General features: G+C 40.2%; 4 protein-coding genes across 6 annotated transcripts; 1 reads left to right on the forward strand and 3 right to left on the reverse strand.

The window, feature by feature from the left end:
• Positions 1–1,767: 1,767 nt before the first annotated feature.
• Positions 1,768–12,951, reverse strand: noxa1 (NADPH oxidase activator 1). Of its 2 annotated transcripts, XM_070904160.1 has the most exons (16): positions 12,842–12,951; positions 10,949–11,123; positions 10,293–10,375; positions 9,451–9,559; positions 8,123–8,257; positions 7,008–7,115; positions 6,232–6,291; positions 6,106–6,143; positions 5,871–6,009; positions 4,891–4,959; positions 4,455–4,542; positions 3,689–3,795; positions 2,985–3,145; positions 2,568–2,676; positions 2,202–2,325; positions 1,768–2,077 (listed from the first exon to the last, which is right to left on the reverse strand). In XM_070904160.1, exons 2-16 carry the CDS (start codon positions 11,120–11,122, stop codon positions 1,971–1,973), a joined length of 1,611 nt encoding a protein of 536 aa, XP_070760261.1. In that variant the 5' UTR covers position 11,123; positions 12,842–12,951; the 3' UTR covers positions 1,768–1,970. The 2 variants fall into 2 exon arrangements, with proteins under 2 accessions (XP_070760261.1, XP_070760262.1); XM_070904161.1 differs by lacking the exon at positions 4,891–4,959.
• A 1,139-nt stretch (positions 12,952–14,090) lies between these two features.
• On the forward strand, positions 14,091–23,597 carry dpp7 (dipeptidyl-peptidase 7). 2 transcript variants are annotated; one of them, XM_070904118.1, is made up of 13 exons: positions 14,091–14,180; positions 15,331–15,457; positions 15,550–15,689; positions 16,949–17,112; positions 18,316–18,451; positions 18,627–18,708; positions 19,516–19,682; positions 20,424–20,484; positions 21,078–21,196; positions 22,018–22,174; positions 22,581–22,645; positions 22,727–22,797; positions 22,893–23,597. In XM_070904118.1, the coding sequence occupies exons 1-13, from the start codon at positions 14,094–14,096 to the stop codon at positions 23,002–23,004; spliced, it is 1,488 nt and encodes a 495-aa protein (XP_070760219.1). In that variant the 5' UTR covers positions 14,091–14,093; the 3' UTR covers positions 23,005–23,597. The 2 variants fall into 2 exon arrangements, with proteins under 2 accessions (XP_070760219.1, XP_070760220.1); XM_070904119.1 differs by having other exon boundaries at positions 14,094–14,185; positions 15,336–15,457.
• A 3,546-nt stretch (positions 23,598–27,143) lies between these two features.
• On the reverse strand, positions 27,144–37,843 carry man1b1b (mannosidase, alpha, class 1B, member 1b). Its single transcript, XM_070904814.1, has 14 exons — positions 37,795–37,843; positions 37,137–37,256; positions 36,284–36,392; positions 35,959–36,077; positions 34,851–34,984; positions 34,651–34,760; positions 34,332–34,511; positions 34,097–34,245; positions 33,081–33,269; positions 30,870–31,060; positions 29,535–29,655; positions 29,036–29,230; positions 28,718–28,849; positions 27,144–27,377 (listed from the first exon to the last, which is right to left on the reverse strand). Exons 2-14 carry the CDS (start codon positions 37,239–37,241, stop codon positions 27,171–27,173), a joined length of 1,941 nt encoding a protein of 646 aa, XP_070760915.1. The 5' UTR covers positions 37,242–37,256; positions 37,795–37,843; the 3' UTR covers positions 27,144–27,170.
• Positions 37,844–43,419: 5,576 nt separating this feature from the next.
• LOC139283852 (collagen alpha-1(V) chain) lies at positions 43,420–72,662 on the reverse strand. Its single transcript, XM_070903895.1, has 50 exons — positions 72,607–72,662; positions 72,472–72,525; positions 70,754–70,811; positions 70,374–70,418; positions 69,455–69,508; positions 69,322–69,369; positions 69,146–69,199; positions 68,991–69,035; positions 68,827–68,880; positions 67,410–67,454; positions 67,259–67,312; positions 66,256–66,300; positions 65,221–65,328; positions 63,839–63,892; positions 62,383–62,427; positions 62,225–62,278; positions 62,038–62,082; positions 60,350–60,403; positions 60,075–60,128; positions 59,494–59,547; positions 59,120–59,173; positions 58,975–59,019; positions 58,803–58,847; positions 58,163–58,270; positions 57,962–58,015; positions 57,815–57,868; positions 57,551–57,604; positions 56,352–56,459; positions 55,449–55,556; positions 55,287–55,340; positions 54,888–54,941; positions 54,302–54,355; positions 54,139–54,192; positions 53,537–53,644; positions 53,356–53,409; positions 52,091–52,144; positions 51,938–51,991; positions 51,079–51,132; positions 50,790–50,843; positions 48,563–48,616; positions 48,391–48,444; positions 47,156–47,209; positions 47,028–47,045; positions 46,879–46,932; positions 46,665–46,727; positions 45,776–45,953; positions 45,591–45,697; positions 45,101–45,181; positions 44,826–45,011; positions 43,420–43,575 (listed from the first exon to the last, which is right to left on the reverse strand). The coding sequence occupies exons 1-50, from the start codon at positions 72,660–72,662 to the stop codon at positions 43,420–43,422; spliced, it is 3,309 nt and encodes a 1,102-aa protein (XP_070759996.1).
• Positions 72,663–144,179: the final 71,517 nt, after the last annotated feature.

A 144,179-nucleotide genomic window follows, 5' to 3' on the forward strand; every position in this document is an offset into this window, starting at 1 on the left:
TCACATGACTCGATGAAGAAGAAAAAAACAAAAAAACAGGCTACAGTTTTCAGAAACAAAAACGAAAAAAACAAAAAAACAAGAACAACTGAAGCGCCAGATATGTTCCTCAGGAGTCGGTGGAAACCAAAACGAATGCTGGACTTTGATTCATCAGGTCGACAACAAACACGACTCCAAAATGGTATTACCCTTCACAACAAACTATATTATGTGTTTTAGGCTTGTTCTGCTGCCCCCAAGTGGCCAGAAATCAGCTGCAGTAACGAGTCCTACAACCTGGAAATGAGTTCGAATTGTTACACTTCCGCGTTCAAAGACAAAGATAAAGACGTGAAGTATTTAAACGCGTCATATCAATACAAAATAGAAAAAAAGCATTTTCAAAGTAAACAAGTTAAAAAAACGATTAGCCTCACAGCTAAGTTAAGACGCGTATGTGTGGTTTCGAGTGAAATATCTAGGCGATGTTTCGATTTAAACATTACCACATTAAGGTTTCCCCATTACGTCTGCTTCTCAACGGATACTCTTTGAGGGCATAGCGAGGATGTGATGGCGCTGCGTCCTCTCGCAGCCAAAGCGAGGAGAAAGCACTCGGGGGTGTTGCGTTTCTGCACGGAACAGTCATTTGTTGACTGACTGCTTTCACTCTGTATGTAAGTCTAATATAACTCCCACTGTATTCGTCCTCGCTGCCAGCAGCTGCGGCAGGGGAAGGTGGGTGTTGATTCTGAGCAATGGGAGAGAGCAGTGCAGTAATTAGAGGCCTCTGTTTCATAAGCTATTTGAATGGAGCTCTCAGCATCTCCGGTGCCCCCACCTCGCCGTTTTTTTTTTTTTTTTTTTTTACATCTACCGTTTGTGACGACAGCTAAAAGCACCTGACATTGCCCTTGCTGGCAATTAATGCCCAAGCTGGTGAACTTCCCATGGTTCCGAGGGAGTGAAGGTCTCCTGTCCAACTGTGCATAAAATACAGAGACTTGGACTGCTATTTTTAGTCCACCACCCAGACACGGTTAGGAGGATGTGAAAGGTGCTTGAATGCACACTGCATCGGCAAGGCATAATACTCAATATACTTCAGTCTAAGGAAGTGCCAATTTGATTTTTGAAGCTTTTAGTATCAACGAAGGGAGCAAAGATCAAGTGATTATAATGTCAGATATGAATATGCGAAAGTGTTAATGTACATGTGGAAACATAGAGAATATAGTCACACCAGGGACTCTCTACTGACTTTGGTCTTGGTCTCATGGTGTCGCAGGGAGGACGTATTTTTGGAGGCGAACCCGGAAGTTAGCGTCGCCCTGGTTCACCTCGACAAAAAGCCAACGGGATTTTGGATTATCGCAGAAAATAAGATCTGTGGCAAAACAACAAGTGTATGATAGTCACACGTTTTGTTCAACGTCACCACCGCTGAGCTTCACATCATTGGTTTTTGGGGCGTTTATTTTAGCAGCAGACACAGAGCCATCATAACTGCATAGGTTTTCAATTGGATACCAACGTTATTAACGCCTCATGCACTTTAATATTGATTTGCATCCAGCAGCATGCGTCACCACGGGCGAGCTGTGTGAAGACATGGTGAGAGGCCGAACCATGAACCCAGCGTCAGTGGTCACCCACAGGATTTTTTAAGGGGCATTTTTAAGCCTGGGTCTCTCTCTCTCTCTCTCTCAGGACGAAAATCAAGCTGTTCCACTTGACCCTCCCCCTAGAGGGGAATTAGAGTGATACCAGGATAAAGAAAGCAGGAACAGTACAGCAGGTTTAATACAAACATATCCTTCAGTACCTTAGACATACTCTGAGCCACTATAGCAAAATCATGGTGATACCATATGAGAGAGAAAATATGTTTAAAGCCTGATAAAGTCAATACTGAGTGCGGGTGGTTGTTCTGAGGCTGTAAGCAGCCACCGTTTATTAAAGATGGCTGCGCAGTAACACATCTGCTTCTATAACTCCAGGCTCTGGGCGATGTCGGCGTTCTCCCTGTAGGCGAAGCAGCTGGGGAAGATGCCGATTTGTCCCGCGCAGTGTCCCTCCAGCCACTCCTCGTTAACTACAAGAGGGCAAGGGAGAGACGAGACGCAAAGAGGGCGAGGCGGCGTGAGAACCTTTCAAATGAAAGCGCACCGACGATTGATTCTGCGGACAAGTACGAGGTTGACCTGCAGGGGCCTCACCTTCACCCAGGATGTCGATGGTGTCTCCCTCGCTGAACTCCAGGTCCTCTGGGCCCTGAGCAGCATAGTCATATAGCGCCACCATCTGGTAGAGGATGGTACGGTTGGCCAGGGGATCTTCTGTCTGAAAGTATGAGGGAACATATTTATTAGCATGGCGTACCAATTGTGTTGTGCTGCGGGTGACTGCGATTGCGTGTGTTGAAGATGCAATAGTATATCTGGCTCTTCTCTGGTTCATGTAGTAGTACAGGTTTAATAATGGTAGGGGTGAAATCTGGTGGGTCGCAGTTGCCCCCTCCCACCTCTGCAACCGGCCTACTTCAAGCCCTGTTACAGTGTGCAGTTGCGAGTTTAAATCCTCACCTGGCACCAAAGGGTGGCTCTGCCGGCCTCGGCCACCTCCTGCACGGTGCGGACCGACTCCACCTCCCCGCCTAGAGGTATCAGCACCCGGGAGCCATGCTGCTTATGCCTGATGAGAGAGGGACATGGGGGGGGGGGGGGGGCTAAATGAGAAATTGCGAGCATCATGGGGGCCAACATGGGTAAGTAGAGGATAGAAAAAAATTTGAAAACTAGATTAATTGACTGGTCCTGTTTCTTGCTGCTTTCACGGACTCCTCTCATGCCTCAGAGTCCTACGTCTCAGATCGGACACTGGGCCCAGTCTCGGAGGGCGGAGTGGACGGTGGACGTTTTTTTTTTTTTTTTTTGAATGAAGCATCGCTCGTTGAAATCCAAGGAAACAGGAAAAAGTGGGTTGTGCAGGCTTGCAGTCACCTGAGGCGCAGATGAGACGCCGGCTGGCCCAGTTTCTGTGCGATTTGTTCCCTCAGTTCGTGGTACGGCGTGTCCAGGGGGACAGACACAGCCACGGTGTACGTGTAGTGGACCTTCACCACCACGGAGCCCGCCTCTGCGCCCTGAGCTTCACCAGGATGCTGGGGGAACAAGGAAGCAGAAATACATTTAAAGGGTTAGACTAGTTCTCTGTACGTGTGCTGTACATAATGATTAAACTAATTGTTAAAAGTGACTAAATGATGTGTCTCTGGCCGCTTTTCTTCGAGAAGCGACAGGTTTTCCTCATCGATTTGAACCTGAGTAACCTGGCGGCGGGGAGAAATTCTTACTTCACGGCAATTGTGGAACAGGAAGTCCATTAGTTATTTCACATAAGAATACTCTTTTTTTTTTTTCAGGTCACTGTGGCATACAGAGACACAAAAGAATATTTATATCCAAACCTCTGCCTCCCCTGAGCGTCATAGTGACTTAATTGGGACACATCAGCATTCCCCTCTGCTAAGCTTACAACCTTACAAAGCAGTTTCTCCACACAAGTCCACACGCTCCTTCTATATTTAGATCAGGGAGAAAGATAAGGAGAGTGTGTGTGTGTGTGTGTGTGTGTGTGTGTGTTTGTGTGTCATTAGCTGGATGCTCTCGCACATGAATCCGGCTTTCCAGAGGGGGCGCATTACCTGGTCAGCGGCTGCGTTGGCTGTGTACTTGGGGGGCACTGAGGCTGGCAGCGGTGCGTGCGTGGCAGTGGTGTAGGACGGAGGTGGAGTGTCTGAGGCGAAATGCACTGCAGGGAAAGCACAGCACAGCACAGGTACGGTGTCTGTTCCACGATGCAAAAAGACACAACACAACTGTGATTCTAAAGCAGACTACAACCCCCCCCCTCCTCCTTTAAATACCCTTTCCTAAAGCTGATTCAGCGCAAGTGGCGAGGGACAAAGATTCACGGCCTCACGTTGACTTCAGCTTGTGGCCGATTATCTGCATGTTACCGCTTTGCAAAGGCCACCGTTGCGCCCAAGACAACTGTAATTGGTTTAAAGAAATACAAACAAGCCAGAACACCCACCCACCCCCCCACGCAAAAAGGTAGATGGAGACGGAGAAGTTAATCAGTGAATAATGAGCAAAGATTCAGTTCTAACTAGGCTGGAACTGTCTCAGAACAGAAACTTCCTAAGAAATTATTAGGAAATTAGGGACCCATAAAATAACATTTTAGCAGACCTACAATCTGACATCTGTACTTTTCCTTTCAATGCAACAATGCCAGACAGTACACATAAAAAAATTATTACTCTGACCCTGGAATGATCTGTTAGAATAATAATAATAATAATAATAATAATAATAAGACGAATAACAAGTGCAGATCAAAGGAAAGAAGACGGAGAGAGGTCAAGGGGATTTTAGAGAAAGCGGAGAACCGTGGTGTATTTTTACCCCGAGGAGGAGGTGCGGGGCTGACCTGGGCCTTTGGGCGAGTGGGTGGCTTGAGTCCCGGTGGGAGAGGGATCCCGCTGGGAACTCTCTGCGGAAGGAGACGAGACAGGAAACTTGTATCTTTTGTTGAATGGAGCTGAGTGATCTTCTACCCTCTGACTATAGCAGGACATTCGCTTGTATTTTCCCTGACACAGCAGTTTTTGCTGCCTGGACTCGGAGGGGGGGGGGTCTAATTTTGAGCAATCTGCGAAGTGCTGCCATTAAAGCTCTATTTCTACATACAAAGAGACCGTTTCTGAAACATGTTGAAATATGTTGCCCAAAGCAATCCATCCATCCATTTTCTGTAACCGCTTATCCTTTGCAGGGTCGTGGGGGGGGCATGCAAACTCAAAGCCATGCAAGTGTATTATTATGCGGACTAATACATTACATTCTCCCTTTTCCCTTTGGACGGCTTGACGTCTGCAGATTCAAGCAGGGACATCGGCAGAAGTCCTCTCTGGGAAAACAAAGGGTTAAACATCAGACACTGAAACATAAAAGATGCTGACTCAGGAAGGGAAACCTATTGGCAATGACCTGATTTCATACTGCCATTTGATACGTTGTTTAAAAAATATACATAAAAATAAAAATGTGAATTATAGCCTTTAGACAAAGAAAAACTATTTTGATTAAAGTATGATAAAGGGATTTAGCATTGCTCACTTCTTTATTATGTGTTTGGCAGTGGCGAAGGCCTTGAAACACCATTTTGGGGACATGAAATGTACAATAAACATGACGGAACAGTAACATTAATTAATAAAATAAAGCAATTGCAATCTGAAAATGTCTGTTTTTTGGCGGTATGTCAAAAAGGTCTTTGGGGGTGGCCACCACACACATTATCCTAAACTATGATTGGCCATCTGGCCGGTCAGAGGTGGGACCATAGTTTTGCTGTTGCTGAAATTTTGCACAATTTAGTCAATATAATGTTTCGTCCACACAGGCTCATTGATTTTCATTTTGTTGCCTACTTTTTTGAAGGCACAATTTCTTTTTGAGGACGTAAAGTGTAAAATACAGAGGCTTTATTTTACATTTGGTTATTGGTTGGTCTATTTATCTTTTAAATTGAAATTTAAGACACAGAAATGTGAGAAAACTGTTGAAAAATGCTGATAATTAAAGTGGACATGAGTAGCAGAGACAGAAATGTTAAATTTATGTGTGTATACTTAATACCACCTCTGCATAAGTCAGTGCCCCACTTGAGCCACCCATGTGAATACCATTTCAATGTTTTAAGCTTGTTCTGCCCCCCCCCCCCCCATGTTGCCAAAAAGTGACTCAATGCAGCTTTAAAACTTCTAATCATATAAGCATCTTTGGATCATCATAGATTCAGCTTCTTTCTCCTCTCACCTGTCCGTCATATATGACAGTTGCCATCCCATCCCTGTCCTCCTCGCCGAATATAAACACCACGGCCCCTCCCGGCACGGTCAGCTGTCCCGGGCCCCGAGCCATGTAAGGGATCCGCATGCGCATGTATCGAGAATCCCTGACAGAGAGTGACGAGATCAGTCATGCGTCTACGAACGCTGTTTTACCAGAACGTGTCCATAATACTTGTGTATTTACTGGTGATGATACTCACTGAGCTCCGTCCACCTTGGGCTCATAGAAACCAGGTTTCTGTGGAGACGACGGAGTGAGAATCAGCAAAGGGAGTGACAGACAACAACATCTTTGGACATTGTGGACATTTGGACATCATTCTTACCTGCAGCCTCAGAGGTTCAAAGCCTCCAAAATCGTCATTGGGAATCATGGAGGAAATCACCTGCGAGGAGAGCATCGTGCATTGATACTGAATTCTACACACGTGACTTCAGATGTGGTTTCTTTTCCATGTCAAATATTGGTTAGTGTCTTATTTCAAAGGTAGCATATTTTGTTGAATGAACAGGTAACAAATAACCGATTTACGAAAGGTTGGGTAAGCATTACTACGGAGGGCCCAGTATTCATGTTACATGACGGTTCTGACCCATCATCAGGCCTTGCAGTGGGTATCAGGCTGTGCTCTACTGTGTATCTACTGAGGCGTCACCGTTCTCTAAACCTTAAACTGCCTTTAAATCCGACTTTCACCGTAGCAACGAGTAGACACTCGGCTGCTTGACCTTTATCTATGTTCTATCATTCTTAGGCTAACCTACATCAGCTGGCTTGATACTAGTTATATCAGAAAAGCCTTTCCACCACCAAATAAAAATGTAAATTTCTATGATATTTCTAGGTTTCCTTTGATTGTACATCACAGTGGTAGCCCTGGGGTAAACAACAACCAATTGACCTGGCCTGCTTTGGCTGGATTGGAATCCATGATCAAGCCCCTGCTACCACAACTTCCAAACGTGCTTCATAGTAGGTGTAAAGTAAAACATGATGTGACTTCCACTCTGAATTTGGCGCTATTATTTGTTGATCTCTTGGACTAATTCAAGCACCTCTACCGTACACCTCAGTGCAACGTTCACCCCGGGGACGCCCTACCTTTGCTTTGCCCAGGAAGTCTCTTTGCTGCAGCTGCTCCACGTCCTGTTTCCGAGGACGAAACACCACACCCTCAGGTACCAGGAGAGGATCCAGGACATCTTCCCTCTGTTGTTCAAGTCAAGAGTAAAGTGTTATAAAAGTGTATATGGTCAAAACATATTTCAAAATCATGAGAGGAGCAATGAATTTCCTTTTCAGCTCTGAGCTTTTGGGGCCAGCTTTGAATTGAAAAAAACTGTATTTTGCTTTGTGAAACAGTTGTTAAACAGTTTCATTGAACAACCACAGCCCAACCTTTTGCCGTGGAGAGCTGTAAAACTGAACTTATATCTTAATGACATGCTGAAATGGACCCTTTGATGTAATTTATGCTGAAACAGGTTGCTGGGGCTTAACACAGCTTAACATTTTTCAGGACCCTTTAAAAAATGTGAAACGATGACACTGAATCAAGCTTTAAGGTTCATTCGTGACGTTAGAGAAAAAATATGAACTGAAGGTCTACCTAGTAGATTTCCTTCAGAGCTATCAGCCACATCTTATGGCAAACGGATGGCACTTAAAGCTATTACTGAATTATACAGCTAATATTATTGAATTATAATTTTGGTTGAAATAACTCCTTTTGACCATTGCAAGTCACTAACAATAAGGTTCCACCTTCTGGATTGGACTGTGGATCAGAACGATTGGAACAACTCAATTCAATTAACACTGGGGTGAGCAGATAATACTGCCTCGTACCCCTCGACAGGTGGCGTGTGTGGAGGGGCACTCATGGGTTGTGGCTGTGGTCTTTTTTGACTCGCAAATGGGTTCACACACACCAGCATGGCCAAATGGCGCACAGCCAATATTTCAGCGTTTTCCAGGAAGTTAAAGTCGTAGAAGTTGAGGAACAGGCCAAACTTTCCTCACCTTGCAGAATCATCGTCATCTTTCTATACTTGTTAGGACATCAGGGATGGCAATGGTAGAAATGGAAACACACACACACACACACACACACACACACACACACACAACATAGACAGTGCAAGGACAATTGACTTTGAAAGTTTGTCTCCAAAGTCTGTCTCGTGTCCCCTGCTCTGAAAGTTGTTGACACTCACCAGGACGGCGTCCAAAGCCACCTCTATGTTTCCCCCTCGGCCTCCTCCTCTCTCCTGGGAGGCTGATTGCAGGACCTCCTTGGCCTGCTCCCACTGGCCCATCCGACAGTATACAGCTGCCGCATTGTATAACACCTAGAGGACGTATCACAGTTATACATATTCATATTATCTTTACTGCTGTGTGAAAAACCCGCTTATAGAAATCGTACCTAATCATTTACGGCAATGAGTAAAATCTGTACGGGGGCCAGTGCCAATGATTCCATAATGACTTGTCTTTCCAAACTCATCTTTCTGGGGTTTTAGAACAAAAACTCCCCATGCACTGAAGTTTTGAGACACTGGAGGATGGAGCTACAGTATCAGCAAGGACGTTTCTGCTCCAAAGACTGAAAAGCGGCATTACTGTTTGAGCATTCATCAGGGCGACACGTCTGAGGCATTAGATGCTCCTGTTGGAGCTGTGACTTAAACAACCAGAGACCTGTGCCAATTTCACAAGTTTTTTTTCCACCTTGAAGAATAACACTGTCAGAGGAATGTAGCAGGATGCATTATTTATCCCTTTTTTTTTCTGTCCTCGCATTGTGTCACAGAAATTGTCAGGGTGCCTTGGTAATTAATGATGGTTGTTGTGATGTGGGTCCTTTATGTATATATTTAAGTGCTCCAGCTCAGACTGTTCATTTGTCCTTTAATTCCTGAAATACTGTTCTGGGGAATTGCTTTCTTGTGACGGCAGCAAAACAGCTGCTTGTCACTTATGGAGGCATTCCAAGAGAAAGGGAAAGCTTGTCTGTCATTCCATTAAGGAACATTGTTTTGATTCTACAATCTGCAAACTATTGTTTTTTTTCGCCTTTGAGCCCCGACATTATCGTCATTATTACCATCGTCATGCTCCAATTCATTTCAGCCCATTGGATTCCCTCGACATCCATGTACATAAATGACCATCATATCAGAGGCGGGTGAGGCTGACTGTGTCTGCTGATGTGGTGTGAACCCTGGCTGGAACTGAGCCATAGTTCAGCCACCGCTGACTGGCTACAAGCACAGGTGCATTTGTCTGGGGGAAACTGGAGCACGTCTTATCTGTTCTGTGAGAAATATGCGAGGTTGCGCAACCTCCTCTTCGGGCCTCCATCAACGAGGCTTTGTTAGCTCCCAGGTGTGTGCGTGACATTTCAACCGTACTGGTGGGGCCTCGTGGGATTGGATTTCCCTTTTTTATTACATTGTATTGTGTCAGAAGAAGCATGCTGAAGGCTGGCGTTGGCCCTGTGTGAATGCAGGTGTGTGTGTGATGAGGCTGAATGTCAGACCTGCCAGCTGTAGAGTTTGAATCGCAGTCCCAGCTGTCTGTAGTCAATGACCATGTTTCCTCTCATGTGCTTCTGTGCCCAGATACAGTCCGACAGAGCCTCCTCCAACCTGGAGCGACAGCAATGCAAAAAAAAAAACAGGCAAAGAGACAGAGAGATGTATGGTAATGGATGAAAACGCAGCACCGTGGGCTGTGAAAGCTCTATACAGAAAACGAACGTGGTTTTTACAAGGGGTGTTATGAGTCAGACTGTTTCCTCATCTGGCACGGTAACTTCAGTGAGTCTCCTCTGGTTACCTGGCAACTTCAAAGCGATGATGAGAAGTCTCCAGAAAGCGGCTTGTTCTCGGGCAAGAAATAGTCCGACACATAAACCCCATGAAACCACGACGTGTCATTTTCACACTTCGGCTCTGTCCACAGGCGTTTGTTTGTTTCGTACAAAAGCCAGTCTAGCTGCTTCCCCCTGTTTCCAGTCTTTATGCTATAGGCTAGGCTGACAAGCTGCTGGCAGTAGCTTCACGTAAACAACACAAAATATGACTCATCTGACTTTCACCAAGAAGTCAAATAAGCACATTTCCCAAAATGTCAAACTATTTCTCCATGATCTATCCAATGAAGTCCTCAGACTTTCTGAAACAATCCCCCCCCCCCGGGACAGCAGCCACTGTGGTCACGAGTAGAAATTATAGGATGATTTCCCCTTAATTTCCCTGGATTTTCTATTGTCAGTTGTATTAAAGACGTCGCCATTGTCTGTGTCATTCTAAAACATGGCGTCACGGTAGTAAAGTTTGTCTTCGACGTAGCGTCGACTGCAGGTCTGCTGCCTCCTACCTGTCAATCTGCATCATCACTGCCGCTCTCTGGAAGAAGCCGACAGCAAGACGTTCATCCTTGGCAATGGTGTGGTCTAAAGCCTGGCCATTGCAGAGGGGGGGGGGGGACAAGTTCAGGTTGGACACAAACAGATGGAAGTACTACAATTTGCTTTTACATTCCAGTTGCAAGATGATCTATCTAACATTACCAACAAACACGACAGTAGTGGCTGTGAAGTCCCCTGAACATCCAAAAGGGGCATCATGAAGCTTGGATTTTTGGTTTACCTCTTGCTGACGCTTGCTTTGCCTTTTCAGCCTTTGAATTAATCAACAGGACTGCAGCTATGGACTATTCTGAGAAACAGTTGCTCTTCCAAGAATCCGTCAAGTCTGCAGCTGTAAATCTTGATAGGTTTTATATAAATTAACCAGATGTTCAGCAATAGTTTTCCAGAAGAGGTCAAATAGTCAATTGAAGTGGTCTTGCTGATAAACCAAAGAGCTATGGCAAGTTATGAATGACCTCTAACTGATCTATAAAGCACAAGTAAATGATTTATTAACCATTTATAAAGTATATAATAAGCCATGGCCTCTCATGTCTTAGAGTTTGAATCACTTCACAGTAGTGACTCCAAAAACCCCCATCATGCAACCCAACACACGGACCTTCAGGGCCAAGTCCAGCTTCCCAAGAGCCAGGTGAGCCGAGGCAGCGTTGAACAGAGTGCGAGACGTGGGCTCGCTGATCTCCTCAAGTTTGGCCAGGGCCCCCTGCCAGTCCCTCGCGTCCACCGCCTGCACCGCCTCATTCCACAACCGCAGTAACTCAGTGTAAAGCATCCTGGACGGCAGCGACGGGGGGGGGAGCAAAAATATAGGGCAACAGTCATAAATATACAACAGTGGAGGTTCTTTTTTGAGCGTTGTCCTAAACCGGGGAAGATGAAATGATTTTCATGTCTGGGCCCACGTTTATCAAAACCGGTAATGGTAACATTTTGGACTGAAGTGAAAGATAACGTTGAAAATCCTTCACTTTTACTCACAAACTTGAGAATAAAAACTATTTATCAAAGTCCTTACGTCCTCAAAATGCTCTCGAATTTAAGAGAGCCCCAAAGGTCTCTCAAGTTGTTTCAGAAACAGAGGTGAACACACACCTTCTGACATGTCTCACGTATAATTTGGATAGTTTGAGCCTATTCGTTTGCATTGGATTTGAACATTTGACCGGATGTTACGCTGCTTTTTTTTGTGCATCATGGAGGGTGCAAGCAACAAGAACACAGCCGCGCTGATTCCGTTTGTAGGCACTCTCCGTGCATCTTCATCCTCTGCACTCGTCACTGTGGCAGCGAATCCTCCTTATTGCTGTATATGATTTCCTGATGTACCTCTTTCCTGCTCCATATGTGTGTGTCATAAATGTAGATGTATCAGATGAGTTGGTAATCGGATAAGGGGATGTGAAGGATTTTACACAAATGAAATGAACTAAAAATGTAAATCACGTGTGTATGTGTAATGTATGCATTTCTTAACATGGTATATGTAAAAGTTGGCCAACCGTAAGTGTCATTTTTTGAGAGTTTTGACAAATATAGGTACCAAATCAGGCTGATAGACACACACACGATCTGATCACTATATGCAGCAATACACATCTATCAGAGCTTGTGTGTAGCAGATAGAATTGCTCAGAAAATCAGTATTCAGCATACATGACTTAAGTAAAAGTACCAGAATTAAAAAAAAGAAAAATCTCCAGTACCAGTAAAAGTCTTGCTTTCATAATCTTACTATAGTAAAAAAGTAAAATGAAAGTATTATTCAGAATAGTACCTAGTATTATTTCGTTATATTTCGTGTTGTTGAATTATTATTGATGGCGTATTAGCATGTAAGCAACATTTTAACATTACCGCTGGAGTTAATTCAGTAAGTGTATCTACTGTTGTAGTTTAATCATATAACCACGCATCGTATTTTATAAGGTGATTTTTTTGTGGATGAAACATTTAATTTGCAAATTACCTTGTGACTGTTGCTATCTAATAAACATAGTGGAATAGAAAGTAAAATGGGTTAGGGTTAGGGTTAAGAGAGAGTTAGCGATGGAGGGGAATAAGGTTATAAATTAAGTATGAATTGAAAAATGAAACAGCTTGACAAATGGTGGAAAAAAAAATCCCTCAAAGAAAGGAGGTAAGTGAGAGATGAGAGGGAGATTGGATGGACGGAGGAGGGGGGTAAGGTAGAGTGAAGGATATGTAGGATGGAGACAAATGCATACACAAATTCCTACGCCAGAGCTTACCTGTTAACTATCTAGAATGAATGAAAATTCAGAAAGAAGAATACATAAATATTTTTTAAAAAATGAAAAAGAAAAGAGAAACTGTTACTGATGTTAATCAGTAACATTCAGCTCAATTTGTCGGGAATACTTCCTTGTACCTTACCCAGCGTCTGTCTGCGCATGTTGCTCAGCTCCGTTCATACAAGCTGAGCAGTTTATTGGAGAAGACTCCAAAAATCCTCTACATTTAGACTGCTTACCTTTGTCTCCTGAATGAGAGTTCAGTCTCTGCCTGCCTCGGCGCCTGCTGCCTTCCTCACTGTGCCAACAGGGAAGTGAGAGGAGGCGAAACAGGCCCACTCGGGAGTCTCCACCCTGCTGCTACAAGGAAGTCTTCCACATTCCCTAGATAGGAGCCACACAGGTGGAATTCACCAGCCAATGTGGCACGTACGTATGACAATTACAACATACATGAGTCACACAGGATAGAATTAAACCCGTTTGACCTTATAACCCCATGAGGAAAGATTCTATCTCGTGTACTGGTTTGGAACGTGATTTTCTTGTTTGATGCTTGGGATTTGCTGCAATCATACACATAAACATGTCACTTAAACTGTAAATCACAGAAAATTTGAGAAAACTGTCCCGAATTTCTGACACTCTTGTCGTCCTGTGTGGTAACCTCCCCACTACATTGCTGTTTTTTTGATATTATATAAATATTAACACACTGTAGGAAGCTGTAGTTACTCTCTTAGGTTTACGTGATAGAGTTGCTGAAGTTTTGAATGAGATCTATTCGGAGTGACATTTGACCTCACCATGCAAGATAGAAGGAAGTCAAGAGGGAAAACTACTCTAACTTTCCAGAAGTCACAGTCGTTCATACTTAGCCTGCTGGGTCAACCTGCTGCACAGGTTGTGTTGTTAATGTACAGTACTACAACCCCCGTGTGGCCCCACCCAAACTCCCAGGATAATTGCAGTACAGCCTGACAACCAGTGGTGGAGGGGGTTTTCAAAATTCTTATCCAAGTAAAAGCAGCAGTACAACAAAGTAAAAAGTAAAACAAGTAAAAGTCCTGCATTCAAACACACACACACACACACACACACACACACATATATATATATACTGTATATATATATATATATATATATATATATATATATATATATATATTATCTTTATACTATGTATACATAAAATGTACATATCTAGAGCTGTCAATTAGGCCTAAATATAGTAAGAGTCCAGTGTTTGCCTCTGAAAAGTTGTGAAATACAGTATATGTCCTTGTGTGGCATTCTCAGTACATTATATTGTAGTATTTTTGTATTTTCACCTCTCTGCTGTATTATTTCAACAGCTTAGCATACTAAAAAACCAGAATGCTAGATTTTTCCGAGACGCACTTAAACGCAGCATTGGTCACAGCACAAGTCATGTGACTCGTGCGAAAAGGCAGTATTGCAGTGTTGTTTTTGCGACGTTAGCTTTGGAACATGAGTAGGATATTAGCTTTCCTCGCGGTAACGGTATCCTTGTTTCCTGCTGAGCCGCTGCACGGTCTGCCACACAGCTATTTTCAGGTAACGTTTTTTAGTTTTCAATGTTCGTCGGGGTTTGTTTTTCTTTGTTTTTGTTTTTCTGGTAACTTAACCCCTGTTCTGCTTTGGAGAAAACGCCATTCAAATTCATTCATCAAAAGTCATTGTCGGTTCAGTGGTAACACGCGTGACAAAAAGTGACTTGAAACTCTCCACACATTTCTCATATTCGGCGTGAAAGTGACCAACGGAGCGATACTTTTAGTTTATTTAAATAAACCTTGTGAAAATGTGTTGTATGTTTGAAGTGGGTGCAAGGGTGAACCCCATGTGAACGTGTATGTGTTAGTAATGTAAATACTGTTTAAATGGTGCGTCAGGTGAAAGCCGGGTGTTTAACGCGCGACCCTGTTAACTGGCGACTTTCAGCCGAATGCGTCAGGTGTTGTCGTAGTTACGAGGACGCGTGACGCTAGCTGTCCTCGTAAAAGCCTCTTGGTTTAGTTTTTTCATCAAAACACGCCGAGTGTTGTTTGAGGGAAACGTGTCGCATGCTAACACGCGGTCGCGTTTTGAACGTTGCTTGTCGTTTAAAGGATTTGTTGAAAACAGAAAGTCGCCAGTTAGCAGGGTCACCCGTTAAACCGAAACACCGAATCGAACAACGGAGATTTCGCTTTAAACACAGGACTTAAAGTGCGTTCTGTCATTGTATGTGTGTTTTCTAATTAGAAGGTATTAATACATTTCCAGTTTTTTTTTTGAATAGTTTGATTTGACGTTATTATGATTGTGTGTGCGCATGCGCCGACCGTGCATGCAGCCTGTTACAGTCGCTCTCGTTTTGTTTCTTTTTCATACTTTTTCTCCTTATTTTTATATTTAACTCAGAACTTTTTTTAAGTACTGACTTTTATTTTGTATTTCTTATTTTTATATTTCGTACATACTTTAGCTCTAAATTTATGCTACTTTCTAATCTTGAATGGGAGCACCAGTACTGTACAATTTCGCCCCCGTGGATCAATAAAGTATTTCAGATTCTGATTCTGATGATACGTCCCTGCACTTCCAGTGAGAATGCAATTCAAGACAGCAAATTAAATTCCTGCTTTCCTCTCCATTTTCAAGCTCTGCTGTGTCAATTTCAGTAATAATGTATGCTGTACAGTTGCATTCATTTTTTTTATAGTCAAGAAAACATCATGGGCTCCAGGCAGAGCCGGAGTTCACAGAGAAGTACTTCAGTCAGACTCTGGACCACTTCAACTTCAATAGCATGGGGAACGGGACATTCAGTCAACGTTACCTGATCACAGGTGAGACCAGTCCCCCGTTTTTAAATGTAGAACGTATGAGCAAATGACTCATTGTTGTTCTATTTTTTTTTCTCCCCCCTCTCCTTTTTTAGATAAATACTGGAAGACGGGCTCTGGTCCTATTTTCTTCTACACTGGCAACGAGGGAGACATCTGGGAGTTTGCGATCAACTCTGGATTCATCACTGAGTTAGCCGCCCAGCAGAGAGCCTTGGTCATATTTGCTGAACATGTGAGGAGACAGTGGGCGCAAATCATGAAATAGAGCAGCTAAATGTGAACGGCATTTGTCGAAGCGATTGTTGACCGAACAAAGGCCAGTAGAATTTGCAGATCATGTGACATAGGGAAATGGGAAATGCATGGTTAAAGTTTGACTCATACTGTCAGCTGATTGTCACTCACTTTTTTTTTTTCCAATGCAGTTTGGCCACTTGAACAAGAAAACCAACCACTATTACCAAATCTAGTCAGCTGGTTGAGCTGTGAAAATACAAATAATTGTGTGGCTTTTAGGGAATCTCTATTTTCTTTATACTTTATACTTACTATATACTTAAAATAGTGGCCTTAAAATGTATATATTACGATTTATCATTTTTTTTCATACAGGTGTATATCAAGCATTCTAATGATACTGTAAAATAACGTATATAAAGAGAAAAGTAACCAGAAAACAGATAACACATGGGGGGGAAAACCTGTAGGATTCATCCTCAAATGTATGTAATGTAAAATATTAGAGGGAAAGAAGAGATAAGGTATTTATAAGATAACAGCACAGAACAATAAACTGCACAATGAACCTAAATAGTGAACGTAATACCTGCAGGAAGTTTGTGTAAAACTAGCAGTTTGTATAAAGTTTTGAAGAGACTATTTCCTGTGGATGTTGCAATGTATCAAACGATCCTTATACTAGTAGGAACACAATTCTACGTCCGTATTATGATTCTCCTTTAATTTCACCATCATACATACGTTTTAATAGTCCAAGAAGCCTGGCTTTATGTTAAGTAAATACAGATATAAACTTACATTTTCCTCAGAGAAATTAATTAAATGAATGTATATTATATTCTATAAATATAAAAATTCTTCCACCCTTAAAATCAAGAGGGCTCACAACCCTGCCATGGAGCTTTGGCGACCCCTGATGGGGGGGTCTGGACCCCCAGGTTGGGAACCAGTGCTTTAGACACAACACACAACACTTTACATTTGAAAAGTTTTGAGTTCTTTTGTTAAATAAAAAAAAAATGTTTATTGTTTATTTCTGAAAGAAAGGTAAAACATTTATTTTGGTGAACTTGGTCTTAAATTTAGTTTGAGAGTTGAGTTGAGAAGATTTTTTTTTTTTTTTTAAGAATGAAACCTTTTGCATTTTTAAGAATTGCATGATGTCCTTCACTGGAGCTTTGACACTTCCTGCATTTGTTTTGAACGTCTTATCAAGCGTGAAACACCTTCGTCCTCCTCTCCCTCTCATAGAGGTACTATGGCAGATCGCGGCCGTTCGGCAAAGACTCCTTCGACATCCCTCAGATTGGCCTGCTGACAGTGGAGCAGGCCCTCGCAGACTATGCTGTCATGATCACTGAGCTGAAACAGCAGCTGGCAGCCACAGACTGTCCCGTCATCGTGTTCGGTGGCAGGTAGGATCCACATGGCCGACGCTATCTTAGTGTTGTTGAGCTCCTCAGAAGTTTTTATATCTTCTATAACTGATGAGTCCCACACTGATTGTTTACTTGACTTGTGTGACTTTCCTTTTGGGAAAAAATTATCTCCTCATAAGTAATAAACTTGATTTTTAGTTTCAAATCTCCCTCACTAATGTGGAATCAAATTTTACACATAAACCAAAGGAAATCACTTTGGTAAGTGACTGGTTTCTTCATGGTGCACATATGAATTTTAAATGCACAATCAGGAAGTGATGCTTGATGTACTGTATTGGAAACCGCCTACTATACTTGTATAATGTAGCATGTAGTATGCAGTATGTAAAAAACACTGACTTTCGTAAGGCAGGGCCATATTACCTGCATGATTATTACTTCTGCTTTCCAAACCGGAAACTGGCTATGCCTGGCCGGGCATACTGCAAAACAAATCAGTTTGACTGTTGAAAAACTGTGAAAAACAGTATGTACAGCATACTGCATTTGTTGGTAGTATGTCGTAGGCAGTTCCGAATACAGCCTCAGTGTCCAGTTATTAGGTCCACCTGGCTAAAATGCAGTCCAACAGTCCTGCAGTAAATTCTGCCTTCATGAAGGTTCTAATGTCCAGTTTTTGTGGAGAGGTGTTGGTTCAACTTGATAGTCATTTTGCCTTAATCACCTGTAGATTTTGCACACATCATAGTGTAACGTGATCCCACACAAGCCAAACTTGTAACTGCAGCTATTCTGAAATGTTCAATGTACCATAATCCTTCAAACACATCCACGTTGAATTGAGAAAATAAACGGATATCCGCATTTGAATGCAGAATCTGTAGGCTTTTTATTAGCCTTTTAAAAATGTAGCTGGATTCAAATCATTGTCGCACGATAGCCGATGGGTTCGAGATTGAATAAGAGCTGCGGTGTCATATTTCAGAAGGTGATGTGAGCCGTTTTTGTACTTGTGCTTTCACAGTTATGAAGTATGAAATGGCTCACGGACAAGTTTTTTTTTTTATTCAGATATCGGATTATAGTTGGGCAAATTGGCGCTAGCCCAGTTATTCCTCAATTCATCTTAATCCAGACCTGACACAAGACTAAAATAAAAACAAGAGATACAAATTCTCAGTATTATTTGCTCACCCTGGAGTATTTCCTGTTTGGCTGTCTCATCTTTTCCTGCAGTTATGGTGGAATGCTGTCGGTCTATATGAGACTCAAGTATCCCAACATTGTGGCCGGAGCTCTGGCTGCCAGCGCCCCCATACTGTCCACTGCTGGGCTGGGAGACTCCAGGCAGTTTTTCAGAGATGTTACAGCAGTAAGTGTGTGGATGATCTTCTCCTTGTTGTCACCCACCTTGTGATTCAAACAGACGAACCTAATCTAAAAAAGCTTTGCCCTAAAACTGTTAGAGCTGAAACACTTAAGTGTATTGAATTGGTATGTTTATAGCAAGTTTACACACACGTGCATGCATGGTTTCTCTTTGAAAGGATTTTGAGAGTGTTGCCCCTGAATGCAGAGATGCTGTGAGAGGAGCTTTCCATCAGCTGAAAGAATTAGCTGAACTACAAGGTAAATCTAATGTTCTTCCTGAAGAGAAGATGGCCTTAATTTTATGTATGAATGAATAGAAATATGGGGACTGTGTTGTGTTGCTAAGCCTAAAAAAAAAACAAATATTGATGTTTGTTTAATGTCAAGAACTTCTCCCGACCTTGGAGACCTGTTTTAAAGGGGACCTCTAATGCGCATTTCCAGCTCTATATTTTCATTTTGTGATTCCACTAGAGCAGCTTTGCATGATTGACAGTTCAAAAAAGTCCTGGTTAATCTCCTCCTGGCCCTTCATGCAGCCCCTCAGTTCACCCTCTGTCTGAAACAAGCTGTTTGAGCTCCTGTCTCTTTAAGGCCCCCCTCCCTAAAAGCCCACTTTCTTCTGATTGGCCGGCCAAAGTTCCGGAAATCTTTGGAAGAATTTACAAAGGCAAACTGTAAACCTTAAATGTTACTAAGCAACGCTGACTTAAACATAAACATCTGGTCTGTGCCTGGAGCATAGATACCATATAAGGACATCTGGGCCTGTCTGACATCAGATAGACACGGCGGTTAAAAAAAACTGAAACGGAGCGTTCAGAGCAGTGTGAAGCCTGAGCTGTTGGCTCACAGGGATTACTTTTACATACGTTTACCTCATTATTTGGCAACTTTGGCAACGTTTAGTATGAATATCCGACACTTTAACATTATATATATATATGAAAATAAGGAAAAGCATAATAGGTCCTCTTTAAGGCTGGAAGGAAATGAATAGAATTACCATGGAGATGTAGTAACTCAGAATAAGGAATGTAAGCCCATTATTGTTGATGTTACCAGATTACAGTCGCATCCAGTCAGAGTTCTCCCTGTGTAAGCCTCCATCATCTGCTCAGGACATCCACCAACTGAATGGCCTGCTGAGGAACGCCTTCACTCTGATGGCCATGCTGGATTACCCCTACAGCACTCACTTCATGGGCAAAATGCCCGCCAACCCTGTCAAGGTACACAGTCTGAGGGAGGATGTACAGATGTATTTTTTTTTTTTTGTATTTACTGCAAATTAGTATTCTAAAATGCCATGCACGAGTGAGCAAAAATCACATGCACTGAAGTTATTCTGAAAACGGAACAGAAACCTATCGATTCTGTACTTTCTATAATCAGCCAGCCCAACTTGTACAACATGCAAACAAAACTAGCAGTTTCCGTTGAACAGTTGTGGACCTCAAATAGGGGCTACACGTTTGCAGCTACATCAACCAAGTAAAATAGTCCCATCGATGAATCGCCCAGATGTGTATCAGCATATATCAATATTGATGAGCTATTTGCAGATATATTAGTATAAGTAACAAGAAATATCTGTATAGAAATATTGATATTGTTACTGCCCCCCCCCCCCCTTCAAAGTTAATGTTATTATCCAGGGTGGGAAAATGGGTCCTGTATGGGTAACTGTAGTACATAGTGATACTGTCAGTTCAACAAGGAGAAATACACTTTACATGAAGATGCAAATAAAAGCATTTTAAAGTAGTTCTGAAATAACAAATGGAAATGAAATAAATGAATGACAAAGAAAAAGATATTACATACATAGGAATAAAACCGTAAATATCTAACATAAATATAAGTGTATCCATGGGTATCAACGAACAGATGTGTTCCAGATATGTTTTAACTAGAGACCGAAGTTTGACAGTGACGGTGATGTATCACATGACTTGTCTGTCTTTTTTCAGGTGGCCTGTGAAACCATGCTGAGTGGATCTGACCTGCTCACCAACCTCAGGAACACTGCAGGTAAAGGAAATAGACACTGAAACGTTGCAAGCAGTTTAGAATTAGAAAATCAGACACAAAATGAGGAACCGTTTCTCCCGATGGAGGCCAGCACTTTGCGTGGGCAGCTCAGCCAGCTCACACGTGTGTGTGTGTGAATGAGGCCTAATCCGTAAAGCGCTTTGGGAACCGTGAAGGTTGAAAGGCGCTATATAAGTGAAGTCCATTTAACATTCACCCATGCCCACACTGATGGCAGAAATTAAGTTAATCTCTTTGAGCGAAGCAGTCGTTGGCAGTGAAGTTCTTGTTCTCATCCGACAACGCTCAACAGCTGGACAAATGTACAAAAGGAAATCGCACGAGTAAATTAGAAAAAGAGAATCTAAGTCAAAAACATACATTGTGCAAAATGTAAAATAGAAAAATAGAATAAAACTGAATAGAAATATAATACTGAGGTTGTGCAGTAATGATACTGATACTGTATCTACCTGATCTCCATCACAGCTGATTGACACATAAGACACTTCCATATCAAGACATTTCAGTAACCTCGATTCGAAGTCTGTAACTCCTGTCAGTGGTTGATGGTGCACGATCCTATCCTGCAGGGATTGTGTACAACTCTACGGGGGAGCTGGCCTGTTTTGACCTGTACAATCTGTATTTGGAGTGTGCTGATCCCACCGGCTGTGGACTGGGCTTTGACAGCCTGGCCTGGGACTACCAGGTACTCCCAACAGCCACCGACACATAGCACAGCATGCAGTATTTTCATGTAATCTGATCCAAATGGCAGTAAATGACACTTTCGGGTTGGTATCAGTCAACTGAAGACTTGTTGGGGGGGGGGGGGTGTTGGATTTGTCAGTTGATACCATAGACTGTACATAAAGATGGCCGACGCGTCTCCACTTCCTCCCACTGTACAAAAATGAAGCCAAACTCTCTGGTGACGTCATTTGGAGCCACAGTCTGCGCAGTGGTGATCGGGGGGGGGGGGGGGGGAGCCACGGTCGCAGAGGAAAAATTTATTTGACATGTACTTTGATTTTTTTTTAGTTTGGCCCATGTTCCATCTGCTGACATGGGGCTTATGACCTATACTGCAGTCAGCCACCAGGGGGCGCTCAAGACGTTTAGGCTTCACTTTCAGGAAACCATCATGTTGTCCATCTTTATATACAGTCTATGGTTGATAGCAGTACCAATAGTCTTGGTACAAATACAGGTAGACATGTACTGGATATGTACAATATACATTTTATACATATTATACTGTATAATTACCCTGTATAAGCTCTCCATGAGCCACCTCACACCTCCCTTTTGGTGTCTTCTGAACAGGAAACCTACAACTTCCGTACAGGGGATAGTTTCATTTTGACTTGATGATGTTCTGCCTGGATGAAAGAGATGAATGTCCACAGACATTTTGTAATGGAGTGACTGAAAATGGACAAATTATACACCGTTATCCATTAGAACGGAAAGGTTTTGCTATGTAAAAGACTTAAATAACACTCCCCCCTACTTCTGTTCCGGTTGCAGGCGTGCACAGAGATCGACCTGTGCTACGAGAGCAACAACGTGACTGACATGTTTCCCCCTATGGCCTTCACCGAGAGGGACCGCGAGCTGTACTGCTCCAAACGCTGGGCCGTGGTTCCACGACCAGACTGGCTCAAAACTCAGTTCTGGGGTGACGGTGAGCACCAAATACTAGTAGACACTCCAGCAATGGGAGTCCCCTTTTGAATGCCTCACCGTGAATCTCAGTTTTAGAGCCAATCATGGTCCAGTATGCAACTCACACCAGTGTGATACTTGAAGCCTCCAGGTCACAGGCACTGAGAATGCACCTATTAGTGAAGTAGGAGACATCTTGTGTCCAGCAGTTTAAAACTTTTAAATGAACATGATAATATGTTTAGATTCATAGATTCTGGATTTTTCAGTGAGGGTCAATAAATAGATATAATTTAAGAAAACATAAACCAGATCATGGAGGCACTCTGTGGTGAGTTTTTGTTATTAGCATTTCATATTTTAAAATCCCACATCTTCACCAGTGTTGTTGTTTCTAATGAGCTCCCACCCCCCCTTGTGTTCAGCTCTCTCCACAGCCAGCAACATTATTTTCTCCAATGGAGATCTGGACCCATGGGCTAATGGAGGGGTAAGAGATGAAACCAAGCAAGTGCACGTCAGTGAACCGTGAAGTCGCCACTTTCAGTCAGTCAGCTCTCTTCTGTTTTAGGTGCGCAAGTCCTTGAGCTCATCACTTATAGCCATCAACATATCTGGAGGAGCCCATCATCTGGATCTGAGGTACAGCAAGCTGACCCCTGGAGAGTCATCCGAAACTAAACAGAGCAAAAATCGAGTCTGACATTTCCCCCGTTGTTGTTTTGTTTTTAACGCAGAGGGACTAATGATGCTGATCCAGTGTCAGTAATCAGCGCCAGGAAGACAGAAGCAGACCTCATCGCACAGTGGGTGAAGATGGAGAGGGCCAGATTAAGGAAGTTCACTTAAAAAGCACAGGTTCTGAGTTTTGCATCGCTCTTCATCACGTTTCCAAATTCTACATCAGCACTAGCACAGAAAACGGGGGGAAAAAAATGCCCGAAATGATTTTGTGAAGTCTTAAGTTCATTTTTTGTCAGTTCTACAGTGTATACCTAAGTCAAAACACAAGACCATGTCAAATCATCAGTTGCAGCGTGAGGAAACTTACCACCTCCCACTCCTCATGGAGTCAGTCCAAATACAGTTCACTATTGCTTCCACAATGTGGCTAAAAAAAAAAAGATCCAGATGAATACAGGCGATGCAATGTGACTGGAATGTTATTTCAGGGTTATGAGTAAAAAAAAAGAAAAAAGCTGTAAAATGACATTTATTCACAATACGACAGACGTCAAGTGTGATTGGTTACTGCTCTTTACAGATCAATTCCTTCATTTGAACTGTACCCTCCTTGCAAGCTTACATTTGCGAGATACTTTCCACCTCTCACTAAAAATGCAAAGGGAGGAAATGGCTCCATTGACCTCGCTGTAAAGTCGCTGCAGACCTGCTTTGTTTCATGAGTCAATCATCCACACAAATGTTCTGTTTCTGTTAAATAAAATCTCTTTAATTTCTACTTCTTTTTTTTTTTGTACAAAATTAAAGCCGATCCAGCATTTATTATACACCAGGGGACAACAATACATTTTGTATGTTTGAGAAAGTTTGAAATAATAAAAAAAAAAAAACAACAAAAACACATCACACTTTAGACTGATGCAGGACACGTTGGGTTCGACACACAAGACAAAAACTACAGCGTTTGTAAGGAGGGTCTTTGAAAAAATGTTATTTACAGGTTTCTGATTTTCCAGCAGAGTTTCTGGTCTGTCAAAACCTCCAGCACAGTAGAGTTGAAGATACTACCCCCCCCAAAGATACTAGTTTGTAAGTATCAAAACACAGGTGTAGTCAGCTTGCAATCAGTTTCAATGGATGCTAATGGTGACAAGTTTTGTCAATCGAACCTTCGGCCCAACCTTCGAACCTCAAAACCTGCGCATGTCGTCATACTTTGGCAAAACACTGAGCGTACATTTGGATTGTGGAGAAGGTGATCGTGCTACATGAGGGGTTTGGAGTATTTCTGTTACAACCACAAGAGCAGACTGTTTTAACATGTTCATCTATGACAGCATATGGAAATCAAATAGGCCGCATTGCACAAATATGATACAAAATGGCAGTGTGTGTGTGTGTGTGTTCACACAGTGACAAACTTCTAATTCAGTACCCATTAGTCAATAGGAGCCCAGTAAAAGGATGACTAATAACCAGCTGTTCCAAGATGGGGCACCAGGCTCTAAATGGAGGTTCAAGTCTTTCCACTCTGGCAAAAGTACACTTGTGCGTACATTCTGGCGGCGCCACTGTGGATGAACTTAATGATAACCGATTGTTGAGACTTGTCAAATCTGGTTTGCAAATAATGAAAGTCTGAGCGAGCAGCCTCCTGTTAAAATAAAGTCTGCTCGGTGGCTCCAACTAAAAATAGAATAGTCATCAATGGCTTTAGTCTAAAAATATTAGCATCAGTCTTCAAAAACCCACCCTGGTGAAATTGTTATAAAAAGCACTGAAAATATCTCCTTTTGTTTAAAGTTCTTTCCTGAAAGAGGTGGCTTTGAAGAAATGGCTTGTCATCGTTAAAACCCCCATACAAAAAAAAAAAAAAAAAATCAAATCAAACACCAGGGTTCATTGGATTTTTCAGCATCTCTTTGGCTCAGGAATTATGCTGAAATACATCCAGGGTGGGATCACACACAGTGATCCGACCTTGTAGGCAGGATTTAAATACACACACTGGTAGAGATTAGCATTACTGAGGGACTTCTGGAAAAATATCAATCCTAATTTTCATTGTTCTACTGTAAAAAATTGTCCTATCTGCAGTAAATCACAATGACCATATACAGTAACAAATGTATGCACATGTACAAAAAAAAAAAATTATAGCTTGAATGGATAGAAATGGACTAACAGTTGTCTTTTGAATGTTGTCTGAAGCAACATTAAAAAGGCACGAGTGAGACAACACCACGGAACAATGACACAGAACATGACAACATGAGTTTGGTCTCAATACAAATTCTTACAAAACAACAACTACAAGTAGAGCTACATGTGATGTAAAGCAGCGATATTTACAGGAATGGCCGCACGTTGCTCTGAAGCTGCTGCTGCTGCTACTACAAAAACGGAACAAAATGCTCAGAGCAAAAAAGGTAGCTATAATTACACACTACAAATCAATATATTATGCTAAATTTATACTTTAAAATCTCACAATTCATTTCTCTCACTTGAAAGAAAAACAAAATGTACTACGTAACACCTTACCAAGGAAAATGACAAAAGAAAGAAAGAAAGAAATGGAACATTCAGTGAAGAGAGCAGCTGCTCAGCACAACAAAAAAAAAAAAAAAAACCCAAGAAAAGCTTCACAGTTCGTAAGTAAATCTGCTGCTTGGCAACAACTGGAATCAGACCACGGCCATCTGAGTAGAGCCCTGATGCTGCATTCATGTCACATGTATGACATGGAGTATGCCATACGGAGCCAATCCTCCTGTCATAGTATATGTCATTTTAACTTTGCAATATTAGTGCAATTGTATTTTATCCTACCTTATACCTCTACACTTTTATTTCAGGGGGAAATGCTGTACTTTCTGCTCCATTACATTCAGCTCATCTTCATCTGGAGTTACTCGTTACTTTTCAGATAAAGATTGTACGTGTAAAACAGTGTGATCAGCTTATAAAATATTTTTAAAAAGTAGTTGGAATTAGCGCCAGCTCCACTAGCTGCAACATTAAAATGCTGGGTGCCACTTTCTAAAGTTTGTCTCATAAGGCATATTATAAAAAGGGTTTCTATGTCGTAATTAATGGCTTTATTAAAACATTACTAAAGACATTATAGATTCATTCATAGGTCATAAGCCACTGGGACAACTTTTGGGTTGCCAAAAAGAGTACGGTCTAGACCTGCTCTATTTGTAACGTGTCATGAGATGACTTCTGTTGTGATTTGGAGCTATATAAATAAAATTGAATTGCCAGGTTAAAAAAAGAGTACTTTCACTTTTGAGTGGGACTTTCATGTACTTAAAAAAAACAAAAAAACAAATCACATTTCCTGTATGACATGAGTGCAGCATGGGACAGCAAGTCCCTGGACTCGTGCCCGGTCAGACAGCTTCGGCTTTGTTTCCCCTTTTCAAGCAGAATGAAAAAGGTTCCAGCCAGAAAAGAGCCCTTAATGACTATATTACACGCAGCGTGATGAGGAATTAGCCTTTTTTTTTTGTTTGTTTTTTTGCATCCCTGCGAGAGTCAAAGAGTCACAGCCATGTACAAACGTGTCAGCAGAGCGGTCAGGTTACAGGTACAGCAGGCGGAGGTCAGTGTCGGTTCAGTCAGCTGGTAGTTGCTGTCAGGGGAGCGTTTTGCTACGAGGGCAACCAGCCTGCTCTCTCTCTCCCACTGGGCGCTGGGCTCAGATGCTGGGTTTGTTTTCATAATCGTTGATCGTCGATGCCTTTTCAGAAACTTTTAACAAGAATACCAAGCAGGGATTGTCTTTTTCAGGTCCTTTTTTTTGTTGTTGATAGAAATAGAATGTGCACAACTGTAACCAAAATATAAGCTATGAGCAGCTTTAAACTGAAATGATCAGTATGAACTTTCAAACACCTGACGATCCTCCTCGTCCCCTCAAAATGTGATTAAGACATCTTCGATTCAAGTCACAATCAGGTTTTTTCTTTAATGCTGATGGGCGTCAGGAGGACAGAAACCTTCCTCTGCTTCTCCAGCGTCGACTCTGTCGCTACAAGCGATGCAACGGAAAACGATCAGTCGAATAAATAAACAAGGCCGAGCCGCAAACTGAGCCAGGCTTTTGTCATTTTTTTCCCCATGGCTATTAGCGCATAAATAATTGATTCAATCGGTAAAAAGAAGGCGTTTTTTTCCCATTCTGCGGTCTGTGTTGTTGCTTCGACAACATTCAGTCATTGAAACAGAAGACGAAGGAATTATCTTGGTATTAGACCAACCCTGAGATGTTTTGTTTTGTTTCTACACGTCGTCTTATCTGCCATTTTTGAATTCTTGTGTGGTCACACAGTGGAAGGCCATATAGGCAGGGGGTGGGCTTCAGTGTTGAAGACAAACTGGTTGAGGCTGATGAGGTCCGGGTCATCTGAGAAGAGCAGGTACAGATATTTCAGGGTCTCTCCCAGGAAGAAGCTCTCCATCTTGTCTCGGGGGCTTGGGTAGTCCGGGTCTCGCACGTTATTGATGGAGGTGTAGCCCCCCGAGGAAACCTGAAGGGAAACACACATTTGGTTCTTATTCACACAACCCCAATCCCTATTACCATTAGGGTACTGGCTCTGTATGACATGATATGTCACTGAAGAAAATCCCAGTCCCAGAGGAAAACAACAATTCCATTTTCACCCTGGAATTACTTTCATTCAAACATCGTACAGCAACTTCTGGGCCGCTTTGTTTACTCCAGATAAGACGAGATATTAGCCGTGTCTCCCCTCTCTCATCATGGGCGACGTGAGATCGCTGGCAAACAAGATGGATGAGCTAACGGCGCCGGCCAGGAGTCAGAGGGAGTACCGGGAGTGTAGTTTAATGTGCTTTACGGAGACATGGCTGCACCAGGACATTCCCGACGACAACGTCTCCATCGACGGCTATCAGACTGTCCGGGACGACAGGGATTGCACCGGGAGGGTGAAAGGGGGGGGGGGGCGGGCTTGGTGTTCTCGTTAACAACAGGTGGTGCAATCCTTCCCACATCACCATCAAGGATCGTGTCTGTTGCCCGGACACTGAACTGCTGGCGGTTGGACTCAGACCGTACTATTTGCCCAGGGAGTTCTCACATGCCATTGTTGCGATTGTTTACATCCTCCCCCCTCTGCCTGAGGGCCCCCCAGACTGCTGTGCATTAGACCTCAGACCTGCATTTGATATAATTATGTCCTATAGACCCCCTTTTCTGTTGGTAAACATTATGATGTGGGCGGAGCTTAGGGGGAGGCAGAATAATTCTCTGAACGTGTTAGCTGACGCTAGCTAGCAAGTTTTGTTGGCTTCTTTTTTAAGAATGGCTGAAGAAAAAACGAGTTTCTCTGAATATGTACAGTCACTCACTCAGTTAAAGTTAACATTAACCAAACGACCCGTAAACGCTCCCTCAGAGGATGGACGATCTGACAGGATTACCTCTGATGGAATGGCCAAGCCTAGCGTGTATAGTCTAAAGAAACAGAGCATATAAATCTTTACATGCCTTCTGATTCTGATATAACTATGTCAACTGAATGGTCATGAAGGCCTACAAGACTTGAAATGCCAAGATTTAACAGATGAGTTTTGTCTCTGGCCACACGACTAGCTAACAAAGTTATCACCTATTCCTCAGAGTTCCCCAATTTCTGATGAGGTGGGCATGACAAACCTTTAGACACTTAACGGTGTCCATACCTACAACAGACAACACTTTATTTAACCTCGCGCAACATGAAGTGTGAGCTACAAACTCAGTCCAATCCTTTTCGTCTTATCGCATCTACAGACTATTTAGATCATTGATCCTTAGTTCATTCGATCCACAAAGATCAAGATGGCCTGTCATTTTACCGACCTTGGTGTACTTGTTAAAGTTTTGGAGAATCTCCCAGCCCCAGTCCTGGTACTTGTGGTCCTTGGTGAACCTGTACAGGTAGAAGAGACTCTCCACCGTCTCTGGTCGCAGGAGGTTGTGTCTGTCTGCAAGCTATCGCAGAGAATACAGAAGTAGACAGAAACGGCAAATCAAAGTTCAAAACATACCCTCAACATCCTCAAACAATTATGTATGTGATCAGTGGGAGGTTTGGGGTCACATTTACCCCCCCCCAGGCATTCAGGCAATGCTCTTACCAAGAATGACACAAAATGAGTTTGAAGGTGCAAGCTCTACCTTTACGTCGATGTCTCGCGTGCTGCCCTGGTGCATGTTGAAGTGGACAATCTCCGGACTGAGGCCGGTCTCCATCTGGACGTACATCTGATAGCAGGTCTCCATCAGCTGTTCGGCCAGATCCATGTGATCAGCCGGCAGGCCGTTGTGAGCACCAAGGGCCAGAGTGCCCGGCAGGAAACACACTAGATGGTCCTGAAAAAACAGATACATTCTAGTCCCACATACTGACCTGAACTATTACTGTATAAATCAATGGTGAGTTCATTTGAATATAGTTTCATCTCAGTAGCTTCCTAGTTCATTCGTGATCTTTTGTCTCTTTAGATGAATGGCAAAACTGATATTATCAATCGTCACTTCAACCAAATGACATACACACAGATCAGAACGTTTGTCCATATTTTGTTGTTATAACTTAGAATCTTTCAAACACCACACTTTTTGAATTTATATGCCGACTGTCAAGAGCTTGAGGGTGGTTTGGAATGCTGCTGACCATTTTAGGGCTGAACTGTCCTTGTGAGAGCTCTCCAACAAAGGTGAGGCCATTAGGTGAAGACTTCTGCAACAGGTTCTTCTTTACACCCTCGATCGCCTGGAGATAGTCCTCCAAGAGCCTACACACACACACACACACACACACACACACACACACACACACACACACACACACAGACACACACACACACACTTTATCTTAATTCAGAGCCTGAAGCTTGGACATCAAGTATATTCCCCCTTGTGGACCAAAAACAAACAAATAATTCAGACATTCAAAGCTGCTTAATCTAAGCCTATGCCCTCAAGCGGTGCTGAGAGTCTGCAGGGATTGTTCCACTTTATTAATCTTTCATCTGTCCCCCTGACATAGCCAGAGGAACCAAATGCTGCCAGAACAGCATAAACACGTCCGTCTCTCCATTTGATGACACTGGCTGATATTACAGTGTTTTTATGTAAAATTCAGTATCGGCCCATTTTAAAATCAATATGTCTGGTAGGGCTACACCCTAGAGCATGGGTCACTAACAGGCGGACCGCGGTCCGAGTCCGGACCCAGACGCCATCCTATACGGACCCGGACCTATAACCAATAAATTATTAAGGGATTTTACATTTTGACGGGGCACTTCTATTTTAACCGGCGCAGCTTTTCTAGTCTTTGCGGCGCTGGTTTGGCGGCTCAGGAAACTCGCATACCAATTGCATACGAGTTACGCCAGCCCACGTGACGCTACTCAGCCAATCAAATCTGTGCATTCTTCACACTTTATTGTGTATTTGTATATTGTCATTTGTAATTGTAATTTCTGTTACTTGCCTCAGGACTATGGATGTAAATTAGCATTCTTGCTAACTCCGTGATGTAATGTTTACATCTTGTATTATAATACTGATGTTCATCAAAGTGTTCTGTCCCTATCAAATAAATAAATAAATAGGAATATAACAAAAAAACAAAATAAGGTTATTACTAACAACTTGACCATAAATGAATGTATTCTCGGGACTTTTTTGCAATTGTAATATTATCGGTTATCAGCCATGAAACATTTTAATTAAAACTCTTGCATAAAATGAAGTTTAAGTTTGATGAAAAACAGTGCAGACGTGTTTCAGTATGATGCATTAGCTTTGTTGAGCGAATTTCAAGTCGGTGCGACTTGATTTTGATGGCTACTGTAAGCTGTACTTGCATGAGTTGTAAGTTGTGAGTAGGCCACATAGGACTGGGTTACTGGGCTGATTGTTCAAAAGCACCGGCCCTTTAAAAAGGTATAAAACTTCCCATGGTGAAAGTGAATACTGGGCATCTTTTAGTGCGACTCACTGGTTCTCCTTCTTGCCTCCCTGGATCCACTGCTTCAGCAGGTACTCATAGTAGCTGTCCGCTCTGGCTCCCAGCGTGTAGATGCCCTGATGGGTGAACTGGCCGTTGTTTGTGTTGATGAACATGGGCACAAGACCGTCCAGCTTGCCGTCCAACTTGTGGACCTGTTTCATGACCTCGGCCACTGCATCCTGGAAAGCCAAGGTCGGAGGTCAGGTGATTAGAATGTGGTGAAGTAACTGGACAGAAAAAAAAAAACTTTACTTACAAGAAAATGAGACGAAAGAACGAATTACCTTTCTGCAATATAGATATAGAAAAAAATTCCAGCGCACTTCTGGAGTTTCCACAATCCCCCTGATCAATGGATTTAGTTGTACAACATCATTTCTTCAGCCCTGACATATTTAAAACAGGTGTGAATACCAGACATTTAGCTAATTCAGCTTCGGAGCACATTTTGTTCAAAGCCAATTTGGTCCACAATCAACACAAATAACAACAAATAATACACTTCTATACCCTTAAAATATGCTTGAACAAATTATGTGATGGGTGACGGGAGTTTCAAAACCTGGTTCTGTGTATCCTCAAGAACAACAACAGTATTTTCCAACAAGAAAAAGCCAGTCTGGACTCTCCTCTCCTCAATTAGGGAGCAATTCTTGGCATGTGCCACTGAATTTGGCACAGCGGCTTACTGAATACAGAGAGTAATAAAAGTTGTCTGAGATGATGATGAACTATCATCACACCCTCTCTCACATTCTGTATACAGTATTCTCTACACTCAAGCAAGTGTATTTGATAAACCCTCATTGTTCTTTCTCAGCAAATTCTGTGTCCAATCTTGCAGTTGCAAGAACGAATGCAACACTAACAAACTAACATAAATCCCATCATCATTTACATCTGCATGCAATGTCCAATCCTTGCAGTGTTTCTGGAAAGGGTCAAGCCAGGTCAGAGGAATGGCTGGAAACAGGCAAAAACAAATCCTGCTCCTAACCTGTGTACTGCAGGAAAAAAAAAAAATGTTGCTAGCCCATAGTCTGCAACTACAGGAATGCTCACCATCCATATACATTTACCAACCACAATAAATCTTTATGCACTAAAACTCCTGAAGATCTTTTAGTAATCAGTGAATTCTGTCGCAACAATCACATTCCTAACCCCATTCCTATTGCTACAATTAACAGCAAAAACATTTTTCAGAAAAGCTGCGGCAAATTCGGTCACTCTGGGCTGCAGCAATCACACCAAAACTGGGCCACATGGTTCATACGTTTCGTATAACCAAATATATGGACTAAACGTGACTGGGTTCTGGCTGCTGCTGCAACCAGACTAAAAGACGGAAGGTTCCAGTGACCAAGACTATAGTTGACTGCGCATTTAGCATTTTAAAAACACATTGCCTGAGAATCCCGTGCTGACAGAATCAGTGTGTGTTGTTTTTTTTTTCCTTCCTTCTTTGTCTTCTAAAAACTTGCTTTTATCCTTTGCGGGTCTGCGGGCTAAAGGCACGTACCATATTAACAAGACTTCTTGGGGGTTCGAATGTGGCCCATCTCTTGTGACCCACGAAATTATTAGCCTGTAGTTGACAGCTAGCCACGGTCCGATGGGAGAGATGACCATGGCTGCTGCAAGGCAACAAAAGCAGCAGCTGATATCAAACCCAATAAGTATGGATGCATACAAGATCAAACTAAAAGCTAAAAGCTAATGCACCCAGTCTACACAAGAAGTTTCTTCACGCTAGCAGCCCAGCGAGGCTGTAATGCTAATGACACACGAGAAAACAGAACTACTGGATTGACAAAACGATGGCAAGACAATTTAGCAACCTTACCACAGTGGGAGGATTATGTTGTTGTTTTTTTTTTTTTTACATTAAATGCATTAATCCCCTTTCCCTAGCCACACAAGGCTCATTGGTATGTCAGCTCCAGCTGTAATTCATCAGCCTCAGTTGTGCTTTCAGCTTAATGTAGGACTGGAATTAATACTTGAGTAATCTGAGTAGTAACTGCCAAAGTTCATACTGCTTTCATATCAGTTTTAAAACAGCACCTGCAGATGGGAAGTGGTATCTGTCAGCGCCGTTTAGAAGTTCCATAACGTGACGTTATGTAACCGAATGTGTCAGCAGTATTACAAATTACAAAGTGCCACTCTTGAGAACTTCCTCTCTCTGTTAGTCACCTGGTACTGCGGCTCCTGGGTGAGGCGGCTGAGTTCTCTGAACTCCAGCTGGATGCTCGCGACCTCGGCCACAGTGCTGTCCGAGGTCCAGCGGGGGGGGTGGGCGGTGCCTTTCCCGATGTTCACGTCAGAGTAGGGGATCTTGGATGGGGTGTTGAAGGCTGGCATCAGCCTGGAGCCGATGTCTTTCTGCAGAGGAAGAATGCAGGTTATATGCTGGGCTGCAACTAAAGGTTATTTTCATTATCGATTTGAGCTGCCGATCATTGTCTTGATTAATCGATGAATCTTTTAGTCTATAAAATGACCAAAAAAATTGGGAAAAATGCTCATCACAATTTCCCAGAGCCCAAAGTGACGCCAGCAGTCCAAAACCCAAAGACCCAAAGAAAAGCAGCAAAAAAACATTTAAGAAGCTGGAACCAGCAAACATTTTTGCTTGCACCTGTAACTGTGTAATTTCCCCCCCGGGGATCAATTCTGATTCTGTAATCGTTGCAGGTATTTGCAGATGTAAGGCATTGAAAACGAAAAAGTCAAAGTGTCAATCATGACCCAACTATTACTCAAAAAGACAAAAGACAAAAATCAGCACGTTCAGTGATCATGAAAATAAAAGTTGGTTGCAGCCCAAAGTATTTCTCCAAGATCATTTTCGACGGTTGAACCCTGTACGCTACATTTTTACGTTTGCTCCCCAGTCAAACTTGGGAGGCAAATATGCTATAATGGCTTGAAAGCACAACAGGAGAACAGCTACAGTGTGCTGTTTTCAGAGTTTCTGGCAATGGCAGATGAAAAGGTCAACCGAAAATACATCCACTTAAGTCAGAAAGAACAGGCAATACTACAGGTGTGGTGTAAATACTGCAGATGTTGTTGGCAATGACACACTGTCTGCACAACTAGTTGAAGAACATGGAGAAGGTGCTGATATCTGCATTCTTATATGCATAATCTCTTTGTTTTTATATGGACATTAAGGTTTTGAAATGGGTGCATATGTGTTGACTCACAGCTTTGTCTAGGAACAGGGTGTCTCCAGTCAGATGGTAGGTACTCAGCAGGCCTCCCAGTATGCGGATGGTGCTCTCAAATAGGTTGACATCTACATTCCTGTTGAACGTGAGCTCTGTGGCCACCCACGCCTTAGCTTCCTCAAATTCTATAAACACAACATTACAAAACACAGTTACTGGTAGTCGAGAGGCAGAAGAAGTTCAGAGCTTGAAGGCGCAGAGGTCAGTCTACCTTCTTTAAGCTGCAGGATCCACATGGTATCCAGGGCGTCAATGAGCGTCAAGCCCAGGCCGAACCACTCGCTGTAGGACTTGGAGAGGGGCCTGAGCTCATCATGGCCCCAAGCAAAGTCTTTATAACCCTTCCATGCATGTCTGAAAGCTTCGCGCACTACCTCTGTCCGGTCAGCTTCTGTGACACACAAGATACAGTGGCTCAGATTACATTTCATGGTCACACTCAAAACACAGTCACTACTAATTCATCAAAAACAGAAAGTGGTAAAAAATAAAAAATAAAAAATAAATAATAATAATAATAACGCAGATACCTGACTCTTTTGACGATTTGACTTTTTGGTTGGCAGGTGAATCCTCCTTATTCTCCCCATCCTTGGTGCCTTCTGTGGCCTGGTCAGTGTCGATCACCGCCCCACGCCAGCTGAAAGTCACCAGAGGATTAAAAAAATAAAGAATAATATTACATATATAAAAAGTTAAGTTTAGTTGTGATCGCACTCCCAAGTCTCACCTGATGACTGCCTCCTCCTCCCCTTCTTTCTTGCCGTCAGCCGCCTTGTCCTCGGCCACCGTATCTGAGATGTTTCCCTTCTTCTGAAGACGATTCTGAAGAACAGGCGGCCCTCTCCTATTGGATAACTTCGCCTGCGGCAAATAAACAAGAAACTTTTTTTATTTTACCATTTAAATCTTCACCTCACAAGCAAGTTGTTTAGAAAGAAAAGCAGACTGATCTGTATTATCGATAAATGTTACGCACACATTCCTAATCTGCTGATACCTCAGCTTCATTCAAAATATATGTGTCTATTTCAAAGAACACATCATTCTTCTCCCTCTTAGGTGTAATGCGCTTGTCACTGTCATTTTCTACCCAGCCGTCACAGTGGAGGAGGGGCGCGTGAGAGGTTTCCTCGCCCACAAAATCTCACGAACCCACAGAGACCGGCGGGTCCGTCCTCTCTCCCTATGTGCTTCAGCCTTCCCTTCAACCAGAGCAAGTACTCTACCTCGTGCTGACATTTTTACATTCATTATTTGTTGATAACACAAGCTATCTGCAAAATTAGGTAGCCTACTAGCGAGACCAAAAAGTGGAATGTTCTTGAATGCAAGATGAAGACACTCGGATTTCATATTTGATGAAGTGCTATAGTTCTTTAGTTGTCACATAATAAATACGAAAAAAAGGTTCCCTACACATTTCCATGCCATCTCAACAGACAATGTTTTGTAAGAGGTTATTTTATTGTCAGAGTACTTGAGGAATTAGCTTCCAGGATGTGAGAAACACCAGAGTGTGAATTCTTCAGTGCAGGGGAAGTCAGCTTGGAAAGATAAACACTTATTTTCAGAAGTCCAACGTTGATAGCCAACTATCTGTTGCCAAAAAGAAAATGGTCAACAATCTATCCTATCCTGTGCCCTAACTCCAACTCACAACACACTTTAACACTTTTTGAAAAAACACATTTGAACGTTAACATGGATCTAAAATTGTTTTCTTGCAACCTTAACCTTTCTATCCAAATGTACATTGACATTGAAATTTCAAGTGTTCCAGTCTCTTTAGAAACCCCGTGCTACCCTTAAAAGAACAGGAACAGATGTATAGAAACCTGGGAGGGTTGTTCCGTCAGTGGCGGTCGGCCCTGTTTCTCAGGCTCAGGAAGCACATGAGGGACGACGGGCCTCAGGACACTCTTACTGTCTGTGTCTTGCTCTCTCTCTGTAAGGCCTCAACACACACACGCACACAGGTTTAGTATAAAAAGTATTACAGTAGTGCAGTAACATAGTTCAAGGGTGGCAGGCTGGCGTAATGATTACTGAAAGTCACTGGACTGCAGCCCACGGGAGCCCCTGTCCAACAAAGATAAAACACTCACAGCATGCCAGAGGCTCAGGATATCATAGAACATGTTTCATGTATTGGAGCCTTACCTCTGATGTGTTCAGTTACAGCAGGATAGGAAGCAATTCCACAAATAAACAGGAGGACAAGGGTGAAGAGGATGAGGCTCCGCTGCAGCCTGGACAGCTGCTTCCATTTCTGTTGACACACGGGAGAGAGGAAGATGGAGGGACGATGCCGACTTCTGTCCAGTAACTGGAGGATTTCTGTGGGTTTTATGGCTTTTTTTCCCTAAACCTCCTGGCTGTGTTGCATGCTTACACTGATAACGCAACTCGGCTGTTAGATTAGTGTAATGAGTATAGAATCATACTGTAACTATCATACATAGAAGGCCTAAACAATATACACAATAAGTTTCTAAATGCACCATTTGAAATTGGTACCACAAGTACCACATTTTTTTCCCCCTACATTGTTAGTAACGTAGGTTGTAACAGATTGCAAAGTCATAGAACTGAAGTTACATCCAGGTAACATCCTGCCTAAAAACACCCACTTCTTTCAGCAAGGAATGTTTGACCGTGCCACTGCAAGTCTACAAAATACCAACGGATGGCCAAGAAAAGTTGACCAAAATGGACATGAAGTAGTTTACAGTTATTTTCGGCCTCCCAAATATCAGAAACATGCAATATCTCACTTCAGCAAGGCTAGTTGTTTAATAGATGGAATGACAAATCAACATAAACTTGGAATTAAAGCCTCAACAATTATACTTCCTCACTAACTTCCTGGTATAACCCAGCCCTTGGAGTTGACAGTAAACTCTGAATATTTCACCACAAGCACAACACCCAACTCTACATTGCAGCACAGAAAAAGAAAAACCATGCATTCCTAGCAGGATGGGGGTGGGGGGGGGGGGTAAGACTCACGTACCCTCCAGCAGGACTGCCTCCTCCACTGCTTACTGTTGCTGTAACCTCCACTTCCTTGATTGGCAAAGCTTATAGATACGTAGTCCTGCCGAGATGGTGGGTGCATGTCTGTGACCCAGCCCTGGGAGGAGAGGAGGAGGAGACACGTTGAAGGGTTGTGCGAGCGAGAGGAGAGCCGGACGGAGCTGACAGGTGTGGTGATGTTAACCCAGCTCCAAGCAAGCTAGGGGGACAAGATGCAGCTAGCATGTTGAGCTTTGTGATATTGTTATTATTATTATGCCATAAACGAACTCCACATTGTCAGATATGAAGAGGAGAGTTTCGCTCCATTTGAACTCACTTAAACGTAACACACGTTTGGCTTTACAAAAAAAAGCGTAACTTTGGAGGTTTTCACGCCGACATATTAGTTTCTGTAACCTAAATTCACAGCGCACCTCATGCACCGCAGCTAGCTATAGCGCTATAGCCGTCATTACAACTGCAAACGCCAAATGTCAGTCAACAGGCTACTTTAATTAGTGGTGTGAACCTAACGTGAAGTTAAAACGTAAAATGAATATCGGCGTGCATAGCTCATCCAATTGATAAAACTTTAACAGGAGCTACTACATACCAAAAACATGACTGTAAACTACATACAGACGTTCCCTTACCTGTCACACAAGGGAGGTGAACTCTGGTGTAGCCCCCGCTGAAGCTGCTAACGTTACTTCGCCTACGCGTCACTGGCTCGAAGCGACGTTCCGGCGGACTCACAGCCCAACTGTTGACCGAGGCATGGCTCGAGGCCTAACGCAGCCGATACCGTGGGCGAGTAGCGGAGAGGAAAGGTTCTTTCAAAAGAAAAAGTGGCTTTGCCGGGAGTTTAACGGGCGCCCAGGGAAAAAGTTAAGACGCATAACTGACATTACCTTGCAAAGTTAGGGTCGGTCTAATCCACCACCAGGAAGGCAACAGCAGTCATTGTTTCAACTGCGGTTATCTCAACGTTAACGACGCGGCCTCGGGGGTGTCTCGGTATTTCAAACACTTCACCTCCCCTCGCTTTTACCCGGTGGTCCTCACTTGATAGCTATTTTCACAGCAGCCGATAAACAATTGCGCTGCATGTCATCCGCTCACACTTTTGAGATGTGATGCTGCTCGCTCACTGTCTTCTTCTTGTTTTTGCGGAAGTTGGCGTTCACCTTATTGGCGCACTACCGCCCCCTTCTGCTTTCACACAAACACGTCCTAACCTACATTTTATCCTCCATGCTTTACGACCCCGTCCTACTATAAAATCCCTATCCTTGCTTATCCACCATGTCCTATAAAAAACATTTCCTCATCATCTCTCTCTCTCTCTCTCTGTGTCTCCTACAACTCAGAACTACATGCTCCAATGACCCCTCTTTCTGACACCCCTCACACAAGCCTGTTCTGAGGCCATTTTCAGCGTTTTGTTTAGTGCACAGTGCCCCCAACCTTTTACCTTGTTACACACAGTTTCCTCTCTCCTGTGCCCACTACCTACCCTTTGACATTCTTTTGAATTTGATAAAGATGACCACCCATCGTAGTGCAACCAACACTGCCAACATCTCCGCTGTGTAAACCCCTAAATTACTGGATGCTCTTCTGTTGATTCCAATTCCTTTTGCTGGCATTGCCACCCCCATGTCCTGTCACTCCTCTCTCAGGTTTCTGGGCACCACCAGATGAACTACTGAAGGGCTTACCCTTAGATCAAGACACTCAAATTCTTTTTGCAATATCATTCCCTACCTGACCAAAGTTATCCCTCGGATACCTCCTATTCTCCCTGCATTCCTGCAACACCACCTTTTGTGGGGTGAAAAGTAATGGATCCCTGCAAATTAGCCCGGCATTTCTCCCATTTCTACCTGTAGGATGTTTTAAAACCCCTGCACTCTCTCAATGCATGTGCCTGAATCACATCCAATTTCTTCATAAGGGGACCTGGCTGCTGATCCACATGCTACACTGCCATAATCCAGCACAGACCTTATACGTTTCAACGATGAGCAACTCCCCGTTCCCTACCAGTCAAACATATCATCACATTTATTACTTTTTTTTTGTTGTTGCATTTTTCTGCCCATGTTCACAGTGAACCAAAAAGAACGGCAGATTGCAATCAATGACTTTGGCGGTGAATAAATGCATACATTTTTTAACACTAAATTCTTAGAAAATAAAAATAAATAAATAAATATTATAAAAAAAATAAAAATAAAATAAGAATGCAAACAAGCAAAATGAACAAGATGGATAAGTGAACACACAAAACAAATGTAGACTTAGCTAGATCCTATCATACTGCTCACTGTCAACAACAAATGCGATACAGATGCAGATGCAAACGCACCCACGCTGACTTCAGTGACTTCCACCAAATAACGTAAATACCAATTCAGCACTAGTACACTTCTCTGATGGTTTCAAAAGAAATTAATTCCAAAACACTCTTAGTTTACTTTTAGTTTCAGTATTTTTTTTCAATCATTTTTTATCACATTGTGTTAAATTAATCCAGAGTAACAAATTCTCCAGGTCCACATATGGTGTCAATATAGTGTCATTTGTGGCATTTTCCACAAATAGTGATGGAATGCGTCAATATTTCCAATGGTAATGAAGTGACTTATTTATTTATTTTAATACATTTTTTTTGTTTGATCTTTGCTTTAACAGTTTTCATCTGATGTGGTGGTATGATATCAAGTATGGCCAGGACCAGACGTCCCCTAACGTGACTATTAATACAAGCAGTGATGCTTAATAAGAATAATTAGTATTAACTTTTTTTTTTTTTTTAACTGTGTAACATTGTGTGTAACTACATTAGCATGCTGAAGATGAGGGTTTGACAGTAGCAAGGGGCAGAGCACAGGATGTATGAGGTCGGGGGGGGGGTAAGCTCAGTTCCCTGAGTGAAACAATATGCAAGGGAATCCATTTAAATGAATTTAATTTATAACAGTTTTAGCATGGGTAGCTCCCTCTAACCCCTCTAACCCTGGATACCTACTGAGCCATGCAGGATCATATACAACTAAAACAGCCAAAGTCCCCTCATTTATCGGTTAAAGCTGCACTGATAGATATTTTTAGCAAATTGTTTTGGTTTTCCAGTCTGCAGCCCTGCTCCCATTAACCAAACCCCTTTTAAGGCAGCTATTTTCAGCATATAAATCTCTGTTAAACCCACTGTACACTACTTGCTTAGCACCAAACAGCAGACAGACACAGTTAGCGACTAGCTGGCGAACACAGTGGAGCATTTAGCAGCCAAAGAGACATATTTTTTCCTCAGGGGTTGGTGGAGACCAAACCAGAGCTGAAAGGACAGCGAATATTGGACTTAGGCAACTATTTACTTTACAACTTTTCTGCTTGTTCTGCAGTGGTAAAAAAAAAAAATTAAAATAAATAAATGCATCTTTAATTTCTGTGCAGCATCAGTGACATGTTGAGAAACATTGACAATCGAGGAAGACGTCTGAAAGTAACACGACATGAATCAAAAAACCTTAAAAACAAAATAGTAGCTCATGACAAAGATGGAGATGGCTGAGTTGCTAAACTGAGGCAATGACACGTTCAGAAAAATATAAACAACAGCCACACGATGTATTTACAATAGTTACATTTAACATATGGGTGCAAATAGGTGGCAATTTGGACTGGTGGACTGTTCCCTGTTGAGATTTATGTGATACAGTAGGCTAAAAACATTTTACCTGATGGTTAGGTACATTACCAAAGTGAGTACAGGGGGCTGACATTGTACACAAAACATCAACTAAAAACAGTGAAAGGGACAGAATATAAATATGACTATAGAATATGACTACGAATGAAAGACTAGAATATTTTCTGTCAATCTGCGTTGAACTCTGTAGAAATATCTCAATATGAGGTCACGTGGTGTGTGTTTGGACAGTTACCCTCAGGTCTGACAAAGCATCCCCATTAAAGAACAAAAGGGTTCCAGAAACACAAAGCACACCACGATAGCTCTTGCATAGCAGGTGCTTTACATATTGTCATGGGGCCCATAATTCCTGGCAGTGCTGCTGGAGGCAATGAGGCAAAGCGAGCACTGTGAAGTTAGAACAGCATATCAAAAAGTCAGGAATTAGTGTGTCTCTCTCCAAGCCAACCAGTCAAAGCAGATGACCGCCCACCTAGAGTCTGGTTCTGCTCGATGGTTCCTGCCTCTTAAAAGGAGTTAGGGTTAGGGTTAAGTTTTTCCCTGCCAGTTTCGCCAAAGTGCTTACTCGTGGTAGGAACTGTTGGGTCTCTGTAATAACATTATGTCAATGTGTCAAGAGATGACTTTTGTTGTGATTTGGTGCTATACAAATAAAGCTGAATTGAATTGAAAACTGAATTGACACCCTCTAATCAGTGTCAGTCAGAAAGTATTGAGAGACGGACTAACACAATATTGTTCTGGCTCTATTCATGAGATTCACTACCATGAGTATGATAAGTATTGAAGTAAGCATTTGAAAACATGACATCATGTAAGGATTTGTACACTTTGAAAGGGACTGAAAGAGTCAAATCATCTGACATTAGGGGGCTTAACCGATCTAGCTAAAATGATTCTCTTAATTCCCATCCAGCTAACCTGGTTCGTCAAACTACAACCTGAACAATAGTGGATTTTTGAGGCAGATACGTATAAAAATACGACACACTGGCTGATGTTTGTCTTTTCACACCAACAATTTTGATGAGGATCCCTTAAAATTGGTTATTGGTTATAAGTGTGACCACAGTATGCACTGAGCGGGACATTTTATCGTTTGTCAGTGCACTCTGGTGGGCAAACTATGTAACGGAGACACTGTCTCTAAATGACTTCAACCAGGAGAATATTTCAGAGAAAAGCTAACATTGGCCAATACATTGGCCCGGCTGATTTATTTGACGGGCTCTATTTCAAATGCAGCTAGAGGATTGATAGTCTTGGATGAAGTTATCTTGAATCTCTGTGCTCTTGTTTTGAAGTAACAGCAACATGAATAGAGTCTCATGATCAGCAGTCATGGTTGGCTGATCTGATCCAATTCTTTGCTGGATTCCAAGACATAGTATTCTGATTCTGAGGTACTAGAGTTGTGCAGGAGTGAACCTTGGCCTTGTGATTACAGCCGTACCTGACACCCCAGAGTCAGCCAAACGCCACCGTCAGTGGATTTGCTAGCTGAGGCAAAGACAATTCAAGTGGTGCTTACGAATTTGTTCCGACTGACCAATTGCTGACCATTGACGGAACAGAGGAAACCCGAAGAGTCCAAAGTAGAGGGAGCAATCATAATAGCTTTGTTGCATGACCCATGAGTTGTCACTTTGATACTAAGCTTCTGGCACCATCTATGGTGTCAATGATCAAGTCAAAGTGTACCTGAATCAAAAGGTGAATGTCGAGCATTTACATAAATACGCAGGTTTCAAAAACACACAAACAAAATGTACAAAACATAGCTGCAAGCGGTGATTCCCAGGGGCCAATCCTTTTCGTGGTCAAGTAGCAGTAGACCCAAAATGAAAGCCACATGCAGCAAAGAGATTGTTTCAGGCTTAAAAAACGCAGAGCAAAGCCACTTCAGCCAGTTTAATTCTGTTTAAAGACCAAACGCATACAAATGGTCAATGAGTTACGGCCAATTTCCTGCTAAGCGCCGCACTTGGCGCAGGTTTTTGATTGAGGGCGGACATGTTTTGGGACCATTCTTATCCGATCATGGTATGATCGTGTTGGTGTTGATACAGTAATATAGTCATATTACTGCATGTAACTTTCAGCTATGGGTCTCTCTCTCGGCATAAGACAACAAATAACAAACTCCTTCAGGGTCTGAACCCAAATAACAAACCTGCACAAAGTCAATAGGGTTCTACCCCTTCCGGGTTTGAAACCTAAATAGGGTTAATGTCAAGAACTTCAGGTTCAAAATATCCTGAGTCAACAGTCCTGGAGGATCTTCAGCTCACGTTGTGTCTTTCACTCTCACTGTTTTGTTAGTGCTTGGTCATTTTTGACCCAGAATTCCCACTGTAAGCAACAAAATTGCTCAAGACATCCAAAATAAATTGGTTCGTCAGCACACTTGCAAAAGAGTTGGACAACCCTGAACCGGAAAGCAATGCCAACTCAAAAAAAGATCTCATGCTATAAAAGACGGTGCAAAAGTGCCAGAAATAGAATGGTTTGCCTGTTCAGCTGCAATGCAATCATGCTAAGAGACAGGGGGGCGTCCCTAGCTGAAGCATGCGGGTCCTATGGTGAAGCCAAACTCCTGGGTTACTTCTTTGTTTCCGATCACTGCCAGGTCCCTGAGAGGCAGCAATTGGAGATCTTCACTTTCAAATTGAAAAACGGATTCCTGGGCTCCTGTCTCCAGCTGCTCCGACGGCTGTGGAAAAGGAAACCACGTTGGAAAATACTAAGAGATACAAGTGAATCTATTTCCTGTTTCTTTGTGTTTGCCTCATAGACAGTATGTAAAGATGGCCGACCCGTCTCCATTCCCTGCCACTGTACAAAAATATGGCCGCCGCCGTCTTGCGCTGGTGACGCCAATTGGAGCCAGAGTCTGCGCAGTGGTCGAGCACACCACAATCAATCACAGCTGTCAGTCATGACGTTTCACCCCCTTTTTTTTTTATAGTGTCATATAACTAATTAAAACCAAACGTATCCAGAAAAATGAACACTTGAATAAACATCAGCGGGATAAGAGCCACCTGAAATGACAGAAACCATCTTTGGGAAAAATGTATTTGACGTGTGCTTTGATTTTTTAGTTTGGTCGATGTCCCATCCGCTAACATGAAGGAGGCGGGGGGGGGGCTTTATATGCGGGCTGTGGTTTGTCTTAGCATTCTAGTGGTGTGGCAACTCTTGATCTAGCGCTTTGGGAACCGTGAAGGTTGAAAAGCGCCGTATAAGTGAGACCATTTACCATTTACTAGAATACAGACGAAAAAATATAAAATAATAAAATAATACAATAATCAAATAGTAAAAGAGATCCACTATAGTTTGAATATACAGACTTTAGCATAAGGTATATAACTAACATGGGGTAAATAATTTGTTAACAGTTAACAAGTTATCTACCCCATGTTAGTTATTAGCGTATTATCATTTTCTCTTCAGAAGAAAAACATATTGAATGATAAATAACGCCAATTTTCAAATAAAGCCGGTAGTCAAATTCATTATTAACATTGAGGAGGGGTGGAAATACCTGTACTAATATCTCATGTGGTTAATTCCCCACTCTGCTGCTCTCACTTTCTCTTCTCTAACAGCAGCACCGCTTTGACTCACTCATTTCTATTTCCAGCCGCTTTTACTTGAGCGCGGTCAAGCATAGTCGCATGCGTCAATTTTACCACTTCCTGCAGGTGTGGCCTACTGGAACAGGTGGGATTGTGTGTATTTTGAGGCTTTTACTTTCCAGACTCATGTAATATACGTGGTGAATACTTGGAAGATACAGTTAAACATGTAGGAAATGTCCTGATTAAAATAAAATAAGAGATATTATATATATAAAACGGGGAACCTCTCTGCATTTAAAGTGAATAAAGGAATAGAGCAAGTTGAAATGTGTTTACTCTGTTTTCTTGAACCTCCATCATCATCACTGTCGCTTACCACGCAGTCTCGCAGTGCCCCCATGTAACTCTGTCTCCGAGTGTCAGCCAGGAACTTGACTTCCCTCTCCCTGCGACTCAGTCGGCTTCCTGGCTCACAGGAGTAAGTGATGGTCTGCGTGGAGGATCTGCTGTTCAGTCGTAGAAACCTCATCTGCACCACATCAGATCCTCCTGGATACTCAAACTGGAGATGAGGGGTTTTGCACATGACATGCGATTTAGTGAAATCCATCTCAGACATCCATCTCAGCAATATCCGGATCAGACACTCACCTGGAAGCCGTCTTCCACTGTGCTCAACCAGTGAAACGATGTGTTGGTGCCGGAATCCTTGAGCCAAGCTTTTACCGGAACCTGTGGTTAGCCATTCATGTTATCACATTAATATGTTGTGTTTTACCAAATAATAAAGTGGTGTGTTCTGGACCGTGTAGACTGCGCCCCCTACTGGCAGTTTGTGTATAGCAGTCTCATTTCCATTTCAGAAGGAGATGAATGGCTGTACATGTACAATCGGACTGAGTTTGTTTTGAAATCCTCCCCCGTCCTTTTCACATGCTTCATAATACGCAATGTCTGTGAGTATGTGTGTTTATATATATTATGTTATTGATAACAGCACAGTATTTGTTTGCTACATTAGAAAATAGTGTCATTTGATCTGATCATAAGTGGGTAATACAGTTACATGATATCAAGATGACGTCAAGATGATGACACTGAAAGTTACACTTCTACCAGGTTTAGAGTGTGTTGCTGATACCTGAGGCTGGAGCGGAGACAGGCAGGTCTTCGGCTCTGCTGTGAAGTCACAGTACACTTGAAAGGCATCAGCTGGACTCCCCTGGTTAGGATCAATATGATACGTCCCTGAAAGAAGTAAGTCATTCCTTGTAAATCTTTGTAACTTCTTCAGAGCATCAGCGAATAAGTCCGTGTCAGTCTCACCACTGGCGGAGTCGGGGTTAGCGAGCCACAGCTCCAGACATGTGGTGGCTGGGTGCTGCTTGCTGCCGTCAGGTGGGTTTACGAACCAGCGGAGATCCCTCTGAAGGGAGTCTAACAGAGCCTGGACCAGGACGTGGTTGGGCTTGTCTGACATGTGCATGAGCTCCTGAGATATTAACTGCCAAAATAAAGAAGAAGAATATGCATGGATTAACTGGCACAATGAATTGAAGAAACAAGTAACAATTTTAACAAGATTAGTTCACTCAACATTTGAAACCTACAAATGCAGTGTGTCTTACAACTTTATGGACGTGCACCTTTAAGTCTTACTAATCATTCTAGAAATAAGTTAAAGACATTCAAATTAATGCAATAAACAAGATCAGCACCAGAAACAAGAATAAAGTTGATACGCAAGTAAATATCAAGTAACATTTTATTCACCTGTCAACCAATTTTTGTCGACTTTTCTTGTCGAATCTCTTGAATATTAGATCATTAATGAATTAGATCTCATTTTATATTTTTACATGCATGTGTGACCTTTGACCTTTGAGCTGCAAGGTGGTCTCTCTAACCATTAAGAGTGTTTATAAGATAAAATAATATAATGCTTTATTAATCTCCGGGGGTGGGGAACATCACAACATCAGCACAAGAGGTAAAAAAAAAAAAAAGGACAGAAAAACAGATAAAGAACTCTTTGATTGAAGTAAGTAAATATAATTTTTCGTAATTCGTAATTACATAAAAAACATATATATACACATTACAATACTTTAGACTGTAGAAGTTAATTGTGCAAATATGAATATATATATATATGTATTACAGCCCCCACTGTTCATTGTTTAATAGCATCTTGCGTGTGTATTGTCACACTTACTTTCAGTTCAGCCAGTGTGAGATTCAGGGAGGTTCCTGTGGGTCCAGGTGGGCCAGTCAGACCCTGACAAACAGAATATGATATGATTTATGTTTCTCAATGCAACAAAACATGTGTCAGACTTCATTAGAAACAAATTATATTGTGCACAATTTCCTTGTCAATGGCACTGTACTGTACAGAGCTTACATATGAGGACATACAATATACTCACAGGTAAGCCTTTCTCTCCAATAGGACCTGGTGATCCAGTAAATCCTTTCAGGCCCTGATGATCACAAGTAGCATCTATTAGAAATATATATGTTTCATCAGGTTTTCTCAGGAAACAACCTCAAGCTATTTGGTTTTGCATTCACCCACCTTCTGTCCAAACAAACCCTAAAAACCAGAGAAGCAGATGAGCAGATGTTACAAGTGATGTTTGCTGTTTCCAGCATCAGAGCAGTCATTATTGTTGGCCAAAATGTCAGTTACTTGAGATCACTTACAGGCAGCCCAGGCAGGCCTGGAGCACCTCGTCTACCTGGTGGACCGATATCCCCCTAAGAAACAGTCAATACTGCTGTATGATTATGAGTGCACAGTCAGGGGAACAGAATGACTCAGACCTGGTGGTTAATTGGAAGGTTTTATGGTGCATTCAAACAGGAAATGAAAAAAAAAATGAAATGTGGAAAACAACAACTTTGACTTAATGTTGAAAGTCATTTGAATGCTGGATTTTGCGGAAGCAGGTACGTTTTTACAATGTTACCATCATTCCTTGGTCACAGAGAGAGGTTAATATTGTAGGTTGATATACTGTATGTCAAACCATTCCGATGTAATGTATTCTTTACATTACTCCAGACTATATCCCATACATTGTTTTAAAGTTTTAAACTAGAGATCATTTTGCGATGGGATTATGCATGTTCCAACATGTTGACGTTCCGACCCATGAAAACTCAGTAGTCATTACTACATTTTTACATGAGTACTCAGTACTCATGAGTCGGACCACACCCACATACTAAGATACTGGGATACAAAGATCCGCGACTTAAAAAGAAACATGGGCCAGGAATTAAATCTTATCGGTGTGGCTGATCCAAGACCCAAGTATCCAAGAATGCGAAACGTTTTTTATCTATACATAGTGCATGTACTGTTTCTGCAGATTTTGGCAGACTATGCAATCATAAGATAACTTTTGACTAAAATAAAACTGAGCATGATGTTCACTCTTGAGTCTAATCTTGTTATGATCATGATTTTTCGTGCTGTATCGAAATTATTGGAAACCAATGGCTACCTGAGAGGTATGAAAAACACATTGAAAAGTCTAAAACAACATGGTCTTCTTTGGAGTAAATGTCATCAGTAGTTTATTGTAAAGATTGTAATGTATACAATTATATGCAAATTGCAGTCAATGGGATGATAAAGAGTTGCAATACACTGACATGCTCCTAAACTATTGCTTAATCATTTTGGAGACCCTGTGGCATATCATTTTTAACCACCAGAGGCTGAACAGAGCTGGTTTATTAACATGAATACACAACTACAACATCTGCGCTCAAGCATTGGCATTATGCCTGCCATTGCTGCATAATGTAGAATGTATAAATTAATAATAAACACGTCTACACTGCTAATGTGAGGAAAGTTGAGGTAAATTGTAATCTAATGGGCTTGTGTTTGATGTGATGTATATGATGTGAGCACAGCGCTACTTCACCTGCTCTCCCTTTTGACCAGCTCTACCTGGCTTTCCACTAGAGCCTTGCATTCCCTGAAACGACAATATCATATACCATATTATAACTATGCACACATGAAAGAGCATCAAGTAGTTATGTCTACTGTTCAAGAAGGCTTACATGGAATACTATACTGATACGTGAGCTCACCTTTAAGCCTTCTACACCAGGAGGGCCAGGTGGTCCTATAGCCCCTGGTTCTCCCTGCATAGTGGGAAATACAGAGTGTATTCTCTTAAAAATCACAATATACCCATACAGGTGGAATAGTACAATCAGTCCACTTTTATTTAGTCTGTGTATTAAATAATACATCCAGACATCCACCTGTATGCGGATGATGCAATGATTTATGAACATGGCAGCACAAAACCAGCCATCCTTTAAACTTACAAATGCAGTGAGCCATATTACAGCTTGGCTAAACAGATTATGCCTTCTGTTGAATGTAACAAAACTGTAAGAATGTTCTTTTCAAAAAGGCAATGTGCTGTACGACATACGACTATGTTATATACCAATGAACATAAACATACAAGAAACCAAACCGCTTTCATAGTTGTCGCATTAGAAAAACATAAACTCCTGAGCAGTGATTATGCATTAATTCATATGTTCTTTGTCTTTAAATTTCACATAATACTGCTCCTCCTCCACATTAGACATTTATCACACAGACAGTTACTAGTCAGGTTAGCAGAGGTATCATAAGAAGGATTGACTCAAAGATTTACATCAACAAGTGACGTTAACAAGCAGCCTGGATATGGATAAGGAAACACATATTAATGCAGGTGTAAATGAACACAGAAGGCATTATGATCAGAATGCTATTCTATTTGCAATCAGCATACTGCCACGCCCCCATTTCTCTACAGAAGGAAATACGTTTGCCGAGAGGTGTATCATGGAGAAAGCGGTGAAGTTCTTGTAAGAGAAGCACAGCCCCTAAAGCAAAAAAGCAAAAGAATAGTGTCTCAAGTGGAAGCCAGAAAAGGCCCACTTTTCCTTAGTTTCTCCTCAGGAGTGAACATGGTAAAATAAAAATTAGGCTTGGGCTGCAGTATCGTCCTTCCAGCAAGGCCAGATATGCCATCTTAACACCTGCACGGAGGTAAATCCGAATCTTTTATATACCCTGCATGCCTGTTAATAGGCTACCAATTAACACTGGCTACATGTGCGCAATGTCATGGCACTTGAAATTAGTGGGAGTAGCCGATCATTACAGGCCACATCAATGAAAACAATGAAAACCAAAACTGTTGCGTTTCAATAAGGACATTCTCATATACTCCATCATAAGCTAGGACTGAGATTTTATAGTGGAATATTTGAATTATGACAATAATTGATGAGGGTGAAATGTCACGGTTATTTAAAACATTTGGCCAAAGCATTAGTAAATTAACGGTTTGAAATATTGTTGTCTATTAAAGCCTTTTTGAATGAACGTGGTTTTAATAGGCCATGCATTTAGTTAAAAGGTGTGTGTTTACAGCCTGGTCTTCGTCATCTGTGCGTACGCATTGGTCTGAGGCAGTTCTAAATTTCTTCGCAGAGTACGAACAAATTCAGGTAAGAAAATACTGATGAATCCCGGATTTGTGCGTTAAACATTTGTGTGTACTGTTTAAGCACATTTTGCGGATGAGGCCCAATGTGATCACATCTCAGGTGTGAATGCAATCCATACATCCTCCACCTCTTCCTGCAAGCCTAAGCTTAAGTATTAGCAGTGGCAAGCAAATCTTCCCTCACCAAAGTTTTTTTTTTTAAATGAATGATTCTCACCCATGACATTGCTCATGTTTGTTAAAACATCCGCCAACTCGACCTCAACTCATTCGCATACTGAGATCTGATCACAATGCGGGCAGACTGCAGAAAACGAGAATGCTAAATAACGCCAGGCGTAAATGCAAAAGGCTCGTGGATCGGATTGTTATTATCCAGATAACGTATTCAGATACAGATCAAACTTCAGTCAGTCAGCATTTTCAAAAGAACGGAATTTACTACCAGTGCATTACCCTCGCGAAAAATAAATAGAGTCGAGAGGCCTACCTTAAAGCCTGGTCTACCTGTTTCACCCTTTTCACTACGTGGACCAGCTTCACCCTTTTTGGGAAAGATTGTCAGAGAAGAGATAAATGTCAATCATTTTGCTTTTTTTACGAAACATTTCAATTCATCAAACTGAGGAAGTGGAATGACGACTACAAGATGACAAAGATACAGCACAAAATTCACATTGAGGCTGTCCAACCAGATGACGTGAAGAGGGGATTGTGATGAACAATGACGATGGAACTCAATAAAAGAATGATTTTACTATGCAGTAGTTCCGGAATCTGGTGAGGTTAAAACAACTTACATATGTACCATGTCTCCCTGGGGGGCCGAACGCACCCAAATCTCCCATCTTCCCCTGAAGCGCCAGAGAAACATCAAGATCCAATATAAAAAGTCAAAGTTAAAATTTGTGCAGCTAACGGCTGCTAGATTGTAGGGAGCCACAGCTGACCTTTTCTCCTCGCCTTCCTCTTTTGCCTCTATTTCCAGCTTTCCCTTTTTTCCCCTTTGAAAAGAAATAACATAACAACCGAATTTAGAACGTGAATACAGGCTCACACTCATGTTAGATGTCAGGTTTGTCATCTTACCCTCTTCCCAATGCGTCCATCCTTCCCTGGACGTCCACTTTTGCCATCATCTCCCTGAAAATCAATCCAGTTTTGGTTTAGCCTCATCTTAAGGTTAATTTAGTCTAAGGTTTAACCTTAAAATGGCCCTTTACTTTATTATTATTATTATTATTATTATTATTATTGGTCATTAATATGCCCAAACAGTTTCATTTTTTTAAAAAAAGGATCACAAAAAGTGTATTTTCTTTGAAACAAATTGTATTTAATACTTTCTTTTAAATATGCATTTTCAAGCAGCTTTTGAAAAGTTCCTTTGGTGACTAAATTGTCATAACAGCATCATAATGCAGGGCTTTCATCGGAGAGGCTGTCGTACTTTAAGGACAAGGCTGGTGTTATTCTATATTTTTTGTGATTGTCAATGAAAAAAGAACAAACCAACAACGTGTTAGTCCGTCTCTCGATACTTTCTGACAAAAACAGATCACAAATAGGAAATTGTGCATTTATTTGGGTCTATTTTCAGGGGTGAATTAATCCACATTTGGTACATGTGGGATTGAATCCAAATAAACTACAGTGTGTGTGTGTGTGTGTGTGTGTGTGTGTGTGTGTGTTCATGGTTACAAAGGAAATTGTCACTTTGATACACACACAGTACTTGTTAGTAGAATATATTCATTGTTGGTGTAGGTCTGCACTTGAATAATAATATTGTCTTATTTTCTTATTTTATTGTTTTATTTTATGTTATCTTTAATCTCATTTTTTTATTTCATTACTGAAGATGTTCTTTATTTGAGATGCAATGTTTTTATGTGAGAAAATCACATGTCAGTATCAACAGACGCCGATGGAGAGGTTTTGAGCTGACCTTTCGACCTTTGTGTCCTGTCCTGCCCGCCAGCCCGGGTCTACCTTTTGGTCCCTGAAGGCAACACAGGTGAAGGAGGTGAATCTTATTTTAAAGAGTATTCAGAATACTGTCATGTTTATGTGCGTGTGCGGTACAAGAGGCAGTGCTGACCTGAGGTCCTGGAGGGCCAGCAGGACCCTGCGGTCCCATCTCACTTGTGACACCCTGGAGAACGGAAACACAAGGTGGTGTCTGTTAGGGCAGCACAGCAAGTGATACTAATGCTATTGCTTGGTAGCGTTGGTGTGTTGGTGCTTGTGACCATGTTTCCCATACACCCCCGTCCCCTCTCTCCCTTATTGACTTATTCAGTGAAGAAAGGTTTGTTTTCTTCCAAATCCAACCCAGTGGAACGCCAAGCTTCATGACCTTGGTGTCACTTTTAGAGGGAATTTACATTAAACTGCATAAACTGTAAAATATGAAGTATTTTTAGTAATTACAATTTAAAAACGTTTAATAAGCATGAGACGTTTCCTCTGTGGTGATCTGTGAAGGTGGTGGTTCCAACAAAGCGGCTTTCAAAGAAATGTGTTTTTCTTCCTGCAGCCTATGTCAATTTGATACTCAATAAATAGACAATTTCCCTTATTTCCTCCAGTAATAGAGTCGCCGTACTTTCTTTTTTTTTATGTTGTTTATTCATAGTGGTGTTAATGTGTCCATGGTTATCAGGGATTTCATCATGACTTTAGGAAATGCACTCAAATAACATGATAAGACAAAAACACAAAACATAATCAACAGAGTGCTTGCCTACAAATAGGTTCTCAGATGCTGTTTAAAAAAAACACACTGACATTGCTCACCAACTTAATGTTGACAAGACATCTGATCTAGAGACTGAGGTTTGAGTGTTGCCTTGCAGGACACACAGTGAGCCCCCTGGTCAGGAGACCTTTCAGTCTGGCCTGAAGAGTAAGGGGTCAAGAGTTCATGAATGAACCAAGATGGTGAACATGGAAAACCTGCTAAACATCAGCATGCTTGCATCACTTCGCTGCGAGAGTGTTAGCACGCTGATGTTAGCATTTAGCTCAAAGCTGTGCCTATAAGTGCCCAGCAGAGCTGCCAGCATGGCTGTAGACTTTGACTCCTGTTTTAGAATATACACATGATATTTAACAAGCCTCTCATAGACATAGGTTCTGAGCAAGGTCCCTTCACATATGAATTCTCTTATGAATAAAAGACAACAATTTTATTAACTCAGAAGACATCTAATAGCAGAAATGCCCCTCATACCCACACCAAACAGATTTAAATGCAGTACCAAGAATTTATAGAGAAACAGCAGTCTGCGTATAAGCAGCGTTTAATCAGTCTAGTACTGGATCTTCTGGAAGCTCCTAATCTGTCCCTCAAGCTGGTCTTACCTCTGGTCCTGGTGATCCTGGAGGTCCCTTATTTCCTGGCAGGCCATCAGGACCCTGCAAACAGACAGGTGGGCCATCACCGTCAGTCATTCACACATTTAAGACATCAGTATGTTCAATCTCAGGTTGTTATGAAAGCCCCTTTGAGACGAAGCAGTCAGAGCAGTGGAACAATTCTCACCGCCTCTCCTGGCTTCCCTTGCTGTCCAGGCTGTCCCCTCGGCCCCTCAGATCCAGAAAAGCCCTTCGGACCAGGATCGCCTATTCTTTCTGTGGCTCCTGCAGACCCCTGAAGTACAAAAATGCCACCAGTTGTCTTGAGTCATGATTTTGTAACGTAAGTGCAAAATCTTTGTTTTTTGCAATTGAAGCAGTCAACTGAGTTGGTCTTCTGGTCTTACAGGATGGAGGATGACTTCATCTAGAGATAACAGTTATTGGGAAAATTAGATAAAGAGGAGAAAATGGTACACTGGAGTTTGTCTCTGCTAAATTACAGACTCCATGAACAAAGGCACTCTAGGTCCTGAGTAGACTTAGACGGCTTTAACATTACAAGGCTGACACCCAACAAGTGTTTCATCTGAAAGCCTTTGTCAGAGAAATACAAACACAGACACTAACGTGAGTCATGACACAATCAGGAGAATCAGGGTTATTGCCATGTGTAGTTCCATAATGCCACAGGGGCATAGGACATGTTGTGTGGCAGTTTAAAATTAAAAGTAAAACTGTTTGTACGTCGCTATACCGGCTCGTAGTACAGCACTGTGCCCCACTTACCACTGGTCCAGGCTTTCCTATGTCTCCTTTCACACCCAGGCTTCCTGCCACCCCCTACCGTGAGACAGAGCACAGTGGTGAAGGTAATCAAGCCAACACTGGTGAACAGATAGGCTGTGGCTTCACGTTACAGCTATGACCATTTGGTGGCAGTGCTCTGTACCTTAGGACCTGGAGTCCCCGGCTCCCCGGTCAAACCAGTAGGACCTTTGTCTCCCTGTAGAAAGCATAAGCATCAAAAAGGTAACTGTGTATCACCACATGCATCTATTTTCAATTACTGATTGGTTTGGATTCTTCAAAAGCGGAACTTCATGAGATTCCCTACCTACTGTGATAGTGCACATCACCTTTGGGTGAAGTAGTATTTGGTAAGTTAAAGAATAGGTTCAGATTTATTTATTTGCCACTGTAATCACTCCTCCTCTCTGTACTGGCCGTGAAGTGATACTTTCCTAACGTGACCACTGAGTAAAATAAAAAGCCCAGAATTGTGGATTTTGACTGCCAGGACCAAGATACCCCCTTGATTTTGTCCTCCAAGGAAAGGAAGGGGTGGTTTCATGGCCAATGTGCAGGGGAGGAATACAGCGACCCATAATTCTTTTTATGTACTTAAAGCATGTGAGTATTGTATTAAGACAGACTTTAAAAAACCCAAACGTATCCTTTAAAACACCACATTGGCCTTGAGCATGTTCTTCTTTCTTTTAATAGAGCTTCATAGAATATGCTGTGAGATTGTCTACCTTCTCTCCTGGTGGCCCATCAGGTCCTGGAAACCCAAGAATTCCTGGGAAACCCTGACAAAAAAAATTAAATCCACATTCACAGCAGTTACTACGACTGATATTTAAAGTCCAACTGAATTAACATTTAGTCATCCCCTTCTCCCAGTGAATGTTTTTTTGGTTACTGGTTCAACTAGCTAAGGTGCAGGACCAGATGTGTGTTTGTTTTGCACAAAATAAGAAGGAGACTTTAGCGGGTAAGCTAATATGTATAGGTATAGTATAGGTATAGGTTGCAGGCTGCGAAATAAGGTATCCATCTACGTAGATTGAAAACGAATGGTATTCCACCATCATAAAAACAAAAAAGAAAAGGCCCAGCCTTAATATAATAATAAAGTACAGAAGGTAACTTACCTGTAGTCCTAATAAGCCTAATGGTCCAACCTTCCCCATCAGGCCCACTTGACCCTGATAATAAATATACATGGTGATAAGGACAGGTATAGTACAATAAATAAACACATCATGATATAGGCAGGTAGACTTATGGATTAAAGGATATTTAGCTGTATTTACTATTAAGCCTGCATAACCCTTTTCTCCTTTTGACCCTCTTGGTCCTTGTGTTCCTGGGACTCCTGGAGGCCCCTCTGATCCCAATAGGCCACGGTTTCCCATATCTCCCTGTGAAAAAGGGATGTACAAAAAAGAATTTGGTATTTTATATTCGTAATTAATCTAGATAACTTTGTAGAGATGAGTTTTCACTTTGACATTCACGGGTATTTTTCTGTTGTCAAAAAAACCCCACATTAAATCTACTTTAATTCATTGTTGTAAAATAATAAAACATGAAAACTTCCAAGGGTGGTAAATACTTACACAACAGTATATAAGCTAACTAAATGGAGGTTGCTTGTATGTTCACAAAGACTATATGCATACCCAGTTAGTCAGAACATGTCTATGTCTAAAATGCGACAGTAGCTAACAAAATGTTGAGATGGAAATGACCTTTGCTCCTTTAAGACCTGGATCCCCAGGAAAGCCAGGCTTTCCAACATCCCCCTGCACAAAGAAACAAAATGAAGCAAAGAACCAGCCACACATAAAATAAGAGAGATACAGTTGAATATTAACCGGCAGGTTTTTTTGACCATCCATTAACCGTTCAAGTCATTTTTTTCAGCGAAAATACTAAAAATGTGACATGTTCCAGGTTGTCAAACGGGATTATTTGCTGCTTTTCTTGGTCTTTCATAATTGAATATTTCTGGGTTTTGAACTGTTGGTCAGACAAAACAAGACATCTGAAGTCACACTGGCCTGTAGGATATTGTGATAGGCATTTCTCACTGCTAAAATATTGTAGACCAAACGATCAATCGAGAGAATAATCGTTACATTAATCAATAACTATGATAACCGTTAGTTGCAGCCCTAGATAAAATGGTTACATAGAATGACAATACATCTAACCTGTTTTCCCCTCTGCCCGGGCTCACCCTGCAGTCCCTGGGAGCCTAGAAATCCCGGCTCTCCCTTCGGTCCCTTGAGCCCTGGTTGTCCCTGGGGGCCCAGAGCTCCCTATTTCAGGAAAGTACAGTGTTTGACAGTTGTGGGACATCATCTGCTGTGATTGTCTGAGTTATTTCATCTGTTGCTGAATGTCTTTTATTCTTTTTCAGCCAGAATAGATGCCCTGTAAGTGATCACATGGCATGTTCTAGTTTGAAGACTACAACTGAAAAATGGCTGAATTGACTCTTGGTGGGTATTCAGACTGAAAACAGCCCTGCAGTAAACGCAGGGGCTGTGTTGGTGGGTGTATGTTGTTTAAGATACTGGCGAGGTATTAAATACAATTCAGCAAGTCCAGATGGAGAAAGATTAATGTGTTTAAACTGCGCAACAGTTTGTAGTACTCACAGACATAATTTTACCACTCTGGAAAGTTATCATAGCGACAACTATTTAATATTTTGCTGACAATCGCTAGGTCAAACAGTAGAAATATACCACTCATGCTACAAAGTAATCTACCAGAAATTTGCACTTGCATGTATGTGATGGACCGTACAAGTGTACTTCAGGGTGTGTCAGTGCACTGTGACATCACCGTTGGGTGTGGTTACAGTTGCAAGAGAACACACTTCTGACCACAGCCAGCATCACTGATGGGCTTGTGTTGAATAATGATGATATTGACTATTGACGATCGTAGACACATTTGCTGCCTACTTCAAGAATAGATTCATTTATTGGGTTAAATGTGTTCCTATATAAACAAACACAGTTTCCTCTATTGACCTCTGTGTGCTCAGAAGGAGGTTAACATAAAGGAAGTGCTTAAATTCCGTAAAATCTTAAACTTCTATTATCCGACCTATCCGGGGCCGCCATGTACACAAGATACATTCCCTGTTTCTTACACTGATGTGGTATTTTCTATAAAATTAGCATTAGTTTAATCCAACTGAGCACACGCTGTCGTCTGCAGAGAAGAACCTATTGCAGTCAGTCCCCATTGCTCTTGTCTACGAGACCACAGATGAGCTCCCCCAACACAATTACAACAGTACAATAGATCTGAAGTTAAGACCGTTGTCCAACCCCTTAATATCATTGATACATAATCTCATGATATGCACATTAAAAAAAGTAATAATGTCACAGACCTGGTCGGCTTTAGTTCCAGGTGTCCCTTCTTCACCAGCTGGCCCTGGATGACCCTACCATTACAAGCACAATCACACTTGTCAATGAGTGGAATTCATAGCAAGGTTCTTCAATATTATATTCTGTAAGTGGCGTTTTTGAAATCCTGAAGATAGTAAGGTGGAAAAAAACTGCAATATTTTGGAGTATAAAATATTTGATATCTGTCTGAATGCATGAAATGATACTCTGAGGTGTGCAGTGCGATCAGTGAGCTAACTGACCTGCTGCCCATCCAGACCTGGATCACCAATATCACCAGCAGGACCCATTGCTCCCTACAAACAATAAACGCACCTTAATATTACTTAAACAGCTTGAATGATTCTTTCTAGGCTTGGACTCTTGAAGACCACGCTAAAATCCCTTACCTGCTCTCCTTTCTCTCCAGCTCGACCCATCAATCCGACAATCCCTGGTGCCCCCTGATCAAAAAAAGAAAAATTGTGATCGAAGATACACTGAGCGGCAATGTGATATATGATAGGTGTACATGCTTTATCAAGGGGCATCATGACAAACATTTATATCAATATGACACCAGGAGAGAAAGGTGAAAAATACCCACTCACTGGAAACCCTCTAGGCCCGGCCAACCCAGGTGGCCTCGGAGGCCCCTGGCTCCCTGGGGGACCGGGGCTCCCCATGCCACCCTCTGGTCCTGGCTGGCCTGGGGAGCCCTAAAATAATTTAGAATGAGAAACAATCAAACTTAACTGGAGTTGATAACAAGTTGGAGTTCACCAAAATAAATCTATGACTGAAAAATCTCAGAATGCACTAATATAGTCTATATCATCCGGATGTGATGTTTAATGCCTTCCAGGTGAACATTCTGGGTTAAGCGTTGAAATTTACTTTTTTGGTGCACCCCCCTGGAGGTTGTGTGTAAACAAAAAGTGCCATAATAAGTCAATATTGCATAATTAGATGAAAATAAGGTTGGCCTAAAGTGTTTCATATTACAGAAAAGGCTGGGCTTTACTTGTCTGTGCCCAATTGTCATTAGATTTATATATTTTTTTACAATTATGGTTCTTCTGTCATTTTCTTGAAACTACTACTTGACAACATCTGGAAGCACGTGGATGCACTAGGAAGAGATCATGTCACAAAAGTGATTTGTAGCAGAGAGAAGAGAAATGATCTCACCATGCCGCCTGACTGTTATCATGGATATACTGAGCCTATGTTTCTGTAAGACCTACTCACTGGCAGTCCCTGAATGCCTTTGGGCCCCAACTCTCCTTGACGACCCTGAAGGGAAGAGATAAAAAAAAAAACCCAACAACAACAATAATGTCAGGTTATCCTCTTGTATCATGGCGGTTGATGATGTTTGAAGTTTTTTTTAGGGTCTAAAAAACAGTCGTGCTCTTCTCACCTGCGGTCCCGGAGGCCCTCTCTCACCAGGATGGCCCTGCCGACCCTGAGGAGACAATGTTCAACCAACATGTAGGCACGTCTGCGTGTGTGTTGAGTGGAAAGTGTCGAATCGAATCTCATCAGATTTCACCAAATACACTTACTGGAGGTCCAGTCTTTCCTGTTATACCGGGAGGTCCTCTGACACCAGCATCCCCCTGCACAACAGCCAACAGAAAACACTGCAATCACATTTCAGAATGATGAAAACAAAACCACCGCGTGGCTTACAGCTTGAACAGTTGAGAATTCTAATATCTGAAGGAGCAAACATCTGACAGCTGTGCAATGCATTCAGTTTAGTTTTGGGTTTTGCAGCTGGTCTAAGCCTGATTTGCAAAGTAATCCATATGTGATGTTTATTGTTTCTATACCACATTCCTTAAGTTAAGTGCGCTACTACTCTGCGTATTGTGTCGTTACACTTGGAAAATGCACTGATTCTTAAACAGATTTTGCAGCAGGATTCATGCCATACCCTTTGCCCCACGTAGCCTGGTCTCCCAGTCAGACCCACTGCTCCAGGGTAACCCTGTAGAGAAGTTGAAGTTCAATGTTTACATTCATATGTAAATTTAGACCACTTACTAAAGTGGTTCTGGGCCACAAAATATTTCTTTCATTTGATTAAAACAATAATATTCAATTTACTTTAACCAGGCAGTATACAGACACACTATTACTACTACATGCACACTATTCTCCCACAATGCAACAGTCAAAGGAAATGGAGGAACTGCTCACAGCTAATTGTGTGGTGATTCCGCTTCAACACTTTTGGCTATTTCAATTGTTTTGCATCCTTCTGAAAGGCATTATTACATTTTTGGTCTCACAATGTGTTAGGTCTTCTTTTTTTGCGCCATTTTACTCGTACCAATGATTGATGATGATTCCAAATGATTCCACCCAATGAATGTACGAGTTGATACGGCTGAGAACTTTAACAAAATATTTTTTTGTCCACATTCAAATCAAAGGGGAAAAACAAAACATTCATCCTCATCGTGACTTTGATTTAGCCAGCTTGGTGGCCACGTAAACGGTTCATTCACTTACATACATGCCCACTGGTCCCTGGGGGCCCATCAACCCTGGTTTCCCTGTGAAGCCCTAAACAGACACAGAAAAATAAATGATTCACATATTGCATCATGAAATCTTCATTAAACATCAAAACCTATAATCCCGATTCAACCTTTACTGTTCACTACTGTAAAATACCACAGCCCAAATATTCCTCACGTACAATCTGTATTGCATGTGTGTTGGAAATGATCAAATCTTCATAAACATAAAACAATGGCTGAATAGCATAAAAAAAATCTGCTCACCCTCGGCCCAGCTGGTCCAAGGATCCCGTCTTGACCTGGCTTTCCTGGAGGACCCTGTTGAAGTCACATATGACTCCTTTCAGCATGTTAAAAAAACGCTTTAAATGTACTCGCTGGTTTTGGGAATGCGGTGATTGGAAGGAGAAGCGTTGGCCTACCGGAGCTCCCAAAGGACCCGCCTGCCCTGGATCACCAGCCACACCTGGAAACCCCTTTATTATAAACAGAGACCACGAAGCTACTTTTTAACAACAATGTACAGCAACAGGATTTCTTTCGTTGATGATAGTGGTCCCAGTCTAGTGTTGTCATACACACAGTTTGTAGAGCTTTATAGATTTTTGCTATTTTGCCCACAAAGTTTAAAATGTGCAAAACTCAAATTTTACACCCAAACAACTGCTTGAATACGAAACAGAAAAGACGGTCATTCATATTGTTTATTACTCACCACTACTACAATACAAAACATTTTTCTCCAGTTGTTTACTGTAAAATGCTGCAATGTATTCATGTTGTTCTGTGCTTTGTAGCATTACAGCATTGTGATGCTCAAAATCTCTAATATATTTGATTAATTTGATTGCCTCATATGAAAATAAGATTTACTAAGATTTAGTTTGAGGTCAGACTCTTGACTACAAGGTGAGCAATACATCCTGTATTTTGATTTTGATTTGATTAGAATTCATTATTGTTTGACAGCATCTGATTCGATAATGACCATTTCATTTTAAATGCAACAGCGATTCAATTTCAGTGATACACGTTTTGCATGTTGAAAACTGAGCCAAAGCGATTGTAAAGCACTGTTAAGACTATTAGTGCCATTTCTTTATATGACATCAGAGACAGACAGAAAAACAAAAGGTCCCCAGCCAGAATTGGACCAGGGGCGTGGTGGTGACATGGACGCATCTCATGGACCAGTAGGTCATGGGGATGCTACATGAGTACGAATTTTGACTTGTGTACGCCAGTCACACTTAAAACTGCTCTCTGGTACTGTATGTTCTCTGGAAGAGCGGCGCATTTCACAGCAACTAGGGAAACGATGTGCCAGGGTCTACTGTCATCTTGCATTGTTTTTGTGTGGCGGTACAGTTGTGCTCTCCTTCCTTATCCCCTTGTGCTCCTCTGTTCTTCCCCTTCCCTGGTGTTTTCTCGTCAGTTCCCTGTCAGTCACTTGCACACCAGTTCTTCATCCACTATTCAAGACCTGCTCTTCACTCCAGTCTTCCCCAGATCGTTCAGTTTCTCAAGTGGTAACAATGCTAAGGCCAGACTATGGTCCTCTGAAGTTTATCTTGGAGTCCCTGACTAACTTTTGTTTGCCTGTGCCTTGCCTGTCTGTCTCCGAGCCACCTCCAATCTGCCGTTCTGTCTGCCACGTTGCCGCCCCTGCCCGCCCCCCCGGACTGCCTTCTCTAAGCTGGAACGTAACATTTTGGACATAAAGCATGGTGTTCTTGTCTAGCGTGAATGAGACTGCAGGGACCAAGCTGCGAACCACCCAGCCTAACCTGATGCGTCACAACATGAAATACTTGCAGAGTCCCCGACAGCAAGGTGAAAAGTCATGCAGTGGTTTCAGCAATTGTCAGCTTTACAAAGAAAATGATCTCATCACTGTCCATCAAAGCCATTTTGATGGGTACCAAAAAAAAGAAAAAGAAAAGACAACTCACTTTGTCTCCCTCGGGGCCAGGAGAGCCAACAGAACCAGGAGCACCCTGCACGTAAGACGCGTGACGTTACAAATGCGTCACAATGTTAAACAAGCAAAATGCTGAGATGGCTTGATGGAGCTGGCCTAAAAGTGCGGATTGCAGCAAAAGCAGAACCATATGAGACGAAAAGTTATACAATGGGAACCTGTGTACCAGGATTTCCATCCGGCCCCTCAATCCCAACTCGGCCTCTAAAGCCCTGCGACAGTAAAAACACAAACAAACACACAAATATGGTTTAGTGTTTACAGGTACCTGTCAGACTTGATGAGCTGCATTTTGGCTTGTTTTGTTTGTTCTTACCAGCATGCCAGGTGGACCAAACAGGCCAGAGAGTCCTGCGAGACCCTGTAAATGTAAATGTAGACGCAGATGGAAGAACAATACATAATTGCCCTGCAAAAATCCGATATTGATTAGAGTTTCTACTGTCCGGCTAATAGTTACCCTTGGTCCTTTGAGTCCTAAGTTCCCATTTTGTCCTGGGGTGCCTCTGTTGCCCTTAAATATGAATAATAAAAAAAGACACTCACCTTTTAGACTATGCAATTGATAAAAAGTATCAATAAAGTGATAAAAAGTATTTACTACTTTTTAAAGCAAACTCCACTAACTATGTATCTAGGTCAGTGGAGTAAAAGCTTGTTTCTAGCAGCAGCAGACAGCTCTCATAAACCCACTGCAGCTGAAGAGACAGTTTTGGGTTTTTTTTTGGTGGAGACCATGAACATATTTGACTTCCATTCGTCAGGTGGACACAAGCGCGACTCCAGATGAATGCTAATGTTGCTTTGTGTCTGCTGGATGCACAAATAGGTAACTTGTTTGTCCAGAAATCGGTTAATTCAGCGTGGTGGCGCAGTGGTTGGCACTGTCGCACGGGAGGTAAAGCTGGTTAGAGCGGGTCGGGGGTTCGAACTCCGGCTGCCCCCCCCGTCATGCCAAAGTGTCCTTGAGCAAGACACTGAACCCTAAGTTGCTCCCGACGGAGACCGGCACCTTACATGGCAGCTCGGTCGGCCATCGGTGTGCGACTGACTTAGCTGTAAAGGTTGAAAAGCGCTATATAAGTGAGATCATTTACTATTTAAATATGTTTTAATATGACTGTTTTCTGTGACAACTGTTACTGGAGACATTCAAGGTTTTACACAAATAACATCCAATTTTTTTTAAAAGAATGAAAAATATCTAATTGGCTATTCCTCTTCAAGCAAGCAAGCAATCATGTGATCATTCAGAAGCTACTCTGAAAGGTGACTCCTACACTCTTTGCTCTCCACAGAGCATTCTTAGATGTAATTCTTAGGAGCTTGATGAATACAGTCCCTGGCGACTGTGTGATATGTGATTCACATCGCTTGCATGGCATCAAAGCAGTGCGTACGGGGGACCGAGATATTATCATCATGGGAGAGACCCCTCCATTAGGTTTTTTTTCTTTCATTTTCACTTCATGGCCATCCACTTGGCAAAATCTGCCAGTGCATTAACATTAATGTTAGTTCATTTGTTACAGTTGACATACCTTTTTAATTTTACACTAGCTACGACACAAATGCTCTTATCATAGTCAAGCAATAATGGCAGTAATAAAGGCATTAAAATGAATACCGATAGTAGTAGTACTGGTGCTAACAGGAGCACCTGTCACCACTTGGTTGCAGTGCAATATAACAAACAATAAGCTGTGGCAGATATGACTCTGGTTTATTAGCTTTACTTGACCAGGAAGCAAACAAAAAAAAAAGCCTCTGACCTTTGACCCCTGTTTCCCAACCGCTCCCTGGAGACCAGCCTCCCCGTTTTCACCCTGAGGAGACAGAGAAGCTCATCGGAATTATGGCATTATGCAACATGCTCTTCCGCCACACTGTACATGTGTGAATGCATGCAATGCAACCAAGTTTAAGTCTCATGGGAGTTGTTCATTAGAGCCGCAAGGCAAAAACAAGGTGACAGAGCTACGTTCAAGCCTGTTACTTGTGGTTTTTTTAGTGTTCTACGAAATCGTACTGCTGCCACGCCAGGAAAAAAAGGAACGGATCAGTATCACGTTATAACAAGATACTTTTCACATTATAACAAGAGTTTATTGTTTAACCCCTGTCTGTCCTCTGCCTCTCAGCAGTATGTTTTGCTTTATGTTGTTCCCAGCCTCCATCCCCTCACGGAGAATGCCATGTTTCCTTGTTCACGTTTTAGTTATATAGTATCACGTTATAAATGCACTCCCTTGTTATAACAATATGTTATCACGTCATATAACGTTATAAGTTTGTATGTCGGAATAACGTGACAAGATCTTGTTATAACGTGAAAAACGTCTTGTTATAAAAATAAACATATCACTTTATAAAGTGATACCGATCTGTTTATCTTTTCTTCTGGTGTGGCAGCAATACGCTCCTGTAGTCTTCCACTTATTTGAACTGATAAAAGTATCATATCGTGGGCATATTTTTACATGTTTATACGGTATATTTCAACTCATTTGGGATCACATGCTCTTAGGTGGCAGAAAGAGAGAAAGAGATAGACATAAAGAGACTAATTCGGCTTTAAATGTCATAATATTAGATTGTAAATTCGTGTTTAAATTGCCGCATTTCATGGCTGCATGTCTTACAGCGCTTTTAGCCAAAGCGCTTTACAAATACACGCTCACACACTGATGGCAGCTGGGTGCTGGCCTGACCATCGGGAGCAATTCGGGGCTCAGTGTCTTGCCCAAGGACACTTGGACGTGTGGACAGGAGGAGGTGGGGATCGAACGACCAACCATGGACGATCAGTGGACGACCCGCTCTAACCTCCTGAGCCACAGCGACTCAATTGTTAGTGGAGATATTGAAGATTTTACACAACTAAAATGTGACTTTTGTAATCTTCAAAGAAGAGAGGGAGAATGTGTACCATTTTTTGTCAAAAGTAAGATCAAAATTGATTTTAAATTCAATTGTAAAAGCGATTAAAGCCATAGCTCTTCAAAAATGTTATCATTATATATCATTACATTTGAAACTACTTAAAGGATGGGTTTATATTCTATTGACTAACTAATATATATTATACAAGCAGAGTAGATGTTTCTCTTCCAAACAATACAGGAGATTTCTGATGATATCTGATGATCTGTACCTCTTTTCCTCTGGTCCCAGGTCGACCTCTCACCCCCAGAGGACCTGTGGCGCCGCGTCCCCCCCTCTCTCCCTGACAACCCCGGATCCCTGCAGCACCCGGGGGGCCCTGGGGGAACAACAAGTTAAGAGGTTTAGTGAGAGATGTTGTCAGGGGCTTACGGAATAGGGAAAACACTAGCACTAGCAATATCACTGGCGTAAGGCAGATGGTATCGGTCACCACCCACAGTGATCTCCTTTGTTTACTGTCATTATGCCAAGATAAGTTTCATTTAACCGTGTCACAACCCCAAACACATGGATTTTGTGTCGTTTTACATTTAATCACCAAAGACGTCTTCCTCTTACTCTGTCTCCTTTGGGTCCAGTCTCTCCTTTGTCACCAACCAGTCCGCTGAAACCCTAAACATAAACATTTCCATTTTTAGTGTAGTTTTGAGCTGCCAATCACAAGCCTGTTCAATCTATCATTTGAGCTGATGTGAGCTGCTTTGTGAAAATGCCAGTGGTGGCGGTGATTTAGTTTTAGCAGTCCGCCTCTGTGCCTCTCAGTTTGAATGTTAACCTGTGTGATAGTTAACTTAACGGTGTGTTTAGGAAGCGTGGTTGGTTTTGTTTGTTTAGTGATTTTGGCGCCACCCGCAGCCCTTTCCCTTTGTACCTCGCCTCACTTGACTCTTTCTTTGTTAATAATTGCTGAGCAGAGAGCTCGTAGCTCCGTAGCTTTACTACTTTCGGTACACCGAACAATAAATGGCAGTGCTTGTCTGACTCCGATTACAGCGTGTTGCTTCTCTTATCCCTAGAAATTTGCAAGGTTGTAACAATGACCAACCCGAAATAAGTCGTAGTGATTTGCCAGAAATTTGACCAAACCAATTCAGGGTTAAAATAGGGCCATACAGTGTCTGCTCGGCATAAGTAGGCAATGCATCAACGCTGCCTCCTTGTGGCCAGAAATGGATTAATACAGCTTTAATAGTCACTGACCTCCAATAATATTCCTGGAAAAAAAGAAGACTTTGCTGCTTACTGTGCCGCCAGGAAACCCTTTTGGACCAGGCTTTCCAGACATCCCCTAAAAGAGCAAACAGAGCAACGAGAAATCCTGAAATATGGACATGCTTGCTTCGGAACAATGCATAGATGGAAAATATCTGCTGTATGTAACATCACCGTAGTTTTCTCACTATTTACTATTTATTTGGAATTCAAATTGGGGCTACTTTCCTTTGCTATTTTTGGCTGAAGGGTGATTCAGTTAAAATATGGATGACGGAAATGAAACTCTATGGGGTGTTCCATTCAGATGATCAAAATACATTAAAGTAGATGGATTGAAATACACTCAATAGTAGGTTAACATTACACTGAATATTACCTCATCCCTCGGTGCTTTCAGTATGTGTATATTTGAGCTTACAAGTAAGTGCAAATAAGGTCTCAGGGTTACTAAAGCAAGTGTCAAGTCAATCAAGACATGTCCAAATCAAGTCTCAAGTCTTGTCAAATTGGAGTAAGCCTCAAGCTGGCTCAAGTCAGCTGAGACAAGTCCAAGTCCTCTTAATGAACTTGCAAGGAAGGCTCCTAGTCCTCCAGGTGTCTGAATACTGAAAAACCAAACACATTTGGACATTTTACTTTCAAAGCTGAGTTAATTGTGTTTTGAGACTAAGTCACTTCAATGCATAGGTCTAATAATGAATATCTGAGGCCATGCAAGGACTGCCTGTTACCCGTCACGTTTAGTTTTATTGTTCTAGTGTTTATCCAGGTCAAGAGTAAGTTAAGTCCAAGTCAAGGCTGAAGTCCGGACCTCTCAAGTCTACAGCTCTGGCAGCACCTCATGCCCCTAAGATACTAGAGCTATATTGAAAAAAACACACCCAAAAACCAGCCACTTTCCTCTAACAGGTTTTTACACTTGCAAGTGATTTACAGAAGACCACGTGAGTAGTATACTGTGTGCAAGACAAAGTTTAGTCACTGAAAATAGCAAATTGAACATTAGAGAAAATGAATTGCGTATTATTTACTATGGGCCCTTCGATGCCAGGAAATCCTTTTGTTCCCATAGGCCCCAATTCACCCTGTCAGAGAGAAATGAGGAATCAGTATCAGTACAATCTGGATTCAATTAGGCCACAGAGCAAACACAACTTTGCAGGTTATTGTATCAAAACTTACCATATCCCCCTTTGGACCACGAGGGCCACCATTGCCTGGCTGACCCTGACAAAAAGAAAGCAATAAATAATACGTACGAAATTGTGACCGAAAGTCAGACTTTATGACCATGTGAAGCGTGTGTCAAAGAAAAAAAAATGGACGTCGATGTCAAATTCAGGAGGCCTGAGAGGCCCTCTAAAAAGAGAGGGCCAGATAATATCCCTGTTAAGCTACAGAAACAGAAGGGAAGGCCAGAGAAAAATAGTTCCAAAGAAAGAAGAAGAAGAACTGCAGAAGGCCCAGAAAAGGAGACCTGCATGTCTCTAATACCTGACCTGCCATTAACACCAAGGAAACAGCAGTAAGAGGTTTGATGATGGAGGGTTGGATATAAAAGGAGATTCAAAGTGCCAAAAGTAAAGAAAAGTGTGATCATAATGATTTTATCAGTATACATGAATGGAAATGTGTGAGTTATCCTGTGATTGCAGTATTATAAGTGTGGAAGCAAGTTTGAGAATAATCGAGTTTAGGAATGTGTGAACTGTGAATGCTTTTATGAAGAAAGTATTGAAAATAAGAAATACATAGATATGAAAGTTGATTTTGGAACAAATGTCATGTTGAGTGTATGTGTGTGTAATGAAAGCATTGGGAAATAACAGAGATGACGGCAAGTGCGGAGGATGCCAAGCAGACACAGATGGCTGAAGAGATGGGAAGTACCTTAATCAAAATAGAATGTTTGATTAAAAGGTCAGCAAAACAGTTGGGGCATGACCTGAGATGTTGGTCACGTAACCTCTTGTTAGCGTTATAAAGTCGGATCAGGCCATCTGTAGCTACACCCGGTTAACCTTGTGCCTCCTAGTTACCTAATGGAGGATGTCCATAGAGGGGTAGTAAAAAAAGGTATAAGGGCCCTAGATTTTAGAGAAGTAGACGGAGATCATAAAGAGCTGGGGATATTAAGACACTGAAGAATCCATCTTTAAGTTTGAACAGAGTTGTTCCATCTTAAGACAGCCCTCAGGACCACCAAGTCCACAAAGCCCTGAGGAGACTCTCCTCCGCAACAGCTTATTCTTATTAGAAACTTGTTCTATAAGAAAATAGGCAGGCTAATCTTAACCAGTTTAATGTGAGGACCGGTCTGGACTCCCGTACTGGAGTGCCAGTTCTGCACTCCTGTACTGGAGTGCAAGGAGTAAGGAGCAGTAAGTCCTTTACAGACTTTTTGTTACCCTGGGTTTTGCCTCTCAGACTACATACAGACTGCTCTGCTTTATTAGTGGGGATTGTTGGGGCAATTCAGGGCTGGAAAAAGGTAGATATATTTTTATTTGCAGTCAGGCCCAATATTCGCCTATAACCCACAATAATAATAGTAACCAATTTCATCACAACATGTTATTTGCTCTCTGAGTAAATTTACCGAAGTCCCTCGAGGTCCAGGTGAGCCTGTCTCTCCTACTAATCCTGACAGCCCCTGTTAGAGATGCAATAAGATTAAATGATTACACTGCTGCATTGATTCTACATCCATATGTCTCCATCAGCACTGTATGTAAAGTGTAATAAGTGAACAGGCAGACATACTGGAGGGCCTTTACGACCTCGTGGACCAGTTGGACCTTGATCCCCCTGGACAGGACAGAGAAAAACACCGTAAACAATCATACTTGTATTTACTTTACTGACTTAAACTAAAATAATTTGACCAAATGTGGTGAAGCCTCCCCATATGAATTCACCTCAGACCCATTCAGTCCAGGTGGTCCTACGCCGCCTGTGGCACCTGGTGCACCCTAGAAAATTCCGATAGAAAATGTGTGTTTCTTGTCACCTCTTTACAAAACGCAGCTCATCAGCAGCAGGTAGCACTTGTATGAACATTGTGAGGCAAGTAGAAACACTATTGCATGCTCACTACTGGTCCTGGAGGACCCCTCCTTCCATCATGTCCAGAGTCTCCCAGCTTAAAAAGGAGAAATGCAAACACAGTGAGACATTTCAGTGAGGGGAATAAAGACCGGAGCAGTACAGTATAACAGATGTCCTACCTCAGCTCCTGGAGGTCCAGGAAGGCCCTTAATGCCTCTTTTACCTAAAGGGCCCTGAAAAGCACAAAGCGTAATTTTACATCAGGTCAAGCTGATTTTTGTCCTTTTATCCAACAAGTTCATCATAAACTGATAACACACCATCAGATAAGAGACAGCAACAAACAAATCTGAGAAATACCACAAAGCAAAGACAGGTTTTGCTAAGGCTTTGCTGCTTGTCTCTGTTTGATATCATTGCATATGGTATATTTCTGGGGTTCGGACTGTTGTTTAAAGAAAGTCGGCTCTATTCATGGCAGGCACATTTCTATGCTCTCCACCAACATCTGATTTTGTCAACCATTTTAACCCTGGAGGGTTCTCTGTTGATGTGCAGAAAATTCACAGTGTTACACCCACCAGCTGTAAAGGACTGACATGAGTCATTACAAACTCATGGTGTGCAGCCAAACATTGTTTGAACTCACAGAACTTTTCTTTAAATTCTAGTGGAGACCTCAACTATATATCAACTATCAACATAGTAATTGAATTTGGGAGAAATTTGTTTAAATTGTTGCACAAGACTTCCAGAATGTTTCCATTTGATGGAAACCAAAAAAAAAAACTTGGGTTTAAATATTTCACTGAGTGCAAACATGAGATGACTGAACTCAAAAGGCCGGTCAAAAGGCAGAGCAGGAGAGATATTTCGTGACTGTAGTTCATCCATGACTGTCAATGCACACGGTGTTTCAAGCTCTACGCTGCCAGTTTGTAATGCACACTTTCTGCTAGTCTGCAAGCCGAAGACATCATCAGGGTTTTTCAATCAGACTCGAAAAAGCTCCTCCCGAGCGACAGAGGACATTGTTTGTGGCTGAGTATGACAGTAAACTGCTGTTGCGTCCCTTGAAATTAAAGTTGTCACTCTTACAGGAGGACCAACGGGTCCATCTTCTCCCGGCTCCCCTTTAGACCCCTGCAGGGCACACAAACAACATGCAGAGGAAATTGTTTCAAGATTTTTCCACCCACTCTGTTATCAATACTTGCTGATCATTTTTGTTTGTTTCAAAATTTTCAAAATGTCCATTAAGTTGGATGATGTCGTCCAGAGATATCAACATATTCCACTTGATTGTATCTGTATTAAGTAGAAAGCATTTCATGCCAGATCTGAGTGACTGCACTGGCAGTAGCTATTTCCAGCCACTAGAGGGTGATGTAGTCAAACCTCTACGGCATCTGCAGCTCACATAAAGGAACAGAGGACAACAGAAGAGGCTGACATTCACCAAAATCTATTTTTCATACTGACTTTTTCCCCAGTTCTCCCTCTGTCTCCACTTGGTCCGGGCTCTCCAGTGGAACCCTGCAGTTCAGGACGCACAGAGAACAAGACTTCATGCTTTTGATTGCTTGCTTTTTTAACTCAGGGGCTAATGTGAGCTCCGTAGTGCCCCATTGAGAAAGTGAAGAGGGCTGTGAACCAGGCTGTGTCTGAAATCATTCATTATACACTATATAGCCCACTATGTACTGAATTGTGTCCGCCATTGTGTAGTGTGTCTGAATATCTAGTGAACCATCATGCATTGTGAGGATAGGGAATAAAGAAAAATGTAGGTGGCTGTTGGATGAATGAAATGGCCACAACTGTGTCCCAAAACTTGTTTGGATCTCGTCATCTGGCATGCTGTAAAGCCCTCTACATAGAATTCCCTACATTGTGTGTGGCGAGTAGTAAATAGTTTACTAATTTACTTAACTTCATTAGTAAATGAGTGAATGATTTTTGGGTAAAGCACTTCAGGATATTGTCCTACTGATTGACTTCCATTACTTCATGAGAAAATAATGACCAAACTTAAACACTAATAGGGTCAGAGTTGTTGTTATGATGTTGCCAGTGGCCTATTTTAAATTGTCATATCACTAAATTAGTCTAGTTGATGTATCCATCTTCATTCCTCCTGAGGGTAGGGGAGGGGGCAAAAGTGAAAACGTATCAATAAATGTATCTGTGCCTAATATCAGGCTTCAGCTGTCCGAGTTAGACAAATCAAGTGGGTATCTTCCAGTGTTACAGCCTTTCGGTACTAAATTCCCTCTTTTTGTTACTGTCCTTGCACTGCAGCTCGACACGAAACACAACTTGGGAGTTGAAGACTAATAAGACTTAACTTTGGAAGATACCCACTTGATTTGATTAACTCAGACTGCCGAAGCCTCACAGGTACAGATACACTTTGGAATACATTTTTGCACAGAACTGAGGAGTGTGGATTTTCTCCTTTGTCACTTACACTGTAATAGGAAGGGATACTTCAGTGGGCAGTATGAACAGGAGGAATGATTACAATAAGTGAAACCTGTCTCTGTTGCTTTCAATGTTCATACTGGCACCTAACAATTGCTTTAAAGGTCCTGTATTGTAGAAAGCGAGATGCCCATGTCTTGTTTGATTCTAAAGCAGCTCTGGGTGCTGTATAAATACTGTGAAAGGATCAAAACGCTCAGCCCGTATTCAGACACTGCGCCTTTAAACGAGCCGTCGGGACTTCCGTAAGGTTGTGATGTCACAACTGTACAGTCGCCGCCCTCAGCCACGCCCCCCCCAGCAGGTCATCTGATCCAATGACAGCACCACCCACCAAGTACAGGGACGCTCATCCACTTGCTCAGTCTGTCTAAGATATTGGAGCGCTCTGCTCAGGAACTAGTCTTGGGCCATTGAACATGAACCGCAACATCCCCCGTTCGTGTTTGGCCAGAGACCACTGTTTCCCCTCTCTGCCCTCATTTCCTGTCATCTCTCTACTGTTGACTGTCAAATAGAGGATTAAAATAACAACAATTTAAAAAAGAAAGTATGATGAAGCCCATCTTAACTGATGTAAAAGAAAACAATGCAATGTTCCCAATACTGACAATGGAGAGGAAAGGTATACATGTGGATGGGAGAGCTATGGGCTCCACTTCACAGAGATCTTGATGGTCGGTTGGTTACTTGATTTAGCTGCGACACTCACCTCATCACCTTTCTCCCCCCGTGGAGCCCCTTCTCCTTTAAAACCTCTGGGACCCTGATGGGGGAAAAAACAGGCTAGTCATTGGCAAAGCACTGAGTGACGAATTCTCTGAATGTGAGCGCTGGCGGTTCTCACCAGCAGCCCAGGTAGGCCTGGTGGCCCGCGACGGCCGTCCGGCCCTTTACCGCCATTCCTGCCCCACCTCCCTGTATTGCCGGGAACGCCCTTTGGCCCGGGGTAACCCTAACACACACACACACACACACACACACACACACATGCAATCACGTGATATTAGGTCACCAGGTAAAATGCAGCTACTGATGCTGCGGAGAGGATTTTCAGGTTCAGCAATTACCATGTCTCCTCTCTGTCCTGGCCTTCCTCCCGTCCCGGAATCTCCAGTAATACCCTTAATGACAAATACATTTTAATTTTAAAACTACTGAAAACAACTATCTGGAAAAAAAAAAAAAAAGCTGAAGGACAAGACAACATCATCATGCAAAATTACTTATGCAAGCGTGATGGGTGTTAAACTCACTGGAGGGCCAGGCCTGCCCATTTCGCCCATGGGTCCAGGTGGGCCGGGCGTCACCTTAAGAGCGAGGGAAATATAAAATCGGTCACTGACTCCGATCGAGCACCTCAGATCCAATCTAAAAGCTGAGCTACTCACCGGCCAGCCAGCTCTGAGCATTTGATAGAAGGCCGATCTCTAGAAAAATAAGCACAATAATATATTTGGTGCTGACCTACTGAAACACTAAATACGATCAAAGTAATAATTAAAAAGAAAGGTAAAAAAAAAAGGTAAAAAGTTGTGGAGATTATTTCCCATCTATGAAACTTCTGACACAAGAATGTACTATGGACAATTCAGGCCAGCCATTAGGAATTATGGACGGGGGGGGGACAAATTTTTCTAAATTGGGCTCCCTCAGCAGCACCACCACCCACCCACTAGCTCTAATAGCAACATGGGCAATTTCAAATGTTATATTCAATGGTTTTACCTTAAAGCAAAACAAAGGAGAGACTTCATCTATCAAATTCAATCTTGAGGGCTTTGAGGGTATTGGTCAATAATAATACTAATATAAACAGAGGCTCACCCACATGTTTAGTTTATTGTTTTGTAACCATCTTTGCAGCTTTATGGGGATACTTGCCTTGATACTTGACTTCCCCCCCCCCTCAGTTTAAGATAGAGAGTGATATCATAGGAGCAGTCTGATTATTTTCTTGCTGACTTTAGGCCGAACGATTCTCTAATTGCAGGCATTAGTGAGACCAGCAGGTTGCAATGTAATAGCCTTATAAGGGCAGTGCAGCCTAGTGAAGTGAACGTGCTAAATAAGCTAAAGTTTTAAAGTTTTGTGTGCCGCTCCTTTCATCTTCTTCTTCTGCTCCGTCTGTACCCTGGCTTTTATTTTTTGAGCCCCTTGACTTTTGTCTCCACTCTCCATTTCTATTGGATTTAAAACTATTGTTGCCTGTTGCAACTTTAAGTTCCCACACAGGTCGATGCAGCTGCACAATGCACGTGCACTCAGAAGAGTCAGTCATTCAAGCAGGACAGCTGAGAGTGAGCACGCTGCTACTTGAACACGGCTGGTGGATTTGGCTGTCACACTTCATGACCTGTAACACTTTAGATTGCAGATGGAGCCAAAAGCCACACATGAGTGTGTGTGTGTGTGTGTGTGTGACAAGTGTTGAGAGCTCCGTGCAGTGCATCTTGTAGAGCTCTGATGGCTGTTAAGCACCACGGCACGGTGCTTGTTGTCACTGCACTCTGAGAGTCAAGAGAAGTGCTGGTCAACTCTAGCACACAAGAGTCCTTTTGGTTCATTACACCACCCAGTTCTGCTTCTCCAGGTCCTATTTGTCTTGGCAATGGCGCTGCAGGGGGTGGGGGGTATAAGTGGAGGCTGGCCAACCCTGTCAAGGCGAGGCTCTGACTGGCAGAGAGGCCTGGACCTCCATTGAGTCTTGCGGACGGAGCAATCAGAGCCTCCAGTGTACTCTTGAGAGAGCAGCAACACTGGGGCCTTTCACAGCCAGCTCGACCCCGCTTGCATGGCCGGTCAAAAAAGCAAAGCGCAGGCCCTGACCCAGGCATGAGGTCTGGATGGGCTCCAGTTACAATGCTTGGCAGATACTTCGGCCCTCATTCCAGTCTGCGAGAGCGCAGAGAGCTGTGGCCATCTCAACACGCTATCAACACACTGGGAGAGGATTACTCAGCCCTGCTGAAATTGAAGCCCCTTTTTTTTCTCCACGTGATCACCGTCTATATAAAATCACCGCGAAAACAACTGTTATATCGTTGGGGAAGCTGTACGACATTTTCATATTTTCACATAGATCACAGGATTAATCATCCGGTACATTACAACACAGTTTTAGTGTTATACAGACCGAATAACTGGTTCAACTTTGAAGAAGAAGACAAAAAAAGCACGCCCACGAAGTAGAGGGCCGCTCACCCCCCTCCCCAACTCAGGTTGTTCAGTATCTCACAGAAAGAGCTTTTTCTGTTGTGAAGGAAAGGAGGTAGGTAGGAGGTAGTTTCTTGATGGACACATGGCTTTACTTGTTGCTAAAGTCATCGTTAACGACTGCTAACTGTAGTTCGCTAGTTAGCTGTGCATCCAGCAGTCCTCTTAGCCATAGATATTTATCTATATCTACGCTCTTAGTTAGCCGACTCTAACCACCTGACTCTCGGAGTCCGGGCCTGAAAACCTCCTCCTCCTGGCGGTCCAGAGCTCCTGTGCTGGCGGTGTAAACACCAACACTCCCCTGCTCAGAGCTAACTGAGCTAACGGCAGCTACAGTTAGCAGCAGTTAGCGGTTGCTTTTGTTATAATTGGCTATGTTTCGAGCTATCATGTATTCTGATTCTGTATTTCTCCACTGAACCTATGATCCTGTTTTGTACTTTTCTACTGAGCACAATGTATGTCCTTGAAGATAACATGACTGGTTAGAACTGGTTTTCATACCAGGAGATAGCTGAAACTTCTCTTTTCTATCAGTTAGGTTTGATACTTTAGATACACGCCATACCAACAACATCCACACATGTTTCATTTCAGTAAGTCCAACCTCTGTACAGGGCAGGCCCAGCCCAAGAAGATAAATGTGAATCATTTTCGGACATCGGGGCTCCTTCGGACTGAGATCCTGCGAGAGCACTGTCACTCCGAGCCCAGCGCTGCATTTACTTTACCTGTGACCTAAATAAAGTTTACATCTGTGAACTGAACATTGCTCCAGTTTGTTCTTGGGCTTCCAACTAAAGAATCGGGCTAACACTTTCTAAAGCTTTCTGTCCATCAGGAAACTCTGGAAATCACCGAGAGTTGAGGCAGAGCAGCCGGAGGATGACGGAGTTCAGTGAATAAAGTTCTGTGTTTTTGTACAGTAATCAGTGAGGCCCAGTCCCCAGAAACACTCAGCTCCAGCAGCATCTATCGCTTTTCCAACTTACTTCCTGTCTCATTTGTGGTCTGATAAACAGGAAGTTCATCCCATTCAGTCCCCATGTCTCTATTTTCCAAGCTAAGTAACTGTAGCTGTCCTGCAGTCGACCACAGCGGCTCTGCATGAAGCGGCGCGCTGTGCCCCTCGTGGGCTGCAGGGAGCCGGCCAATCAGAAGAAAATGGGCTTTTAGGGAGGCGGGCCTTGAAGAGACAGGAGCTCAAACGGCTTGTCTCAGACAGAGGGTGAACCGAGGGGCCGCATGAAGGGCCACAATAAGATGAATAAGGACTTATTTGATCTGTGAATCATGCAAAGCTGCTCTAGTGAGGTCCCAGAATACAGATATAGAGCTGGAAATGAGCAGAATACCCCCTCTTTAATTTGCCTAGGAGTGCACGCTCAACCTCAGTCTTTTGTGAAACTATGGTAAATGCACATGGAGCGAAGGAAAAACATGTGACGGGTATTATGAAACAGTTGAAATTCAGAAAATGGGACTCATGGATGATAATGAGTGTTGGAAGTTTAACATAAAAATCAAGCTGATCTGTATTCTTAGCTCCTGAAAACTAGGCCCATTCCACAGGGGTAGGGATATACGAGTATGCTGGAAAATCTGTTTACTTTAAAGAGTTTTTGGTCTTATTATTGAGGCTGATTTCAGGACATGAAGCTTTTTATGGAGATGTTAAATGGTTGTAAGTGGGAGTGTCAAACCTGTGACCTGTCTATAGAGTAGTAGTTTCCACTGTGGCATTGGCATTGCCATGCTGGTTTATATGTGTTCACTGTACCGATTTGGAAATTCTTATAGTTACTATATTAACTAAACAAGTGTTTTCAATCATAGAAAGCTGGCTGGGAATGTTGTGGTATTAAGACAGGGGGACATTAGCAGTCAGGAATAGACAAAGTGTGGTGAGGACGTTGGTCTGAGACAACCCTCAAGAGGACAAATTAACTAAAAGGGACGTTGACGAGGCCCCAATCCTCAAGGGTTCAGTGCAGTCCCAGTTGATTGTAGTGTGGGTGTTTGCATTTAGACTTACCCTAAAAGCAGTCCAGTCATCCTCAGAGTTCCTCCACAGATACAGAGTGGGAAGTCCTGGAGGTCCTGGAGGCCCTGGATCCCCACTCCTCCCATCCAGGCCTGGAAGACCTTGAGAGCCCTGGAGAAGAAGAGATAAAAGGATTAGCTTTAAGTAAAACACATATTTCTTGAATGAAAAAAATAATAATAAAAGATATCAACCTTTTAAAGTCAAAGCCAACAGCAAAGTTACTTTTAACTATTTATAATAAGTTAAACCAAATGAAAACCAAACACCCTACCGAACCACTGTGGGGTCTGTTTGCTGTGAGTCAAATGAACTCTTCTTTGGTTCAGTTTTGGTGCAAAAACTGGCATTCAAACTTGTCCTGGCCAAACAACTGGGCCGAGACCGCTTGAAAAAGATGGGTCCAATTCAAATGACCTCTGCTATGGTTTGTTCATAGTGTAAAAGCAAACTTACCACAGGATTTTAATAGTAGCCATGGAGTTTTAGCGGGAATTCAAAAGCTAAATTACAATTAAATCCATCTGCTTATCAAGGGAAATGTCAGAAAAGAGCTCTCCTAAGCAATCTGTATGAGCAATGCATATCATTATGCCAGATCATTTGGTAACCACAGTAACATTTATGACAGTTAAAGCAGAGGTGTGTTGAGCCTGTGTCGTAACTGTCCATCAATATTAATAACATACTATGAGGCCCTGTCTACTCATTGTAAAAACTGGAGTAAAACAGGACCCTGTGATAACTTAAAAGACCAGACAAACAAAAAAAAAAAGCTTACTTGCTTGTGCATATCTTACCTTGTCACCTTTAAATCCAACATAGCCTTCTCTCCCAGCGCAACCCTGTAGGAAATATAGAGCATTGAGCTCACTGTTGTGTCTCCAAGCACTTATTAATGCAATGTGTTTTTTTAAAAGCAACCTCTCTACCCTGCAATTTCATAAGTTGAATAAAAACCAGTATGAGTCAATATTACGTGGGTTGACGCAACCACTCGGTTTACACAGAATAACCGTAACGTCCTCGTACAACCAAAATACAGGCCAATTAAAGAGAGGCAATTTGGGAAATTACATAAACCACCCTGGGGAAATTTGCTGTATTGAAAAAAGGATATACCGCTGCTTAGATTTTGGGTACCAGTGAGCTATATCTGTTCTAGAGGTTTCCTAAAGTGAACTTGGAGGTTTCCCTAAGCAGTGGATCCAGTAAAAGTATCTCATTCATTTTATCCATAAACAAAGAAACAGAAATGTAAAAACAACCGTTTGTGAATTAGGATTTTTTTTGGCCCAAAGTCTTAACCTCACAGTGAGGTTGCCAGGTTTGGTACCATCATGCCTGCACCTCTACCAAGACCTGAGATGACCAAACCACACTATAGCCGGAGATACTGCACCAAAGTGAGGAGCAGATGAATACTGAAAGAAATACTGTAGTTACGGCACATAGCTCTCACAAAAACCACACATTGTTGTTTGTACATTTCCATATGACTGTGGATCTCACACATGAGAAACAACATGCTTTAAAGTGAGCTTTAAAGGTGTTGGTAGGTATATTTTTTTTCTAACTCAGCTAGGCTAACCACATCCTGACTACATCTCCGTACTTAACACACAGACATGAGATGGATATCCATCCTCTCATCTCACTTTTTAAAATTTTTTTATTTCAACATAATCTAAACTGAATAAAATGGCACATGATTAAATCAACTCTGAGATCTGAAAAGAATAACCCTGAAGCGCAAAAACCTGTAAACATGGGGTATATCAGGAGGATCAAAAAGCTGATTGTTCTTTATCTCGGCAATGGTTACACTGATGATTGAGCAATTATACTATTTTCTACTTGAGTAATGAATGAAAATAGGTCCTATCTTGAGTGCTCTTCTGCTAACGTTAGTTGCTTTAACATTGTTTCCAAAGCTCCCACTTATGATAACAACTTGAGGGCACATTCCTTTGCAAGTTTTAAAAGATAAGAAAAATACAGAATATAACCAGACTTACAGTATTGTGAACAAATCCCATGTGCAGACCAAAGTGAACAAAATATTGTGTGTAAGAATATCCATTTCTCTGTGCCATATAACTTGTTGTCCAAAAACGATTGCAAACACATCAGTTAGCCACACCTTCGCACTAGGTGCCATGAACACACGGACTGTAGTTTACCTGTAGGATGTACATGTTTAGTAGGAACCAGTAGGTTTGGGGCTGAGAGCCACAGACAGGGTAGGGATGTCAGAAAGTTAGTCAGATTAGTTAGTCATTGCTGGTTTTGGTCTTTTCATGGAATTTGTTGACAGAAAGAATAATATAGAGAAACACCAGCCTCGTCCCTTAAGTTCATATATTTTCCAGTTTTTCAATACCATGCAAAGGCAGGGTAAATAAGAATGGTTTCGGAACTAAATTGTGTGTCTAATTAATTCCATCCTTAGAGATGCTTACTCTTCTTCCCTGCGGTCCGATTGAACCCGGAGGGCCTTTGTGGATTCGGTTGATTCTCTGGTCAGACCTGTGGACAATGTTCCCTGTTCCAGGAGCAGGTGCAGAAGGCAATGAGTCCCTACGCTGCAGACTGAAATGCTGCCCTTCCTCATTGTTTCTTAAAAGGCCGTTTGTCTCCCGATGTCCCTCTGATGCCGTCGATGGTATTGCGTTCTTGTCCATCAGTAAAGTAACGTTCTGAGATTCCCCCTCAGAAATGTGTTTCGGCAAATCGGGTGAAGTTAAGTCAACTACAACGTACAGGGCTGTGTCTGCTGCACCTTTTCGGATGATATTTTCATCTAACATTTGGATGTTTGGGGAGGATTCAATGTCATGAACTCTTCTGTCTTCATTGTGAGTGGCCAGCATGATGTGCGGCTGATCAACAAGGACAACGCTATGACTTTGGTCAGCAGCATCTTGATGGGTGGAGTCTACAGGGGTTCTCTCTGAGAGGTGACCCTGAGAGGAGAGACAGAAAAGAAATTGCAATCAAAAAGCTGTGTCATTCTGGAAAATAGAGAGCAAAAGAAGAGTAGGCATGTTGTATAACATCCCTTACATTCCCTGACATTGCTCTCTACTCATTGCCTCAGTGTCAGTGCTGCCGAGGAAATCAAGTATAAGGACCCAGAATGTCTTGTTCAGTAAATACTGCATCACTGAACAGTGAACAGGCTCTCCATATTAAAGGGGAAGGTATAAACTGAGGTAAAGTGGGGACACACTTAGTCAGTCACTCCACCAAATTACATCTACAGCAAGATATACCGACTACTAATGGTCAGATTGGCATGAAACCTGTAATAGAAATCCACAGTCCACATAGGACCGTTCCTAATCACTTTGATTATATAGCAGCATGGTCAGGTCAAAGTTTCTCCTTGAAGAAGGTATGTCCCTGACATTACCTGTGGATATTCATGGTCCCCAGAGGATGTTTGACCTTTCCTCTCACAAACATCTTCAGGCCAAAAATGTTCACTTGTACTCAAGAAATATCAACATATAATGGGTTGAATGCTATGAAATTTAATAAGCACATTCATGCTCCCCAGAAGACGAACCCTTTCTATTTTGTGCACTCCATGAAGAAAACTAAGTACATTCATGCTCTCCAGAAGATGAAAACTTTCCATTTTGAACACTTGATGAGGAAAAATTAGTGCATTCATGCTCTCCAGAAGACGAACCATTTCTATTTTGTGCACTCCATGAAGAAAACTAAGTACATTCATGCTCTCCAGAAGATGAAAACTTTCCATTTTGAACACTTGATGAGGAAAAATGAATGCATTCATGCTCTCCAGAAGACGACCCATTTCCACCTCTAAACACTGTTTACAAGCAAAGTGCTCAAGTGCTTAAAGTTCCGGAAAGCAAGGCACCGTGCACATGTGCTGACATAACTCAAGAATCTGGCCGCATCGTGACTTTCAAAGAAGGGTCGCTAATACAAGTCTGGAGCTGACAGACATCAAAGACCACCTGACACAAAAATGAGAAGGTAGTGATGCTCAGCCGAGTGGCATGAAGAGGAGGCAGAATACAGAGGCAGCGCAGGCACAAATTCCCCTTATTCAGCCGCACACAATGCTCCTTTGTCCTGGACAAGATGCCATTGTTGCTGCAGCTCTCCCAGCCAGCAGACACTTGATCGCTCTGCACCTGACCCTATTTGTCCAGCTAATCTGCCCTACACTGCTCATCACTATTGCACTGACAGACTGGGACCACTGCATAAAATAACTTGGAATCAAAAACAACGCAAATCAACCAAACCAACACTGGCATGAAGACCATGACCACACTGAAGTGGAGGAGGTACACCGCGTCCAGAAGTTAACGTGCGTTATTTAGAGATTCCATGGAGTGACATGCTTCAGGCTTATATACATTTTCATTAGATTGGTGATTCTGATCAATTATGCACCATAAACAAAAGATTGGCCTTGGCCACGTTTATTATTGTGACGTCTTATAACAGGGTTTTTCAAGTCTGACAGCCCCCACAAAAGCACCCCGGTAGCAGTTAGCTGGTGGGCTACAACCAATTACAAACAAAATTTTTGAGAGAGGCATTAGCAGCATCTGAGGTCGCCCTCGCATTGTTGTTTTGCTTGGATGGAGAATTTTCTGGCACCAGGTTTTCACGTCAGCTCACGAGCATCTGCGCTCACGCCGTTTAATACCATCAGAGATATCTGATCAGAGACAAAAATGCACATATGTGCTGGCGGAGAGCAACACGCTTCATATGGATCAATTTAAACAGGCCTCCACAAATATATACTGTTTACTACCGGCTATCTAAGTATCAAAGAACAATTACAAAACAGTTCGATTAACTCCTACATGGCAAGAACAAAAGTGTCATTTTAGCCACATTTGAAACATGATTTAGGAAGGATGTTGGGTTTTTTCACTCATTCATACCACCTCAACCTGCATCCCTACACTTTCTGATCTGTTAACACTGACCCACACTGACCCATCTCTCACAATACATACCGTATCTGTCTGTTGCCCATCCACAGTCACTCCCATGTGGAGAGGGTCCTGCAGCCAAAGGCAGCCGAGCACGCAAGTTAACGCAATCCACATGTCTACAGCATGTCCTCGCTCACTGCAGCTGTGCCCGAGTCAAGCAGAGTCCAGAGTCCATATGCAGGTCTGCTGGTCCTGTCAGAGCAGGAGCTGCAGGCCCCCCCCTCCTACAACTTTCTGAAACTCACAGAGCCAACAGAGACACACCCAGGACTCTGCCGCCATACACACTACTACTACGTGCTCCCACACCCCCAAACTATTCACACAGCCCCTGAGGAGGCTAGATGCTTATCTCGTGTACATAGGAAAGATACTGCCGCTGTCACATCAAAGCCTCATGACATACTGCTATCTCCATAATGTAGAGGAATTTTACATCTTTCCCCCACTGGCATCTTTCCATGTATGTTAAAATCACATCACACAAGGCAGAGGGTGCAACTCAAGTATTGGGGCTATTGGAGCCTATAGAATTGCTGCACTCATCTTTAATTTCCCCCACAAACACAACAAGGCATCAGCACACAACTAGACTCACTGTCTCTCAGGGGGCTGAATTACCTGGTTTCCCGACTGGTGTCCTCAGTTTAAGGGAGACCGTTGGTTCTAACCCTAACCCATTTAAAACAAAAAAAAATGATGGTTGCTTTCATCCTGACCTGTGTTTTCCAAGCTTAAACGCCGCTGCGCTCATGCGGCACATTCCGTTAACATAGCGTAAAAGAAAAGTGCGGAAAAGGCTGAATGTATTGGGAAGAACAACAAGCTCAATCTGTAAATCTTTTATAGTATGTACGTATGCACGACAACATGGTCACGAAGATGAGAAGTGTACGTTTATTCATTCAAGGGGAATACAACCCCCTAATGCTGCCCAATCTGTCCACGTTAAAGAGGTCAATATGTCAACTGTTGTCACGCAGTAAGAGAAACAAGCTCTGTAATACATGTTTCTAAGTGATTACTATCTGTACAGGTAACATAATAATTACTAATCATATCTTCAATCAATCATTTTCTGTTCTGCCAATAAATCTCATTTGAATTTGAATTGAGAGAGAGACAGAGAGAGACCAGTAATAGCCACAGCAATGATAATATTAATAACAGAAATATGACTAATAATATTGAATAATTATAATAATATATAATTGACTCAGCCTTTCAAACAGAACTGAGGCCATTTAAAAAAAAAAAAATTTTAATCTGCCTCTGCTTCGTCTTCCGTTGCTGCAGATAGCAGTTATATGTCCTCATGAAGCTTTAATCATGCATTCAGGCTGCAGTGAGTTGCACAGAAATTATACACTCACGCACATAAAATATAAGCAACATGTATGTGTTCATCCGCTTCATCCCATATGTATTCAAATCACAGCCAATCTTGTTGGATTGAATTTGGAAAGTTTGAAACATGTCTGAGTGATGTGCGTATCATTAAAGACAATACTAATTTACATTAACGTTGGCTAACAGAGAATCTTCACACTTTGTTGCCTTAAGGTCGTCTTGTTACATTATTAGATTTGATTTGATGATATACTTTATCAGAGTTAGAAATGTTTCCAACTTTGATAAAGTATGGGGGGGGGGGGTCGATTAGAATCATGATGTGGCTGGAGGAGCTAGGAGCCCGGGCGCCTCGATGAGCTGCTGCGTCTTCATCGTCCCCCACTGAGGTTTCCTATAATGAAAGACAAAAGAAGAAGAATTACTTAGATGGAAGTACTAACCCTAGCGCGCATGTCTTGATGGTGGGAGGAAACTGGAGCACCCGGCGGAAAGCCCACGCAAATGCAGGGAGAACATGTAGACTCCACACAGAAGGGTGGGGGGGGGGTTAATGACCGCTGAGACAAATAGGAGAGAAAGGGGTTAGACGCACTTATGCATTTATGTTCGGTTGATTGGATTAGAGAGAGTGAAAGACGCGGCCTTGTTCCAGAACCTTAGTTATAATAACTCCATGTAATGAATATGGATCCATGTCTTATTTGGGGACACTACGGTACAATATGTGTTGGTAAGACATGAGTCCGAAGCTCGTACCTCTTGTTGTCCACAGTGAACAGCAGCAACAGCAGTTCAGATGATGGAGTAAGAGAGGGAACAAATAAATAATGGTTTAGAAGGACAGATAAATAATCATTGACTCACTAAATAAGGGATATTATATGAATGCACAGGTGTGGGATCCAGTATGTGGCTAGTTTACGCAACAGCATACATTACACTCTGCCTTTATATATTTTATGTCTTTAGGAGTCAGATACTCTCCTACATACCTCTTTTGGCCTTCTGGAGGAAGACGTCCAATGTTGGGCAGGCTTTAACCAAACTGTCTTTGGGGAGCTTTCTTCGTCACATGGCTCCAGGAGGTTGGATTTTGTGTTTGTAGGAGTCCGGCGCATTGCCAGTCAACTTCCCTACTTGCCATTGATTAGCTTCACTAGGAAGGTCTTGTCTTCCTCAGCCCTGCCAGACACAGAGGCTACCATTGTCTTCCTCAGCCCTGACAGCCCTCAGGATGAAAGAAAGAAGGCTCGATCCAGGCACCGTGCCCAAAAATGAGGAGACAGTACAAAAAAAAGCCCCAGTGCAACACGCTAACTGGGGTGTCACTAGCCCCGCCAGACGCGAAGGCGGCTGTCAGTGGCGGAAAGTGTCGTCGCTGCATCCATCCTGCCAGGTGTGGTGAAGCTCTAGATGGCTGTGGTGTGGTGGCACTGAAGGGAGACCGTGGACGTGCTGCAGAGTCAGTCTGAGTCGCCCTCATCAGACCAGCTCGGCCTCTTAGCGGCAGCCTCCTCCCAGTCGCTCTCGTCCCTGCGCCTAGGCCAGAAGTTGAGGGTGATTCAGCGTCCTCCTCCGGAGAATCTGAGGAGAGAGTGGCCCAATGTTTTCAACTGAACTGACGCAGAGTAGTGACGCGTGTCCCTGAAGACAGGAACTCCCGCAGCATGTGACACGTCCATATAATGATGAAAGGGGATAAGGGGTTAAATCTGAAACGTAGTCATGGTAACACAATTACAAGGAAATCTCATTGTACTGAATGAAGCGTTATTTGCTTTGCACGGTTCAGTTTCTTACGTTAATACTTGGAAATGTCCTTTTTTTATCCATCTTGAATTTAAAACTGCAGTCAGTTTATTTTCATGGGGTCACTTGCAATTCACTTCTTTATACTTCATTCATGAGGTTGTGAACTGGCAGGTGTTGGTGTTTTAAAAGGAACAGATGCATTAACAAAATGAAGTTTCCTCCAGAAATGTCAACAAATATCGCATGATTCATCTGTAATGATAATTCAATAATCATTATCCGGCTGTAATGGCTGTGAGAATGATTCCTCACCTGGTTCCTGAGATCACGGATGGGTGGATGTAGCGAAGAGGAACTTCAGAAAAGTTCAACACAAGATTTTGAACTTGTTTAATATTCTTTTAGATCAGTTTGCCGCATTAATAACCGGGAATTACAAATTCGTTCCAGCAGTGGTAGTTATCGTCACTCAAAGTTCATCTGATTCAGAGGTTACGGCAAATATTTCTTCTGTCTTGTGACTGTCTTCGGCCTGAAAAGCTGCAAAGTAGATCATTTTCTAATGGTGTGATTGGGCTTTGCAGGATAAACACTGTTCAAGTTCAAGTGTTCAGGTATTTACACCATTCATTAGTCCTAAATAAAATGTCAATTTCTATATAGGCCCTCTGTATGCATCACCGGTATCTATGTCATCGTGACGTGATGATCACTTATCGCCATGTGACGAGACACACTCGCACTCACATTTGGTGGGAAGGAATTCATGTCAGGTTGTAGTCACTTGCAGGTAACATAACAGCCTTTCATTTATTTATTTGGTAACACTGAAATCTGAAGAAGAGCACACAATGTGCAAAACTGCACATACACCAAGAGGAGACACTGACATGAATGTTCAGCATTACTGCCCAGATGCTGTTACTTGGATTATTATTCTGCACTCACTTGAGATGGGAATTGGAGCCACTTGGTTGAATGAAAAATTGTAACTGCCCAGGTGTTTTATTTGATGTTGTTATAACTTACAACATGAAACAGTGGTCAGACTTGCGAACTTTACCCGGGCCTGAGGGCTAAACCGTCACCAGTTCGTCCATCTATTGGAGGAAAGCGAGACGGAGCCGCTCTAATGTCGGCCGGCTGAGACTGGGGAAGGTGTTTCACGGTGTGTGTGTGTGCGCAAGACCTGGATTGGGTGTGCAACTCAGGCCACCTGAACAAGCTCGCTCTGAAGTTGCAGGGCAAGAATGTGTACGGGCACGAGCTGTATTCATGCGAGGGAGCGTTCAAAGCCAGGCTGACCCTGTTTTCCTGACAGATGACCGACGCTGGCGACCCTGGATCTGCCACCACTGCCAACGCTGCCAGATTACACCACTACTCTCAAACAAGACCTCAATACCGGATTCGCCCAGACCTAGAACTTTCATTCAACATCGACAACATCCACTGCATACACTGGACAACTCATACAGGGCAAAAACATAGTTTCTGAACGCGCAGAAGATGCTTGCTTTGTTCGGCTCCGCAGCATGTGTGAGGACATATCTTTTCCTGCGATGAAGTGCGACAAGTCACGTTAGGGATCACGGCTGACAGACAAACAGCAAATAGCCTGTTGCAAAGCAAATGCACGCAGTTTAACGTAACTCAGGACGTTGCGTTTCATGCTTCAATGTGTGGCCCTTGTATGTCTATCTATGGCCCCGCTGGAAGCCAAATGTTGTCCACCCCTGGTTTAAACAGTGGCACCAGAGGTGAGAAGGGGAAACTGCGGTCACAGCATCAGCTACAGCGAGAGTGAGGGGGATCCAATTAAGATATGTTTCTCTTGAATGAGGCTTTCATTACTTGCCTATATATTGTGATAAAGAGCGAAGCCCCTCCGCAAATAAACAGCTTCAAGTCCCATCACAAATATACAAAGTCTAACCAAGACAGAGCCTCTATAGGATAACTCTGCCAACAATATAGTAATATATAAGTATATATATATGGCATGTGGTTTCTATTACAGCAGCAGGGTTAGGACATAGACCTAATCAGTCTCCTCATGGAAGGTTTACATCGGGTGTGAAATGGACACAGACGTGCATCAGATTATATGTAGTGGTGACGTGGTAGTCGTGTTTCTTGTCTCATACTCTGTATTCAGCCGAAGTTGATTTCCCCAAATCTCAGGCCGCGGTGTGATCTGAGGTCTGAGAGGAAGCGCTGCCAATTGAAAAGAGCACAGACATCTGGGATATGGTGCGAGTACAGCGCACAGGGCCCCCAACTTCAAACCCACATTCTGTTGCAGATTTCCTCTGCCAAGCGATGACAGCTAGCTGGGCTCAGAGCCGTGACTCATACCTCTGTAGGCATGCTGACAGGTTTACGCTGCATGTTGCGTTTCTTTTTCTGAATTCTGAATGATGGCTGTTTCTGCGTGACGCTCGTCTGATTACTACTGTTGAGCAACCAACAGCTATTTTAAAAAGACATCCGTTTGCTGTCATTGCATCAGAAACATTTAACTGTTAACAACACAAGAGTTAGGGCTCTGTCTGGCACGTGCTTTGCCAAATACATGCCATGTTCGCAGTCTTAAGCTCCAGCAGCACGGTACTGATGCTTTTGCTTTTAATGCTTCTCAACGAAAAAGAAAAATAATATAATTCAGTTCAAATCTTGGCAAGGCACCAAGAGCATGGTGGGTTTTAGGAGCTGGCAGTTTGTTTGAGGAAGGGTTGTAATGTTTTCATGAATTCATGTCATGAAGACTCACAGGACAGCCTCGAAAGTTTAGTAAAGTGGGTCCCTTCCGGTTAATCCATGAACGGGGGCGGGCTCATCCATGAAAACTGTGTTAAAATAGTTGGCTTGCCCAAATCCTCTTTGGCTGATCCTGTCTGATGTCTCCTCATCCCTACATACAGTGATGACCGATCACTGCTGAGGCCAGTTTGCACGCTTCTTGCACAGTGAGCTCCCCAAACAGGCAGGCGAGCCAGCAAAACTGTGAAACGTCACGGTCCTTGTTGATGACCTGAGGTACCCCCCCCCCAACCCAATCACTTCCTTTTCCACCTCCTTCCATAACACACCGGTAATCAGATAACCAAGGTATTTGTAAGACCAGAAGAGCAAAATAAGTCATGTGTGCTTGAGCTTTATGGTAAATAGACTTCACCTGTATAGCGCTTTTCAACCTTAATGGTTCCCAAGGTGCTTACCAGATCAGGTCTCTTTCACCCATTCATGCACCAATGGCGACCGATCGGGGGCAACTTAGGGTTCAGTATCTTGCCCAAGGACACTTCGACATGTCTACTTCCTGTGTGACAGTGCTAACCACTGCACCACCATGCCACCCCCTACGTTCTGCTTTATACTTGTGGATTCTTTTCTTTTTCTGACTTTCTTTACAGAATGTTAGAAAAGAAAATTGCTCACAACTCATATCGACATGTTCAACCTGGGGCGCACATGCCTCCGTTTGGAGGGGTCATTATCCCAAAAAGGTTGGGAACCGTTGAACTGAGCTCCTATCCATCAGCCGTCCAAATGAACTGAACCGCATCTTGACCCAGACCCGATCAAACTTGTGTTAACTACAACGTGTGTGCCTATACTCATTAGGAATTGACTGTATACAGTGATAACTAATGGCATGCAAGGGACCATAGATGGCCTAAAGGGGCGGAATAGAGTTTATAAAATGGAACCTGTTTGGCTTTATATTAACTACATGGAGACAGCTAAAGGACCAAGACTTTTTCTAGCTGTTAGATCAATTTCAAAATGTACCCTGTTGAGTGTTTGACAACTGGTGATGCTATGGAGCGATGTTTAGACAAGATTTTTATTTGAATCTCTTGTTCTACGAGCACACACACACACACACACACACACACACACATGCGCGAGCACACAGTGTGATGCAATACACCTTACTGCCAGCTACAGAGGCCACTAACTGAGCGTAGTGCATGCAGGCCATGCTGTTACACTGATAGATAGTTGGTGGTGGTAACGTGCCGAGAAGCATTGGAACGTACCAGCGAAAGACAGTGAAGAAGAAGACTGGCTAACCTTTAACCACTCTATCATTCTTCCCCGGTTCATGAACATGCATAATTTATATTGTAGCAAAATCCTGCCCGATGCAACGGGCTGTTTCCAGCAAACAAGTCCACTGTACACTACCGGACCAGCACCAAACAGCCAGACAGACAAAGTCAATAACTAGTTGGTGAACATAGTGGAGCATTTAGTGTCTGCGTGAATATTGGCCTTTCATTTATCAGGTAGCCACAATCACGCTATTCTGTATCTGCTGGATGTGTAAATAGGCTACTGTTTGCTATAGCATGATCATCTTAACCACTTTCTAAGGTGATAATATATCAGTGTTGTAGATAGATTGTGCCTTTATAAAAGGCAAGAAGTTTTTTTTTATTTTCTAATCTGATCATCAAAATTATTTGGAACAACAAGAAGCAAGTTTCCACTTTAAACCTGAAACATTTTCAATAAATTTTCAATTCTTTGGAGGATTTCCAAACCTTTTGTGAGACCCTGCGTTTCTGGTCTGGTCTGACGGCTCAGGGCTGCATCAGGGCTGCACATATATATATGAATCATCCTGTGGGCCGGAAGAGCTGGTGACCTAACCAGCATACAGTATCTGTCAAACTCTGACTGACCTCTGAACAGTTGGGGTGGATCCCAGGGGCACTGGCACAAGTCTCAACAGTTTTAAACCTACAAATCAACACTGTGGACACGCAGCTATAAGCAGAGGTCACGCCCCCTGGCCCTTGTAATAAAAAAAAAAAAAGAGTTTGAGGAAATTGTTTAGATCTGAAAAGAGCTATAAGAGCTTCCAGTTGGTAATGTGCTGCTTTTATTCATTGCATTCAAGTGACTTCTTCTGTTTCTGCCTCACATCTAACAGTGAGGCCATTCAGTTAAAGAAAGGCAGCTGCTAAAGTTTCCCAGGAGGTTTTAATGGACCCCGATAATCACTTCCAGCACTGTCGAGCTATATCCACTACTGTCAGATTATGAAATAGACAGATTATGAAACAAAAAGGCTTCGAGCCACTGCATCCTAATTGTTTTTGGTGATCTGACCTTACCTTTCAGACTTTGACTTCTGAATGATCAGCGGAGTGGTGCCACATTTTTCGGAATTTGATCAATCAATCTCGTATATCAAGCTACAGCCAGCAGCCGGTGAACCGCAACATCAGTTTCAAAACAAAATCTCTGAAGGTGTGCGAGTTTATATCGTGTCATGGTATATACATGTCATATCACTCAGCCCTGGTCAACAGTGTTGACGTGAACATGAATGGGGAAAACATTGGTAATAACTGGTTTTGTTAACTTGTGTTTAATTATAAAGAATGCATATACATACAGTGATTTAAAGGGAGTTCAAAATTTAAATGGCGGCATGGGTTCAATCCCCGGCCGCCGGCAGCTCGGTCGCCATCGGTGTGTGAATGTGTGTGAATGGGTGAGCGAGACCTGATCTGTGAAGCGCTTTGGGAACCATGAGGGTATATAAGTGAAGTCCATTTACCAAATGCGACAGATCAGTGCAAGCAGATCTTTAATGAATCGACTTTTTCCAGGGCGGATTTTCCCCAACCCACATAGCAATCTGAACCACTAACCTTTAGGCTCCCGCCACCCCGAAAAAGTACATCCTCTGTTGAATGCGGAAAGTTGGTGAATGCCATTTGAGGGCGGATAGTGGCAGCGCTGAGGATGCAGCTATAAGAAACAGTAATGAATGAACACAGGGCCAAAACCATAATCCTCCCTGAGTGTGCATTTATCAGAGCCAACGCATCCTTCAGCATTTACACGTGCACACACACAGACACACACACACACACACACACACACACACACACACACGCTGCTGTGATGAATACTGAGTGCTGATACATTCTGTTATAATTAACTTCCCAGAACGTACTTAAGGCCCTTCATTCATTGTCCCCTCCATTTGTCACCCTCTCACTTCTATGCCCTCACTGTGTTTAGAACCGTTATGTAAAAGCTTGTAGTAATTGACGTACTGTGGAAGCACATGGCATGAGCAAACACAGCACCGCCACCCCCACATGAGCCGTCACTCAGACGGGATAGCAGGACTCGAAGTCTAAATCGATGTCAGCGCGATGTGAATGAAAGCAAAGAGAGGAAGAAGCATGAGTGTGAATCGGCATTTGGTTATATTGAGCAAACTGTAACTGATATCTGGTCGATAAAAGTGTGAGCAAACTATGAGCACCAGTCATCTTAAAACGAATAGATTTAAACAAATTCAAGCGGCGCCTACCCATGCTAAATCCAAGGACTGGTGCTACTTTAGATTTCACAGTTTAAACTGTAAACTGGCCTTTAAAGCGACAGTCTGCAATATTATTGAATTATCGTTTTGGTTGAAATAACTAATTTTGACCATTGCACATTGACACATTTTTTTTCAATTAGCTTGAAACTAGGCCCTAGTTGGACATTTATTACAACTTGGCTCTTATTTTTGTAATTTTGCGCATTATTTCCATCAGTTATGATTACATTGTACAGTAATCAGCAAAGTACACAGACCCCTTTTGTTTACAGTTGCTTCATGTAATGAGAATTTGGGAACATGGTGACATTGATAAAAAGTAAAGTCTGACAAAGCCGTCAGATGATCAGACAGGTCGTAACCAAGCCGAAGGTTCATCCACATGATCAAAAGGTCAAACCTAAAGTGGTCAGTCAGTCACATTTGAAGCAGGAAGTGGGTCTGTTAACTGTGATGGATGTTTACAACAGACTGTTTGGGTCATCATTTTACTGTTCTCCGTCATTTTCTCCCCCAAATCATTTTAGCTTACCTGGGGCTTTTCTGGTCTTTCGACTGCGCGTTTCTTGACCCATTTCTTCGAGAGTACAGCGGTTTTTCTGGCAGCGTCTGGATCCCCTCTCGCAAAAGGTAATTTGTCTCCAACACCCTGAGGACACCAATAGGAAGACAAGGTCATGGGTTATCTATAAACCACAGGTGCAGGAAGCCTCACCTTTAACCCCCCCCCCCACCTCTCACCATATAGACTCTTCTCTCATTTGACACTTAAGATGAGGTCAAAGGGACCAGGGAGGACACAGATCAACGCTGCTCGACTCTTCCCATGCATGTTTGCTTAAACTGGGAATTTTGCCCTCGAAAACCAGTAGAGAAGTTATGCATTCATTGCGCTGTGCATTGGTTGTGGAAGTTTTTGAATATCAGGGTAATATACTTGAAAGGAAATGTCCTAGTGCATTGGTGGCAGTACCCTATTGCTTTTGGAAGTTCGCATATTGGTTTAGGAAGTTTGCATTATGGACATTTGCAGGACCTTCACATTCTCAGTCCAGTATGCTAACTTCCAAAACCAATAACCTAACTTTGAAAACCAGTACAGAAGTTTGGCATTCATTGTGCTGCTTGACATATTGATTGTAGGAGTGATTGCATATCAGCGTATCAATACTTGAAAGGAAACTTCTTAGTGGCAGTATCTTATACGTTTTGAAGGGTCGTATATGAGATTAGGAAGTTTGCGTTATGAATGTAGATGTCATACTTGTAGGACTTTCACATTCCCAGTCTAGTATGCTGACTTCCAAAACCAAGAAATTCACATCAAAAACCAGTAATACTGCGTATCAGTTTAACATAGGTGAAAGAAAACTGATTGCATGAGTGGACGTATGAATATTAGTTTAGGAAGTTGGAATTGTGAACGTGGGAGTCATGTTTCCAGTCACTTGGTTATCATTTAGGAAGAAACAATGGCTCAGACAATTCAGCAGGATTACTTTTAAGGACGAGGGGAGCATCTGCCGTATGAACGGAGGAGAGGAAACAACAAGGAAATTGCTTTAAGACGGGATCTCTTGGCGGCCAGTATCCACAGGAGGAACAGTTAAAGTGACCAACCGCTTTCAGTGTGCATAGGGAAATGTGAGTTATGTTTTAAGAGATGCTTGATGTGAACCTATCCTTTAACTTGGATAGAACTGTAAACAAGCAGTTTGTGTTTGGAGGTACAGCACTGTAGAGGATTTTTAAATGGGTTTTGAAGGGTATAATAAAGGCATTTTTATGCCTTTATTATGGACAGTAGAAAGAGATGACAGGAAATCAGGGAGAGAGAGAAGGAAACAAAATCCAGGCTGAACTTGAATCATGGAAGTGGGTTAGGGTTAGGTTTGGGTTAAAACGCAGTGCTCTGGGAAGAGCGCTACGAGGGGCACGGGCTCGCGGGGGCTATTAAGAATCTAAAATGCTCCTTAAAAAAACAAAACACCACAGGGTTTATAAGGCCTGATTAAAAAAAATATAAAAAATATAGGGTATACTGACTCCACTGGGCAGGTCGGTCAGCAGGAACTTGATCTTAAAAACAAAATACTCTGGTTCACCAGGGTCTCTGGAGAGAAGGAGTGGGTCCGCTATTATGAGTCACATATTTACAATAGTACGGTGGAACAGTGATATAAATATTTGGTAAAATTTAGGATAAAAACTGATATAAGTGTGTACATATGGTTAAAATAAGTTACCAAAATTAAAAAATAAGTGCTGAAATTAAATATATATATATAAATACCAAAGTAAGTGCTAAGACAAAGTGCAAAAAGTTATATATGTATTTATAAAAAAACATCAACATATGCACACCCATATTCAAATATATTAGTAAAAACACACACAAGTTAGTGATAAAACAATATGTATTCATTATTTATATCAGTTTTAAGAAAAATTATATATATATATATATATATATATGTCAATCCATAAAGATGAAACTAAAAGAACCAACTGTATCAAACCAGTAAACAGAATCCCACAAAAACGCATTACCAGTAGGGGTTAGGATTAGGATTAGGATTGGGTTTGGGGTAGGGTTATAAATAGGAAAATAAGAAAATAAGACTCCTCCTCATGTGGATAAAAAAGTGCTGTAAACATGCTGGATACAAAATAGAAAAAAAAATTTAGTCAAGTAACAAGTTTAGAAAACAGCATGCATAAATACATTTTCAATATAGTAGAAAGATAAAATCCATACAAAAGTTGTTAATGAAGCCTTATAGAAGCCAATAGAAGAGGAGTTTTAGATAAAATAAATAAGTAAATAAATTAAAAAAAATACATAGATGAATATAATTAAAATAAACAAATAAATAAATAAGTTATTAAAATTGATTTTGTTCGAAAAAAAGGTGTGTGTGTGTGTGTGGGGGGGGGTAGGTAAAGCTGTACCACAGAAGATCCTGCTAAGAGCCTGTGGAAAAGAGGCCCTGGGGGACCAAGAGGTCAGTATGTCTAATAAACACTATAAAATGTGACATTAACAATTGGAAGTGGATCTCTAGAATTTTCCATTGAGAGCGGTTGGGTCTATTCTTTTTAATAGATGAATCCACTTCCTCTCCGCTGCTCGTCTCTGAGCCGTGGTCCAGCCCCTATTGCTCTGCACGTTGTGTTGGCCGTGGAGTTTAAAATGTGCATATCGGCCACTGTTTATTACATAAATGTGTTGTTTGATTCTAAGATGTATTTCATGCCTAGTCTCCCCGACATAGACTTTATCAGACCCCTGTACGTATGTTTAGGGTGGTAACTAGTTTTATGGCGGAGTGCATGGCGATCTGTGTCTTTAAAGTAGACTTTGGTGGCCAGTGTTTTTTTCTGGTCGCTGGAGTCGCGGTGTCCAGGAACTCCACTGTGGATTTGTGTAAGTTGTGTTTTAATTTTATCTCAGGCCGGGTAGGAGGGTTGGGTGTGGGAATGAATGTAAGGCCTTTTTTTTTTTTCAGTAACGGTGCAAAGGTTAGTAATAGTGGACTGTTGGGGAGTTGTGATTAGACAGTTTTCCCCAGTTATAAGTTTAATTGTTGTTTCCAGTACCTGAACAACATCTCACATCTGTTTAGTCCAGTGAATCTTGTCCTTGTCCGTCTGAAAAATAAGGGGATTCATTTCTGGAATGAAAGTGTACCTGGAAGTTATAGCGTCATTTAGTTGAGTCAGTAGGGTCTTTTTATGGGGGTCCAATTGATTGGAAAAATGTATTACAGGGATGTAAATGGTTGTGTTTGGAAAGGTCGTCTGGGCCTGTTTCCACATCTGCTCTAGCTGTTTGAGGAGCGTGTTGAGTAAATGTTCCGAGAGGCATTTATTGAGTCCTATTGAAAGAATGACCTGTGTTGTGTTATGACAAAGAGGGAGTTTTTTTTAAATAGTCGTAATGTGGTGAAAGGTGGCTCCGGGAAAGCTGTCCACCTGTATGTGTGGGTCTGTGAAAGGAGGGATGCGGGGAGTCGCCTATGACCAGCGTCCTTCTTCCGCACCTCCAGCGACCATTCTTGTCATTTTCTGAATGTGCGTGGAGGTGTATGTGGTTCCGGGCGACCTGGGGAGCCAGGTGTTGCCACAGAGGTTCCTGTGAAGCGAGAGGTGGGTGTCTCAGATGTCGGGGTTAGGTTCAGCTTGGCTTTCATTATGCCCTTCATCATCATCGACTTTTTATCCACCTCAGTGCTTGTTGTGGCTTCCCAGGGCTCTGCAGCACATTGCTCTGGCTCCCTCTGCTGGTGGCGTGGTGAGTCGGTCTAGGGCCTTGTAGTGATTCACAGGATGGTGTCTTCAAAAAAAGGGGGGAAGGGTGTGGGGAGTGTAGAGGGACCCAGTGGGACCCAGTGCGACCCAGTGCCCCCCCCCCCCCCCCCCCCACCCAAAGAGCATCTACATGTCTCAGGGAATCACCATAAAGCGGATTAAAAGTTCTTTACAGCAGAAATCTACATCCATGGAAGGTCCTTGCAGCGGTGGTGAGACGGAGTCTTCAGTGTGCACGCGTTTAAAATAACCCTGTTCAAAAATAATCACTTGTCCTTGAAAAAAAAGAAGGGGGGCTATTAAAAGGTTGTGATTAAAAAAACAACAGGAATTAAAAGAAGGTAAAATAAGAGAGAGGTCCTCAACGTTTCGCCGTATCTCGGCTTCTTCAGGTTAGGGTTGGGGTTTTGGGGTTTTTTGGGTTAGGGTATTCTATTTGTGTGCACTGGCCTACTGATCTCGTCAAAAATGGCTTACGTACTGAAGGTACTTAAAGAGTAAGGTGTGACTGGGCCACTGGGCAGACAGAGCAGTGGGAATGAATAATTTATCAAAGTTCTCTGGTCTCCCTGGGTCTCTGTAAGGTCCATCGGAGGTAGTCACTGTGGAGAACTGTTAAAAAGACCTTGTATCTAAGATGGTTGGCTAAAACTGACAAGAGGAATGTTAAAAAGTGTAAAATAGATGTGCTAAAATATACGTAAAATATGTTGTGAGATGATAAAAGAAGAAGTGCTAGATAAAATAAGTGCAAGGACAACTCAATTCACTCAATAAAAAAAAACAATATATATAATAAAATGAGGTCAACAAATCGAAAGCTAGGGTAGCTGGCCTGAAAACCATAACCAGGCCTCCGACCTGGTAAAGATTTTTTTTATATACAGGTGCCGCCTACCTTTCCCTCAAATTACTTCAAGCCATCCACCACTCAGAAATCCTCAATAATACACTTCAGAAAGGCACTTTCCCACAGGGGATGATGAAAAATCAAACCCGCTGCACCTAACAACAACAACAACAAAAAAGGCTTTTAACCTAACCTACCACCATTTCCTCCCTTTTACCCTCAGATTCTCAACATCACCAGCAGAGAGAGCCAGAACTGTTTGCTGCAGAGCCCTGGGAAGCCATAAAGAGCCCTGAGGATGCAATGAAAGCTATGCTGAACTCAAGCCCTACATCTGAGACATCCACTTCTCACCCGACCAGGGCCTCTGCAGCATCGCCTGGCTGGAGGTGCAGAAGAAGACACTGATCATAGGTGACTCCAACCTCTCCCGTATCCCCACCTTCACAGATCCAAATTTACAAATCGACAGTTTCCCCAGCAATTAAACTGGTGAATGGGGGAAACTGTCATAACACAACTCCCCATACGTCAAACATCACTAACCTCTCTGCCGTTTTCTCCCTCACAGCCGCACAGCTGGAGTTACTGGAAAAAGGTTTAACTTTCATCCCCACACCCAAACCACCCACCCGACCGGAACTCAGAGCGGACCCTCCATGCCTTCCATAGGAGGGCTCAAACTGTTAGATCATTTCCAGGGGAGCCGTCCACCTGGGAACCACACACTGACCCCCCCCCCCCACGGACCGCCATGCACTCCTCCATAAAACCAGCTATCACCCCAGGCACACGTACAGAGGTCTGATAAAATCCCAGTTGATACGCTTCCACGGGATTTGCACCCTTCTGGAGGATGTGGAGGAGGCCACCAGCACCCTCTTCAGTGCACTGAGGCCCAGCGGATATTCGAGGCGCTTCCTTAGAAGTATTAAGGTGGAGGTCAGCCGCACCTTTAAAGGACAAGTATAACAACACCTCTGCTTGGCCGTCCGGTCCAACCCTCGTCCCTGTAATAACAACTGTTGGCCCAAACAATGTTCAGAGCGTGGGCCTGGAGAGCAACAGGGACTGGACCACGGCCCAGAGACGGGCAGCGGAGAGGGGGTGGATTCACCGACTGAAAACAATCGACCCGACCGGTTTAAATGAAAAGTACGGGTGATGAGTCCACCTCTGCTTGGTAACATTTTCTTTTTACAGTATTGATTAGCAATACTAACCTCCTAACCTCCCGGGGCCTCTCCGGAGCTGATGGCACTGCTGGACATCTTGCGATTTCGAAGGGAAATAAGTTTCCTTGGCCGACCACTGCATCTACGATCCTCAACGTTGCCCGTTTTCTTTGTGCTTCTTCAAAAGAAACCCCAGTCTGCTTTGACATCTTTGTCTGGAAGAGAGACCTTGCTGATACAGTCTTGCCGGCAGAGTTTGGCTGCTCCTCACCCAGTTTTAAGCCTCCTACACAGCTGTTTCTGCTTCAGTTAATGACTGTGTTTCAACCTACATGCGACATTGATGATCATTAGCACCTTTTGGTATAATTGGTTGATCATACACCTGACTATAATCCTACAAAATCCCTGACTTTGTGCAAGTATACCTATAAGAATTGATGCTGGTTTGAAGGCAAAGGGAAGCAACACCAAATATTGATTTGACTTAGATTTTTCTTTTGTTCGCTCACTTTGCATTTTGTAAATTGATAAAAATAAACAATTATTATTTATATTTTTGAAAGCATTCTTAGTTTACAGCATTTTTTTTTACACCTGCCTAAAACTTTTGCACAGTACTGTCTATCAAATTTTTTATCTTTTATAATAATTTGTTTTATTGCACTCATTTTATGAATAATTTGTCAGCACTTTCTGCATGTTTTTATCGCTTTACTTAAAAGGAAGATTCACATGAGGAGTTTGTTTCTTTTTCTCCCTTCCACTTTCCCCCTTGTTCAAGCTATTTTCGGTTTATAAATATTTATTTTCGTTCTTCTTTTATTATACCACCCGCAGAGAAAATAGGTGGATAAACAAAATAAAACAAGATAAACTAATCAGAATCGGAATAATTATCAGAAATACTTTATTGATCCCCAGGGGAAATTGTACTGTACTGGTGCTCCCATTCAAGATTAGAAAGTAGCATAATTTAGAGCTAAAGATATGTACAAAATGTAAAAATGAGAAAGAACCCGGAGCTCGTCCCGGGGTGGTGACTTTTTAGAGTCAAAACTCTAGAATAACATCAGAATTCTAGCACAAAGTCAGAATACTAGAATAACATCAGAATTCTTCAAGGACATCGGAATTCTAGAACGACATCAGAATTCTAGAATGTCGACAGAATTCTAGAATGACATCAGAATTCTAGAACAGAGTAAGAATTCTAGAATAACATCAGAATTCTAGAATGACATCGGAATTCTAGAATGACATCAGAATTCGAGAATGTCGAAAGAATTCTACAATGGCCTCAGAATTCTAGAACAGCGTCAGAATTCTGGAATGCCGGTAGATATGTAGAATGACCTCAGAATTCTAGAATGGCCTCAGAATTCTAGAACAGCATCAGAATTCTGGAATGCCGGTAGATATGCAGAATGACCTCAGAATTCTAGAATGTCATCAGAATTCTAGAATGTCGACAGAATTCTAGAACAAGGTCAGAATTCAGGAATGTCGATAGAATTCTAGAATGACATCAGAATTCCAGAGCAAAGTCAAAATTCTAGAATGTTGATAGAATTCTAGAATGACATCAGAATTCTAGAGCAAAGTCAAATTTCTGGCATGTTGATAGAATTCTAGAATGACATCAGAGTTCTAGAGCAAAGTCAAAATTCTAGAATGTTGACATGATTCTAGAGTGACATAAGAATTCTAGTATTACATCAGAATTCTAGAATATCATCAGAATTCTAGAATATCATAAGAATTCTAGAACCGCGTCAGAATTCTAGAATGTTGACAGAATTCTAGACTGACATCAGAATTCTAGAATGACATCAGAATTCTAGAAAAGCGTCAGAATTCTAGAATGTTGAAAGAATTCTAGAATGATATCAGAATTCTAGAACAGAGTCACAATCCTAGAATGACATCAGAATTCTAGAATGTCATCAGAATTCTAAAATGACATCAGAATTCGAGAATGTCGACAGGATTTTGGAATGACCTCAGAATTCTAGAACAAGGTCAGAATTCAGGAATGTCGATAGAATTCTAGAGTGACATCAGAATTCAAGAATGACATCAGAATTCGAGAATGTCGACAGGATTCTAGAATGACCTCAGAATTCTAGAACAATGTCAGAATTCAGGAATGTCAGTAGAATTCTAGAATGACATCAGAATTCTACAGCTAAGTCAAAATTCTACAATGTCGACATAATTCTACAATGACATCAGAATTCTAGAATAACATCAGAATTCTAGAACGGCGTCAGAATTCTAGAATGACATCAGAATTCTAGAACAGAGTCAGAATTCAAGAATGCCATCAGAATTCTAGAATGTCGACAGAATTCTAAAATGACCTCAAATTCTAGAATGTCGACAGAATTCTAGAATGACTTCAGAATTCTAGAACGACATCATAATTCTGGAAATTCGATAGAATTCTAGAATGACATCAGAATTCTAGAATGTCAACAGAATTCTAGAATTTCGACAGAATTCTAAAATGTTGACAGAATTCTAGAACAGAGTCAAAATTCTAGAATGACATCAGAATTCTAGAATTTCGACAGAATTCTAAAATGTTGACAGAATTCTAGAACAGAGTCAAAATTCTAGAATGACATCAGAATTGTAGAATGTCATCACAATTCTACAATGTCGACAGAATTCTAAAATTACCTCAGAATTCTACAATGTCATCACAATTCTAGAAAGATATCAGAATTCTAGAACAGCGCCAGAATTCTTGAATGACATCAGAATTCCAGAATTACGTCAGAATTCCAGAATGACATCAGAATTCTAGAATGTCGACAGAATTCTGGAATGACCTCAGAATTTTAGAACAGGGTCAGAATTCTGGAATGTCGCTAGAATTCTAGAATGACATCAGAATTCTAGAATGACCTCAGACTTCTAGAACAGCGTCATAATTCCACAATGTCATCAGCATTCTAGAATGATATCAGGATTCTAGAATGACATCAGAATTCCAGAATGACACCAGAATTCTAGAATGACATCACAGTTTTAGAATGTCGACAGAATTCTAGAATGTCGACAAAATTCTAGAATGTCGACAGAATTCTTGAGTGACATCAGATTTCTGGAATGACATCAGAATTCTAGAATGTCGACAGAATTCTAGAATGACTTCAGAATTGTAGAACAACGTCAGAATTCTGGAAAGTCGATAGAATTCTAGAATAACATCAGAACTCTAGGACAGCACCAGAATTCTACAATGACATCAGAATTCCAGAATGACATCAGAATTCTAGAATGACATCAGAGTTCTAGAATGTCGACAGAATTCTAGAATGACTTCAGAATTCTAAAACAACATCAGGATTCTGGAATGTCGATAGAATTCTAGAATGTCATCAGAATACTAGAATGACATCAGAATTCTAGATCAAAGTCAAAATTCTAAAATGTCGACAGAATTCTAAAATGACATCAGAATTCTAGAATAACATCAGAATTCTGGAACAAAGTCAAAATTCTAGAATGTCGACAAAATTCTAGAATTACATCAGAATTCTAGAACAGCGCCAAAATTCTAGAATGTTTAGAGAATTTTAGAATGACATCAGAGTTGTAGAATGACATCAGAATTCTAGAATGTTGACAGATTTCTAGAATGACATCAGAGTTCTAGAATGTAGACAGAATTGTAGAATGTCGACAGAATTCTAGAGTGACACCAGAATTCTCGAACAGCATCATAATTCTAGAATGTTGACAGATATCTACAATGACATCAGACTTGTGGAACAGAGTCAGAAACCTAGAATGACATCAAATTCTAGAATGTCATCAGAATTCTAGAATGACCTCAGTATTCTAGAACAACGTCAGAATTCTGGAATGTCCATAGAATTCTAGAATGACATCTGAATTCTAGAACAAAGTCAAAATTCTAGAATGTCGACATAATACTACAATTACATCAGAATTGTAAAATAACATCGGAATTCTAGAACAGCGTCAGAATTCTAGAATGTTGACAAAAATCTAGAATGACATTAGAATTCTAGAATGTCGACATGAATTTTAGAATGTCGAAAGAATTCTAGAGTAACATCAGAATTCAAGAACAGCGTCAGAATTCTAGAATTTTGACAGAATTCTAGAATGACATCAGAGTTCTAGAATGACATCAGAATTGTAGAATGTTGACAGAATTCTAGAAGGACATCATAATTATACAACAGAGTCAGAATTCTAGAATGACATCAGAATTGTAGAATGTTGACAGAATTCTAGAATGACATCAGAGTTCGAGAATGTTGACAGAATTCCAGAATTTTGACAGTATTCTAGAATGACATCATAATTCGAGAATGTTATCAGAATTCTAGAATTACATCAGAATTCTAGAATGTTGTCAGAATTCTAGAATGTCATCAGAATTATAGAACGACATCAGAATTCTGGAATGTGGATAGAATTTTAGAATGACATCAGCATTCTAGAATGTCGACAGAATTCTAGAATGATCTCAATATTCTAGAACATCAGAATTCTAGAATGTCATCAGAATTCTAGAACAATATCAGAATTCTAGAACAATATCAGAATTCTAGAATGTTCGCAGAATTCTAGAATGACCTCAGAATTCTAGAACGTCAGAATCATAGAATGACATCATAATTCTAGGACGTCAGATTTGTAGAATGACATCAGAATTCTAGAACATCGTCAGAATTCTGGAATGTCGAGAGAATTCTAGAATTACATCAGAATTCTAGAATAACATCAGAATTCTAGAACAGCGTCAGAATTCTAGAATGACATCAGAATTCTAGAACATCAGAATTCTGAAATGTCGAAATAATTCTAGAATGACATCAGAATTCTAGAACAAAGCCAAAATTCTAGAATGTCGACATAATTCTAGAATGACATCAGAATTCTAGATTTAATCTAGAAATTACTAAAACTATCTCTTCATCTAAGCCATCAACTTGTCTCTTAGACCCCATCCCAACCTGGCTGCTCAAAGAGGTTTTACCTTTAGTCAGCACTTCTTTACTAGACATGATCAATCTGTCCTTATTAACAGGCTACGTACCACAGTCCTTTAAAGTAGCTGTAATTAAACCTCTTCTTAAAAAGACCACTCTTGATCCAGAGGTTTTAGCCAACTATAGACCTATATCTAACCTCCCCTTTCTCTCCAAGATTCTTGAGAAAGCAGTCGCCAACCAGCTGTGTGACTTTCTACATGACAATAGGTTGCTTGAGGACTTTCAGTCAGGTTTCAGAGCTCATCATAGCACAGAGACGGCACTGGTGAAAGTTACAAATGACCTTCTCACTGCATCAGACAAAGGACTTGTCTCTATACTTGTTTTGTTAGATCTTAGTGCTGCATTCGACACCATTGACCATCATATCCTATTACAGAGACTGGAACATTTAATTGGCATCAAAGGAACCGCACTAAGCTGGTTTAAGTCGTATTTATCAGATCGATCTCAGTTTGTACATGTTAACGATGAATCCTCCATGTACGCCAAAGTCAGTCATGGAGTTCCACAAGGTTCTGTGCTTGGACCAATACTATTCACCTTATATGTGCTTCCTTTAGGGGATATTATTAGAAAACACTCCATACATTTTCATTGCTATGCAGATGATACCCAGCTATATTTATCGATCAAGCCAGAAGAACCTCATCAGTTAGCCAAGCTTCAAGCATGCCTTAAGGACATAAAGACCTGGATGACCTGTAATTATCTGATGTTGAACTCAGACAAGACAGAAGTTATTGTTCTTGGCCCTGAACACCTCAGAAATACAGTATCTAAGGATATTGTCACCCTAGATGGCATTGCCCTGGCCTCCAGCACCACCGTGAGGAATCTCAGAGTTGTCTTTGTTCAGGACATGTCCTTTAACTCCCACGTAAAACAAACTTCACGGACTGCCTTCTTTCACCTCCGTAACATTGCAAAAATCAGGAAGATCCTGTCTCAAACAGATGCAGAAAAATTAGTCCATGCATTTGTCACGTCTAGGCTGGATTATTGCAATTCCTTATTATCAGGCTGTCCCAATAAGTCCCTGAGGACTCTCCAGCTGATCCAGAATGCTGCAGCACGTGTACTGACAGGAACCAGGAAAAGAGATCATATTTCTCCTGTATTAGCTTCTCTGCACTGGCTCCCTGTAAAATCTAGAATAGAGTTTAAACTCCTTCTCCTCACCTACAAAGCTCTTACTGGTCAGGCACCATCATATCTTAAAGAGCTCATAGTACCCTATTACCCTACTAGAGCACTCCGCTCCCAGAATGCAGGGCTGCTTGTGGTTCCTAGAGTCTCCAAAAACAGAACAGGAGCCAGAGCCTTCAGCTATCAAGCTCCTCTCCTGTGGAATCAGCTCCCAGTTTGGGTCCGGGAGGCAGACACACTCTCTACTTTTAAGAGTAGGCTTAAAACTTTGCTTTTTGATAACGCTTATAGTTAAGGGCTGGCTCAGGCCTGCCTGGACCAGCCCCCTAGTTGTGCTGCTATAGGCCTACACTGCTGGGGGACTTCCCATGATGCACTGAGCTTTCCTCCTCTCCCTCCTCATCTTTGCACATTCATCACAGTCCAATGCATGTTACTAACTTTATTTCTTCCCCGGAGTTTCTTTGTGCTTTGTCGACTCGTAGGTGGCTGTGGATCGTGGTCCTGGTACGCCTGGGTGCTGCTGCCGCCATGGGCCTGCCTGACTCTCATCTCTACAGTTATTATGTTTAGTCGTAGTTCTGTTACTATTAAAGCTCCTATTATTAATCTAAGCTAATATTACAGCTACTTCTACTGTTAGTGCTGCCATACATCTTTGCCTACCTGTCTGTCTGTCTGTGTCTCTACGTCTATCTCTCTGTCTCTGTCTCTGTCTCTCCCTCTCTCTCTCTCTCTCAAACCCAACCGGTCAAAGCAGATGACCGCCCACCTAGAGTCTGGTTCTGCTCGAGTTTTCTGCCTCTTAAAAGGAAGTTTTTCCTTGCCACTGTCGCCAAAGTGCTTGCTCATGGTGGGAACTGTTGGGTCTCTGTAATAACATTATAAAGAGTCGGTCTAGACCTGCTCTATTTTGTAAAGTGTCATGAGATGACTTTTGTTGTGATTTGGCACTATATAAAAAAAATTGAATTGAATTGAATTGAAATTGAACTGAATCAGAATTCTAGAACAGCGTCAGAATTCTAGAATGTCGACAGAATTCTAAAATGACCTCAGAATTCTAGAACATCAGAATTCTGGAATGACATCAGAATTCTAGAATGTCATCAGTATTCTAGAATGTCCACAGAATCCTAAAATGACTTCAGAATTCTAGAATGTCATCAGAATTCTAGAACAACATCAGAATTCTGGAATGTCGATAGAATTCTGAAATGTCGATAGAATTCTAGAATGACATCAGAGTTGTAGAATGTTGACAGAATTGTAGAACAGCGTCATAATTCTAGAATGTTGACAGATATGTAGAATGACATCAGAGTGTAGAACAGAGTCAGAATCCTAGAATGACATCCGAATTCTAGGACAGCGTTAGAATCCTAAAACAGCGTCAGAATTCTAGAATGACCTCAGAATTCTAGAATGTGGACAGAATTCTAAAATGACCTCAGAATTCTAGAATGTCATCAGAATTCTAGAACGACATCAGAATTCTGGAATGTCGAAAGAATTCTAGAATGACATCAGAATTCTGGAACAAAGTCAAAATTCTAGAATGTCAAGATAATTCTAGAATGACATCAGAATTCTAGAATGTTGACAGAATTCTAGAATGACCTCAGAATTCTAGAATGTCATCAGAATTCTAGGATGACATGAGAATTCTAGAATGACCTCAGAATACTAGAATGTTGACAAAATTCTAGAATGTCGACAGAATTCTAAAATGACCTCAGAATTCCAGAATGTCATCAGAATTCTAGAATGACCTCAGAATTCTAGAACAAAATCAGGATTCTGGAATGTCGATAGAATTCTAAAATGACCTCAGAATTCTAGAATGTCATCAGAATTCTAGAATGACCTCAGAATTCTAGAACAACATCAGAATTCTGGAATGTAGAAAGAATTCTAGAATGACCTCAGAATTCTAGAATGTTGAGAAAATTCTAGAATGTCGACATAATTCTGGAATGACATCAGAATTCTAGAATGTCATCAGAATTCTAGAACAACATCAGAATTCTGGAATGTCGATAGAATTCTGGAATTTCGATAAAATTCTAGGATGACATCAGAATTGTAGAATGTCATCAGAATTCTAGAATGTCGACAGAATCCTAAAATGACCTCAGAATTCTAGAATGTCATCAGAATTCTAGAATGACCTCAGAATTCTAGAATGTTGAGAAAATTCTAGAATGTCGACAGAATTCTAGAATGATATCAGAATTCTAGAACAGCGTCAGAATTCTAGAATTTTGACAGAATTCTATAATGACAACAGAATTCTAGAACAGCGTCAGAATTCTAGAATTTTGACAGAATTCTATAATGACCTCAGAATTCTAGAATGTCAACAGAATTCTAAAATGACATAAGAATTCTAGAACAACATCAGAATTCCAGAATGTCGACAGAATTCTAGAATGACCTCAGAATTCTAGAATGTTGACAGAATTCTAGAATGTCATCAGAATTCTAGAACAACATCAGAATTCTGGAATGTTGATAGAATTCTGGAATGTCTATAGAATTCTAGAATGACATCAGAATTGTAGAATGTTGACAGAATTCTAGAATGTCATCAGAATTCTAGAATGTCGACAGAATTCTAAAATGACCTCAGAATACTAGAATGTCATCAGAATTCTAGAACAACATCAGAATTCTGGAATGTCGATAGAATTCTAGAATGACATCAGAATTGTAGAATGTTGACAGAATTCTAGAATGTCATCAGAATTCTAGAATGTCGACAGAATTCTAAAATGACCTCAGAATTCTAAAATGTCATCAGAATTCTAGAATGACATCAGAATTCTAGAACATCAGAATTCTGGAATGTCGAAAGAATTCTAGAATGACATCAGAATTCTAGATTTAATCTAGAAATTACTAAAACTATCTCTTCATCTAAGCCATCAACTTGTCTCTTAGACCCCATCCCTACCTGGCTGCTCAAAGAGGTTTTACCTTTAGTCAGCACTTCTTTACTAGACATGATCAATCTGTCCTTATTAACAGGCTACGTACCACAGTCCTTTAAAGTAGCTGTAATTAAACCTCTTCTTAAAAAGACCACTCTTGATCCAGAGGTTTTAGCCAACTATAGACCTATATCTAACCTCCCCTTTCTCTCCAAGATTCTTGAGAAAGCAGTCGCCAACCAGCTGTGTGACTTTCTACATGACAATAGGTTGCTTGAGGACTTTCAGTCAGGTTTCAGAGCTCATCATAGCACAGAGACGGCACTGGTGAAAGTTACAAATGACCTTCTCACTGCATCAGACAAAGGACTTGTCTCTATACTTGTTTTGTTAGATCTTAGTGCTGCATTCGACACCATTGACCATCATACCCTATTACAGAGACTGGAACATTTAATTGGCATCAAAGGAACCGCACTAAGCTGGTTTAAGTCGTATTTATCAGATCGATCTCAGTTTGTACATGTTAACGATGAATCCTCCATGTACGCCAAAGTCAGTCATGGAGTTCCACAAGGTTCTGTGCTTGGACCAATACTATTCACCTTATATGTGCTTCCTTTAGGGGATATTATTAGAAAACACTCCATACATTTTCATTGCTATGCGGATGATACCCAGCTATATTTATCGATCAAGCCAGAAGAACCTCATCAGTTAGCCAAGCTTCAAGCATGCCTTAAGGACATAAAGACCTGGATGACCTGTAATTATCTGATGTTGAACTCAGACAAGACAGAAGTTATTGTTCTTGGCCCTGAACACCTCAGAAATACAGTATCTAAGGATATTGTTACCCTAGATGGCATTGCCCTGGCCTCCAGCGCCACCGTGAGGAATCTCAAAGTTGTCTATGATCAGGACATGTCCTTTAACTCCCACGTAAAACAAACTTCACGGACTGCCTTCTTTCACCTCCGTAACATTGCAAAAATCAGGAAGATCCTGTCTCAAACAGATGCAGAAAAATTAGTCCATGCATTTGTCACGTCTAGGCTGGATTATTGCAATTCCTTATTATCAGGCTGTCCCAATAAGTCCCTGAGGACTCTCCAGCTGATCCAGAATGCTGCAGCACGTGTACTGACAGGAACCAGGAAAAGAGATCATATTTCTCCTGTATTAGCTTCTCTGCACTGGCTCCCTGTAAAATCTAGAATAGAGTTTAAACTCCTTCTCCTCACCTACAAAGCTCTTACTGGTCAGGCACCATCATATCTTAAAGAGCTCATAGTACCCTATTACCCTACTAGAGCACTCCGCTCCCAGAATGCAGGGCTGCTTGTGGTTCCTAGAGTCTCCAAAAACAGAACAGGAGCCAGAGCCTTCAGCTATCAAGCTCCTCTCCTGTGGAATCAGCTCCCAGTTTGGGTCCGGGAGGCAGACACACTCTCTACTTTTAAGAGTAGGCTTAAAACTTTGCTTTTTGATAACGCTTATAGTTAAGGGCTGGCTCAGGCCTGCCTGGACCAGCCCCCTAGTTATGCTGCTATAGGCCTACACTGCTGGGGGACTTCCCATGATGCACTGAGCTTTCCTCCTCTCCCTCCTCATCTTTGCACATTCATCACAGTCCAATGCATGTTACTAACTTTATTTCTTCCCCGGAGTTTCTTTGTGCTTTGTCGACTCGTAGGTGGCTGTGGATCGTGGTCCTGGTACGCCTGGGTGCTGCTGCCGCCATGGGCCTGCCTGACTCTCATCTCTACAGTTATTATGTTTAGTCGTAGTTCTGTTACTATTAAAGCTCCTATTATTAATCTAAGCTAATATTACAGCTACTTCTACTGTTAGTGCTGCCATACATCTTTGCCTACCTGTCTGTCTGTCTGTGTCTCTACGTCTATCTCTCTGTCTCTGTCTCTGTCTCTCCCTCTCTCTCTCTCTCTCAAACCCAACCGGTCAAAGCAGATGACCGCCCACCTAGAGTCTGGTTCTGCTCGAGTTTTCTGCCTCTTAAAAGGAAGTTTTTCCTTGCCACTGTCGCCAAAGTGCTTGCTCATGGTGGGAACTGTTGGGTCTCTGTAATAACATTATAAAGAGTCGGTCTAGACCTGCTCTATTTTGTAAAGTGTCATGAGATGACTTTTGTTGTGATTTGGCACTATATAAAAAAAATTGAATTGAATTGAATTGAAATTGAACTGAATCAGAATTCTAGAACAGCGTCAGAATTCTAGAATATTGACAGAATTCTAGAATGACCTCAGAATTCTAGAATCACCTCAGAATTCTAGAATGTTGAGAAAATTCTAGAATGTCGAAAGAATTCTAAAATGACCTCAGAATTCTAGAATGTCATCAGAATTCTAGAATGACATAAGAATTCTAGAACAAAGCCAAAATTCTAGAATGTCATCAGAATTCTAGAATGACATAAGAATTCTAGAATGACCTCAGAATTCTAGGATGTTGACAAAATTCTAGAATGTCGACAGAATTCTAAAATGACCTCAGAATTCTAGAATGTCATCAGAATTCCAGAATGTCATCAGAATTCTAGAATGTCGACAGAATTCTAAAATGACCTAAGAATTCCAGAATGTCATCAGAATTCTAGAATGACCTCAAAATTCTAGAACAACATCAGAATTCTGGAATGTCGAAAGAATTCTAGAATGACATCAGACTTCTAGAACAAAGCCAAAATTCTAGAATGTCATCAGAATTCTAGAATGACATCAGAATTCTAGAATGACCTCAGAATTCTAGAATGTTGACAGAATTGTGGAATGTCATCAGAATTCTAGAATGTCGACAGAATTCTAGAATGTCGACAGAATCCTAAAATGACCTCAGAATTCTAGAATATCATCAGAATTCTAGAATGACCTCGGAATTCTACAATGTTGAGAAAATTCTAGAATGTCGACAGAATTCTAAAATGACCTGAGAATTCTAGAATGTTGAGAAAATTCTAGAATGTCGACAGAATTCTAAAATGACCTCAGAATTCTAGAATGTCATCAGAATTCTAGAATGACATCAGAATTCTGGAATGCCGATAGAATTCTGGAATGTCGATAGAATTCTAGAATGACATCAGAATTGTAGAATGTCAACAGAATTCTAAAATGACCTCAGAATTCTAGAATGTCATCAGAATTCTAGAACAACATCAGAATTCTGGAATGTCGATAGAATTCTGGAATGTCAATAGAATTCTAGAATGACATCAGAATTGTAGAATGTTGACAGAATTCTAGAATGTCATCAGAATTCTAAAATGACATCAGAATTCTAGAATGACATCAGAATTCTAGAACATCAGAATTCTGGAATGTCAAAAGAATTCTAGAATGACATCAGAATTCCAGAACAAAGCCAAAATTCTAGAATGTCGACATAATTCTAGAATGACTTCAGAATTCTAGAACAGCGTCAGAATTCTAGAATGTCATCAGAATTCCAGAATGTCATCAGAATTCTAGAATGTCGACAGAATTCTAAAATGACCTAAGAATTCCAGAATATCATCAGAATTCTAGAATGACCTCAAAATTCTAGAACAACATCAGAATTCTGGAATGTCGAAAGAATTCTAGAATGACATCAGACTTCTAGAACAAAGCCAAAATTCTAGAATGTCATCAGAATTCTAGAATGACATCAGAATTCTAGAATGACCTCAGAATTCTAGAATGTTGACAGAATTGTGGAATGTCATCAGAATTCTAGAATGTCGACAGAATTCTAGAATGTCGACAGAATCCTAAAATGACCTCAGAATTCTAGAATATCATCAGAATTCTAGAATGACCTCGGAATTCTACAATGTTGAGAAAATTCTAGAATGTCGACAGAATTCTAAAATGACCTGAGAATTCTAGAATGTTGAGAAAATTCTAGAATGTCGACAGAATTCTAAAATGACCTCAGAATTCTAGAATGTCATCAGAATTCTAGAATGACATCAGAATTCTGGAATGCCGATAGAATTCTGGAATGTCGATAGAATTCTAGAATGACATCAGAATTGTAGAATGTCAACAGAATTCTAAAATGACCTCAGAATTCTAGAATGTCATCAGAATTCTAGAACAACATCAGAATTCTGGAATGTCGATAGAATTCTGGAATGTCAATAGAATTCTAGAATGACATCAGAATTGTAGAATGTTGACAGAATTCTAGAATGTCATCAGAATTCTAAAATGACATCAGAATTCTAGAATGACATCAGAATTCTAGAACATCAGAATTCTGGAATGTCAAAAGAATTCTAGAATGACATCAGAATTCCAGAACAAAGCCAAAATTCTAGAATGTCGACATAATTCTAGAATGACTTCAGAATTCTAGAACAGCGTCAGAATTCTAGAATGTTGACAGAATTCTAGAATGTCATCAGAATTCTGGAATGTCGACAGAATTCTGGAATGTTGACAGAATTCTAGAATGTCGACAGAATTCTAAAATGACCTCAGAATTCTAGAACATCAGAATTCTGGAATGTCGAAAGAATTTTAGAATGACATCAGAATTCCAGAACAGCGTCAGAATTCTAGAATTTTGACAGAATTCTATAATGACCTCAGAATTCTAGAATGTCGACAGAATTCAAGAATGACATAAGAATTCTAGAACATCAGAATTCTGGAATGTCGAAAGAATTCTAGAATGACATCAGAATTCTAGAATGTTGACAAAATCCTAGAATGTCGATAGAATTCTAAAATGACCTCAGAATTCCAGAATGTCATCAGAATTCTAGAATGACCTCAGAATTCTAGAACAAAATCAGAATTCTGGAATGTCAATATAATTCTAAAATGACCTCAGAATTCTAGAATGTCATCAGAATTCTAGAATGACCTCAGAATTCAAGAACAACATCAGAATTCTGGAATGTCGAAAGAATTCTAGAATGACATAAGACTTCTAGAACAAAGCCAAAATTCTAGAATGTCGACATAATTCTGGAATGACATCAGAATTCAAGAATGTCATCAGACTTCTAGAACAACATCAGAATTCTGGAATGTCAATGGAATTCTGGAATGTCGATAGAATTCTAGAATGACATCAGAATTGTAGAATGTTGACAGAATTCTAGAATGTCATCAGAATTCTAGAATGTCGACAGAATTCTAAAATGACCTCAGAATTCTAGAACATCAGAATTCTGGAATGTCGAAAGAATTCTAGAATGACATCAGAATTCTAGAACAGCGTCAGAATTCTAGAATTTTGACAGAATTCTATAATGACCTCAGAATTCTAGAATGTCGACAGAATTCTAGAATGACATAAGAATTCTAGGACAACATCAGAATTCCGGAATGTCGATAGAATTCTGGAATGTCGATAGAATTCTAGAATGACATCAGAATTCTAGAATGACATCAGAATTCTAGAACAGCGTCAGAATTCTTGAATGTTGACAGAATTCTAGAATGACCTAAGAATTCTAGAATGTTGAAAAAATTATAGAATGTCATCAGAATTCTGGAATGTCGACAGAATTCTAAAATGACCTCAGAATTCTAGAATGTCATCAGAATTCTAGAATGACCTCAGAATTCTAGAATGACCTCAGGATTCTAGAACAACATCAGACTTCTGGAATGTCGAAAGAATTCTAGAATGACATCAGAATTCTCGAACAAAGCCTAAATTCTAGAATGTCGAAATAATTCTAGAACGACATCAGAATTCTAGAACAGCGTCAGAATTCTAGAATGTTGACAGAATTCTAGAATGTCATCAGAATTCTGGAATGTCGAGAGAATTCTAGAATGTCGATAGAATTCTAGAATGACATCAGAATTTTAGAATGTTGACAGAATTCTACAATGTCATCAGAATTCTGGAATGTCGATAGAATTCTGGAATGTCGATAGAATACTAGAATGACATCAGAATTCTGGAATGTCGAAAAAATTCTAGAATGACCTCAGAATTCTAGAATGTTGACAAAATTCTAGAATGTCGACAGAATTCTAGAATGACCTCAGAATTCTAGAATGTCGACAGAATTCTAGAATGACATAAGAATTCTAGAATGACCTCAGAATTCTACAACAACATCAGAATTCTGGAATGTCGATAGAATTCTGGAATGTCGATAGAATTCTAGAATGACATCAGACTTCTAGAACAAAGCCAAAATTCTAGAATGTAGACATAATTATAGAATGGTATCAGAATTCTAGAACAGCGTCAGAATTCTAGAATTTTGACAGAATTCGAGAATTACCTCAGAATTCTAGAATGTCGACAGAATTCTAGAATGACATAAGAATTCTAGAATGACCTCAGAATTCTAGAACAACATCAGATTTCTGGAATGTCAATGGAATTCTGGAATGTCGATAGAATTCTAGAATGACATCAGAATTGTAGAATGTTGACACAGTTCTAGCATGTCATCAGTATTCGAGAATGTCGACAGAATTCTAAAATGACCTCAGAATTCTAGAATGTCATCAGAATTCTAGAACAACATCAGAATTCTGGAATGTCGATAGAATTCTGAAATGTCGATAGAATTCTTGAATGACATCAGAGTTGTAGAATGTTGACAGAATTGTAGAACAGAGTCATAATTCTAGAATGTTGACAGATATCTAGAATGACATCAGAATGTAGAACAGAGTCAGAATCCTAGAATGACCTCAGAATTCTAGAATGTCATCAGAATTCTAAAATGACATCAGAATTCTAGAATGTCATCAGAATTCCAGAATGACATAAGAATTCTAGAATGACCTCAGAATTCTAGAATGTGGACAGAATTCTAAAATGACCTCAGAATTCTAGAATGTCATCAGAATTCTAGAACGACATCAGAATTCAGGAATGTCGAAAGAATTCTAGAATGACATCAGAATTCTGGAACAAAGTCAAAATTCTAGAATGTCAACATAATTCTAGAATGACATCAGAATTCTAGAACAGCCTCAGAATTCTAGAATTTTGACAGAATTCTAGAATGACCTCAGAATTCTACAATGTTGAGAAAATTCTAGAATGTCGACAGAATTCTAAAATTACCTCAGAATTCTAGAATGTTGAGAAAATTCTAAAATGTCATCAGTATTCTAGAATGTCATCAGAATTGTAGAATGTTGACAGAATTCTAGAATGTCATCAGTATTCTAGAATGTCGACAGAATTCTAGAACGACATAAGAATTCTGGAATGTCGAAAGAATTCTAGAATGACATCAGAATTCTGGAACAAAGTCAAAATTCTAGAATGTCGACATAATTCTAGAAGGACATCAGAATTCTAGAATGTCATCAGATTTCTAGAATGACATAAGAATTCTAGAATGACCTCAGAATTCTAGAATGTTGACAAAATTCTAGAATGTCGACAGAATTCTAAAATGACCTCAGAATTCCAGAATGTCATCAGAATTCTAGAATGACCTCAGAATTCTAGAACAACATCAGAATTCTGGAATGTCGATAGAATTCTGAAATGTCGATAGAATTCTAGAATGACATCAGAGTTGTAGAATGTTGACAGAATTGTAGAACAGAGTCATAATTCTAGAATGTTGACAGATATCTAGAATGACATCAGAATGTAGAACAGAGTCAGAATCCTAGAATGACCTCAGAATTCTAGAATGTCATCAGAATTCTAAAATGACATCAGAATTCTAGAATGTCATCAGAATTCCAGAATGACATAAGAATTCTAGAATGACCTCAGAATTCTAGAATGTGGACAGAATTCTAAAATGACCTCAGAATTCTAGAATGTCATCAGAATTCTAGAACGACATCAGAATTCAGGAATGTCGAAAGAATTCTAGAATGACATCAGAATTCTGGAACAAAGTCAAAATTCTAGAATGTCAACATAATTCTAGAATGACATCAGAATTCTAGAACAGCCTCAGAATTCTAGAATGTTGACAGAATTCTAGAATGACCTCAGAAGTCTACAATGTTGAGAAAATTCTAGAATGTCGACAGAATTCTAAAATTACCTCAGAATTCTAGAATGTTGAGAAAATTCTAAAATGTCATCAGTATTCTAGAATGTCATCAGAATTGTAGAATGTTGACAGAATTCTAGAATGTCATCAGTATTCTAGAATGTCGACAGAATTCTAGAACGACATAAGAATTCTGGAATGTCGAAAGAATTCTAGAATGACATCAGAATTCTGGAACAAAGTCAAAATTCTAGAATGTCGACATAATTCTAGAAGGACATCAGAATTCTAGAATGTCATCAGATTTCTAGAATGACATAAGAATTCTAGAATGACCTCAGAATTCTAGAATGTTGACAAAATTCTAGAATGTCGACAGAATTCTAAAATGACCTCAGAATTCCAGAATGTCATCAGAATTCTAGAATGACCTCAGAATTCTAAAACAACATCAGAATTCTGAAATGTTGAAAGAATTCTAGAATGACATCAGACTTCTAGAACAAAGCCAAAATTCTAGAATGTCGACAGAATTCTAAAATGACCTCAGAATTCTAGAATGTCATCAGAATTCTAGAACAAAATCAGAATTCTGGAATGTCGATAGAATTCTGGAATGTCAATAGAATTCTAGAATGACATCAGAATTGTAGAATGTTGACTGAATTCTAGAATGTCATCAGAATTCTAAAATGACATCAGAATTCTAGAATGACATCAGAATTCCAGAACAAAGCCAAAATTCTAGAATGTCGACAGAATTCTAGAATGACAACAGAATTCTAGAATGACAACAGAATTCTAGAACAGCGTCAGAATTCTAGAATTTTGACAGAATTCTATAATGACCTCAGAATTCTAGAATGTTGACAAAATTCTAGAATGTCGACAGAATTCTTGAATGACAACAGAATTGTAGAACAGCGTTAGAATTCTAGAATGTTGACAGAATTCTAGATTGACCTCAGAATTCTAGAATTTCGACACAACTCTAGAATGACATAAGAATTCTATAATGACCTCAGAATTCTAGAACAACATCAGCATTCTGGAATGTCGATAGAATTCTGGAATGTCGATAGAATTCTAGAATGACATCAGAATTCTAGAATGTTGACAGAATTCTAGAATGTCATCAGTATTCTAGAATGTCGACAGAATTCTAAAATGACCTCAGAATTCCATAATGTCATCAGAATTCTAGAACAACATCAGAATTCTGGAATGTCGTAAGAATTCTAGAATGACATCAGAATTCTAGAACAAAGCCAAAATTCTAGAATGTCGACATAATTCTGGAATGACATCAGAATTCTAGAATGTCATCAGAATTCTAGAACAACATCAGAATTCTGGAATGTCGATAGAATTCTGGAATTTCGATAAAATTCTAAAATGACATCAGAATTCTAGGATGTCATCAGAATTCCAGAATGACATAATAATTCTAGAATGACCTCAGAATTCTACAATGTGGACAGAATTCTAAAATGACCTCAGAATTCTAGAATGTCATCAGAATTCTAGAATGACATCAGAATTCTAGAACAACATCAGAATTCTGGAATGTCGTAAGAATTCTAGAATGACATCAGAATTCTAGAACAAAGCCAAAATTCTAGAATGTCATCAGAATTCTAGAATGTCATCAGAATTCCAGAATGACATAAGAATTCTAGAATGACCTCAGAATTCTAGAATGTGGACAGAATTCTAGAATGACCTCAGAATTCTAGAATGTGGACAGAATTCTAAAATGACCTCAGAATTCTAGAATGTCATCAGAATTCTTGAACGACATCAGAATTCTGGAATGTCGAAAGAATTCTAGAATGACATCAGAATTCTGGAACAAAGTCAAAATTCTAGAATGTCAACATAATTTTAAAATGACCTCAGAATTCTAGAATGTCATCAGAATTCTAGAATGACAATGACAGAATTCTAGAATGACCTCAGAATTCTAGAATGTCATCAGAATTCTAGAATGACATAAGAATTCTAGAATGACCTCAGAATTCTAGAATGTCGACAGAATTCTAAAATGACTTCAGAATTCTAGAATGTCATCAGAATTCTCGAATGACCTCAGAATTCTAGAACAACATCAGAATTCTGGAATGTCGAAAGAATTCTAGAATGACATCAGACTTCTAGAACAAAGCCAAAATTCTAGAATGTCGACATAATTCTGGAATGACATCAGAATTCTAGAATGTCATCAGAATTCTAGAACAACATCAGAATTCTGGAATGTCGATAGAATTCTGGAATGTCGATAGAATTCTAGAATGACATCAGAATTGTAGAATGTTGACAGAATTCTAAAATGTCATCAGAATTCTAGAATGTCGTCCGAATTCTAGAATGACATCAGAATTCTTGAATGACCTCAGAATTCTAGAACAACATCAGAATTCTGGAATGTCGAAAGAATTCTGGAATGTCGATAGAATTCTAGAATGACATCAGAATTGTGGAATGTTGACAGAATTCTAGAATGTCGACAGAATTCTAGAATGACCTCAGAATTCTAGAATATCATGAGAATTCTAGGATGACATGAGAATTCTAGAATGACCTCAGAATTCTAGAATGTTGACAAAATTCTAGAATGTCGACAGAATTCTAAAATGACCTCAGAATTCTAGAATGTCATCAGAATTCTAGAATGACCTCAGAATTCTAGAATGTTGACAAAATTCTAGAATGTTGACAGAATTCTAAAATGACCTCAGAATTCTAGAATGTCATCAGAATTCTAGAATGACCTCAGAATTCTAGAACAACATCAGAATTCTGGAATGTCGTAAGAATTCTAGAATGACATCAGAATTCTAGAACAAAGTCAAAATTCTAGAATGTCGACATAATTCTGGAATGACATCAGAATTCTAGAATGTCATCAGAATTCTAGAACAACATCAGAATTCTGGAATGTCGATAGAATTCTGGAATTTCGATAAACTTCTAAAATGACATCAGAATTCTAGGATGTCATCAGAATTCCAGAATGACATAATAATTCTAGAATGACCTCAGAATTCTACAATGTGGACAGAATTCTAAAATGACCTCAGAATTCTAGAATGTCATCAGAATTCTAGAACGACATCAGCATTCTGGAATGTCGAAAGAATTCTAGAATGACATCAGAATTCTAGAACAGCGTCAGAATTCTAGAATGTTGACAGAATTCTTGAATGACCTCAGAATTCTAGAATGTCATCAGAATTCTAGAATGACATAAGAATTCTAGAATGACCTCAGAAATCTAGAATGTTGACAAAATTCTAGAATGTCGACAGAATTCTAAAATGACCTCAGAATTCCAGAACGTCATCAGAATTCTAGAATGACCTCAGAATTCTAGAACAAAATCAGAATTCTGGAATGTCGATAGAATTCTAAAAAGACCTCAGAATTCTAGAATGTCATCAGAATTCTAGAATGACCTCAGAATTCTAGAATGTCATCAGAATTCTAGGATGACATGAGAATTCAAGAATGACCTCAGAATACTAGAATGTTGACAAAATTCTAGAATGTCAACAGAATTCTAAAATGACATAAGAATTCTAGAACAACATCAGAATTCCGGAATGTCGACAGAATTCTAGAATGACCTCAGAATTCTAGAATGTCGACAGAATTCTAAAATGACCTCAAAATTCCAGAATGTCATCAGAATTCTAGAATGACCTCAGAATTCTAGAATGTCATCAGAATTCTAGAATGACCTCAGAATTCTAGAACAACATCAGAATTCTGGAATGTAGAAAGAATTCTAGAATGTCCTCAGAATTCTAGAATGTTGAGAAAATTCTAGAATGTCGACATAATTCTGGAATGACATCAGAATTCTATAATGTCATCAGAATTCTAGAACAACATCAGAATTCTGGAATGTCGATAGAATTGTGGAATGTCGATAGAATTCTAGAATGACATCAGAATTGTAGAATGTTGACAGAATTCTAAAATGTCATCAGAATTCTAGAATGTCATCCGAATTCTAGAATGACATCAGAATTCTAGAATGACCTCAGAATTCTAGAATGTTGAGAAAATTCTAGAATGTCAACAGAATTCTAGAATGATATCAGAATTCTAGAACAGCGTCAGAATTCTAGAATTTTGACAGAATTCTATAATGACCTCAGAATTCTAGAATGTCAACAGAATTCTAAAATGACATAAGAATTCTAGAACAACATCAGAATTCCGGAATGTCGACAGAATTCTAGAATGACCTCAGAATTCTAGAATGTTGACAGAATTCTAGAATGTCATCAGAATTCTAGAACAACATCAGAATTCTGGAATGTCGATAGAATTCTGGAATGTCTATAGAATTCTAGAATGACATCAGAATTGTAGAATGTTGACAGAATTCTAGAATGTCATCAGAATTCTAGAATGTCGACAGAATTCTAAAATGACCTCAGAATACTAGAATGTCATCAGAATTCCAGAATGACATAAGAATTCTAGAATGACCTCAGAATTCTAGAATGACCTCAGAATTCTAGAATGTGGACAGAATTCTAAAATGACCTCAGAATTCTAGAGTGTCATCAGAATTCTAGAATGACATCGGAATTCTAGAACAACATCAGAATTCTGGAATGTCGTAAGAATTCTAGAATGACATCAGAATTCTAGAACAAAGCCAAAATTCTAGAATGTCATCAGAATTCTAGAATGTCATCAGAATTCCAGAATGACATAAGAATTCTAGAATGACCTCAGAATTCTAGAATGTGGACAGAATTCTAAAATGACCTCAGAATTCTAGAATGTCATCAGAATTCTTGAACGACATCAGAATTCTGGAATGTCGAAAGAATTCTAGAATGACATCAGAATTCTGGAACAAAGTCAAAATTCTAGAATGTCAACATAATTCTAAAATGACCTCAGAATTCTAGAATGTCATCAGAATTCTAGAATGACAATGACAGAATTCTAGAATGACCTCAGAATTCTAGAATGTCATCAGAATTCTAGAATGACATAAGAATTCTAGAATGACCTCAGAATTCTAGAATGTCGACAGAATTCTAAAATGACTTCAGAATTCTAGAATGTCATCAGAATTCTCGAATGACCTCAGAATTCTAGAACAACATCAGAATTCTGGAATGTCGAAAGAATTCTAGAATGACATCAGACTTCTAGAACAAAGCCAAAATTCTAGAATGTCATCAGAATTCTAGAATGACATCAGAATTCTAGAACAGCGTCAGAATTCTAGAATGTTGACAGAATTCTAGAATGACCTCAGAATTCTAGAATGTCATCAGAATTCTAGAATGACCTCAGAATTCTAGAACAACATCAGAATTCCGGAATGTAGAAAGAATTCTAGAATGACCTCAGAATTCTAGAATGTTGAGAAAATTCTAGAACAACATCAGAATTCTGGAATGTCGATAGAATTCTGGAATTTCGATAAAATTCTAGGATGACATCAGAATTGTAGAATGTTGACAGAATTGTAGAATGTCATCAGAATTCTAGAATGTCAACAGAATCCTAAAATGACCTCAGATTTCTAGAATGTCATCAGAATTCTAGAATGACCTCAGAATTCTAGAGTGTTGAGAAAATTCTAGAATGTCGACAGAATTCTAGAATGATATCAGAATTCTAGAACAGCGTCAGAATTCTAGAATTTTGACAGAATTCTATAATGACAACAGAATTCTAGAACAGCGTCAGAATTCTAGAATTTTGACAGAATTCTATAATGACCTCAGAATTCTAGAATGTTGCCAGAATTCTAGAATGTCATCAGAATTCTAGAACAACATCAGAATTCTGGAATGTCGATAGAATTCTGTAATGTCTATAGAATTCTAGAATGACATCAGAATTGTAGAATGTTGACAGAATTCTAGAATGTCATCAGAATTCTAGAATATCGACAGAATTCTAAAATGACCTCAGAATACTAGAATGTCATCAGAATTCTAGAACAACATCAGAATTCTGGAATGTCGATAGAATTCTAGAATGACATCAGAATTGTAGAATGTTGACAGAATTGTAGAATGTCGACAGAATTCTAGAATGACATCAGAATTCTAGAACATCAGAATTCTGGAATGTCGAAAGAATTCTAGAATGACATCAGAATTCTAGATTTAATCTAGAAATTACTAAAACTATCTCTTCATCTAAGCCATCAACTTGTCTCTTAGACCCCATCCCAACCTGGCTGCTCAAAGAGGTTTTACCTTTAGTCAGCACTTCTTTACTAGACATGATCAATCTGTCCTTATTAACAGGCTACGTACCACAGTCCTTTAAAGTAGCTGTAATTAAACCTCTTCTTAAAAAGACCACTCTTGATCCAGAGGTTTTAGCCAACTATAGACCTATATCTAACCTCCCCTTCCTCTCCAAGATTCTTGAGAAAGCAGTCGCCAACCAGCTGTGTGACAATAGGTTGCTTGAGGACTTTCAGTCAGGTTTCAGAGCTCATCATAGCACAGAGACGGCACTGGTGAAAGTTACAAATGACCTTCTCACTGCATCAGACAAAGGACTTGTCTCTATACTTGCTTTGTTAGATCTTAGTGCTGCATTCAACACCATTGACCATCATATCCTATTACAGAGACTGGAACATTTAATTGGCATCAAAGGAACCGCACTAAGCTGGTTTAAGTCGTATTTATCAGATCGATCTCAGTTTGTACATGTTAACGATGAATCCTCCATGTACGCCAAAGTCAGTCATGGAGTTCCACAAGGTTCTGTGCTTGGACCAATACTATTCACCTTATATATGCTTCCTTTAGGGGATATTATTAGAAAACACTCCATACATTTTCATTGCTATGCAGATGATACCCAGCTATATTTATCGATCAAGCCAGAAGAACCTCATCAGTTAGCCAAGCTTCAAGCATGCCTTAAGGACATAAAGACCTGGATGACCTGTAATTATCTGATGTTGAACTCAGACAAGACAGAAGTTATTGTTCTTGGCCCTGAACACCTCAGAAATACAGTATCTAAGGATATTGTTACCCTATATGGCATTGCCCTGGCCTCCAGCGCCACCGTGAGGAATCTCGGAGTTGTCTTTGATCAGGACATGTCCTTTAACTCCCACGTAAAACAAACTTCACGGACTGCCTTCTTTCACCTCCGTAACATTGCAAAAATCAGGAAGATCCTGTCTCAAACAGATGCAGAAAAATTAGTCCATGCATTTGTCACGTCTAGGCTGGATTATTGCAATTCCTTATTATCAGGCTGTCCCAATAAGTCCCTGAGGACTCTCCAGCTGATCCAGAATGCTGCAGCACGTGTACTGACAGGAACCAGGAAAAGAGATCATATTTCTCCTGTATTAGCTTCTCTGCACTGGCTCCCTGTAAAATCTAGAATAGAGTTTAAACTGCTTCTCCTCACCTACAAAGCTCTTACTGGTCAGGCACCATCATATCTTTAAGAGCTCATAGTACGCTATTACCCTACTAGAGCACTCCGCTCCCAGAATGCAGGGCTGCTTGTGGTTCCTAGAGTCTCCAAAAACAGAACAGGAGCCAGAGCCTTCAGCTATCAAGCTCCTCTCCTGTGGAATCAGCTCCCAGTTTGGGTCCGGGAGGCAGACACACTCTCTACTTTTAAGAGTAGGCTTAAAACTTTGCTTTTTGATAACGCTTATAGTTAAGGGCTGGCTCAGGCCTGCCTGGACCAGCCCCCTAGTTATGCTGCTATAGGCCTACACTGCTGGGGGACTTCCCATGATGCACTGAGCTTTCCTCCTCTCCCTCCTCATCTTTGCACATTCATCACAGTCCAATGCATGTTACTAACTTTATTTCTTCCCCGGAGTTTCTTTGTGCTTTGTCGACTCGTAGGTGGCTGTGGATCGTGGTCCTGGTACGCCTGGGTGCTGCTGCCGCCATGGGCCTGCCTGACTCTCATCTCTACAGTTATTATGTTTAGTCGTAGTTCTGTTACTATTAAAGCTCCTATTATTAATCTAAGCTAATATTACAGCTACTTCTACTGTTAGTGCTGCCATACATCTTTGCCTACCTGTCTGTCTGTCTATCTGTGTCTCTATGTCTATCTCTCTGTCTCTGTCTCTGTCTCTCCCTCTCTCTCTCTCTCTCTCTCTCAAACCCAACCGGTCAAAGCAGATGACCGCCCACCTAGCCCTTTCATGCATAAATTATGACAGCCTCAGTCAGGATTTTGACGAAGTGTTTTTATTTCTCTTTAGGCATGAAAAAAAAAATGTAACTTAATTTTTTTCAAATGTTCATTTCACACAAAGTTCTTCACATGCATGGACAGCATGCGTTTGAGTTTTCAACTGAAGAAATATGTATTTAACACACCAATGAATAAAATGGAAATTTTAACAATTGTATTACTCCTTAGTTGTTACTTGATGTTACCAAATTTTATTTACTATTTATTATAAATTATAAATTTATTTAGGGTCTCCTACTATAGAAGGATTGGCAAGGTATTCCTGAGCTGCTCAGCGTTTCTGGCCTTCCGTTGGCCATCTTGGTTTTGAGACATTTGTGTTGCGCTTACAATGGCTGGCCAGTGGGTGGCAGTGTATGGGATGACGCACTAGCGTCCACTGTGGTGGTTGATGTGCAACTACACCATTAAAACCCATGCATATACAAGAAAACAGCTTTTGAATAGCTGTCCACTGTAGTGACCACTATGCGTGAAAGGGCTAGAGTCTGGTTCTGCTCGAGTTTTCTGCCTCTTAAAAGGAAGTCGCCAAAGTGCTTGCTCATGGTGGGAACTGTTGGGTCTCTGTAATAACATTATAAAGAGTCGGTCTAGACCTGCTCAATTTTGTAAAGTGTCATGAGATGACTTTTGTTGTGATTTGGCACTAAATAAAAAAAATTGAATTGAAATTGAATTGAATCAGAATTCTAGAACAGCATCAGAATTCTAGAATTTTGACAGAATTCTATAATGACCTCAGAATTCTAGAATGTCGACAGAATTCGAGAATGAGATAAGAATTCTAGAATGACCTCATAATTCTAGAATGTTGAGAAAATTCTAGAATGATGACAGAATTCTAAAATGACCTCAGAATTCTAGAATGTCATCAGAATTCTAGAATTACATCAGAATTCTAGAACAACATCAGAATTCTGGAATGTCGAAAGAATTCTAGATTGACATCAGAATTCTAGAACAAAGCCAAAATTCTAGAATGTTGACATAATTCTAGAATGACATCAGAATTCTAGAACAGCGTCAGAATTCTAGAATGTTGACAGAATTCTAGAATGACCTCAGAATTCTAGAATGTCGACAGAATTCTAGAATGACATAAGAATTCTAGAATGACATCAGAATTCTAGAATGACCTCAGAATTCTAGAATGTCGACAGAATTCTAGAATGACATAAGAATTCTAGAATGACCTCAGAATTCTAGAATGTCGACAGAATTCTAAAATGACCTCAGAATTCTAGAATGTCGACAGAATTCTAGAATGACATAAGAATTCTAGAATGACCTCAGAATTCTAGAACAACATCGGAATTCTAGAATGTTGACAGAATTCTAGAATGACCACAGAATTCTAGAATGTCATCAGAATTCTAGAACAACATCAGAATTCTAGAATGTCATCAGAATTCGAGACTGACATCAGAATTCTAGAATGACCTCAGAATTCTAGAACAACATCAGAATTCTGGAACAAAGTCAAAATTCTAGAATGTCGACATAATTCTAGAATGACCTCAGAATTCTAGAACAGCGTCAGAATTCTAGAATGTTGACAGAATTCTAGAATGACCTCATAATTCTAGAATGTCGACAGAATTCTAGAATGACATAAGAATTCTAGAATGACCTCAGAATTCTAGAATGTTGAGAAAATTCTTGAATGTCGACAGAATTCTAAAATGACCTCAGAATTCTAGAATGTCATCAGAATTCAAGAATGACATCAGAATTCTAGAACGACATCAGAATTCTGCAACAGCGTCAGAATTCTAGAATGTTGACAGAATTCTAGAATGACCTCAGAATTCTAGAATGTCGACAGAATTCTAGAATGACATAAGAATTCTAGAATGACCTCAGAATTCTAGAATGTTGACAGAATTCTAGAATGACCTCAGAATTCTAGAATGTCGACAGAATTCTAGAATGACATAAGAATTCTAGAATGTCATCAGAATTCTAGAATGACCTCAGAATTCTGGAATGTCGATAGAATTCTGGAATGTCGATAGAATCCTAGAATGACATCAGAATTGTAGAATGTTGACAGAATTCTAGAATGTCGACAGAATTCTAGAATGACATCAGAATTCTAGAACAGCGTCAGAATTCTAGAATGTTGACAGAATTCTAGAATGACCTCAGAATTCTAGAATGTTGACAGAATTCTAGAATGACCTCAGAATTCTAGAATGTCGACAGAACTCTAGAATGACATCAGAGTTGTAGAATGTTGACAGAATTGTAGAACAGCGTCATAATTCTAGAATGTTGACAGATATCTAGAATGACATCAGAGTGTAGAACAGAGTCAGAATCCTAGAATGACATCCGAATTCTAGGACAGCGTTAGAATCCTAAAACAGCGTCAGAATCCTAAAATGACATCAGAATTCTAGAATGTCATCAGAATTCCAGTATGACATAAGAATTCTAGAATGACCTCAGAATTCTAGAATGTGGAAAGAATTCTAAAATGACCTCAGAATTCTAGAATATCATCAGAATTCTAGAACGACATCAGAATTCGGGAATGTCGAAAGAATTCTAGAATGACATCAGAATTCTGTAACAAAGTAAAAATTCTAGAATGTCAACATAATTCTAGAATGACATCAGAATTCTAGAACAGCGTCAGAATTCTAGAATGTTGACAGAATTCTAGAATGACCTCAGAATTCTAGAATGTCATCAGAATTCTAGAATGACCTCAGAATTCTAGGATGACATGAGAATTCTAGAATGACCTCAGAATTCTAGAATGTTGACAAAATTCTAGAATGTCGACAGAATTCTAAAATGACCTCAGAATTCCAGAATGTCATCAGAATTCTAGAATGACCTCAGAATTCAAGAATGTTGACAAAATTCTAGAATGTTGACAGAATTCTAAAATGACCTCAGAATTCCAGAATGTCATCAGAATTCTAGAATGACCTCAGAATTCTAGAACAAAATCAGAATTCTGGAATGTCGATAGAATTCTAAAATGACCTCAGAATTCTAGAATGTCATCAAAATTCTAGAATGACCTCAGAATTCTAGAACAACGTCAGAATTCTGGAATGTCGTAAGAATTCTAGAATGACGTCAGAATTCTAGAACAAAGCCAAAATTCTAGAATGTCATCAGAATTCTAGAATGACATCAGAATTCTAGAAAAGCGTCAGAATTCTAGAACGTTGACAGAATTCTAGAATGACCTCAGAATTCTAGAATGTCATCAGAATTCTAGAATGACATCGGAATTCTAGAACAACATCAGAATTCTGGAATGTCGTAAGAATTCTAGAATGACATCAGAATTCTAGAACAAAGCCAAAATTCTAGAATGTCATCAGAATTCTAGAATGACCTCAGAATTCTACAATGTGGACAGAATTCTAAAATGACCTCAGAATTCTAGAATGTCATCAGAATTCTAGAACGACATCAGAATTCTGGAATGTCGAAAGAATTCTAGAATGACATCAGAATTCTGGAACAAAGTCAAAATTCTAGAATGTCAACATAATTCTAAAATGACCTCAGAATTCTAGAATGTCATCAGAATTCTAGACTGACAATGACAGATTTCTAGAATGACCTCAGAATTCTAGAATGTCATCAGAATTCGAGAAAAACATCGGAATTCTGGAATGTCGATAGAATTCTGGAATGTCGATAGAATTCTAGAATGACATCAGAATTGTAGAATGTTGACAGAATTCTAGAATGTCATCAGAATTCTAGAATGTCATCCGAATTCTAGAATGACATCAGAATTCTAGAATGACCTCAGAATTCTAGAACAACATCAGAATTCTGGAATGTCGAAAGAATTCTGGAATGTCGATAGAATTCTAGAATGACATCAGAATTCTGGAACAAAGTCAAAATTCTAGAATGTCAACATAATTCTAGAATGACATCAGAATTCTAGAACAGCGTCAGAATTCTAGAATGTTGACAGAATTCTAGAATGACATAAGAATTCGAGAATGACCTCAGAATTCTAGAATGTTGACAAAATTCTAGAATGTCGACAGAATTGTAAAATGACCTCAGAATTCCAGAATGTCATCAGAATTCTAGAATGACCTCAGAATTCTATAACAAAATCAGAATTCTGGAATGTCTATAGAATTCTAAAATGACATCAGAATTCTAGAATGTCATCAGAATTCTAGAATGTTGACAAAATTCTAGAATATTGACAGAATTCTAAAATGACCTCAGAATTCCATAATGTCATCAGAATTCTAGAATGACCTTAGAATTCTAGAACAAAATCAGAATTCTGGAATGTCGATAGAATTCTGGATATTCGATAACATTCTAAAATGACATCAGAATTCTAGAATGTCATCAGAATTCCAGAATGACATCAGCATTCTGGAATGTCGAAAGAATTCTAGAATGACATCAGAATTCTAGAACAGCGTCAGAATTCTAGAATGTTGACAAAATTCTAGAATGTCGACAGAATTCTAAAATGACCTCAGAATTCCAGAATGTCATCAGAATTCTAGAATGACCTCAGAATTCTAGAACAAAATCAGAATTCTGGAATGTCGATAGAATTCTAAAATAACCTCAGAATTCTAGAATGTCATCAGAATTATAGAATGACCTCAGAATTCGAGAACAACATCAGAATTCTTGAATGTTGACAGAATTCTAGAATGTCATCAGAATTCTAGAATGTCGACAGAATTCTAAAATGACCTCAGAATACTAGAATGTCATCATAATTCTAGAACAACATCAGAATTCTTGAATGTTGACAGAATTCTAGAATGACCTAAGAATTCTAGAATGTTGACGAAATTATAGAATGTCATCAGAATTCTGTAATGTCGACAGAATTCTAAAATGACCTCAGAATTCTAGAATGACATCAGAATTCTAGAATGACCCCAGGATTCTAGAACAACATCAGAATTCCAGAATGTCATCAGAATTCTAGAATGACCTCAGAATTCTAGAACAAAATCAGAATTCTGGAACGTCGATAGAATTCTAAAATGACCTCAGAATTCTAGAATGACATCAGAATTCTAGAACAACATCAGAATTCTGGAATGTCGATAGAATTCTGGAATTTCGATAAAATTCTAAAATGACATCAGAATTCTAGAATGTCATCAGAATTCCAGAATGACATAAGAATTCTAGAATGACCTCAGAATTCTACAATGTCAACAGAATTCTAAAATGACCTCAGAATTCTAGAATGACATCAGAATTCTAGAACAGCGTCAGAATTCTAGAATGTTGACAGAATTCTTGAATGACCTCAGAATTCTAGAATGTCATCAGAATTCTAGAATGACCTCAGAATTCTAGAACAACATCAGAATTCTGGAATGTCATCAGAATTCTAGGATGACATGAGAATTCTAGAATGACCTCAGAATACTAGAATGTTGACAAAATTCTAGAATGTCGACAAATTCTAAAATGACCTCAGAATTCCAGAATGTCATCAGAATTCTAGAATGACCTCAGAATTCTAGAAAAAAATCAGAATTCTGGAATGTCGATAGAATTCTAAAATGACCTCAGAATTCTAGAATGTCATCAGAATTCTAAAATGACATAAGAATTCTAGAACAACATCAGAATTCCGGAATGTCGACAGAATTCTAGAATGACCTCAGAATTCTAGAATGTTGACAGAATTCTAGAATGTCATCAGAATTCTAGAATGACCTCAGAATTGTAGAACAAAATCAGAATTCTGGAATGTCGATAGAATTCTAAAATGACCTCAGAATTCTAGAATGTCATCAGAATTCTGGAATGTCAATAGAATTCTAGAATGACATCAGAATTCTAGAACAAAGCCAAAATTCTAGAATGTCGACATAATTCTGGAATGACATCAGAATTCTAGAATGTCATCAGAATTCTAGAACAACATCAGAATTCTGGAATGTCGATAGAATTCTGGAATTTCGATAAAATTCTGAAATGACATCAGAATTCTAGAATGTCATCAGAATTCCAGAATGACATAAGAATTCTAGAATGACCTCAGAATTCTACAATGTGGACAGAATTCTAAAATGACCTCAGAATTCGAGAATGTCATCAGAATTCTAGAACGACATCAGCATTCTGGAATGTCGAAAGAATTCTAGAATGACATCAGAATTCTAGAACAGCGTCAGAATTCTAGAATGTTGACAGAATTCTAGAATGTCGACAGAATTCTAAAATGACCTCATAATTCCAGAACAAAATCAGAATTCTGGAATGTCGATAGAATTCTAAAATGACCTCAGAATTCTAGAATGTCATCAGAATTCTAGAATGACCTCAGAATTCTAGAACAACATCAGAATTCTGGAATGTCGATAGAATTCTGGAATTTCGATAAAATTCTAGGATGACATCAGAATTGTAGAATGTTGACAGAATTGTAGAATGTCATTAGAATTCTAGAATGTCGACAGAATCCTAAAATGACCTCAGAATTCTAGAATGTCATCAGAATTCTAGAATGACCTCAGAATTCTAGAATGTTGAGAAAATTCTAGAATGTCGACAGAATTCTAGAATGATATCAGAATTCTAGAACAGCGTCAGAATTCTAGAATTTTGACAGATTTCTATAATGACAAGAGAATTCTAGAACAGCGTCAGAATTCTAGAATTTTGACAGAATTCTAAAATGACATAAGAATTCTGGAATGTCGATAGAATTCTGGAATGTCGATAGAATTCTAGAATGACATCAGAATTGTAGAATGTTGACAGAATTCTAGAATGTCATCAGAATTCTAGAATGTCATCCGAATTCTAGAATGACATCAGAATTCTAGAATGACCTCAGAATTCTAGCATGTCATCAGAATTCCAGAATGACATAAGAATTATAGAATGACCTCCGAATTCTAGAATGTGGACAGAATTCTAGTATGACATCAGAATTCTGGAACAAAGTCAAAATTCTAGAATGTCGACAGAATCCTAAAATGACCTCAGAATTCTAGAATGTCATCAGAATTCTAGAATGACCTCAGAATTCTAGAATGTTGAGAAAATTCTAGAATGTCGACAGAATTCTAGAATGATATCAGAATTCTAGAACAGCGTCAGAATTCTAGAATTTTGACAGATTTCTATAATGACAAGAGAATTCTAGAACAGCGTCAGAATTCTAGAATTTTGACAGAATTCTAGAATGTCGACAGAATTCTAGAATGACATCAGAATTCTAGAACAAAATCAAAATTCTAGAATGTCGACATAATTCTAGAATGACATCAGAATTCTAGAACAGCGTCTGATTTCTAGAATGTTGATAGAATTCTAAAATGACCTCAGAATTCTAGAATGTCATCAGAATTCGAGAATGACATCAGAATTCTAGAATGACCTCAGAATTTTGGAATGTCGAAAGAATTCTAGAATGACATCAAACTTCTAGAACAAAGCCAAAATTCTAGTATGTCGACATAATTCTGGAATGACATCAGAATTCTAGAATGTCGACAGAATTCGAGAATGACATAAGAATTCTAGAATGACCTCAGAATTCTACAACAACATCAGAATTCTGGAATGTTGATAGAATTCTGGAATGTCGACAGAAATCTAAAATGACCTCAGAATTCTAGAACAAAGCCTAAATTCTAGAATGTCGAAATAATTCTAGAACGACATCAGAATTCTAGAACAGCGTCAGAATTCTAGAATGTTGACAGAATTCTAGAATGACATCAGAATTGTAGAATGTTGACAGAATTCTAGAATGTCATCAGAATTCTGGAATGTCGATAGAATTCTGGAATGTCGATAGAATTCTAGAATGACATCAGAATTCTGGAATGTCGAAAAAATTCTAGAATGACCTCAGAATTCTAGAATGTTGACAAAATTCTAGAATGTCGACAGAATTCTAGAATGACATCAGAATTCTAGAACAGCGTCAGAATTCTAGAATGTTGACAGAATTCTAGAATGACCTCAGAATTCTAGAATGTCATCAGAATTCGAGAATGACATCAGAATTCTAGAATGACCTCAGAATTCTAGAACAACATCAGTATTCTGGAATGTCGAAAGAATTCTAGAATGACATCAAACCTCTAGAACAAAGCCAAAATTCTAGTATGTCGACATAATTCTGGAATGACATCAGAATTCTAGAACAGCGTCAGAATTCTAGAATGTTGACAGAATTCTAGAATGACCTCAGAATTCTAGAATGTCGACAGAATTCTAGAATGACATAAGAATTCTAGAATGACCTCAGAATTCTACAACAACATCAGAATTCTGGAATGTCGATAGAATTCTAGAATGACATCAGAATTGTAGAATGTTGACAGAATTTTGGAATGTCATCAGAATTCTAGAATGTCGACAGAATCCTAAAATGACCTCATAATTCTAGAATGTCATCAGAATTCTAGAATGACCTCAGAATTCTAGAATGTTGAGAAAATTCTAGAATGTCGATAGAATTCTAGAATGACATCAGAATTGTAGAATGTTGACAAAATTCTAGAATGTCATCAGAATTCTAGAATGTCGACAGAATTCTAAAATGACCTCAGAATTCCAGAACATCAGAATTCTGGAATGTCGAAAGAATTCTAGAATGACATCAGAATTCTAGAACAGCGTAAGAATTCTAAAATTTTGACAGAATTCTATAATGACCTCAGAATTCTAGAATGTCGACAGAATTCTAGAATGACATAAGAATTCTAGAACAACATCAGAATTCCGGAATGTCGATAGAATTCTGGAATGTCGATAGAATTCTAGAATGACATCAGAATTCTAGAACAGCGTCAGAATTCTTGAATGTTGACAGAATTCTAGAATGACCTAAGAATTCTAGAATGTTGACAAAATTATAGAATGTCATCAGAATTCTGGAATGTCGACAGAATTCTCAAATGACCTCAGAATTCTAGAATGTCATCAGAATTCTAGAATGACATCAGAATTCTAGAATGACCTCAGGACTCTAGAACAACATCAGACTTCTGGAATGTCGAAAGAATTCTAGAACGACATCAGAATTCTAGAACAGCGTCAGAATTCTAGAATGTTGACAGAATTCTACAATGTCATCAGAATTCGGGAATGTCGATAGAATTCTAGAATGTCGATAGAATTCTAGAATGACATCAGAATTGTAGAATGTTGACAGAATTCTAGAATGACATCAGAATTCTGGAATGTCGATAGAATTCTGGAATTTCGATAAAATTCTAAAATGACATCAGAATTCTAGAATGTCATCAGAATTCGAGACTGACATCAGAATTCTAGAATGACCTCAGAATTCTAGAACAGCGTCAGAATTCTAGAATGTTGACAGAATTCTAGAATGACCTCAGAATTCTAGAATGTCGACAGAATTCTAGAATGACATAAGAATTCTAGAATGACCTCAGAATTCTAGAATGTTGAGAAAATTCTAGAATGTCGACAGAATTCTAAAATGTCATCAGAATTCTAGAACAACATCAGAATTCTAGAATGTCATCAGAATTCAAGACTGACATCAGAATTCTAGAATGACCTCAGAATTATAGAACAGCGTCAGAATTCTAGAATGTTGACAGAATTCTAGAATGACCTCAGAATTCTAGAATGTCGACAGAATTCTAGAATGACATAAGAATTCTAGAATGACCTCAGAATTCTAGAATGTTGAGAAAATTCTAGAATGTCGACAGAATTCTAAAATGACCTCAGAATTCCAGAATGTCATCAGAATTCTAGAGTGACCTCAGAATTCTAGAACAACATCAGAATTCTGGAATGTCGAAAGAATTCTAGAATGACATCAGACTTCTAGAACAAAGCCAAAATTCTAGAATGCCGACATAATTCTGGAATGACATCAGAATTATAGAATGTCATCAGACTTCTAGAACAACAGCAGAATTCTGGAATGTCAATGGAATTCTGGAATGTCGATAGAATTCTAGAATGACATCAGAATTGTAGAATGTTGACAGAATTCTAGAATGTCATCAGAATTCTAGAATGTCGACAGAATTCTAAAATGACCTCAGAATTCTAGAACATCAGAATTCTGGAATGACATCAGAATTCTAGAATGTCATCAGACTTCTAGAACAACATCAGAATTCTGGAATGTCAATGGAATTCTGGAATGTCGATAGAATTCTAGAATGACATCAGAATTGTAGAATGTTGACAGAATTCTAGAATGTCATCAGAATTCTAGAATGTCGACAGAATTCTAAAATGACCTCAGAATTCTAGAACATCAGAATTCTGGAATGTCGTAAGAATTCTAGAATGACATCAGAATTCTAGAACAGCGTCAGAATTCTAGAATTTTGACAGAATTCTATAATGACCTCAGAATTCTAGAATGTCGACAGAATTCTAGAATGACATAAGAATTCTAGAACAACATCAGAATTCCGGAATGTCGATAAAATTCTGGAATGTCGATAGAATTCTAGAATGACATCAGAATTCTAGAACAGCGTCAGAATTCTAGAATGTTGACAGAATTCTAGAATGACCTCAGAATCCTAGAACAGCGTCAGAATTCTAGAATGTTGACAAAATTCTAGAATGTCGATAGAATTCTTAAATGACCTCAGAATTCCAGAATGTCATCAGAATTCTAGAATGACCTCAGAATTCTAGAACAAAATCAGAATTCTGGAATGTCGACAGAATTCTAAAATGATATCAGAATTCTAGAACAGCGTCAGAATTCTAGAATTTTGACAGAATTCTATAATGACAACAGAATTCTAGAACAGCGTCAGAATTCTAGAATTTTGACAGAATTCTATAATGACCTCAGAATTCTAGAATGTCAACAGAATTCTAAAATGACATAAGAATTCTAGAACAACATCAGAATTACGGAATGTCGACAGAATTCTAGAATGACCTCAGAATTCTAGAATGTTGACAGAATTCTAGAATGTCATCAGAATTCAAGAACAACATCAGAATTCTGGAATGTCGATAGAATTCTGGAATGTCTATAGAATTCTAGAATGACATCAGAATTGTAGAATGTTGACAGAATTCTAGAATGTCATCAGAATTCTAGAATGTCGACAGAATTCTAAAATGACCTCAGAATTCTAAAATGTCATCAGAATTCTGAAATGACATCAAAATTCTGGAATGACATCAGAATTCTAGAATAACATCAGAATTCTGGAATGTCGAAAGAATTCTAGAATGACATCAGAATTCTAGATTTAATCTAGAAATTACTAAAACTATCTCTTCATCTAAGCAATCAACTTGTCTCTTAGACCCCATCCCAACCTGGCTGCTCAAAGAGGTTTTACCTTTAGTCAGCACTTCTTTACTAGACATGATCAATCTGTCCTTATTAACAGGCTACGTACCACAGTCCTTTAAAGTAGCTGTAATTAAACCTCTTCTTAAAAAGACCACTCTTGATCCAGAGGTTTTAGCCAACTATAGACCTATATCTAACCTCCCCTTTCTCTCCAAGATTCTTGAGAAAGCAGTCGCCAACCAGCTGTGTGACTTTCTACATGACAATAGGTTGCTTGAGGACTTTCAGTCAGGTTTCAGAGCTCATCATAGCACAGAGACGGCACTGGTGAAAGTTACAAATGACCTTCTCACTGCATCAGACAAAGGACTTGTCTCTATACTTGTTTTGTTAGATCTTAGTGCTGCATTCGACACCATTGACCATCATATCCTATTACAGAGATTGGAACATTTAATTGGCATCAAAGGAACCGCACTAAGCTGGTTTAAGTCGTATTTATCAGATCGATCTCAGTTTGTACATGTTAACGATGAATCCTCCATGTACGCCAAAGTCAGTCATGGAGTTCCACAAGGTTCTGTGCTTGGACCAATACTATTCACCTTATATATGCTTCCTTTAGGGATATTGTTAGAAAACACTCCATACATTTTCATTGCTATGCGGATGATACCCAGCTATATTTATCGATCAAGCCAGAATAACCTCATCAGTTATTCAAGCTTCAAGCATGCCTTAAGGACATAAAGACCTGGATGACCTGTAATTATCTGATGTTGAACTCAGACAAGACAGAAGTTATTGTTCTTGGCCCTGAACACCTCAGAAATACAGTATCTAAGGATATTGTTAACCTAGATGGCATTGCCCTGGCCTCCAGCGCCACCGTGAGGAATCTCGGAGTTGTCTTTGATCAGGACATGTCCTTTAACTCCCACGTAAAACAAACTTCACGGACTGCCTTCTTTCACCTCCGTAACATTGCAAAAATCAGGAAGATCCTGTCTCAAACAGATGCAGAAAAATTAGTCCATGCATTTGTCACGTCTAGGCTGGATTATTGCAATTCCTTATTATCAGGCTGTCCCAATAAGTCCATGATCTTATACGCTCATACATTATAGTTTATACGCTTATAGTTAAGGGCTGGCTCAGGCCTGCCTGGACCAGCCCCCTAGTTATGCTGCTATAGGCCTACACTGCTGGGGGACTTCCCATGATGCACTGAGCTTTCCTCCTCTCCCTCCTCATCTTTGCACATTCATCACAGTCCAATGCATGTTACTAACTTTATTTCTTCCCCGGAGTTTCTTTGTGCTTTGTCGACTCGTAGGTCGTTGTGGATCGTGGTCCTGGTACGCCTGGGTGCTGCTGCCGCCATGGGCCTGCCTGACTCTCATCTCTACAGTTATTATGTTTAGTCGTAGTTCTGTTACTATTCAAGCTCCTATTATTAATCTAAGCTAATATTACAGCTACTTCTACTGTTAGTGCTGCCATACATCTTTGCCTACCTGTCTGTCTGTCTATCTGTGTCTCTACGTCTATCTCTCTGTCTCTGTCTCTGTCTCTCCCTCTCTCTCTCTCTCTCTCTCTTTCTCTCTCTCTCTCTCAAACCCAACCGGTCAAAGCAGATGACCGCCCACCTAGAGTCTGGTTCTGCTCGAGTTTTCTGCCTCTTAAAAGGAAGTTTTTCCTTGCCACTGTCACCAAAGTGCTTGCTCATGGTGGGAACTGTTGGGTCTCTGTAATAACATTATAAAGAGTCGGTCAAGACCTGCTCTATTTTGTAAAGTGTCATGAGATGACTTTTGTTGTGATTTGGCACTATATAAAAAAAATTGACTTGAATTGAATTGAATTGAAATTGAATTGAATCAGAATTCTAGAACAGCGTCAGAATTCTAGAATTTTGACAGAATTCTATAATGACCTCAGAATTCTAGAATGAGATAAGAATTCTAGAATGACCTCATAATTCTAGAATGTTGAGAAAATTCTAGAATGTCGACAGAATTCTAAAATGACCTCAGAATTCTAGAATGTCATCAGAATTCTAGAATTACATCAGAATTCTAGAACAACATCAGAATTCTGGAATGTCGAAAGAATTCTAGAATGACATCAGAATTCTAGAACAAAGCCAAAATTCTAGAATGTCGACAGAATTCTAAAATGACATCAAAATTCTAGAATGTCATCAGAATTCCAGAATGACATAAGAATTCTAGAATGACCTCAGAATTCTAGAATGTGGACAGAATTCTAAAATGACCTCAGAATTCTAGAATGTCATCAGAATTCTAGAATGACATCGGAATTCTAGAATGACCTCAGAATTCTAGAACAACATCAGAATTCTGGAATGTCGAAAGAATTCTAGAATGACCTCAGAATTCTAGAATGTCATCAGAATTCTAGAATGACATAAGAATTCTAGAACAACATCAGAATTCTGGAATGTCGATAGAATTCTAAAATGACCTCAGAATTCTAGAATGTCATCAGAATTCTAGAATGACCTCAGAATTCTAGAACAACATCAGAATTCTGGAATGTCGTAAGAATTCTAGAATGACATCAGAATTCTAGAACAAAGCCAAAATTCTAGAATGACATAAGAATTCTAGAATGACCTCAGAATTCTAGAATGTCATCAGAATTCCAGAATGTCATCAGAATTCTAGAATGTCGACAGAATTCTAAAATGACCTCAGAATTCTAGAATTTCATCAGAATTCTAGAATGACCTCAGAATTCTGCAATGTTGAGAAAATTCTAGAATGTCGACAGAATTCTAAAATTACCTCAGAATTCTAGAATGTTGAGAAAATTCTAGAATGTCGACAGAATTCTAAAATGACCTCAGAATTCTAGAATGTCATCAGAATTCTAGAACAACATCAGAATTCTGGAATGTCGATAAAATTCTGGAATGTCGATAGAATTCTAGAATGACATCAGAATTGTAGAATGTTGACAGAATTCTAGAATGTCATCAGAATTCTAAAATGACATCAGAATTCTAGAATGACCTCAGAATTCTAGAACAACATCAGAATTCTGGAATGTCGTAAGAATTCTAGAATGACATCAGAATTCTAGAACAAAGCCAAAATTCTAGAATGTCATCACAATTCTAGAATGACATAAGAATTCTAGAATGACCTCAGAATTCTAGAATGTCATCAGAATTCCAGAATGTCATCAGAATTCTAGAATGTCGACAGAATTCTAAAATGACCTCAGAATTCTAGAATGTCATCAGAATTCCAGAATGTCATCAGAATTCTAGAATGTCGACAGAATTCTAAAATGACCTCAGAATTCCAGAATGTCATCAGAATTCTAGAATGACCTCAGAATTCTAGAACAACATCAGAATTCTGGAATGTCGAAAGAATTCTAGAATAACATCAGACTTCTAGAACAAAGCCAAAATTCTAGAATGTCGACATAATTCTGGAATGACATCAGAATTCAAGAATGTCATCAGACTTCTAGAACAACATCAGAATTCTGGAATGTCAACGGAATTCTGGAATGTCGATAGAATTCTAGAATGACATCAGAATTGTAGAATGTTGACAGAATTCTAGAATGTCATCAGAATTCTAGAATGTCGACAGAATTCTAAAATGACCTCAGAATTCTAGAACATCAGAATTCTGGAATGTCGAAAGAATTCTAGAATGACATCAGAATTCTAGAACAGAGTCAGAATTCTAGAATTTTGACAGGATTCTATAATGACCTCAGAATTCTAGAATGTCGACAGAATTCTAGAATGACATAAGAATTATAGAACAACATCAGAATTCCGGAATGTCGATAGAATTCTGGAATGTCGATAGAATTCTAGAATGACATCAGAATTCTAGAATGACATCAGAATTCTAGAACAGCGTCAGAATTCTTGAATGTTGACAGAATTCTAGAATGACGTAAGAATTCTAGAATGTCGAAATAATTCTAGAACGACATCAGAATTCTAGAACAGCGTCAGAATTCTAGAATGTTGACAGAATTCTAGAATGTCATCAGAATTCTGGAATGTCGATAGAATTCTAGAATGACATCAGAATTTTAGAATGTTGACAGAATTCTAGAATGTCATCAGAATTCTGGAATGTCGATAGAATTCTGGAATGTCGATAGAATTCTAGAATGACATCAGAATTCTGGAATGTCGAAAAAATTCTAGAATGACCTCAGAATTCTAGAATGTTGACAAAATTCTAGAATGTCGACAGAATTCTAGAATGACCTCAGAATTCTAGAATGTCGACAGAATTCTAGAATGACATAAGAATTCTAGAATGACCTCAGAATTCTACAACAACATCAGATTTCTGGAATGTCGATAGAATTCTGGAATGTCGATAGAATTCTAGAATGACATCAGAATTGTAGAATGTTGACAGAATTCTAGAATGTCATCAGAATTCTAGAATGTCGACAGAATTCTAGAATGACCTCAGAATTCTGGAACAAAATCAGAATTCTGGAATGTCGATTGAATTCTGGAATGTCGACAGAATTCTAGAATGTCATCAGAATTCTAGAATGTCGACAGAATTCTAGAATGACCTCAGAATTCTGGAACAAAATCAGAATTCTGGAATGTCGATTGAATTCTGGAATGTCGACAGAATTCTAGAATGTCATCAGAATTCTAGAATGTCGACAGAATTCTAAAATGACCTCAGAATTCTATAACATCAGAATTCTGGAATGTCGAAAGAATTTTAGAATGACATCAGAATTCCAGAACAGCGTCAGAATTCTAGAATTTTGACAGAATTCTAAAATGACCTCAGAATTCCAGAATGTCATCAGAATTCTAGAATGACCTCAGAATTCTAGAACAAAATCAGAATTCTGGAATGTCAATATAATTCTAAAATGACCTCAGAATTCTAGAATGTCATCAGAATTCTAGAATGACCTCAGAATTCAAGAACAACATCAGAATTCTGGAATGTCGATAGAATTCTAGAATGACATCAGAATTCCAGAACAAAGCCAAAATTCTAGAATGTGGACATAATTCTAGAATGACAACAGAATTCTAGAACAGCGTCAGAATTCTAGAATTTTGACAGAATTCTATAATGACCACAGAATTCTAGAATGTTGACAAAATTCTAGAATGTCGACAGAATTCTAGAATGACATCAGAATTCTAGAACAGCGTCAGAATTCTAGAATGACCTCAGAATTCTAGAACAAAATCAGAATTCTGGAATGTCGATAGAATTCTAAAATGACCTCAGAATTCTAGAATGTTGAGAAAATTCTAGAATGTCGACAGAATTCTAAAATGACCTCAGAATTCTAGAATGTTGAGAAAATTCTAGAATGTCGACAGAATTCTAAAATGACCTCAGAATTCTAGAATGTCATCAGAATTCTAGAATGACATCAGAATTCTAAAATGACATCAGAATTCTAGAATGACATCAGAATTCTAAAATGACATCAGAATTCTAGAATGACCTCAGAATTCTAGAATGTGGACAGAATTCTAAAATGACCTCAGAATTCTAGAATGTCATCAGAATTCTAGAACGACATCAGAATTCCGGAATGTCGAAAGAATTCTAAAATGACATCAGAATTGTGGAACAAAGCCAAAATTCTAGAATGTCAACATAATTCTAGAATCACATCAGAATTCTAGAACAGCCTCAGAATTCTAGAATGTTGACAGAATTCTAGAATGACCTCAGAATTCTAGAATGTCATCAGAATCCTAGAATGACTTCCTAATTCTAGGACAGCGTTAGAATCCTAAAACAGTGTCAGAATTTTAGAATTACCTCAGAATTCTAGAATGTCATCAGAATTCTAAAATGACATCAGAATTCTAGAATGACCTCAGAATTCTGGAATGTCGATAGAATTCTGGAATGTCGATAGAATTCTAGAATGACATCAGAATTGTAGAATGTTGACATAATTCTAGAATGTCGACAGAATTCTAGAATGACATCAGAATTCTAGAACAGCGTCAGAATTCTAGAATGTTGACAGAATTCTAGAATGACCTCAGAATTCTAGAATGTTGACAGAACTCTAGAATGACATAAGAATTCTAGAATGACCTCAGAATTCTAGAACAACATCAGAATTCTGGAATGTCGATAGAATTCTGGAATGTTGATAGAATTCTAGAATGACATCAGAGTTGTAGAATGTTGACAGAATTGTAGAACAGCGTCATAATTCTAGAATGTTGACAGATATCTAGAATGACATCAGAGTGTAGAACAGAGTCAGAATCCTAGAATGACATCCGAATTCTAGGACAGCGTTAGAATCCTAAAACAGCGTCAGAATTCTAGAATGACCTCAGAATTCTAGAATGTGGAAAGAATTCTAAAATGACCTCAGAATTCTAGAATATCATCAGAATTCTAGAACGACATCAGAATTCGGGAATGTCGAAAGAATTCTAGAATGACATCAGAATTCTGTAACAAAGTCAAAATTCTAGAATGTCAACATAATTCTAGAATGACATCAGAATTCTAGAACAGCGTCAGAATTCTAAAATGTTGACAGAATTCTAGAATGACCTCAGAATTCTAGAATGTCATCAGAATTCTAGAATGACATAAGAATTCTAGAATGACCTCGGAATTCTAGAATGTTGACAAAATTCTAGAATGACCTCAGAATTCTAGAATGTTGACAGAACTCTAGAATGACATAAGAATTCTAGAATGACCTCAGAATTCTAGAACAACATCAGAATTCTGGAATGTCGATAGAATTCTGGAATGTTGATAGAATTCTAGAATGACATCAGAGTTGTAGAATGTTGACAGAATTGTAGAACAGCGTCATAATTCTAGAATGTTGACAGATATCTAGAATGACATCAGAGTGTAGAACAGAGTCAGAATCCTAGAATGACATCCGAATTCTAGGACAGCGTTAGAATCCTAAAACAGCGTCAGAATTCTAGAATGACCTCAGAATTCTAGAATGTGGAAAGAATTCTAAAATGACCTCAGAATTCTAGAATATCATCAGAATTCTAGAACGACATCAGAATTCGGGAATGTCGAAAGAATTCTAGAATGACATCAGAATTCTGTAACAAAGTCAAAATTCTAGAATGTCAACATAATTCTAGAATGACATCAGAATTCTAGAACAGCGTCAGAATTCTAAAATGTTGACAGAATTCTAGAATGACCTCAGAATTCTAGAATGTCATCAGAATTCTAGAATGACATAAGAATTCTAGAATGACCTCGGAATTCTAGAATGTTGACAAAATTCTAGAATGTCGACAGAATTCTAAAATGACCTCAGAATTCCAGAATGTCATCAGAATTCTAGAATGACCTCAGAATTCTAGAACAAAATCAGAATTCTGGAATGTTGATAGAATTCTAAAATGACCTCAGAATTCTAGAATGTCTTCAGAATTCTAGAATCACCTCAGAATTCTTGAACAACATCAGAATTCTGGAATGTCGAAAGAATTCTAGAATGACATCAGACTTCTAGAACAAAGCCAAAATTCTAGAATGTCGACATAATTCTGGAATGACATCAGAATTCTAGAATGTCGATATAATTCTGGAATGTCGATAGAATTCTGGAATTTCGATAAAATTCTATAATGACATCAGAATTTTAGAATGTCATCAGAATTCCAGAATGACATAAGAATTCTAGAATGACCTCAGAATTCTACAATGTGGACAGAATTCTAAAATGACCTCAGAATTCTAGAATGTCATCAGAATTCTAGAACGACATCAGCATTCTGGAATGTCGAAAGAATTCTAGAATGACATCAGAATTCTAGAACAGCGTCAGAATTCTAGAATGTCATCAGACTTCTAGAACAACATCAGAATTCTGGAATGTCAATGGAATTCTGGAATGTCGATAGAATTCTAGAATGACATCAGAATTGTAGAATGTTGACAGAATTCTAGAATGTCATCAGAATTCTAGAATGTCGACAGAATTCTAAAATGACCTCAGAATTCTAGAACATCAGAATTCTGGAATGTCGAAAGAATTCTAGAATGACATCAGAATACTAGAACAGAGTCAGAATTCTAGAATTTTGACAGGATTCTATAATGACCTCAGAATTCTAGAATGTTGACAGAATTCTAGAATGACATCAGAATTCTAGAACAGCGTCAGAATTCTTGAATGTTGACAGAATTCTAGAATGACGTAAGAATTCTAGAATGTTGAAAAAATTATAGAATGTCATCAGAATTCTGGAATGTCGACAGAATTCTAAAATGACCTCAGAATTCTAGAATGTCATCAGAATTCTAGAATGACCTCAGAATTCTAGAATGACCTCAGGATTCTAGAACAACATCAGAATTCCGGAATGTCGATAGAATTCTGGAATGTCGATAGAATTCTAGAATGACATCAGAATTCTAGAACAGCGTCAGAATTCTTGAATGTTGACAGAATTCTAGAATGACGTAAGAATTCTAGAATGTTGAAAAAATTATAGAATGTCATCAGAATTCTGGAATGTCGACAGAATTCTAAAATGACCTCAGAATTCTAGAATGTCATCAGAATTCTAGAATGACCTCAGAATTCTAGAATGACCTCAGGATTCTAGAACAACATCAGACTTCTGGAATGTCGAAAGAATTCTAGAATGACATCAGAATTCTCGAACGAAGCCTAAATTCTAGAATGTCGAAATAATTCTAGAACGACATCAGAATTCTAGAACAGTGTCAGAATTCTAGAATGTTGACAGAATTCTAGAATGTCATCAGAATTCTGGAATGTCGAGAGAATTCTAGAATGTCGATAGAATTCTAGAATGACATCAGAATTTTAGAATGTTGACAGAATTCTAGAATGTCATCAGAATTCTGGAATGTCGATAGAATTCTGGAATGTCGATAGAATTCTAGAATGACATCAGAATTCTGGAATGTCGAAAAAATTCTAGAATGACCTCAGAATTCTAGAATGTTGACAAAATTCTAGAATGTCGACAGAATTCTAGAATGACCTCAGAATTCTAGAATGTCTACAGAATTCTAGAATGACATAAGAATTCTAGAACAACATCAGAATTCCGGAATGTCGATAGAATTCTGGAATGTCGATAGAATTCTAGAATGACATCAGAATTCTAGAATGACATCAGAATTCTAGAACAGCGTCAGAATTCTTGAATGTTGACAGAATTCTAGAATGACCTAAGAATTCTAGAATGTTGAAAAAATTATAGCATGTCATCAGAATTCTGGAATGTCGACAGAATTCTAAAATGACCTCAGAATTCTAGAATGTCATCAGAATTCTAGAATGACCTCAGAATTCTAGAATGACCTCAGGATTCTAGAACAACATCAGACTTCTGGAATGTCGAAAGAATTCTAGAATGACATTAGAATTCTCGAACAAAGCCTAAATTCTAGAATGTCGAAATAATTCTAGAACGACATCAGAATTCTAGAACAGCGTCAGAATTCTAGAATGTTGACAGAATTCTAGAATGTCATCAGAATTCTGGAATGTCGAGAGAATTCTAGAATGTCGATAGAATTCTAGAATGACATCAGAATTTTAGAATGTTGACAGAATTCTAGAATGTCATCAGAATTCTGGAATGTCGATAGAATTCTAGAATGACATCAGACTTCTAGAACAAAGCCAAAATTCTAGAATGTCGACAGAATTCTAAAATGACTTCAGAATTCTAGAATATTATCAGAATTCTAGAAAAAAATCAGAATTCTGGAATGTCGATAGAATTCTGG

The sequence above is a fragment of the Enoplosus armatus genome, chromosome 4, assembly GCF_043641665.1.
Source record: "Enoplosus armatus isolate fEnoArm2 chromosome 4, fEnoArm2.hap1, whole genome shotgun sequence".
NCBI lineage: Eukaryota > Metazoa > Chordata > Actinopteri > Centrarchiformes > Enoplosidae > Enoplosus > Enoplosus armatus.

Bases quoted from the DNA above. Each gene is read 5' to 3' on its own strand.
- noxa1 (XM_070904160.1), bottom strand. From the start codon at position 11,122: ATGCTTTACACTGAGTTACTGCGGTTGTGGAATGAGGCGGTGCAGGCG. The intron at 9,560-10,292 runs GTAGGAGGCAGC...CTGTCGCTCCAG, and splicing joins GTGATGATGCAGATTGACAG to GTTGGAGGAGGCTCTGTCGG. The intron at 2,677-2,984 runs GTGACTGCAAGC...CTCTCTCATCAG, and splicing joins GCGTCTCATCTGCGCCTCAG to GCATAAGCAGCATGGCTCCC.
- man1b1b (XM_070904814.1), bottom strand. From the start codon at position 37,241: ATGCACCCACCATCTCGGCAGGACTACGTATCTATAAGCTTTGCCAAT. The intron at 36,078-36,283 runs GTAAGGCTCCAA...GTGTGTGTTGAG, and splicing joins TGTAACTGAACACATCAGAG to GCCTTACAGAGAGAGAGCAA. The intron at 29,656-30,869 runs GTGAGTCGCACT...GTGTGTGTGTAG, and splicing joins GGAGGCAAGAAGGAGAACCA to GCTCTTGGAGGACTATCTCC.
- LOC139283852 (XM_070903895.1), bottom strand. From the start codon at position 72,662: ATGGCGGTAAAGGGCCGGACGGCCGTCGCGGGCCACCAGGCCTACCTG. The intron at 67,455-68,826 runs GTAAATTTACTC...TCTTTTTGTCAG, and splicing joins CTGGACCTCGAGGGACTTCG to GGTCAGCCAGGCAATGGTGG. The intron at 57,605-57,814 runs GTCAGTTAGCTC...TTGTAATGGTAG, and splicing joins CAGGTCTGGATGGGCAGCAG to GGTCATCCAGGGCCAGCTGG.
- dpp7 (XM_070904118.1), top strand. From the start codon at position 14,094: ATGAGTAGGATATTAGCTTTCCTCGCGGTAACGGTATCCTTGTTTCCT. The intron at 17,113-18,315 runs GTAGGATCCACA...CTTTTCCTGCAG, and splicing joins GTCATCGTGTTCGGTGGCAG to TTATGGTGGAATGCTGTCGG. The intron at 18,709-19,515 runs GTAAATCTAATG...TGATGTTACCAG, and splicing joins AGAATTAGCTGAACTACAAG to ATTACAGTCGCATCCAGTCA.